Raw genomic sequence first — 137,754 nt, 5'->3', positions numbered from 1 at the left:
AAATCATCAGGCTAATTAGAAAACAAAAAATGACATTTTACGGGCTGTTAGTGCCGTGAGTGGACGAAGGCCTCACGGTATTTAAAGAATGACGGGGAAACAACAGCAACATTTACATCGGGGATTGAGTTACCGACCTACCGGGCTCAGGCAGTATTTTAGAACATTTTTGTTTAACCTACTCAGCCTTGGTGATGACAAATATTACTGCACATCATTACCCCAATTTTTCAGGGTGTTAATACCTCATCCATTGCAAATCCTACATGCTATAGACTTGGCAGCTTGGATGCGTTTTTATAGATTCCCATTTGTTCTGATTTTCTTTTATTTTTTCATTTTTGCCTTTGAAACTTTGAAAAAGTCAATTTTGTGTCAGCAAAAGGTATCAGCAGTGGGGACGGGGGCTTTGTGCTAGCCCACACCCAGGGGCAGTGTGGTTGTGCTCAAGAATTGCTCTGCTTAGAGCCTCCTACCTGCAGATGCAGAGACATCCAGGACTGGTTTGGTCTTTTTTTTTTTTCTTTTTTTTTTTTCCCCTCTCATACACACATTGTCCACGAGGAGAATGAGAAATTCCCCAGTGCACATGCGTGGCGTTATTCACAAACCTCTTTGGTGAATAACTCTTGGCTTGTGGTTACTTTCAAACCCACAAGGGGAATCTGCCGTCAGATCTCCAAGTTGTGATTTGAGTCACAGCCCAGAACAGCCACATGTTTCAAACCGTGCGTCCTAGGGCAAAGCACCAAGGGCACCCAGCCCACCTCGCCACCTCCAGGCACCAGTGGGTGCAGAGAAAACACTTCTCTCTGCCTTTCTGGCACTGCAGAGGCCCCAGAACAGACTGTATGACACCCATCTTCACAAGTGGATGCCAAGCTCGGGGCCTCATTTGAGATGTTCATAGGATGCTGCCGGTAGCCAAGGTTTAGCCTTTTGGGGAATGGTGGTGAAGGTAAGTCAGCTTGGATCTGAAGAGTTTCACAGCAAAATTTTTCCACTCCTGGTGTCCACCTGAGCACCTCTCCAGTGCCCCTTTGCTCAAGGAGCCTCCCCTCATCACGAGGGACCTCATCTGCCCCTCACGAGGCAGAGCTGGTTCAAGGCTCCTTGGTGGCTTTGGCCAGACCAAGCGATGCTGCTCCAGGGCTGTCACTGAGTTGGAGCTCCTCAGCTTTGCCAGAGCTGCCCCTGAAGCCAAACCCTGGCAAGAAAGGTTGGCAGGGAGCACACGCCTGCCTCGGAGACATGCAGATGCAGCATGACTTTCTTTTTATTTACAGAGCATCAGATTGCACACTCCCTAAGAGCTCTGATTCATCCTTCCCCAACCCTAGAACAAATAACTCCAAAATCAGTCTACGGCGTGGGGACAGGCTTTGTTCAGTGCTTTGAAAGAGAGCAGGTAAAGTCATTACCCTCACTTTGCATAGCAAAAATGATATGCATAAAGCTGCACAGAACAGCCCTGCAAAGCTCAAAGGAAACAAATGGGCGACTTGCACCATGAATTTCAATGGGACTTTGTGCCGCCAGGATAATAGCCAGTGAGACAGTGAAATATTGCACAGAGAGACACTGGGCAGTAAAAACAAATTCGACTTGCTAATGCGGTGGAATATCCCACGATATCGCATGGGGGGGTTGCAGAGGGGTTGTGTGGGGGCACGTGGAGCACACAGGGGGCAGCGGCCATCCTGTGGAGCTGTGCTGTGTGCAAGAATAATTGAGGGTGGTGGCAGGGGGGTCTTTTAAACACCAGGAATTACCCTTTGGCTTCTCACTGGAGCTGCCTCGGAGAGTTATTTATCCATCTTGCCTTGGAGTCAGCAGCTGGTTTGCAGTGAGGTCTCCAGCCGATTTTTCACGTGGTTTGGCCACGGCCCTTTGGTACCCGGCCTGCCAAGCCGGCAGCGGCTGTGCTGCGGGGATCTGTAACCAAGTTTCTTGTTGCTCCCCGGAGCTGCCTGAACACCTCTGCTGTCACACAGCCCTGCTCCAGTTTCCTGCCGTGCTGAGGTCCCAGGCAGCAGGGACATCGATGCTGCCTGTCCTTGAGGAGGGATGTGGCTGGAGGACCATGCTGGCTCCCCCCTCTCCATCCCAGTCCCAGCCCTGAGCGCCCCTTCATTTCTTCCAGCGCCCAACTTCCAGATTCTACAGCTGTCACCTCTCCCATTGCACTGTCCCCTTCTGCAGCCGGCATCACAACCCCAAACAGGCTCAGTGAGGTCTCTAAATACTGAGGTAGGTCACCCTTTGACACATGGGGAAGAGGAGGTTCCACGTATCTGGATAACTCACCCAAGGCTGGAGCAGCGCGAATTAGCATCCCTTAAATTAAAGAGCTTTAAACAGCATCTTCTCCCCAAACTGCCACTATCTCCATTTCAGTGGTTACAGCAAACACTTTGCAAGTAGACCCAGAGGAGGAGGAGAAGGAGGAAGAGGAGGGAGGAAGCCAAGCCGGGAGGACAGGCGATGCTCTGGCACGGCCGGAGGCACGGGCTGGCTCCAGGAGCAGCCTCTCTGCTGCCAGGCAAACACGTTCCTGTGCAATTCCCTAAGGCACCTTCAGCTTTTATAGATTGCTGATGGTGGAAGCAGTAAATGAAAGGACACCTTTGAGTGAGCACTCATGTATTAAATAGCCTCGGAGGTTGTCCCTGTGCAAAATAGCATGTGTTTTTCAAGGCTGTGCAACTCCACCGCGAGTACAACGCATAAGGGTTGCTAAATCCAGAACGGGAAACCTCGATGGGACCTCCAAGGTGTGCTTCCAAGATGATTACAAAGAGCACAGGCCAGAGGACATGGCAGTGGGATGACCTGAGTGCCGCCGTGGAGACTGACTGCAGGTTCCTATGCATGGCCACACCACTATTGTAGGGTTTTTTTGTGTTTCAGACCAAAGGGAGAAAGGGGGAAAAAGGGGAGAATAACTGAGATGTGAAGGTGAAGCAACAAGGCAGGATAGGCTAGGTCACAGCTGTTGGGACTTAAGCTTTTTGACTCCAAAAAGCAGAAAAAAACCCTGTAAGCTGGGTGAAGCTATGGACAAACTGGAAGTTCAGCTGGGAATCCAGCTACCCCCTGTACTAAATCAGGGATTGGTGACATCATCTCAGCTTCCTCCCTTATTGTAAGGCTGAGAAGGAGCCAAACACGAGCGTACTCCAGAGGAGACCGAGGAAGGCGCTGGCAGTGACTCACACGCTGCGCCTCCGTTCCCCAATTTCCCCCCCAGGATGCAGGCAGTGGAGACCTCCGCACCATCCCCGTTCTTCACGTGGCCCCAGGCAGGCTGAGCGCCGCCTCAGAAGGAGAGCACGGGGAGCTCCTCTCTGCATCTCCACGAACCCACGGCCACGGGGCTCTGATGGCAGCTCTGGGGCAATTTTCCCTTTTTATTGGCACGGCGTTTGGAATTGCTGGGCACGCGGGGCCGCTGACTCAGAGGCACCGAGGTAAGGCAGGAGAGAGGCTGCGAGGCTGCAAGCGCATCCCACGGCGAGCCCCGGCTGTGCCGTGATGCCCACCATCCCAAATATCTTTCTCCCTCCGCTGAGACCCCGAGCCTCCACTTGGGGAAGGGCAGGACCTGCCATTCGCACCGCTAGCGATGCTGTCAGACCTCAGGGGAATGTTTTTTTTTTTTTTTTTTTTTTTTTTTTTTTTTGCTCAGCAAATGGGAGCTCAGAGGATTTCTGCAGCCTCCCTCCCAAATCTTGATTTGCCTCGCCGAATTAAAAGCAGTGTGGGCTGGGAACGACGTTAAAAGGAAGAAAGGAGACAGAAAAATCCTGCTGAGTGTATTGTTCTGGATAAATAAGACATAGGCGTGTTGCTGAAGGTAGCTAAACCCATCCCACAAATGGTCTTCTCCTGCCAGGAAGATGTGACAAAAATAATTACTTGGGCTATACATAATTATTGTGCTGCTCTGAGCAGCAGCCTGCCCTTGGCACAGCTACGGGAGCTTTTTCCTGATATTGGTTAATAACATTAACCATTAGCCCCTTGATGTCCTGACCTGCTGAAAGGGCTGGGATGCAGCAGGTAGCAGCCCCTAGGGAGACACCATGTGCCCGTCACAAGGGAATTGCTCCCAGTTGCCATTCCCAGTCGCACCAGTGCCCAGGGATGGGTGGTCCCCAGTGCAATCCTGCACTGAGACTTCCACTGAGGCAATTTTGTTTGCCCCCAGCAGCACCAGCGTTGGTCCTGTGGTGCCAAAGGCAACCTGTGGCCCTCAACAAGAGCACAGAGTTGGTGTGGAGGTGAAAAGAGAAAGGGAAGAGGGAATGAGATCTTATATCCCCCCCAACTGGAGACAGCTCCAAATTCCTCCAGTTTCGGTCCAGCTGCCAGGAAGGGGCCTCTTTCGTGGTCACCTGGGGAAACCTCCACGGGATAAATGAAATGTTCGTCATGTAATTCTCTCAAAGGAGGCAACATGAGTTTTACAACCAGCTGTCAAGTGCTCTGCAGCTAAAATATCAACAAACTATGACAGATGCAAGATGGAAAAAGCCTCTGAGGTTTCCTTTTATTGACTGGAAAGTCTCTGTTTTTTATCTTATTATCTTTCAAGCTAAACCTATATGAACTGTACAATCAGGAAATTGAATAGCATCATTGGCAAAGACCATCCTCTCTCTAAATAGCTGACAGTGACGAATAACCGAGAAGACCGATGGCTCCAGCACGGGGGGATGGAACACAACGTGTTTGATCTCAGCCCACACAGCCAATTCGGCAGGGACTGCTGGGGACCCGAGCGTCCAGCACCTCCGAGGGGTTCCTCTGCTGATAATCTCACGTTTGGGCCACACGGAGCCGGGTCTCAGATTTATAACCACATACTTGAAGATCACAGGCTATGAAAATTATTGCTGTGCTGGCTGGAATAAATTATGCAAAGCAATGCGTTATCTGGGAGCCTGCACCGCGCGCACACGCGCGCACACACACTTCGGTGATCTATCGCTCTCCATGCAGATGTTCTGCTGCAAAGACATTTTAATTAATACATTGAAAATACGTTTCCTGCCTTGTCTGCACCGGAGATGAGCAGGGAAATGACGCCGAGTGGGGGAAAAGCCCCCACTGTGAAAGAAATGGTGAAGGGAAAGGTGGTGACTTAAAACCAGAACCAAGCAGGGTCTGAACAGGGCCCAGCTGATGCATTGAGCTGCTGGCTGTGGGAAAGCAAACAGTGAGGACAAATGATGGTCCTGCTGTCCTGAAGGCTCTCCAGGGCTGTAGCAGTAGCTACCCAGCCCTCTCCACCCCTGTTTCTCCCTTAGGATATGCCCATACCCACACTCCGTCCCCAGCATCCCCGTTGCCTCCCCGGCTGCGCGGTGGGGGACCCAGCCTGAGGTTTTGGGGGTTCAAAGCAGAAACCAAAACTCAAGTGGGAAATGTGGCTTTTCCAGGAGCACCACCAAAATGAAAAAGGCCAGCTACACCATCCCTGCCAGCAACACCTGGGTATGAATGCCACCTTTGCAGCGAAGAGAAATAACTTGGGAAAGCAATCGTCAGCAAAATGAAAGGGTGAGACATTTGGCTTAATTAGGAGAAAGATTTCTGCCTTTCATCCTTTTCTCCTTTTCCACTTTAATTTTCTGACTCTCCTGCCTTGCCCATGACACTATCTATCCCAGGCAAAGACCATGGCAGCAGTAACACACAACCACGGGCAGGGATCACCCAGCTGTCACAGTGCCTGCTCCAAGAGGCACAGCCCGTGAGCTGTTCCTCCCCATGCCACTCTGGGCATCACAGCTGGCCTCATCCACCCCATCACATAGAGGTGGCTTAAATCACCCCACCAGAGCGGGACTTGAGGGCAGGAGGCAAAATGCCACCATATTCCTGCTCTGTCCCCACCAAGGAGACACGGGCAGGTCGGGGTGTGGGACGCAGTCTGTCTGGTCACCCACATCCTGCTCCATCGGGACCCACGCACAGCGAGATCCCAACCCCCCAGATCAATGCAATCAGCCACAGAGGGCTCCGGCTTCATGCAGGGAGAAACCCAGATCTATCCCCTGGAGAAAAATAAAAAAAAGAGATGTGAAATTAGCCTTGCCAGGCTAGGGAGTGCTTTTAAATTGCAGCAGAAGTGTCTGAGAGATAGCTCTGCTCTCCACAGGAGCTTCTCCCTATCCTTGGGCTTTAAGCCTGTTAATAGTGGAGTATGATGATATTATCTGTTTGTATTGCAGCTTTATCACAAACGGCTCCCAGAGTGATTTGCTATCATGCCCTCTGAGAGCCACTGAAACTCAGGCCCTGATGGGAAGCGATGGTGAGGCAGCCCCCACCCCGCTTCTGGGTGGGAGAAGGGGGCGATTTGGACCAAAAAAAACATGTCCTTGACTCCTCGGGCCCTCACAAATGAGAAATGAGTCCCACTGACCAGGGCACCACGTGTGGAGGACGTGTGATGTCTCTCCCTGAGGATCCCTCCTGCAGGCAGATCCTAGCAGACCACAGCACGAGCAGGAGAAAACAAAATGAAATCCTTTTGCCAGGTGGGGAAATACCTGTGCTCCTCACCCTCCCATTCAATCCCAGGTGCTGGCCTCTGTTCCCCAGCTCCCAGCCCAGAACGAGGAGGATTGATGGGTACACACCTCTGATGGGAAACACAGACTCTTTCTTGGGTTCAGACATGAGACTGAGCAGCAAACCCTGTAGCCTCTAAACCCAAAATCCAAATAATCCGCCCTCTAGAGACCCTAGCTCTGCAGAACTAACCAGGGCCACCCTGACCTGCCTCCTGGCAGCATCCTCTTCACTTCATCCCTGGCTTTGCTGGGATGTGTGGGGCTGAATCCCAGGAATGTGGATGAGGACAGCTACAGCTGGAGAGCCAGCAAAAGCAGAACCAGCACCTGCATGAACCACCTGGACACTGAAGTACGAGGATACAGTGAGCATCACCTGGCAATGCACACAATTAGGAGAAGTATTTTTGTTTTCCCTGCAGCACAGGAAGACAGACACACTTTGCCATTTCCTTCCTGAAGAGCCAGCCGTGGGTGCTGTGCCCAGTTCTCTTCCTGTGGCCACTTCATAGCCAGAGGCACCGGGCACACTCACTCCAACCCCCTGGAGCATCGCGGGGAGGAGAGAGCTCGCTGCTCCGTGCTGGGAATACCAGTGGAGCCACAAAGCGATTTCACTTGCAGCTACATCATCCCCTGATTGACAGCCTGTAATAAAGAGATCCGCCACATAATTACCGTGTGTTTGGGATGCAGCACAATTCTTTTTTTTCCTTTTTTTTTTTTTTTTTTTCTTAACCCGGTGACAGCTTTAAACAGCAGTTAAAGTATGTGTTTATATTAATGTCATTAGTTATTTTTGTGTATTTATCTGAAAAGGCTTTTCCTCGGAACAGCAATATGGTAAACAACAGCTCGGGTGTCTTCTGGAGACATCTCCACCTCTACGTGCAGATGAGCTGTTTAAGCAAAGGGGAGGGGAAGGGCCTACACACCTTGTTTTATATTATCTTATATTATCTTCTTGTCTGCCCCAGCCTCGCAGCAGAGATGGTAAACCAGGCTTATAGCAAATGAGAGAGGGAGCCTGGCATTTGCTGGTAGGGAGGAAGAGTAATAGATGATGTTTTTTATTAAGAAATATTACCTAGAATGTTTTCCTATTTCAAGGGCCTCTGTCACCCTACAATGTAATAAAGAGGGAAAAGAAAACAGGGAGGAGAAAATTAGAATAATGAAGCTGATCGAATAAAAACACGCAGATATATATGCCTTAAGTCAATAACACCTAGATGCCGCGGCTGGGTTTGTGTTTCTCTGCGATGAGAGAATGGCCACATTTCATAAGCTGACACAAATTATCCTGGAATCAAAATGAAAATGGGGACAAGAGAGAGGTGGTGAAATATTATCAGTCAGGAAGGGGAGCGCGGTTCCTTCCATCACTGTCACCGGGAAGTGGCGGCTCCAGCGGACGCGTGGAGCCCGGCCCCAGCGTGTGCTGCCCCAGCACCAGGGCTGGCGCTGCCACCAGGAGCCCTGCGAGGTGCTGTGGGCTTCCCTCCAGCCTCCAAGTGTCTCCACGCCCTCTCCTCGTGGCATCTTTCTGACAGTCCCATCCGTTCCCCAAGGCAGACCCCTGTCCTTCACAAGCGTGTGTGTTAAAGGCCCACATTTCAGCAGGCTGCTTGGCCCTGCTCCTCGGCCTCCTACCATCCCCAGCAAGCCATTGTAGATCAGAAACACCATTTCTGTTCTCCCAGGAACAAGATCCTGCCTGAGAGCTTCTCCTTCCATGGATATGAGATGCCATCAGAGGTGCTTTGTACCCACTCTTCTCCTCCCACAGGGAAAGAGAAGAACCAGATCAGCATAAAGCCCCTGGAGGTAAAATCATCTCACCCATGGTGGGACTCTAACTACAGAATACCAACCGAGCATCTCGCTGATTGTCCCCAGCACAGCACCAGGATAGGGACTTCACCCCGCTGTGCCATGGGGGTAGCACACTCCTCTGCCTCCTGTGTGGAATCGCATCCTCTCCTGGCCACGGGGCTGTGATGGACACAACAGAGCTGACCCACGGGCCAGGCTGCAGCTCTGCAGTGGTAGTCACCCATCATTAACTGGGGCGTTTGGACATTTTCCTCAGCTGCTGCTCAGTTCCCAGCCGGCAGCAGAAGTCCATGTTATCTGTCCTTACGTGTATGACCTTGCTCCACTGGCTCTCAGAGGTTTAATCACTTCTACTCGTGTCGAGATCACCCAGGTCTTTGGCTATGATATTACGTGCTGCTGCGTTGAGGATACTTCCCAGCATTGCATCTCCAGAGTATGTCATTAGCATAAGACTAATTTTTGTACTGAGGTCATTAATTAAAACATTATATGATGAAAACCTTGCTGTTCCCGAAACCTGCCTTTGAGGATCTCTGTGCACCATCAGCCCTTTGCCCAGTGCTTCCCTGCTGCACACTGCACTGCCTTTTACCCCACTAATTCCCACCTGCAGACGGGGGGACGTCACTCTCAGTGCTCACTGGACGGGGTCCCTGAGGTTGATATCTGCATATATAACAAAAAGAGAGGGCACACAGTGCCTAGGACAAGACAGAAAAGCGTCCCAGCAGCAGGAGAGGTGCAAGGAGCGCACAGCTCCATGTGGCCCCGCGTCTCCTTAACTCTTCCCTCCGGCTGAGTGGCAGGCGAGGCAGGCAAGAAGTAACCTCGGTGATTGCGTTTCTTTGTATGACCCCCTCTAAAACTTTCGACATCAGATAAACAACTCCCAAGGGTCAATTAACATGTCTTGAGATGATTAGAGTCTGACACTGATGAAACCCAGCAGTAATTAGCAAATTAAAAAAAAAAAAAAAACACCTTTTGATTAGTACTCAGCATAATTCCCTCCAATTATTCAAAGTTCATGACTACAGGGGGTGGAATATCTCCAGGAATATTTATTTATATCCCTATTTTTTTCCAATCAACTTTGTGAATCTAGTTAATCATCAGCACTTGAACTTGTTAACTTGGAGAGTTTCAGAGCTGTCACTCTGTCTGATTGCTGGCGACAGCCTGGGGAAGAGTTTGGGGAGGACAGAGCATTCAAATACCTGTCTCAGGCAAAGAGAAAGCAGAAAGAAAAAAAAAAAAAATCAGAAAAAAAAAAATCCAACTCACTGCAGCAAGGGAAAATAAAAATACAGTGTTTTCCCTCTCTTTGTTTAGAGTCACAGCTTGGTGCTGGCATGTTTTACATCAGGCTGTCAGACAGTGCTTTGCAAAGGCAGGCAACACACCTCCTTCTGCACACGGACAAAATCCTCTCCGAGGAGATGCTCGTGCCTGCACAGTCCAAATATCTGGGCAGGAGCAGGCCAGGCAGCCAAGCTTGCCCTGGGAATGTGATCCACCGTAATGCAGGCAAAGGATGGCCTCGGGCTGCTGAGCTCCTGGGCTGCAGGTGCAGTAAATCAGCCCCGCAGCCAGCCCTGGCCATCCCTCCCTGCTGCCCGTCCTCTCCGCATGGGAGGCAGGAGCAGGGCACGGCAAGGCTGGGCTTCCTCTGGAAGTCATCATCGCCCGCAGGGAAGCTTTGCTAAAGGATTTCATGCCTGTCTTCAGATGGTATGAGAACCGCTTCCCTGCCCTAAATCCTCCCACATCCTCTCCAGGAGGAGGGAGGGGACCAAGGGCCATGAAGCTGCTCCTTCTGAGTCTCTCCACGAAGCTGCTGCAGCAACCGGTGCTCGTGGCTGCCCGGAGGCAGAGGCAGGATGTGGAGCAGCATCCCACAGAGGTGAGGTTGGGCGCAGCATCCCACAGGGATGGCACCAACATCCCTGCCCAAGCTCACGCTGCCATCAGTGACCCCATCCCACAGCCCCATTTGCCCCCGACCTGCCACTGGCTCCTTGCTCCCAGAGGTGCCTCCAGACCTGCGGGGGAGCTGGATGAACAGGGAGCCACTGCTCAGCACCACAAAGGATTAAAGTGGTCAAAGAGCAGCACGCCCATACCTCCTGGGCTCCACAGCCCCCTCTGTGCCAACCTGTGCCCCCCACAAGTGGATGGAGCTGCTCCCCATCCAGGTGGCCCCAGGGATTGCACTTCCCAGCCTACAGGGCCAAGCACAAGGGACACACAGACCCGACCACCTGGAGAATTGTTTGCTGGGCTCTGAGCTGCAGCTCCTCCGCCCTCAGCTTCATTAAAACCTTCTTTCCTGCCTGAGTGCACCCTGAGGGATGGAGACTAGTCCCACATAGGAAGACATATGCTTAAACCTTTCAAAGCCATTTTTCATTGGACTTCTCTAAATTCATCACTGCAGACTAACAGAGATTTTCTCTTTAGTTTAGATGATTTTTTTAGATTTTTTTTTTAATTTAATCCTATCCAGAGAGAGCCCTCTAGGGAGCTCCTAACCCTGCTTTAATAACATGCTCATTAGCAAGGTTATTCAGGGAGTGGTTTCTATTTGACACTCCAGCATCTTTCCAATTAATGTTGCTTTAAAACAAGCAAACCTTAAAAAAGAGAGAATATCAAACAGCTCAGAGTCAGCACTGCAGGAAACCAGCAATTTCCTCTGGATTTTCATCTCCCTTCTCTCCAAAACTTGGTTCTTAGCTTCCCAGCCATTTGCTGAGACAGGAGTAAATTAAAAGACTACGAGGCCCCGTGGCTCTGGAGCCTGAAGGCAGGAGGGGACACAGCAGGTGGGACACCGAGGGTGGCTCGGTGGAGCTGGCCTTGGCTCTGCAGTGTGTGTTCTGCTCAGGCACGGTGGTGGTGAGCAGAGGGATGGTGCCATACAAGCAGGAGCAGAGACACAAAACTCTTTGAGTCTTTCTCTGGGCTTACCCAGCTGCTTGCAGCTTTATTTTCCCCCTTTGCTTAGTTATTTCATAAAGGCTGGATGAGCCCAGAACTCTGACATGATGCAGTGATTTCCCAGGTGGTATTTCCAGGTGCGTGCCTCAGTTTCCCTTCCTCAGAGGGGAGCTCTGGGTGCAGGTACAGCAATGTGCTGAGGCCTCTCTGCTGCAGGAGCAAGAAGAGGGAGAGCCTCGCAGGGCAGCAGCCTCAGGAGGTGAAGCATCACAAGGCCAGGGCACGAGCTATCCAAACCAGTTCCCAAACACAGCCCATTTGCCCACGATAGGCAGGACCGAAGCACTTCCTTTGCTGTGCACCGCTTCCCCTGCTGCAGTAACAGGACCTCTTAATTTCATTTTAGATTCAGAAAATTGAAAATCCGGGCTGGAAACGGGGAAGGCAGAGGCATGCACAGGGCACAGCCAACTGCAAAGAAATATTACTGTTGGCAAGGCAGCAGCTGCACAGGGAGCGTGACGGGGCCAAATTCTGCCCCATCCAAGGGTTGTTCTGCCTCATGGACCAAGGAGAGCTGCGGCTGCTCACACCAGGGCTGAGCAGGGCCAGGGAGGGCCAGGAGCTGCTGGGGAAGAGCTGAAAAGCTGCAGAGAGCAGTGATAAGGGGGCTCAGAGCCTGTGAATTCCTAGAGCTGGTACCAGCACCAGGAGGAGATTTGCGCGGGGCTTCCCTTGGTGCTGTCCTCGAGTCATTCCCCACACCCTGGACTGAAATAAGGGGATAACTGTGCTGCCTACTGCAGCTCGGCAAGCAACACATCCCTGCCTGTGACGCAGGGAATAAATGTCAGCGTTACCCATTCGTAGGAAGAGCTGAACTCTGAGCAAGTCTGCTGGCATCCTCCGCTCATGATCATCGCGGGCCCCCCTTAGGCTCTTCCCTTCACCTTCCTCAGCCTTACACAGAGTTTTGGCTCCTTCATCGTTAATTAAATGAGAGCCGTCTGCAGCCAGAGCTTGAATTACACCTGCCTGGAGCGACGGGGATCGATTGGGATTGCTGCATCGTTGTGATTGCAAAGGTTCGCACACAAGGCAAAACAAGCAGGGAGCACAGGCACATGCCGAGTGTTTCCACTCTGCCCCCGCGCACCCAAGGCCTGTCCCCAGCTCTCCTTGCACAAGCTGAAAGGCGAGACTGAGCAAAATTAATTATTTTTTATATATATATATTTTGCCTTGGGCTGTGGCTGCTTGCAGCGCTGTGCAATGGACGTGTTGGCAGCTGCTGGTGCCAGCCGAAGCCATCCGTGGGAGCCAAGGTGGTGCTGGAGCTGCAGCTCTGCCTGTCCTGGAGGAGTCCTCTCCAGCAGGATCTCAGCAGCCGGTGCTCCCCCGCCTGCTTTTATGGCTGGGGTGGAACGCGAAAAGCCGATGAAAGGGATTTAAGCAGAATGGGCTAAGTTAGAAGAAGGAGCACAAAGATGAAAGGGGAGCAATGAGTGAGGCTGCATGGGAGCTCTGCCCAGCGCTTCCCAAAGGGCTGCCTGCTCTCCTCCCCGCTGCCTCTTCCACCTTGTTCTTCACTCCCCAAACTGTCCTGAGCAGCAAAAGAGGATGCCTGAGACTCACCAGTGTGTTGGGAAGAGCCCATCCCCGAGGGATAGGAAGAGCTCACGGGGGCTGTGGTGGCACAGCCACCTCGGGGAGCACTGGGACAGAGCCTGTGAGCTGCTCGGGTACAGGAGGGTCAGGCTGTGCCCGGGTTCCCTGCCTCTAACAGCTCTGCCATTGCACTGGGCACAGAAGGACCAGTAAATATCAAACCAGCCAGTAAAGCCACAATCCAAGAAGCAAAGTCATGGGGGAAATCAGGCTGAATTTGGCAAACCTGCAAGGAAAATCCCTACAGGAGGGAGGCAGCAGGGAAGCATTGCCCTCTTGCATTTAGGCTTTCTGCTGTGGTTTTGGTTTTCTTTGAAAACCAGACCTCACCTTAGAAGTGAGGCAGAGAGAAGGCAGGAAACATTTCTGACAGCTGTGGTCTCCAGCTGAACAATGAAGGTAGAGGAAAGGGGGTGACCCGACCCAAATTCTTCCCTCTTGGTTTATTGGGTCAGAAACCAGCCCAAACCTCTTATGAAGCACATTTCAAGCTTTCCCCACCGAATGCTGAGAAAGTCATGTTTTTGGAGGTCTGGAATAGATTCTTCAATGTATTTGTTTGGAGCAATAATGACATCCAGTGGCTGGTTAGCTTAGTCCTCGAGGGGAATCGTGCATGAGCATCCCCCAGGAGCGGTGCCCGTCCTGGCCCTCTTTGAGGGTGGTAAAGTGGGGCAGGCTGGAGCAGAAAGAATCGTGTGCAGGACACGTGGGACTGCTCTCACCCCTGGAAGGGACAGCACTGGGATTAGCCCTGCACCTCCTCCAGCAGCCAGAGAACCTGCTCTGAGGACATGTTCCCTATGAATCTTCCCTGGGATGCCCTGAGCTTGCTTCCTTTGAAGCTGAAAGCCTCGTGGCTTCAGGGAGGGAGCAGGATGAGAGCCAGGAGCTCTGCTTCTGGCTGCTCCAGGTGCACCCCGGGCTTGCTGGAGGAGCACAGATGGCAAAAGCACACCTAGAGAAGCAAGTTGGGCTGTGTGGGCACTGTCTGCCACACAGCTTGTGGCATTGAGTGACAAAAGCCACTCGAGGTCAGGTTGAGCTGGTTCTGTGCCCAGTGGGACCACTGGGACACCACAGGGGGCATCTTTTGGTTCTGGTGGCTCAGACAGCAAGCCACCACAGTGGCTTTCTCACATCCCCTGATGGCAGCCAATGCAGGAGGATGGTTTATTTGAAGCGTGAGGTTTGCCCCGTGTCTGCTTCTCTCCCGCTTCCCATCTCAGGGAAAGCCGCCCTTGCCCTGGATCCATCTGCAGGATCAGAGCAGCCACAGCCAGACCAGGCATTACCACAGCCAACATACCAGCTGGGTGGGATGTTTTTGGTTTCACAGGTCCTTGGCCAGACGTTGCCCAGGCCCAGGAGCTGGTGGTCTCATTTGGCTCCTCTGGGCCAGCTGCTGGAGCATGGGAAGCAGGGGGTGATCCCAGACCAGTCCTGCTGCAGAGGTTTCTCCAGTGAAATGAATTGTTGTACAGAGCAGGAAAACTTCTCTGATGTTTGCCAGGGGATTTTGCTGAGGGAGAGGCGAGGCAGAGCCAGCTGTAGTGAACGTGCAGCGTGGTGCAAGAGCAGGGAGAGAAAGGCCAGGTCTGACCCCAGCAGCAAGCGGGTGCATGGCCGTAGGCGATGCTGCCAGCTGTTTTGCAATCTCATTTCATACAGACATTGTTTTCCCTGCCTTCAGTTCATTGCTGTTGCTCATTTCTGGCCTGTGGGGAAGGGAATGGAAAGGGAGAAAGGGAAAAGAAAAAAAAAAAAAAAAGGAAAAAGAAAAAAAGGAAGGGAAAAAGGACAGAAAAAAAGAGAAAAGTTATTGCAGACCCATAGGAGCCTTCCAGCATAACATTTAATAGGCTTTCTCCTGTTATATTAGCACTAGACAATCGAACTGTTCAGCACAAGGTTATTTCCCTCTAGGATAGAGCAGTGGCTTGGTGAATGCTTAAGGAGATCTAACAAACATGTTATTGCATTCCTGATGGCGGAGGGACCACCAGCGACCCGCGCTGGTCTCTAATTGCCTCTGTGCTGCTGGGTTTGGGACGAGAGAAACCAGAGGTCTGGGCTGTAAGGAGTCACCCCGCACCCTGCCTCTGCCCTGGGAGGAGGGGACCACGTCCCTGGCTATGATATTCGGGATATTTGGGATATTCAGCATTCCTCTCCCAGCTCACCTTCCCAACGCGCTGCTGCTGGCTGCCACTGAGCAGCTGAGACTTCTCCCACTGGAGACCTCTGCTTTCCAGGCCTCCATCACTTCCAAAACGCTGTAGGAATGGGCGTAAACCGCATCCGCAGCCCCACTGACCCCGCAGCAGCCTCTCCTGCCCGCACCACGGAGCAGAGCACACTGAGCGATCCGCTGCCCATTCCCATTACAGACCCCAGACCCCAACCAGTCTTAACGGCAAAAAGTCAGTTTTGGTTATGGGAATTGATTTTCTCCTCTTGCAACTCATCCCCACCAGGTACGGCGTTGTCAGTCACTAATTAAAGAAAATCATTTCTTTTCTTCCTTCAGGCAGTGCTCCTTGCAGCCTTACATCTTAGCCTGCTTCTCCCCTAGTCTCCTCCACCTACTTAACTTCCTTAATCCTTCCTCCCGTATCTCCTCGCTGCAACGTCCCACTGCTGCCTCACTGCCATGCCCCAGGCTGGATGCGATTCCCCTGGGTGCTCCCCTGTGCTGTGCAAGGCGAAACTGCTGCAGGGCCTACAGGCAGTGCTACCAACGGGCACTTCTCTCTTTCTCACCCTTCCTTTATCTCTTACTCTTCCTTTTGTCCTTTCCCTTTCCCTTTCCTTTCCCTTTTCCTTTCTTTCCACCTCCCTTTTCCTTTCTCCCTTCTCTTCTCCCTTCCTTTCTTCTCTTTCCCTTTCCTTTTATTTCCCAAAGAAAATCCCCCCTAGGTCTACGTATGGATCTGGGGACGGCAGGGTCCCTTTGAGCACCCAGTCCCCACAGTGCAGAGATGCTCAGTCTCACATTTTCCAAGGTCGTGTGGCTCTTTGGGGAAAGTGAAGGAGCCTCGACACCTCCCCAGCCTGGCACTGCTCTGCTGCTGGCACGAATCCTAGCTCCCCTGTGCTGCAGCAAGCCATTTAGAGCTCTCTTCAACGCCATTACCTTTTCCTCGTACATTTTTGATCCAAAGCACAGGAGAAAGCTAACAGAGGGAAATCAGCAGTTTAGCTGGCTGATGTGGCAGTTCATAAGCAAGTCAGCTTATACATGGGTTTGGACGATAAAGAAATTGGCTAGTGGGAAGAATATTTACAGGAGTCTTTTCCCAGCTTTGGAATTAGAGAAAATAATCCTACTGAATTAAACAAAAGTGATAATAATATAAGAGAGCGCTTCTTAAACATAACAGCTTCCTTCCTTGCCAGCAACATAGAACTCAATGTTTTCAACACATGTATAATACATTTTTAATGTAAACAGCGGGAGGCATAATTCCAGCATAGGAAGTGAAATAGAGAAATTGTTCAGGAAGGGAGCTGGGGAAATTGCTAACGTTGCACGCAGAATGAAACTTTCTCTAAATCCCAGCTCTGTCTGTGGGGCATTACGGCATCAACGCTATTATCACCGCGCACCACGGACAGCTTATTGCTATTAATGATGTTAGCGAAATAAAGGATCCTTTCTGGCTGGACTGGGTGGACGATGTTAAGCCGTGCTGGAAAAGCTGGATAAACCTCATTAAGGAGAATTTGGCACTGGGAGAGAGAACACTGCAGCTCTCACCAAGTTCAGGATATTTCGGAGGAAATCACGGCCCCTGATAATGGGGATCTCAGGAGCCAGGACAGCTCTGGGCATCCTTCATCCTGCAGCCCACTGGGGTCTGCCCAGGAAGGGACCGTCCCCACACCTTGCCACCTCCTCAGCCACCAGCTGTAATCCTGGGGTTACGAACTCTGCCCCTTTGTTTTGGGGCTCCTTGGTTAAAGAGAACATGGGGAAAGGGCTGTGGCCCCTAGCAGGCACCCAAGGGGGTGGCATGTCCCTGGGTGGCAGGCTATGGGGACAGCCGGGTTGCGCATCCTCCTGGCTCCCGCTCCGTCCCGTGTTTGCTCTGAAGACACGTTGATGGATGAAGGAGCAGCTTTATTATGCATGCAGACAAGAGTGATCAGGGAGGGATGGCAAGGACGTTTTGGGGACAAGGCTAGAATTCAAAATAATTTAGACTAGTCGGAGGAAAGGGCCCCAAATCCAGAGGTGAAATGCAAAGTGGGGACGGCAGCAAGGTGCTGCCTTTCAGCAGGAGGCATGGGGAGCTCAGATCCAGGTGGGAATGAAGGGAGGAACAGCCTCTCATCCAGAAGGGAGCTGGGAGAGCAGCAGGTGCAGGGCAATGGTGCCATTAGGAAATGGGATGGAGTCAGGCAGCCCTGTGCCACGAGAGGAATGGTCCCTCACCGTACTTAGCCTAAGAAATAGCAGAGGGGGGCTGTTAGCCTTGTCTCCCCCTCAGCTTAACTGCTAAGTCCTTAAGGCCTTTAAAAGATAACCTTCGGGAGGAAGGGAACAGCCTGTTCTCCACGCCTGCAGCAGACAGGACAAGATGCCACGGGCTCAAACTGCAGCAAGGGCAAACGGGGTTACACCCGGAGAGCTGTCATAGGGCTGCTGGAGCAGGTGCCCTGCGGGTGCTGGGGGCTCTCCACTCAATGGGTTTAATAGCAGCAGAGCTGCAAACTTTTATCTCCTATCAGTGTGTGGTCTTCCCTCCTTCTGTGGTGTCAAAAATGCACAGGGAATGCAGGAATTGCAGCTGTGCTCAGGGAGAGGAGCGGGTCTGGGTTCCCCCCGAAGCCTCTTCCCCTGCACAGGAGAGGCAAGGCCAGCTCATTGCCCTATGAATTAATGCAGCGCTGAATAATTGGGAAAAGATTTAAGTGATGCTATTTTCGAAGGCAATATTGAACGTAAATAGACATGGCCAGGTGCCAGCTTCAAAACATAACAGTTTCCAATGCAGCCAGGAGAGGCATTCAAAGAGTCTTTTGAAAAATCCATTAAGGCTCCATCAAAACAAGGAGCTTTTCATGATGACAGACACATAGGTGCCTCCTTCAGCTTGGCCATTGAAATACAAAAATCAGGCAGGTTTTCTCCTCATTTTCCTTCACTCAGATTCAGCCCCTCCAGGAAAAAAAAAAAAAAAAACTTTTTTTTTTTTTTTTTTTTGTTACGGGGAAGAAGGCAGCACCGTTTCAAGTTTTAACAGATCTCCTATTGATCAGCCTTAAATTCACTGCACGCTGCCTTCATTCGAGCTCTCAGCCCCGCTGCACTGCTGCTGGCATGGAAGGGACTTAGCAGGCAAGCAGAGAGCTCAGCAGAACACGACCCTCCTCTGGCTCCAATATGCAGAAGCGTTTCAAGGCTGAAAAGCCCAAGCTTTTGCCTTTCCACCAGTAGGTCTCTGAACACCTCTGGGTCTTCATAATAGCAGCTTCTGCTTCATCATTTCAATTTCTGCATGAGTCACAGTTCCCCCCATGTACTACTTTTCTTTTCCTGCTCTGCCTCAGAGATAAGATTTCACGGTGTCCCAGAGCAGAGATTTGAGAAAATTCAGGCAATGGGTTCATGTCCTGGAAAAAATGGGAAAAAAAGAAAAAAAAGGAATAAAAAAAAAAAAAGAATCTTATCTATGACAAAAAGGGAAAAGGAAAGGGGAAAAATGGGTTTGTAATAAGGTTGTTAAGAGACTAAATCAGTGCTTCCTTAGGAAGTCTCTACGATGTAAAGTGCCAATTAATGTGCACATGATGTGAAATATGAATAGGCCGGGGTTTTGGCTCATCCCCCAGTACCAACTAAGTGAGGGGCTTGAGTCGACAACACAAGTAGCAATCTGAAGGGAGAAAAGGAAAGCCTTTCATCCCGATCGGGATGTGCCTCCAGCCATCGCAGAAGGACAGAGGAAGAAATACGAGTTAGGAAATGCCAAGATCCGGAGAAGTGACCTGAGGGTGCCGTGGTCTGCCTTGGACATGTGCTGGATGAAAGCCCCCAGTCCTCACAACGTTTTTTCCCAGTCACGAATCCAACAACTGTTGCAAACTCGTTCACACAAGCACAGGCATCAGACTGAAAAGGCACAGCGCAGACCTCCTACAGCTGCGGACCCCCAGGCACTGGGTCACGCTCATCAACCACCCCCCCTGGTGCCTCTGGCGCTAAGGTATTTTTAAAAGGCTATTTTAGGAGACAGGACAAGGGGCAAATTGTTGAGAAAGCCACCAGAATCGGTCATTCGATTCTTTAGGAGATCTGCATGCTGGTGAAGGAGCTGGATGCTGGGGCAGCTCTTGGCAGTGCCCTCGGACTGTCCCAGCCAAGACAGGATCAGTGCCCGCGTCCTGCCCATTTTTGATGCTCTGGACCAAGCCAGGCTGGTGCTGAGGCACCGAGGAGAAGCCAAAGCCATTCCTGGTGCGCTCTGTACTTACAGCTGCAGTGCAATCAAATCCATCAGGCAGGAAGAGGAGTTCAGTTGGCGCTGTGGCGTCCCGGAGGAAAGCCGGGTTGACTCAATTAGAAGACGCGTACGAGTATTGATTAATGTCAAGTACACATTCTCTCTCTCTCAACTATGTGGTGCACTGGTAGCTTATTTGCCCCCTCCAGGTTGTTCTTAATTTCAGACCAACACGATCCTTGTTGTTCCAAATGCACAATACAAATTGACAATGTAATGTGGTTTGTATTACCGCGGTCCCTACTGGCCTCTAATGAGTTACTAATTCAGCCATCTGATTTCCTCCTTTTATTTCCTTTGTGCTTGTGGGTTCCACGCTCCCTGCAAATGTATTTCTTGCTGATGTTCCAAGCCAAGTCACCTCACAGCAGTAGGCTGCCCTACAGATTTTTCTTGTCTTTGGACTTCACCGTAAAGGTGGCCGTATCTCCTCCTGCAGGACACTTTCCTCATCCCCAGGGCAATTTTTGTGCCCCCGGTGTGAGGTGAGGGCAGGTTCCTGGGAGTCAACCCCTCCCCATGTGCTGGGACAACTGGTTCGGGGAGGACAGCAGAGCCTGGAGCTCCCCACCTCGGTTTACCTACAAAACTCAGGCTGGCCCTACTCAGGGAATGGGTGCTGCACCCTCCAGGACAGCACCTGGACTCCAGCACTCCAGGACAAAGGAAGCGTTAGACCCTCACTGAATGCATCTGCCTACAGAGCTTATTTCTCCAAGAGGGAATTCTTCATCTCTGCCTGGGGAAATAAAGCCATTTGAGTACCTTACTATAAAATTAAGAGCTAACCAGGCTCTCCACCAGCTGAAAACAGAGACCTCGAGGTCCTGTAGCTCAGTCAGAGCAGCCAGGAAGGTCCAGCTTTCTGTGCCAGCACTGCCAGTCTCCTCTCCAGGCACTGCAATCCCGGAGCCCTGCAGCTTGTTGCATGGCACAGGCAAAATGCACTGGCTGCATTGAGTAAGGCTGGGGGCTCAGAGGTCCCATGATCTCACCAGAAGATATTAAAATTCTCCATCTTCCTCTTGCTTGATGAAGGAGGGGTGAACTGTGCTTGGGCCAGTTGGAAATTAAACCGTTTCAAGCGTATAACGTCTATTGCTCTCCTTGGGGATGACTCAGGATGTGAGCAACACAGTTCTGGTGGAATGGCACTGGAGAGGACAGCAGGGCCAGCACTTCGGCTCTCTATTTATGGGTATCATCAGAGAAGCTTTATTGGATACATATTTTGCAATCCTCTCCCTGGAGGGTCCAGCTGAATTTCGCAATATCTTTTTCTCTTGCTTTCAGTAGTTGATTTTATCTCTGTGTTGTATACCTATGTATTACATGGAAGGGATTTGGGGAAGGCTCCCTTCAAGTATGGGGAACTGGCAGGTGATCCCCATTTGGCATAGGAAGGGAAAACGGAGCTCCAATCTTGGGTGCAAGGTCCAGAGCGGGTCTGTCCCTTCTGCCTGTCACCTCACCGTGCTTCCCTCCTTCAAAGGAGACCAGCAAATTGCTTGCCTTGCACAAAGGAGGCCTGCCAAGGCTGCTCGCTCTTCTGGTTGCCTGCCAAGATGTGCTGCTTCCCCCATTTTGGCCACCTCTCAAGGGCACCTGATGTCCTCAATGAGAAGTGCCGGGTTCCCTGGAGAGTGGGTCCTCCCCTCTCCAACAGGTGGGAGGCCTGAGGATTTCCTTCCAAACGGGGAAAAGGAAGCAATATTTGGAAAGTTTTCACAAAGCCATCACGTCCCGCGGGGAGCCTGGGTCAATCAAATGTTTTCTTTTGCTCTCTGTTTTCCCATGTAAGATAAAATGTGGATGAAAAATTGACACAAAGTGAAAATGACTGCAGCTTTGTTTGAAAAATCATCAAAGCAGAGCACTGTAAGCTAGAAGTTACTTTTGAAAAGGCAATGATCAAAACAATATGGCCTGATGTGTCAAAATAGCATTTCCAGCAAAAATTGCTTTGACAATATTTTTTCCGAAAAGCTTTTCATTGCACCTTCCCCAAAAGAACTGCTCCTGGTGACACCACGAAAAGATCATCACAATATCATCCAGGCATTTTTCCCTCTTGTATCTCCCCTTTGGGCAGTGGTGATGTGTATGGCCTCTCCTTCTCCCTTGCTGTGCTATGGGACATTTAGTCTTTAGTACAAAGGTCTTGTGATTATTGTTGGCCATGCAGGTAGCATTTGTGTAAATGGACGACTTCCTAGACCCCTGCAGACTTCACAAGGGTTTCGTGTTTGCCTGCAGGGGCAAGGGATTGGTCTTAGCTGACACAGATGTCCCCAAGACAGTGGTGATTTATGAGAAGCACATGAGGGAGAGTGAGCCTGGCATGAAGGGTGCGTTACACGTTTTGGGCCATTCATATTCATAAGTGCAATGTGCATCTGCTGGCTGAGGCACACGTATAGAGCAGATATTGGGATAGGACGGTGTGTGCTTCTGCAGTTGTCAGCATGGCATTGAGATGGCCGGCACGTAGTAGAAATATATATAGGAAATGATAGTTGGAGCATGATTGTGTGATCTCTGCTCGAGATAGTACATGCTGAACTCCGTCCACACGAGCAGGATGGTACAGACCTGAACAGAGCATAATGAATGCCCTTCTTCATCATGCAGGTGTCACTTCTCCTGACTCAGATTCAATTACACTCGTGGAGCTGATTGCAGATTTCAGACTACTCTCGCATATCAAGAGCATATTCAGTGTTCCGGGGACTCGATGAAACAAAATGTCAGCACGTGGTCTTCTTTACAGCCCCTGGGTCTTGTTCATCCCTGGTGGAGCTACATAAAGAACAAGCTTGGCCTATTTTGTCAGATGCAGAGATATCTGTGGAATAGTATGTTCAATCTCTTATGTCAGGCCATCTATCTCTCCTCAGCAAAATGCATCTGTGATTACTTCTCCGTTTGCTGTTTTGTTTTTTAAATATAGAATTATACAGTAGCCCTCCAACAGAAGGAGGGGGGAATGAAAATGTTTCATTTAAAAGTTTATCTACTCGAAGTAAAGTTAGGAAGAGCACTGAGCATCTCAGGTGCTGGTTACCCTATAAATGAAAAATAATGAAGACAGGGAAGAGGAATATTAAATGAAGTGGATTCCTCAGGGATTCATATCTTGGCTCATATACAAGTCTGAGCTGCTGCAGGAGAGGAATGGGAAGGCTGGGCTGGTGGATAGGAGATAGAAGAAGAGAGAAAACTTCAGTGGAGCCTGGGTAAGGTGAAAAATAGCTCCACCAGCAAACCAGGCCAGGCTGGATTCACCCCACATAATAGCAGCGATGGGGTTTGCCCTCAGAACCAAATGGCAAAGCAAGTTCTGTGGTAGAGCTTCACCACCCATGCAGCCGAGATGTCAGGGTGGTTCACTTTGCACAGAGCTTGCTTTAAGGAAGATGGCATTCACACCGCTCCCCCTCCTCCAGCCAGGGACCCTGTCTCTGGGGACTACACACTGCCTTTTGGCAGACACAGCCCTCTTCATAATTCACGGCAGGCTCCCATGACACTGTCCCTGTCTGCTTTCTCTTGCCTGTGCAGGAGTGCGAGACCAGGATCAGTGCAAGAAACACCAAAACCCCCCAGCAGGTTGTTCATCTGGTGGCTAAGATGGGTCCTGGCACATTTTTCTCTTAGCCCTGCTCTCTTCAGCTTCTTGGTGGGAGCTGACGCTGTGGGAGCCGTGTTGCATTGCTGTGTGGATAAGTAGAAATCTCCACTCAAAAGCTCTGCCTTGGCTTCCAAGTCAACAATGAATAAACTTCGGCGAAGAACACCGTGTTGTAATGCAGGTCCCAGCTGGCTCCAGGAACGTTGTTCTGTTGGAGACTATATTTCACGGTGTGTAACTGTGACAGGGTTTCCTGTAGCAGGCCAAACGCGGGAACATTTCTCACTCCTTGAAAGTTGCTGTTTGTTCCTCGGCACAGATTTACAATTTAATTAAAAAAAAAAAAAAAAAAGGCAAGAGAAGAAATGTTGATTAATGCTGCTCTTAATCATCAAGGCTTCCACCGGGGACCACCTGGTTCTGCCCGCCCAAGCCATAACATGCATTACAGGACTGACAGTAGAAATATTTGGAGAGGAGAATATCATAAGAATGAGGCAAATTTGGGTCTCACTTCCTTGGGAGAAACTCTATGACTTAAGTAGCCTTTCCATCTTTCTGTGACCGCAGAAGTTCGGCTTGGCCCAGCGCCTTCTTGGTATTGAACATTTTCCTGGCTTCTAATCTGTAAGACCTTTCCCCAGCAAGTGTCCCTTCAGGCTCCCATTTGTAATGTTTGCATGATATATCAGGAAACATCTAATCACAGTCTGTCTAAAATGAGACATCAGTCCGCGGCATGGAGTCCTCTCTGGGAAATTATCTGCTGCGCTGCAGGCTGTGAAGGGGAGATCTGTTACCACTCAAGAGCTGCCCCATTCAAAAACTGCTGAAGCAAATAGCAAAAATTCTCTGAGTCAAGCCTGAACCAAAGCCCCAGCCAATATCAGGGAGCCCTATTCTGTCAGAAGAGCCTCTTTTCAGATAAGACTTTCATCCAAGGTTATCCGAACACTTGCAATCAAGTGGCATTTTGTGCTAACATTAATCCCGGTGTCCTGGCCACGATCCAGTTTGAGTAACAACATTCTGCCAACCTAGATTCCTCCAGAGGTTTCAGCAGGATGCAATTTTCATCTTCTTTGCTGTCTTCCATTTCGGGGCAGTTAATTCTGGACGGTGTAGAAGACTGACCATGTTCCACCCTGCAGCTGGCAGGGGTACACCGATGGAGAAAGAGGATATTGAAGTGAGTAGGAATTCTCTAGGAGCAAAACACTGCATGAAGCAGTTTATTAGTAACAAATGCCTTTTAAAACACACTTGTACTTTTCTTTTATACTCTGGTATCAATTTAAAATATAGAGCTGGAATACCGCTGAGATCCCTGAGAAAGGTTATTGGCAATCCCAGCAATCAGCAAAGAGAAGTGTATTTTAAGTTGTAATCAATAGGCTTATGACACAAATGAAAGGCAGGTGTTACATAAGGATTTTTTTTCCACCGTAGAAAGCCCTGACAGCCAGTGATTGCAGTGAGGAAGAGAAGTCATCCAGATGGACTCTCTGTCACACTAATGAAGCCGTCTCATAACTGTAACAGAGCCCTCATGTATCTGCTGTGACACTTAGCAAATCCGGGCATGAATAAATAACCAAAGTCCAATTGAATTAACCTCCAACTGATCAGCACTACTAAACAAATTATCCTAAACTCCGAACGAGATGAGAAGGACTGGCACGGGCCAGAATCATGTGGTAGGAGTGTTAATTCAGTTTAACAGGTTTAAACCTAATCTCTCAGCATTCTCTGATCCCAGGGTTTCAGGGCAAACGGGTTCCAAAATGCTCTTGGAAGCGAGAGGAAAGGAAACTCACATGAAGTTGCGAGCAACAACACGAGCAACAGGCTAGAGTCCCCTGGAGAAACAGAATTAAGTGAGGAGCAGAGAAAGACTGAAGCAGAGCATTTCTTGCAGACACAGAAGAGAAAGTAGGAAATGACACTGATTTCCTTTTGGAGTATTCAGACCTCATTTCCAGGATGAAATTTTAAAAGTTCACGGCATATCTCCTTTTCTTGATGAGTATGCTTCTTGGACAGAAATAGAAAAGCATTTGTGAAATAAGGGACAATATTTTAATGCCATTTTCTTCAGTGTATAATTGTATTTTTACTCCTCAGAGTATGTGTATACTGTATATCAAAGGCACAATTCCATTATTACAAACTTCAGTTTATTACTTAGGATAGTAATAACAAACAATTTCAATACTATTTTTTTTTTAATGTTGGTTCATTTAATTTTAATGTTGATTCTTTATGTGGTCAGTGAAAATTAACTATTTAAACTTCAGCTTTAACAGACTTAACATTTTCCAGGTTTCTGAAATGTCAAATCTGCTTATAAGAGAAAACATTTATCCTGTCACTCTCTAGGGACAGGAATGGATGCAGAAAATTCTACAAGTGTTATGAAATGGAGATAAGGATCTGAAGCACTTCTAAATACAAATTTGTGCAGCGTATGCACATGCCTCACAAAATCTTTCCAATCACAATATTCTTAGCTAGACCAAATTTTTTGTCATAGCTATGTCCTTCAGTATGGCTTCCAGTTTCTTAAAATCTCACATTTTTTTCAGAGACTGAATCAGGTCACCGTCAGTAGATGGAGACTGGGATCGGAGAGCCCATACATCCCACCGAAGGGTGCCTGCCTCCATTCTTTTGCCTTGTCATGGTATGTCTTTATGCAGGTCTGACATTTATGACCAAAAAATGTGTTATTCATTCTTTATAGTGATCTACAGCATTTTATTTTTTTTTTGTGCTAAGTATTTTAATTTTGACTTAATTTTGATGACCAAAAAAAAATGTAATGAACTACAAAAGAGTTCATTCAGACACCAGGCATTTCCACCATCCCTGTTTTCAAAATCTGTAGAGAACTTCAAAATTAGATGGTGCCATTTTCATCTAATATCCAAGAGTGTTTCTTAACACCCAGAATAATTTTGATTTTTTTTTGCATTACCAAGGCACAAAGCTACTCACTTCACTGGGAGAAGCCTCAATATTTCCACATATTTAAGTTCTGCAAAATGAATACCTTCTGTAATTCTGAAATTTTTGTTACATGACCCTCAAAATCCAATCACGACTACTGCATACTTTGCTGTTATTTATGCAGTATATGCACTAAAAGTAAATATTTATTCTAATTTTCCACTGCGTGCACTGACTGATATCTCCCAAAGTTAACAGTAGCATTATGAGCTGCAAATGATGATGCACTGTCAAAGTTGAAAACATTTGGTTATATGCCTCTTATATTTTCAAATATTCCCAATGCAATTTCAAAACTGTCTTGAACATAATAAGACAATGGATTTTTTCTCTTTCAACTGTGTAATAATGAACAACTATTAGAAACAATTTATTATTTCCAGAGTTTAAGGGATCAGTGGCCACAGAGAAAATATGCCCTTTTCAACCAAGTTTTTAATTGTTTTCTCACTTGAAAGAGGAGCTAATATATTACTGGCAGTGCACAAAGCATTTGTCTCATCAAGACACATCATTTTAACTATGGTTGAATTCTAGACAACGGCACTATTTAATTTGCTGTCACAATTAAGTGATTTATACAACCGACCATGCTGTTAGTATTATACCCATAGTCTGATATTCTCTTGTTGCTTCTGCAAGAGTCAAGTTGTTATTTTGTCTCCACACTTCTTAGCAACAAAGAGCGGTACGAATTTTGTTCTTAGAAGCTACGCTATTATTATTTTTATGATCCACTCCATTTGCATGCTGCCTTTCATTTGACAGACCACCGTGAGCAACTGAAAAACTCCTGCACAAACTAGAGTGAGCTTTATGACAATTACTGCTGTCTTTACTGATCCGTGGAAATAATTTCTTCAGCCGTTCCAGCAATTCAAAGTTTCTGCTGCTCACAGAGTGGATCTGTTGATGGATGATACCATCCACAGGCACTGTCATGGTCATGATCAATGTAGGGCTGTTATTTGACAAATGAAAATTATGTAAACAGTACTCAAACTCAATCTTGCAGCATGATGACTCGATCTGCTCTGTACCCCCTGGGTGCAGTGCCCAGTACAGGCAGCTGTTATCTTATGATAAATATTGTAGATAAAATTATTGTTAGCACCACCGAGACTGCATGATGTAATCCCGAGCCTTTTAGGTAGCTGGAGTTCTTTAGGTAGACTGGGGCTGTTCTGGATGCATTTCACACATTTCAAGAATGTCGTTTTCATTTCAGCAGCTGCTGAAGTTATTTCTGGATAATTTTTGCAAATAAACGTAGGATCCACTGATTTTCAAGGTACTGGCTATAAGAAAACTACTGCTGCTCAAGATCAAGCACCCAGGAAACCGTTTTCAGCAAAGTCCTTCTGTAGGTGTGACTTGCCTCACTTGTGCCAGGTTCTACAATCTCGGGAGCAGCCCCTTTCTTAAATTCTCCTGAGCATCAAAGAAGCCCATTTCTCATCCCAGTCTCATTGATCTCAAGTCCTCCTACCCCACTCTGCACAGCAGCCCAGAAAACACAAATGACACAGCATAACAAAGTCCTACAAGGCCTGGAGTACTTCTTTTTATAGCTTGCTAAATCTGGGGGAAAAAAAAAAATGTAAAGAGCTCTAGTCAAATTGCTACCTAGATGTTTCCAGGCCCAGCCAGAGCGTGTTGGCTTATTGCCATGTTTTTAAATCCTACCCTACACACTGAGCTTTTGCAGGAGAATACGCTAGTGTTCATATGTGGGAAGTTGCTATTTACACAGACATCAATGAACATTCCCATATTGTTTTCTTACTACGTTGAAAATGATGGGAAAAAAAAAAAAAAAAAAAAAGACAATAGGATGACCTGACAGTCTCAGGCATGCAACTACATACAGCAATTCAGATGTGCAGCTGACTGCAGTCTAAGGACTATACAGAAAGGAAATAATTAGTTGTTGAGCTTTTGTTTTGTTGTTGTTTTGTTAGAAGGTTGTGGTGGTGTGGCTGGTTCTTTTTTTTTCTTTTTTTTTTTTTTTTCAAGCTGAATTCATCACTAAGGAAAAAAAAAAAAAAGCTTAATCAATGAACAGGTAAATAGCTTAGAGGGCTTCTGCAATGCCTGATTGATTGGCTTAGCCTTCCTCTTAGTTATGCAACAAATGAATGAAATAGGAGATGTCACACACAATGAGAGCTGTGTAGAAAACTTAAGGACAAAGCACATCTCCTCGACTGGTCTCTTAGAACAGGAAATGATACTGAAACTCTGAAAGTTCTGTTAAGCTGTCACCTAAACCTGGACATGTCCGAACTCAGATTTTAACCTCAGGTTTCCCTGCAAACCTGATGTCCTGTTTCAGTCCACGTGCAGAAGCTGTTCTCTTTGGGTCATGTTTAGCAGGCACATACCTATGTCAGGTGTCAGCCTGACTGGGGTTTAGAAACCAGGAGATACAACAGCCAGCTTCAGCCCCGGCAGGCTTGACTCCTAGCTGTAGGTAGCCAGGTTCTAAGGTGTGCTTCTGCTTCATATCTAGGCGTGACATAGCCTCTCCCTACTGGCTGCAGAGATAGCCAGCCGAGATAAAAAGGCTTCTGGTACCAAAGCTGATCTTCAAGAACAGCACCAAATGTGCTCCTCCACTTTCCCTAGGCTCTCATTTCAGTGCTATTTTCTGGACATGGACACAGCCTCTGTCAGACTCCATTTAAATGCAGTGGGAACTGCTTGAAAAAGCCAGGAGGTGGATTTCTGTCATCCCTCTTACCCCTTTGACACAACCGCCCCAAAGAGGGAGCAGTGACAAGCAGGCACATAACCCTGCACCACCCACACCCTCCCGACCTTGCTGTGACGCTGATATGGTGAAGAGGAGCACTCTGATATTGCCTGGCCAGACAAGAGCCCTTAACAGCAGCTCTGCTTCACGCACCTGATTGATAACAAGGGTCAGAATAATTCCCAAGCAGCTCCTCCATCAGGGAGCAAACTAATTCCTTTCCTCTCTCCTTGGATGCGCAGACCAGAGCCCAGCTGCACCTGAGGTTCCAGCTCACAGTCTATATTCTGCATCATAAAAGATACAAGAGAGAAATCTAAACTAGAGAAGTAATAACCTGTAAACTAATAAACCAACCCAGCGTTTTGATAGCTAGGCACTCCCAAGAGCAGGGATTATTAATGGATGTCCTGAAACTCTATGTGTCTAGTTTTCAAGAGAAGTGGGAAACATTTCTAATGCTCTGTGGATCCTACGCATTTGCTCTATAAAATCACTTCAGATAAATGCAAAGATTATTATAAAAAGCAGACTGCTTCCAGTCTACACATAGGCACTTAAACATTTTAAAAGGAAGAGTAGTAAGAAGCTGCTCAAATAAATAATAATAAAGGTATAAAACTGCAGTATTATGAGTAGTTTTTCTTGTCAAAGTATTGGGCTGCACAGTCATTGAGTTTCACTGGTAATTGAGATAGTGACATGCATGACTTATGTTTCTTCAGCACTCAGTGCCTGGGAATGGAAGAGATCCTGGAATCCTGCACAATCTCTGGCCAAGGACGTGATGGCTTCTCAGCTGCTGTCTCCCTCAATTCTTTATTTCCCTCGGACCGTAAAATGGGGTATATTAATAACCTCGTATGTCAAAAGAGAGTTCATGAAGCTAAATGTAATAATGTTTGCAATGTGATTAGGGATCTTTGGATGAAAAGTGCTATAGATAACCAGACTGTAAGCACAGATACGTATCTTTCTCAGCCAGAACATGATGGGAAGCAGGTGGTGGTCAGGCGGGCAGACCCCATGGGAAGGGTCCCATTATCTACCAAGGTGTGCATTCTCAAATCCCCATGCCCTGCCTGCATCAGACAAAAAACAGTCAGACAAACACAATCTCCTTAAAAGTAATCCATATATTTTTAAAATGTATTTATTTTTTGTGATGAAAATTCAGGGCTCAGTTACCTCTTGCTGTCTGCTTCATGCATTTGCTACATCCTACCTCAGATCCATGCCAAAATGTGACTTCCAATTAAATGAAACTGTTAAAAATAACTCTTTGCTCCAAACCTAATGAAAAACAGTGAAGTATGAGGGACAGAGCTGTTTCCATCTAAGTTTGAACTACAGTGGACTGTCTTTGTCCTCCTGTCATGTAAAAAATAAAACAGAGTCTGGCAAGGATGGCAGGAAGAATCTGGTCCTTTGTGTTTCCTGAAGTAAAATTATTCTCCAGAGAAGGTAGAGCAGGAATAAACTTCTTCATGAGTCAGGAGGCTTTACTGACAAGAGCTGCTATTATCTCTGTCAAACAGGCAAAGCCTCAAGTGATTGTGGTAGGCAAGAAATAGGAATGCTGGTTTTTCGCAGTGCTGGAAAACAGACTATTTGCCAGACTGTGCAGAGTGCCAAAAAGGTATCAAGCCTCTCCTTTTCCGTTAACCACAATAACCTGCTCTAGCAGAAGTTTTTTTCCGTGGACCTCTACTGCTCTCTAATGGTGCTTTAAAGCATTCTCAGCACGAAGTTTATGCGCTCTTCCTAGAATTTAGTTAAAAGTTTTGCTGAAACTTTTAATACAAAACAAAAATATCATGAGCTCTTAAGAGTGATCTTCTGAAGAGGTAACCCAGCATTCAGGATGTTTTTCCTGCAACCATAGCTGGGATATTTTGTGTCTGGTATGAAGAATGGTAAAGAACAGCTAACAAGTAGAAATGAAGGCTTAGATTGAATTTTAGATGCACTGAGCGCAGCAAATGCAAAAGTCCAGAAAGTTGTGAATCTCAGAAAAAAACAGTTTCCAGAGCTTTGTATAAATTGGCCAAAGTTGTTACTCATAAGCACTAGCAATTCAAAGGAGGAAAGGAGAAAAATCCTAATTAGCACTAAAATAACTGTACGGACGTAACAGAAATTAAATGTTTGTATGAATGGCTCATGGTATATAAATATCTTTTTGCACGCTTCACATACATGCCGTTATCTCCCATTATAGCACAGGTGGGCAGCAGCTACTTGCTCGAGCCATATGCATACTGCTCAGGAACCAAGACCAAAGGGGGCAAGGCTTGAAGGGTATTTTATTGGTAAAAACAACCCCATTTCTCCCATCAGCATTGAACCCAGGTGTCCCACCAGTGCCAGGGGAGGACGGGACCCAAGTGAAGGCATCCTTGAGCTCATGGATGGCCCAAAACCAAAGGTGTCGTGACAGAATGTGTCCCCTTAGCTGACCCGCCCTGCAGTCCTCAGCCACTCAGCACCACACCACAACCCCCAGCTGCTGGGCACAGTCACATCCTGCGTGAAAACTTGAGAAAAACAAACAAACAAAAAATAAATAAATAAATATTAAAGGTTAAATTTAGCAGCCTCCATCCTGCCACCAGGTCAACCCCGTCCCGCCACACACCCAGGGCAGTCACGGACGGGCACATCCCACTCCCTCCTATATTTTCAGCCGCGATTTTCAGCGAAAAACGGGCAGAAAACACCCGAAAGGAGCTTTGGGGGGGGGGCTGCCCGTGAGGGGAGCGGGGGGGGGGGTGCGCTGCAGATGGCGCCTCCCTGGGCGGGCGGCCCGCTAATGGCGGCCCCGCGCTGAGGGGACGGCGGCGGCGGCGATGGCGGCGGCCCTGCGCCATCTCCCCGCGCCGCGGGCCGCTGGAGGGAGGGGAAAGGCGCCGCTTCTGTCGTGGCTGGGCGGGCCCGGGCGGAGAACGGCGGCGGCGGCGAGGCCTGAGGAGGGTAGGGGCGGGCGAGCGGGGGCTGTGATCAGCCTGAGCCCGGGGCAGGGTGAGGGGATGGCGGGCACGTCCCGCAGCGAGGGTGTTGTGGGGGCGCAGCGCTGCTCCCCTCATCTCTGAGGGATGCGATGTGGGGGGGGCCATCCTAAAAAAAAATACATAGTTTGGGGTTGTTATTGTTGGTGTTTTTGTTTCCTGCTTGCCTGCCCACACAGTGCTGAAGTCTGGGAGGTGTGGGGGGTTTGGGGGGCTCCCCTTGATGGCAGTAAGAGTGAGGAACTGCCATGAGGTTTTGCATCATGCTGCGCTTGGTGGGAACAGGTCCACTCATTGTTAAACTGCGAGCAGTGTGAAAACCTATAAACAGCAACTTTTCCATGTAGGGGCATTTGTATTTCACCTTCCTGTGAGGTGCGTGTGTGGACACTGGGTGTTGACAACTGTTCCTGTCCTGGCTCACCGCTTCGCCTACACCTCTGGGTGCTGTTACTCCCTGAAATCAACTTAACCTTGGTACACCAAGTGAATGAAAGGATTCGGGCTTTTTATAGCCTGTGGTCCGTGTTTTTAATCTAATGTCGTGTTATTGTTTTCTGCAGCAATGGCAGCAAATCCCATCGTGACGTCAAAGCAGCGAGAGGAAGTGGTACACGGGGTCCCCACGGAGGTGGTGTGCACGGCGTTCTCCAACTCCATTCTTGTGGTGGTAACACAGTACGGCAAGCTGGGGACGCTCATCTACGTGGACCCCAACACAATAGGCGACAACATTGGCAGGCCTTCGCTCACCACAAAAGTGCTACTGGGCAAGGATGAGGTAAGAACAGATGTACAGCACGCTGGCACCAAGGCAGAGGGGGAAATGTGGTAGGTGGGGCTGCACCAGTTGCCAGGGAGTTGATGAATCACCGTAGTTAAGCAGTGTTTGCATAGTGGTAAAATTAATGTAAAAATCTGTTCCGAAGGAAGAGGGGTTCATCAGAAAAATATGCGCATTTATCTGTTCTTCAGCGTAAGTTTAACTAACTGAGTGGTTTGGGGGCCTGGTATTTTGTATCTTACAGGATATGGGTTGCTTTGCAGTGTTTATGGCAGGTTTGATGCAGCTGGTGTTGATTTAAAGGTTGCAAGATCAAACATTTGGCCTTCGATAACCTTTTCTGGGTTTCAGTTCCAATAAATTTAACTTTTCAAGTCTCGTCTCCTCCCCCCAGCCCCCACCCATGCCAGCCCCATAATGGACTTTAGTTGCCCTCTCCCAAGTGTGCTTGCCAGCACCTGCCCTTGATAAAGTTTAATTTGTTTTGCTTCAACAAAATGAGTTTTTATCGACTATTTCACAAAGCTGGAGAGAAAGCAGAAGGAAACGCATTTTGCAAAGCGTCAACTAGTCAAGCATTAAAACAAAAAGTTACAGAGCTACCAGATTATGAGGCTTTCCATCAGGGCTGGAGCTGTCAAATATTACTTACTAGCCTAAAGTAGAAAAAACTAGCAGCACAGGTTCCCAATTCTGTCTGCAGCTTCTCATTATGGAGTTCTCATTCTTCAGTAATAGCTGCCTTTCCTAGATGGGAGAACCTTTGCTTTGGTAGGTGTGACATCTGCTAATTCTGAATGGCACCACCTTCAATCTGTTTTTATGTTTTATTTTGGAGATGGAAAGTGCCTTTTTATACTTGGTTACATAGTATTTTTAAATAATTTTACCAACTTAATCAATCTAAACTTTAAGGAAAGGCTTTTTAGTTTGCTGGTTTCCTGCTTGTTGCCATTAACATCCCCGTTTGGGATAGGACACGCTTCCAACACACAATGTTTGCTAAAATCAAACAAGCTCAGCCTTTTAATAAATACATAGCTATGGTGCCAATAAATCCTAGACAAGCTTGACATTCTTGTTAAAGAAACATCACTAAGAAAATTCTATCCCTTTTCTTCTCTGCTTTGGCCTCACCATTTATTTCTGTTTTTCATTATTCCATTAAAATCAGAAACACATCTTTTACACATGGCACGTAAAGAGTGTGTATATAACACCACTTTGAGATCTCTAAGAATTGCAAAAAACAAGACAGCTTTCTTCGCTGTCTTTCTACAACGGTGGAAGGAAAGACTCCCCACACCAGCTTTCCAAATTTTCCAAACGAGTGCAAAACTTAATTCAAGTGCAGCTCCTGTTAAGTTGTTTCAGGGTGGGTTGAACAGCTGTTGCTCTCAGGTCCAAACTCTTCCATTTTAAGATAGTTGAGAAAGTGCTTTCTAAAATGTCCTGTACCATGGCTTGGCTTTGCTGACCAGCCAAGCTGCGTGTCTGTTTCTAATCATGCTGGAACTGTTCAGCAAACTCATGTTCAATCTGAGTCCAGTATAGACAGGTTCTCTGTGTGCTCCACGAACGAGTCATTGCAAGACTCTTCCTCTCCTAACGCACGTAGAAGGGCTCTCCCAGCTGTAAGAGTACACATCTGTATACCTTTGCTTTTCAGCCCCTCGTCCATGTTTGTGCCAAAAACCTGGTGGCGTTCGTGTCTCAGGAAGCTGGGAACAAACCTGTTCTTCTCGCCATGGCTTTAAAAGACAAGACCATGGAAGGAATACAAGCTCTACGGGAAGTGATCCGAAGTTGCCAAGTGTGGTGAAGTTGTACCATCTGGATTCAAGGAAATGATCTTGAGTCCATGACTCATCACCACTTTTTTAAAAGGACAAAAAATGAAAATGATGGAATGTCTTTGTGCTGGTTTTGGACATACTGAGGAATTTGATGAATTTTTCTCTACTGTGTAGAATGTTTGTGGGTTTTATTACTGTGACAGGTTTGCAGTCCATATAGTCAGTGATGAGACAAGCACAATTGTCTCGACATACAAGAGAAATTTTATTTTTATCACTTTGGGTGGGTTGTATATTTGAGAAACATGGCTCTGCATTTGTGTCCTGAGGAGTAATAGATGCCAAGCTCTGTAGCTACAGTGTACCGCAAAGGGGAACACCCAGTGCAGAGTGAATAAAAGAAACATTGATGAATCTAATTTTATGTGTTTTCTTTCTTACTCTGTGAAAATCACTTCAATTGAAATACAAGCCTCGGTAACAAATCAGCAGCAGTTGCATAATAGGAAAGACTTTCTTGACTGTTTTTTTTAAGGAAATGAGTCCTATATGAGTGCTTTTGTCCGTACGTCAGTCCCTTCCTGATGTATTCTGAACCCATTCTTTACTTTCAGTCAAATTTTAAAGAGAGGTAGATAATTAAACTGCTCAAAGTTTGTGAAAGCTGACGTCAGGATGGCAGAAAGGAACCCAAATTAGTAGTGGAAAAAAGACAAAATATTGGCTGTTTACTTGTTATATGTCACCAGCATTTTAGAGAGGCAGCATGTGCGTAGCTCTGGACCACCCACAGCAAGCTGCCCCTGTTCTAAACCATCTGTCAGAGGAGATGTGAGGTCAGAAGGACTCGTGGGGGTTACACAGCCGTGTGTCTGCCAAGTCCATTGAAAGGAAGTGGTGTTACTTGAAGTCATGTGAGTAAACGCAACACTTAATAGCCCAGCTCTTGCTATTTGCCTGGAAAGCAGGTTTGTTTTTACCTTTTCTTTGAACAATTAACACCAAGTAGTAAATTTTTAAGTAAGCCATTACACACTTTTGTCACTTATGAACTTGACAGAGTAGACAGAGGCCAGGTCTTGTGTTTAAATTCTGGGCAGGAAAGACCTATGTTGTGTTAGGAACCATTGATACTAGCAGAATCAGCACAGCCATTCCCCGTGTAGATCCAGTTGCAGGATCATTTCTGTTGCTAAAAGATCCCCTAAAGGTAGAAAAGCAGAAAATGAACTTCAAAAGGACTCCCTCTGAAGAAAGGGTTATTTACAATATTTAAAGGATAATGAGAAATGAAAGGTTTTTTTAAAGTACATTCAAAAGCTGCAGGCTTGCAGCTGCCCTTGACAAGAAATTTCATCTAAAAATAGTTTTCCAAACTGTGTTTCCAAGAATCAAAGATTTGCATCTGTCAGAACTCCACATTTTCTCTCTTTTACACTTTTTTATGTTGTTGCTCTAGGAGGGCTGAGAGAGGCATGTGGAATTTGTTAATGCTGATCGTGGTTTGCTGGTAGAGATCCTTTTCCGTTACAAAATTCAGTGAATTTCCTGGTTCGTGGTACTCCCACGGTGTCTGTGGGTCCAGCAACTTGTGGAAAGTGTATGTTAATCAGCAAATTGAATGTAAATCATCACATCTCCTACTGTGGTGGTAACGTCACACCGCTGCTGTGCCCTGAAGACTTTGAGTGTTGCTACCTGAACGCCAACCACAGATTAACCACCAGAATTTCCTGGTTCTCTTTGCCACCAGGTCTGCACACAGTGGCAGGCAAAGAAAGGACGTGGCAATCTCTGCCATTTGATGCTCGGAGCCGCAACAGACTTATCTGGCTGCCTTCCTGCGGGTGATAAATCTGACCGTGAGCACTTGGTCCTTCGACTTTGCTCTCTGCTCTGCAGTAAAGCTGGGGGAAGGCCTGCCCCAAAAAACAGCCACGCGAGCCTGGCTGCTTGTACAACCAGATGTCTGCCTTTTAGTCATCGTTATCCTCCGGGAAAGATTTAACTCCCAACTGCAAGGAGAACCGTCTTCACTGCCCGTGCAGGCGGCACAGCGCTCACCCACAGCCACGGGGTGCTCACGGGGCAGCAGCGCCGGAGCCTTCCGTGTTTGCTTTCCGGGCGTGGGTGCCAAGTGGGGCGGACTGGAAAGGTACGTTTGGCAGCTTTTCCTCAGGAGGCAAAGCTCTACGTGCTGCTCCAGCCACCCTGGGGCCCAGGGAAGGGGCAGAGGGGCTGGGACTGAGCCCCCCGGGGCTGGCGAGGTGAGGGTGCCCGGCTGGGAAGGTGCCCGGAGGAGGAGTCTGGTGGTGGAGGAGGGCGCAGGGGATGCGGAGGCAGGTGCACGGCAGGAGGCAGCCGAGGCCGGCTCCCGGAGGAGCCCCGCAGGGTGAGTGGGGCCCTGGGATGGGGAAGGGGATCCCATTGGGCTGCTGGGGGGTCCCGGTGCTCCTCAAACAGAGCAGAGGCTGCCCCAGCCATCGGCTCCCAGCACCTGTGGGTGCAGGTGGCAGGGCACAGCCTGCAGCAGGAGCCCTGTGCGTGCATCACCCACTGCTCCGCCTTATTTTGGGTGCTGTTCTGCCTTATTTTGGGCACATGCTGGAGGTATTCCTCCTGGCGGGAGGTTGTGGGGGCTTCTGCTCCCTTCCTGGCTGTCCCTGCCCCACGGGGCAGCCGCCAGGGTGGGGTTTGTGCTCCGCAAGGTGTCCTGGCAGCAGGCAGCTGGGGAGGGTTCCAGCAGCCTGTCATGCAAGGAAAATCCCAGACAACACAATCCTACAGGTGGTCTGCCCCAAGAAAGGTGCCAGTGCCTGGTTTTTTTTTTGGCTCAGCGCTCCCTTAACATCCCCAAGTCACAGAGGGGCACAGGGCAGGTGTCTGAGCACAGCCTGGCTGGATGTGGCCCTAGCACCATCCCGTTGAGCTGAGTTTTGGAGCTAGAATTACCCTCGCACCTCCTGGCTGCCTTTGTTTTGGAAGCAAACGGGCCCTTGGCTGCATTGAATTGCCCGGCTACCTTGCACGGCCAGGATCTGATTACCTCTGGAGCTGGGAGCCCTGGCTCCGAGTGGCACGGAGGCTGTTGTTTTTAATGACTTGCTGCGACGTGTTAAGAGTTTTACAATGCGGGAGAGCCTGCCAGGGCCGGCTGCTGGTGCCGTGGTGCTCGCTGAGCAGCCGGGCTGTGAAAGCTAATAGGAGGCAGCACGGCTTGGGCCGAGCATCCGCGGCACGGCGCCGGGCTGAGAACAGAATAAATGGGTCTAGCAATTAGGAATTGAGCCGGATCGTGCCCTCCCCCAGCACAAAGCTTGGGCAGAGGGACAGCACCTGACACAGGGCATCCCCAAAAAGCACGGGGGGCTGCGGGGAAGGGGGCCCAGCTCGTCTCTCTCCCTCCTCCCCACGCCTCCAGCTCTCCCTGGCCTCCAGTTAATGTTTACAAGGCAGGTCCGCTCTGTCCAAAGAACAGATCCCTCCCTGGGATCCTGCTTCCTGCTGGCCGGGGCAGGGTCACGACGGCTGCATGGGGCAAAAAACCCCGGTTCCTGCCACCTCCGTGAGCCCTCGGCCAGCCGCAGGTACGCCGGGACGAGCCCTTGGGACCTCGCCAGCCCGCGGCCACCCAGCCCGCCCCGGGCATCTCCGCTTACAGGCAGCGGGAGGTATTTTTAGGGCCGTTGATCTGACACCAGCTGGGTTTCCTCTCCTACCAGCTTGGGGTTCGGAGAGAGGGCGAGCCAGGCGAGCTCCGGCTTTGGGTTGGTTCCTGTGTTTTAAGTGGATCGAGGTCGTTCCCCAGCAGGCTTATCGCCGGCAGATATTTTCCTGCCGCTCGCCAGTCCGTGCTTACAGGTTTTCCTCCGGGTGATAGTTACCGAGCAGCTGAAATCTTTGTTTATGACCAGCGTGCCGAGGAGCGTCTGCATTGGTAGAGCTCCTCTCGCTGCTGGTTTTCAAACCGCTATTGTTGTACTTGGGGAAAAAGCAGCTTTCCATAGATTAGCACAAAGAGAGGCCAAACACGGCAGTTTGTGCATCTGTTGGCCTTGAGATATGAAGCTGCCCTATAAATAAAAGCGTATTATTAGGCTGGTCCTTGCTGTATGGAGCTGCAGGGTGCACAGTGCCCTGTGTGTCCCAGCCACTCTCTGTGCTGGGAGTGCTTGGGGTGAGTGGTTTTGGGGAGGGCAGAGCTGCCCATGAGGACGCTGTGGAGGTGCAGGAGTGCTCCAGCATCCCCAAATCCCAGCAGGACCCCCTAAATCCCGAAAGGGCTGAGGCTTGCTCCCTGGCTGAACTTCAAGTGATGGCGATGCCAAATGCCCAGCTCCTTGGTAAACCCTGGGGTTTGCCCCTAGCGTGTCACCCATGGGGAAAGGAGCCACATTTTTTTTGGGGGGGGGGAGATGACACTGCAAGGGTCTTGGTGTTCTCTGGAGTCCCAAGGAGATGAAGATGTGCACGCACTGTCTGCAGGGATGTCAGGGGCCTGATGGTTTGTTGGTAAGGGGCTGGATGGGGGTGATTTTAAGCCTTAAGTCTCTGGTGCCTGGTGAAAAAGGGTCCTGAGCCACAAGTGTGCTCCCAGGGCCACAAACATGGACAGGTCTTTCCCTGGGAAAACCAGAAGGAGCAAGGCAGGCGGGGAAAAGCAAGCATTTCAGGGGACACAGGGAGCACAGACACCCCCTCGGAGACACGAGGGTCTGCTCTTGGAGGACATTTGCATTGTCCTGCAGCAGCCCTGGCCACGGTGAATCGGCTGGCTTGGGTGAGGGACCTGCTGGAAAAGGCCTGGGGAGGAGAAAAACTCACAGGTGGTTTGTCCATGTTGCGTGGGCCGGGAAACCTGCAGGGACCTTCCCCCTCCCCAGCTTACCTCCATCCTGCGCCACTCCCTGTGCCTCTCCCTCCTGCAGATGAGTAATGCCACCCGGGCCGTGCCCTCTCCCACGCCACCTGGCTCCCCGGGGCCCAGCACGGTGACCAGGCTGCCCTCAGCCACCCCTTCCCCAGCCTTTGCCATGCCGATGACCGCCCACAATGACTCCCAGGACGGCCAGCAGCTCTTCCTCACCACCACGGCAGCACAGGCCATCTCCGGCATCTTCGTCTGGTCGGCGCTCATCATCACCTTCCACCAGGTACGGGCGGGATGGAGCTGCAGCTCTGGGACAAAGCTATCGATCAGCACCAAGCTCGCTGCAAACCATCGCCCCGGGTGGGTATTTCCTCCTGGGGCTGCAGGGGATATCTCTGCCTCGCGAGCGTGGACTTTGCCCGCGTGCTGCCAGAGCTGGGAGAGGCGCAGGGCATCAGCAGTGCCTGCAGGCAGCTCCCAGCCAGGAGCTCCAGCACGTGTCTCCTCCAGCACCCCAGAACTGTGCCTTTGGGGCACGCGGCCTTGCAGCACCCTGCCAGCAGGCACGTTTTGGGATGCTGCTGGTGATTTTAGATCCGTGCTGCTGGGGCTGCCCTGGGGTGAGCCACTGCCTCCAGGAGCCAGCCCCAGCTCAGTCATCAGTCCTAGCCAGAGCTGTGTGCAACGGGCACGCTCTCCTCTGCAGATCTACACGCACCTGAGGAACTACACCGTCCCCAAGGAGCAGCGCTACATCATCCGCATCCTCTTCATCGTGCCCATCTATGCCTTCGACTCCTGGCTCAGCCTCCTCCTCCTCGGCAGCCACCAGTACTACGTCTACTTCGACTCCGTGCGCGACTGCTACGAAGGTGAGCGCGGGGTGCTGACAGCAAAGCAGGACTCTCCTCCCCCTGACATGTCTCTGGAGCAGCCTGGATTGCACACGGTGCCAGATCTCCACCATTTTCACTTCCAACTCTCCCTTCCTCCACGTGGAGGTTTCCCCTCCCTTCCCCAGCAGGTGAGAGAGGTGGCCCATGGGCAGATGCCTGCTGGCTCAGAGGGAGCCCAGCGTCTGGTCATGTTCCCAGGAAGGGTTTTCTGGCTGCCTTTGAGGTAGCAATGCAGTTTTTCTAAAGCAGGTACACTTACCTAAGAAACTGGGGAGTTGGGATGTTTGAGGTACAGGGGGAACTGTTGAGAGCTGAGGTTGCTCTTGCACCGGGTTGCTTCCCCCCGGGGCATGTGTAATACTTCAGGTCTGGAGCAAGAGAGCACGAAACAAAAATTGGTGGGGCTGGCCAAGAAAACTGCAAGGCTGCTGGGCTTGTCTGGGTGTGCACGAGGGCTGGCTCCTTGGGCACTGCTGGGACACACAAGTGCCACCACGTGCCCTGAGTGCAGGGGCTGTGTGTACACAGCAGAGCTGCTGTGTCTGCAGCAGAACACACTTGCCTTGTACACGTGGCACGGCGCGTCTGGCTCAGCTGGATCTGACCTGCTGGTGGCCTCCCACCCACCTGGACCCGAGTCCCAAACCCTGGTGCTGTGCCAGGGCGGGTGAGAAGACATCTGAGCAGGAAGGGATGGGAAATGTAAGACCCCCCCCGCACCTCCACCAGCCCTGCTGATCGTGCCTGCCCTTGCCTTGCCAGCTTTCGTGATTTACAGCTTCCTAAGCCTGTGCTTTGAGTACCTCGGTGGGGAGAGCACCATCATGACGGAGATCCGAGGGAAGCCCATTGCGTAAGTGGTGGCACGCCACCAGCTCCTCAGCCTTTCCTCACCCACCTTCCCCATCCGGCTGCCCCAAGGGCATCTCCTTGGCTTCTACTTCCAGGTCCAGCTGCTTCTATGGGACCTGCTGCCTTCAGGGCATGTCCTACTCCATCGGGTTCCTGCGCTTCTGCAAGCAGGTGGGTACCCGGCGGGGAGCATCGCCTCCGCTCCCCTCTGCACTGAGGGATGAGGGCTCTCCAGGCTGTCTCTCAGTGGGTTCCTTACCCAAGGAGAAATCTTACCCGAGATGCTCTTTTTTTTTTTTTCCTCTGAGGGAGCAGCTCTGCCGGCACCTGGCCAGCAGCAGAGCGCAGCGCTCGCTGTCCTTGCCTCTGACTCACTGCTGAGTCAGGGTCTCCTCCCACTGCAGAGCTGAGATTTTTATCTCTGTCCAGTCCCAGGTTAGCTGGACGGCTCCCTCACCGCCCAGGGCTGCGCTGCAGGGACAAATCCTGGCACTGGTCTGTCTGTGAGCCAGCCAGTCCTCTGCCTCAGCGTGGCTCTGCTGCTTTTTGTGAGCGCTCGGGGGCACAGCCCTGCTCCCTCCTGTCTGCTGGTCCAGATCTCAGCCCGCAGCACTGGTCACTCCAGAGATGGAGAATCGCTCACCCCTGTGTCCCGGGAGCAGGGAGCTTGGCTGTGGTGGGGCTGGGGGGACAGGATGGCCCTGAGTGCACGGTGTCTCTCCCCTGTGTAGGCCACGCTGCAGTTCTGCATCGTGAAACCCCTCATGGCCATCGTCACCATCATCCTGCAGGCGTTCGGGAAGTACCACGACGGGGACTTCAAGTGAGGATGCTGCGTGGGGCTGGGGAGGAGGCACTGGCCTCCTGGGGGGAAGGGGACAGGTTGGGTCCCTGCTCCATCGCAGGGGACAGGGTGACCTGCCAGCCTCCCCAGGCAGCAAGGCCACGAGGAGCCCAAAGCGCCCAGGAATGGAGACTCACTGTGCCCAGATGAGGTGGGGATGAAACGCTCAGGGGCCATCATACAAACGGTCACACGAGAGGAAAAGTGACAGCAGCCCCTGCTCCCCCACTTCCCATTCTCCTTCCCCAGCTGGGCTGCCCCCCAAGACAAAGCCATGCACGCCTCCCACCCCCTGCTCCCCTTCTTCCCCCCGTGCCTCTGGTTGTGCTCGCTCCAGCAGCCTGCTCTCTCCCCGCAGTGTCCGAAGCGGCTACCTCTACATCACCATCATCTACAACTTCTCCGTCAGCCTGGCGCTTTACGCCCTCTTCCTCTTCTACTTCGCCACCATGGACCTGCTGCGCCCGTTTGAGCCGGTCCTCAAGTTCATCACCATCAAGGCCGTCATCTTCCTCTCCTTCTGGCAAGGTGGGTCCCCCGTCCTCCTCCTCTCGCAGCACCACGCAGCCCAGGGATGCGGGACCAGAGCTGACCCCTCTCCCTTCCCCTGCACAGGGACGCTGCTGGCAATCCTGGAGAAGTGCGGGGTGATCCCCGAAGTTCAGATCATAGACGGGAAGGAGGTGGGAGCTGGGACGGTGGCTGCTGGCTACCAGAACTTCATCATCTGCATCGAGATGCTCTTTGCTTCCATTGCCCTGCGCTACGCGTTTACCTGCCAGGTGTACAGGGAGAAGAAAGAAAACACAACAGGTAGCTCTTCCTCTCCTCTTCCTCCTTTCATCTAAGGAAAAGTGTCACTGCAACCTCGGAGCACTCGGGCTGTTGCTCATCTGATGTCCCATCACCCTCCCGCTCTCCTTTTTTTCAGCAAACCTCGCCCCGATGCAGAGCATCTCGAGCGGGCTGAAGGAGACCATGAGCCCCCAGGACATCGTGCAGGACGCCATCCACAACTTCTCGCCCACGTACCAGCAGTACACCCAGCAGTCCATGCAGGAGGCAGAGCACAAAGCGCCGAGCGAGAACGGGCACGTGGCGTCCAAGGCGGAGGGAGTGAGCGGCAGAAAGAGCAAAAACATCGAGAAGAGAGTGCTGATCCTGTCAGACGAGGAGCTGTAGAAGTCAGAGGGGACAGTGACACTGGAGAGGCTTAAACCCATGGAAGGGGGGACTGTCTGGAGGCTGAGACAACCTGGTCTAATCGGAGTGCTGAGTGGGGGAGAGGGAAGCCGAGAACTCTACTCAAAGGGCAGTCCCTTGAAGGGAAGATGCAATAACCCAGGGAAAGGTTAAATCAAACAGTGCCAGCTCCTGCTGTCCTGTCTCTGCTGGTGTTAGGGACCGGGCTCTTTGCTCTGTGGCCAGTCACGTGCTGAGCTCAGCTCTTTGCTGCCAGGGTTTGGGTGCCAGCCCCATGCCCGTACCCTGGCTGGGGTCCCCAGCAAGCCAGGCCACCCACCTGTGCCAGCGGATGGACTGGCTGCCCTCACCCTCCTCCTGCCTGCAAGCAGCGCCCAGGCCTGAGAGAAATGCTTTTCTCAGCACGGTTCTGCTCTAGTTTTGCCTGATTTGGGTAAAAAATGATCTCAAGGGCCCTGTGGAGAAAAGCAGAGCAGGAAGGTGACTTCACTTCACCTCAAAACCCGGTAATGTTTGAAAGACATCATGCCTTATTTTTACACATTTTCCTCTCTTCCCCCCAAAAAGCCTATGGAGTCATGCAGGAGACCTTTACAGAGGAGGAAAAGTAACTCATCCTCCTCTCCCTCCAGATGGGGATGCAGCTGCCTGAGCAAGTCCCCCGGGAGCAGCAGCGGGACCTCACTCGGACTTCACCACGAGGTCTCACAGCTGCATTTCTGAGAGCTGCTGGTGACAGAGGCACTTGTTTATGTCTAAACCGACTTATCTCTGAGCGGATCAGAAGTTAAAAGGGATTCCAGCTTCCTTATCAGAGGCATTATTAGGGAACCAGACTGTGACTGGTGGTGGTAGGAATGCACTGACCGGGAACTGTCTGTTCCTCCTAACCCCTCTATTCCACATCCCTACCCCTGCTTGCAGGAAACAAGTGCTGCGGCCAGGCTGGGCCAGATATGGGATGCTGGGGGACCCGGGGAGCTCAGCGGTGCAAGGGCTGCGTGAGCCATTTCCCAGATCTGACAAACTCATTTCACCCCTGCCAAGCTGCAGAAAGGCATGTGGGGCTGAGCCCAGCCAGGGTGGTATTGGCAGAGATGCACTCAGGGCAGGAGTGCTCCCAGGGAGGATTTTCTCTGTATCCGTGATGGAGAGCGTGCCTCCTTCTGTTAAACTTCCTCTCTGATTTTATTTTTTCCAATTTCTATTCCCTTGCTGTTCATCAGATGGTCCCTGGGAACTTATTTGGGCTGTTGGTTGGGGTGGGAGCTGGGTAGTGGAAGGACAGGGGCAAGTCCGGAGCCTTCGATTTGCATGGCAAACCAACCTCTGGGTAAGGCTTATAGCCATTTTAGAGCTCCTAGTGTTTTGTTGTGGTTTTTTGTTTTTTGTTTTTTTTTTTCCACCTGCTCCTGAGCTGCAAAATGTAAATTGCAAGATGAAATTATTTTATTTATGATTTTTTTTTTTTCTAATAAACAGCAATTTCTACCATGGATTGAACAAGTGTTTTTCACTTAGGTCAGCGAGCAGAGCCCACACTCTGCCCGTTCCTGCTCTAATGCTGATGCTCTTCAGCTCCGCGTCCTCCCTGCCCCTCAGTGCTGGCCCAGCAGAAATACCTGCACACGCAGCATCCTCCACACTCTGGCATTCCCGCAGGGTTTGTGCTCATCTTTTTCACTCCACAAGCGGTGCGTGCCCCCCTGCTTGTGCTGCACCTCTTCCAAGCCTCTCCTAAGCTGCAGATGCAGCAGTTCAGAGCCGCCGGGTCCTCATCCGCTGAGCCAAGCCCAGACTTCGGCAGCAACAGCACAAAATCTATTTCTTATTATCAGAGAATATCTTATCGTGCTGGAAGCCTGGAGTCAACACGAGCAGGCTATGGCTGAGCCAGTCTTGCAAGTCCTCTGCTCCAGAGCTCCGCTGCTTGTACCTGCCCAGCCGGTGAGACCGCTGCCGCGTTTGGTGTCACCAGGTCTGTAAACAAGGGCCACGTGCTTGGCACGTCCAGGCACTGGGGCAGGACCCCGCTGCCCACAAAGAGCAGCATCGACAAGGCTGCCTGGCTTTGTCGCGTAGCCGTCAGCGAAGCAGGACCGTCTCTCAGCGAGCATCTTGGTCCGCGCTGCCCCTCTGGGATGGAGCCTGCCGCAGCTGCAGGAACAGAGGCTGCTTCGCCTCCCGGGGCGAGGACAGACTGCAGAGGTGACGATGGGGCATCTGCCAGCGGGCTCACAGCCGCTGAGATACAGACTCGCACAAGAACACAGCGAGGAGCGTAGTTGTACTTCATTGCACAAATGATCGACTCCAGCGCATAATGGGCTGCATTCATTGCTTTTGCCAGCAGGTGCAATTCCCACTGCAGACGGTAACAATCGCCTATTTATGTCAAGCCCTGATTACTGTATTATATGTAAAACAGGTCTTTCTTGCAAGCAAAACACGGAGAGAGAGAAAAAAAATAATAATAAAAAACCAGCTGTGACTCATCCGAGTCAGCAGCGCGATGCCAGCCCGAAGGAGCCGTGCTGGGCTGGACCCCAGCTGGCGGCCGCGCTGTGCAGCAGCAGGCAACACAGCCTCCTCCAGCAGGCTCAGCCTCCTGCTCCTCCTGAGCCTCTGAGAGGGGAGAGAGGCTCACGGCTCCTCCTGGGCTCTGCCCCTGCCCTCAAACCCCTGCAACGTCAGAACACATCCACGGAGAGCTGATATACTTGAGGTGCCTTAGGTGGCATGAGTCGTCTAGCAGCCGTGGTGCTGTGTTCGTAAGACAGGATGCCTCCTCGTCTCCTCTTCCTCTACAACAGGAGCACCCACAAGAGCAGGGGCTGACCATGCTGGCCTCAGAACATACACTGCAAGGCAGAAGCATTTCTTTTTTGGGGTGGTGGCACCCACCTGTGAGGCCCCAGCCCTCCACAGGCAGCAGGTTGCCAGAACTGCCAGCGGGACTCGTGTGGTGCCAGCCCCGCGTACCGAGACTTTCCCCAGCTCTAGGCCTTCCTTCCCCCTACCCTAAGCACAGTGAGGGCCGAGTCTCCTTTCACCCCAAACTTCCACCTGGCTGAGTCCCAACACTCTTTTCCACCTCAGCTCCTGCTCCTCCATCCCTGGCAGACACAACGTCCCACTTCCCTCGCTGCCATCCCTGCCAACAGGAGCTGAAGCAGACGATGGAGGCCTACTCCAACCCCTCACCAGTGACCGCGACCACCAAAGCTAACGCGGCTCCCAGGAGCTCTCTGTCAGAGGCACCACTGCTTTAAATCCCAGAGGAACAAACAGGGAAAAACAAAGTACTGATTTAAGGGGTTAAAGCTGTTTCTCCACAAGCAGTTGCATAGGAAGCACCGCAGGGCTCTTTCACAACCCCGAAGGGAGGGGAGCAGCTCAGGACCTGTCTCACCTCCTGAGCTCCCCACGCCAAGCCCTGCAGGGTACCCCCAGCACCATGACCAGGCCGCCAGTCCCCATATGCTCTGCGAGCCACCACCACAAAATATCCCCTGATGCTCAAGGAACAGGAACGTCTCACACGTCACGGCTGGGACCTGGGCGAGCTGGTGGCTCTGCAAGCACCCAGCTGGCTCAGACACTCACAAAAAGGCTTCCTCCCAAAAATACAGCGCTCACCCGCAGCACTGCATCCAGCTGCACGCCGCTCGGGTGACAGGCGAGGGAAACATGCCCCTGAAAAAAAATCAATGCAAGCTCCAAAACGCTGACCATACACCAGGGCAAGTCTGAAACCAGAAAATGCTTTATTGGAAAGGTACAAAAAAACCAGTCACTGCAGCTAAATTTACAGCAATAAATTACGTTGTGGCTGTCAAGAGAAAGTAATGGACACATACACAGGGCTACTCGCCTTACAAACAGGAATCCACATTGCTTGGTATATCAATAATTTATTTTATAATAAAAAAGCAGCACAAAAATAAATATTGAAATGAAATTACTGAGTAACCACAGAGGATAGAATGAGCTGGTGATAAAAAACAACTTAAAACAGAAGACTTCTATCATTAAAAAAATGAAAGCAAGTATCCACCATCTACGGAAACACCCCAGCAGACTGAAATACAGACGAAGGAAAACAAATCCACGTTACAAAAGTTTTTCTTTTTCGTTTTGTTTTTCATTTTCTTTTTTTCTTTTTTTTTTTCTTTTTTAAATAAAAACAATCATGACAATGAAGTTTAAATGATTCGAGAGAGAAAAAAAAAAAAAAAAAGAAAAACCAAAATGCCACCTTCTCCTCCTCCCCGGGGTCTGAGCCATGCAGAAGCCCGACCGCGCCACGTGCCCATGGCATCATGCCCTCGCCCACCAGCACCCATCCCTCCCCACAGCTGTGGTGGCACCCAGGGCTCCAGCAGGTGGTAGGGGTGGGCAAGAGCTGAGATGCTGACTTGCTTTGAGGGTCTGGAGGTGCCCTGGAGGGAAAAGATTTCCCCACTGCCAATGGAGAGACCAGCAAAGGCGCCTACGAGACCAGGGACTCCCTCCCAGTACCCGTGTGGATGCTGCAGGCTGTTCCAGCATCCCACGGTGCCCATGTTTTGGAGAGGCTAAAAAGGCCAGGCCCAGGGGAGAGGATCCCAGCACTCAAACTCAGAGCCCACCGCTCCTTGGCAAGCGAAGAGGGGCAGAGAAGGGAGCCCCGGCACCCCCAACTACTGCAGCAAGAGACGAGCGAGAGGTACTGCGGCGGGGGAGCGCCCTGGGGGCTCTGCAGCTATGTCCCCACGCCACGCTTGCCCTGGGTGTCAGGCTTGCAAGTGCAGGACGGAGAGGAAAAAAAAAACAAAAAACGAAAAAAAAAATAATTAAACAGAAACAAACCAAACCCCAGAGGAATGCAATGTGACAACCCCAAGCTGGAGGGCCCTCCGGGATGGAGGGTAGAGGAGTTGGGTCTCCAACGTGGTCAACAGCTTTCGGGTCATTCCTCCCTCCACGTTACCTTGCAATTCTGATCCCTCTGTGGAAGTTTAGCCAGGACATTTCATTCCCCTCCAGGTCACCACCCAGGGAGCCCTGGACTGGCAATTTCTTTTAATAAAGATTTACAGTATCAAACTTGGAAAAAAAATTATTTTTTTTTTTTACGAAAAATCTGTACGATAAAATGTATATAATTATATATTTATATATATATTTCTCTCTCTTTAAATATTTCCACGTGGTCCTTATGGATATCCAATATGGATTACCTACCATGGCTATGGTATCAACAGCTTTAACAACACCCAGGCCTCTTGTTCTTTAATCGAGTGACCAGAGATTTAAGTGCCTACCAGCACTAAACTAGCAATCGCTTGGACAAGCCTTTGGCACCCTTCCAAGAACTGGAAAAAAAGAAATACTTGGCCGCAAGGGAAGTGCCACATAAAAGATATGTTTCTCAACTCATTCCAACAGCAAGAAGACCCTCCCCAAGGAACAAAGTTCAACCTCCGTCCCCCTCCGTGCGACTGGTCTGCTTTCACCGACAGGGGGTCAAGGGCAGCCAGAGGGTGTTCCTATCTAGCCAGGAATGTTATGGAGCTCTGGAGCTGTTTTAAAGACTGGAAGCATTTGGGCATTTTCAAGTCAACTGGCCTTTTTCGTTAAAGTTTTCATTTAAAGCCCCAACAGTGCCAGGAGTCTCCATTTTGCCTGTTTTCGGAGGCACCTGTAAAGGTCTGGGAAAGTTTCCAACATTTGCGAGCTGGAGAACATGAGAGGACCAGGAAATGACAGTAACATCTTTCTCTTCCTCAGCTTCTGCTGTGGGAGTCAATAACTGGTACTGATACACAGGACATCGATCTGCCTGTTAGGAGATAGGGAGGGAGTGGAGGAGAAATGAGGTAACGCCAAGTGTCATCCAAACTCCACGGGTTGGAAAACCACTTGTAGGAAACTCCCTGCTCCCCTCCGCGACACGTGGATCCGGCGGGGGCGACAAGCCTGCAGGAAGCGTTTCGCTCGCACCCTTCCTGGCTCAGTAAGGTCACGAAGGTAGGTGTTGAGGACTGAACGAGAACCGAGGCTGAGGCTTCTCTTTTCATTAACCTATTTCACAGAGGACCCTCTTGGGAAATGCAGAGACTCCAATGACAAGGTTAAAAAAAAAAAAAAAAAAAAAGAGGAAAAGCAAGCTAACGACTTCTTCCAAAGACAAAGAGGGCTGAAACTCTGCAAACTTACTGCCACTCAAGACAAGACAGAGCCCCAAACAAGTCGTACTGGGTGGTGGATACCAGCCTCCTGGCCTCTTTTATATGGCACTCCAATAATTCTCCTTCAGTCCAAAACACCGGTCAGCTCTCCGTGATCTCTGGCTTCTACTCCGGAGCCCAAATCCCCATAGCTCTTCCCCTCAGCTTCACCTTCGGAAACCTCACTTCTCACCTGCGTGACAACAGGCATCGTCCATTCCACAAGTCTCTGCCCTGCCAAACTCACAGTCCCTTTTCTTTCCTACTTCAAAAAGAAAATAAAAAATACAACGAAACGCACAAACACCAACATAGGTATTTTTTTTTTTTTTTACAGTGACCTGGAAACACTCGTCCTTTCAGCGCTGCTGCGCGACAGCAGAATCCCTCCTCTCGGCTTCCTGCCCACCGCCGAGCCAGAAATCCCTCTCCCCAACCACTGCTCAGAGCCACTCACACGACTTCTCGGTCCCAACTCTTCCTTCCCCTACACGCGACCATCTTCGTCCTGCCCTCCGTGCGCCTCCCGGGGCAATTCACAGATTCCCGAGAGGAAGCGTCAAGTTTCAGGGTCACATTCACACAGGTTGTCTGAACACTGAGGGTTGTAGGCTGTACTCTTTGGATCCTGACTGACACGAGACAGAGAGGAAAAACCTCGCACGCCTCCCATCCAACCTCCCCGCAGCCCTTCTCTGGCCATCAAAGAGTCCGGCTCTGTAGCCGGGACCATCACCAATACCAAACTTCCACCAAAGAGGAGGCTCTAAAGTCTCTCCTTCTGCCCGTGTCCCTCTGGTTACACTTCAGTGCTTTAAAAACATCCCAAATACTCCACGCAAACCCCTTCTCAGAGCGCTGAGCCCAGCCGAACCGCCCCGCCGCCTCCGCCTGGTAATACTTCCAGCATCGTTCCTCCTCGTCTCCCCCTCTCCTCCCCATCACACAGCTCTTCACAGCATTTACTGTGCCTCCTTCCCCTAAGCTTCAGGGAATCCACGAAAATAAAATTAAAAAAAGCCGCTATTTCAAAACCGCGGATCATTTGGAAGAAATACACTGCATAAATATACCCAATTCACAGGCACACCTTAGGGAAGGAGCTATTAGGAAACTTGGGCTTGGAATAAAAGGAGGCTGCAATGTAATTTTGTTTTTTTATAGGCCACACAGGTAGTGGGGCGTATTAAAATATGTAAAATATATATTTTTCCATATTTTAACAGCATGGATTGAAAACAAAAGGTTGTTCCTAATGTGTGAGGTCACACCCAAGCATTAGTCTCCATCATCCTCCCACTCCCATCCACTCTTGGCAGGATGAAGCCCAAACCAAATGCCTATTTCCCTGCCCTCGCGACAGCAGATGGAAGCGGGGAGGGTAGGGGAGACCCTTCTGCCAGGGAGCAGGATGCCACTAAAGGAAACTCTTTTCCATACATTCATCTCACGTGACGATTTCTACGGTCCATCTGTTTCCTGGCTCTTGAGCATTGTTCATGAAGACTCCGGAGGCTCCTCGGGTATCTTCTCCCAGCTGGAAAGCTGCCCACGGCGGGGAGGGGGCCGGGGGAGGCAGGGGGAAGGAGGAAGCAACTTGTACTGCATACAGAGCTCAAATCCTGGACACGAGGGGTTGGTGGAGCCACCGAGTCCAGCGAGAAGCAGCCAGTTAAGTTCCCTTTGTAGGTTTGGGGTTTGGTTTTTTTTTTGTTTTGTTTTCCTTTTTTCTTCTCTTTTCTTTTTTTTTTTTTTTTGGCGCTTTTGGAAGAGAATCGTTAAGATGCCAATTCTTGACGTGACCAAGGACTCCGGAACAATGCATAAGAGCCTTCTCCCCTCCCTCCGAAAGGCTGCTCGTTCCCTCCCCCCCGAGGGCACTAGGACGCTGCTGAGAACGGCACAGAACTGGATGAGATTTCGGCGGATTTCACAATGGTGATGACACTGGTGGTGGCAACTTTGGCCGGGGTAATAGGCCCTCGCGCCACAGTACGAGCAAAGGTCTGGAGTGCTTCGTACTTGGAGCGCAAGGCGTCCAGCTCGAGCTTCATGCTGCTGTTTTCTCTGGCCAGCTTCTCCACCTCTTGCTGCAACTCAACCCGCTGCCTCTCGAGCTCCTCTTTCTGAGTCACGCGCTTGATGCGGCAGCTGGCAGCGTAGCCCCGGTTCTTCAGCGTGCGCCTCCGCTGCTTCAGCCGGATGACCTCCTCCTTGGTGAGACCCCTCAGGTGCTGGTTCAGCTCCCGTACGGACATTGACACGAGCTCATCGTCGCTCAGCACCGGGGCATTCTCTCCCGACTCCTCCTTTACCTGCAAACACCAACAGCACAGGGGTAGCAGCGGCCCCACCGGGCGGCGGAGGGGCTGCCCCCTGCCAGCAGCGCGCCCCGAGGCACCGCGGGGAGCTCAAGGAAATAGAAGGAGGCTGAATTCTTCCCCTGCCGATGACACCCTTCACCACAGCACGCTGGGACACCCGTGCAGCAGGCTCCAAGCAGAACAGCCACTTGTGCGCAGGGTTTAATTCGGCACGCTGTGGCTTTTCATCAAAGGCTGCTCGTCGGAGCACTGGCCGAAACCAGCCCTGCGTGGCTGCAAGGAGCACGGCCTGATCGGGTTTTCCTGCACCAGGAGACACCGAGGGCGTGTGCCTCTCTCTCTCGAGCAGGTTTGCTGCCACTGCTACTCCCAGAACATCATTCTTTTGTCCCTTCTGACACTACAGACGCCTGCAACAAAGCGTCAGGACACCAGAAAAGCTGCACCAGAGCATGAACCTGGTCCACTGCACAGCAGTTAAACCCGAGGCATTTACTGCCTCGTGGATCTGCAGGAGAACAGGTGGAAGCTGCCTTTCCCTGCTGCACCTCAGCCCTGAGAGCAGAAGTGCTGCATTGCCAGGCTTGGGAGCGCTGCTTTCAGGGTGCTGCCAGCACCTGCCCTACCCCAAGGTCTCCTGGATGGCAACTGGGATGCTCAAGCCCACAATCCCATAGATTTCAGCCATATTTCTAGGTATGACCAGCATTCTTCTACTGTCTCTCTTAGAGATCTTTCCCATATGTAATGGGAAATTATATCAGCACCCATCTGTAAGACTCTGTCAGAAGAAAAGATGAGCCACATGTGATGGGTGCTGCACGGAGCACGGCTCTGCCACGGCCCCCCCGCCACCCTGCAGCACCCGCTCAGCCTCCCCTACCTTTAACGCCTTGTTCGGTTTGGGATTAGTCGTCATAACCTGAGCACAGTCTTCTGGACAAAACTGCTCAGAAATTGCAACTGGAAAAAAAAAACAAAACAAAACAAAACACAAAACAAGGTTTTCAGGTTATGTCAATCTCTGACATGAAGGCCAGGTAAAGAGAAAACACACCCGATACACGGCCCGAAACCCCAATCCAAACCACCCCCGAAAAACACCGCACCATGGCTAAAAACCCTGGGAAGGGTTCAGAGATCCGCCTGCCCTGTACAGACGTGAGGAAGAGACATTTGTATGGACAAGCTCATTGCTGCCTGATGCTGAAGACCTCATCTTTTGCTTTTAAGCACACCATGACAAGGCAGGGAGCGAGGGAAGGACACCCACCCGCCTGTAAACAACAGCAATGCGATGCGAGCGGCCGTGCACTGCCACCTCTTTGCTGGGGGAGCGCGACCACCCGGGCCCCATCCCTCGCTCACCTCCCTCTGGAGGAAACCTAAATGCTTCGGACACCCTCTTAGGGACCGACCGGAGAGTCACCTCCGCTCATAAAAGGCTCTGCAAAGCCACAAGACAACAACTCCCTTCACCCTCGTTTTGACGATTATTAACACGGCTTGACATTGAATCAGCAGCCCAGAAATAGGCTGCCTGGTTCGTCACCTGCTTCCAGCGCCGTCCCCACCCAAAGGCGACGCTACTGGAAAACCCAAACGCCAGGAACAAAAGCCCACCTCCCCCCCCCCCCCAATAATGACAAAGCAAGGCATTAGACTTTGCCTCTCCCAGCACACCGAGACCTGATGATGCTCGATGCTCGCTGCACGCTGACCCCCCGGCGATGTCTGGCGAGGTGCAGGCAGCTCCCCCGGCGGCACCCTTCGCTCCCACCTCCCCGGGGGGGCTTAAATACACCCCCCAGCCTTTCGGCGACGAGCCACCCGAATCCTCGGGTTTCGGCAGCAGCCTCGGGGACCTTACCCTTGGTGAGGCGAGCGCAGCCGTGCCACCATCACAGCCTCTGCCTGTCGCTCCCCCGGCGGGGAGGGCTCCCGTGGCGCGCCGGTCCCCCCCCGCCACGCCACCCGGCTCCGAGGGGCTGCGCAGCCGGCGGCACCGCGCCCGTCTGGCAGCAGCCCGCTCCCCTTCTCCCCCCCTCCCCAGACCCGGCCCAGCCCAAACCCTCCCCGTTTCCACGTCTGCGTCGTGTCACACATCCTAATCATTCATGAAAAATCCAGCCGAAGCATCCCAAGCATGATTCCCTTCCGATAGTTGCCATGGTGACCTTGGGAAAGTAGCCAACCCCGAGACAGTCGCCATGGAAACCGAGAAGCCCAAAAGCGATAATGACTTCAGGTCATGTCTGTGCAAAGACATCACGAGGTCGTCGGCGAGTAAACAAACTCATTCATATCTGCAAACAGCGGGTGAAGGGACCCGGGGGTGCAAAGGTGGGCTGCGGGGACACGAGGGAGCCGCGTGGGTGCTGCCCGTGCTGCTGTCACCTGCGCTTTGTCAGGCAGACACCTCACTGTCACACGGCTGACGTACAAAGCGAGACGAAGAGCTGGGGGAGGAGGGTTGAAAAAAAAAATAATAAAAAAATAAAATAATAATAATAATACTCCCGTAAGCGCCGAGATACTATCCCAGACATCAGGGTGCGCGCGTTCAGGCGCCTCCTCTATTTTCCAGCCCGAGGCAGCGCGGCTCCGCACGCCCGCCGGAGGAGGGACGAGGCCGAGCTGCTGGGTGATGAATGGAGCGCTGCGAGCAACTGGTGTGCTGCTTCTGCCACAGCATCGCACGGCCCTGCCCTGCTCTCCCCCAGCGCCCACCCCACCCCGAGCACGGCTCCCGCTGCCCCCCTTACTCGCCGCGAGCCCGGGGTCCCCCCCAAGCCAACTTCCCCGAGCTGCGTTGGGCGCGAGGGCCGGCTCTTGCCTTCGCCGTCCTCCTCCTCCTCCTCATCGCTTCCCCTCGGCCGCCCACCCCTACCTCCAGGCCGGAGGCGCGCGCGCTAGCACGAAGGAGGAAGGAAAAGCTCCTCGCCTCGGCCCAACGGTCCCGGCGAGCTGAGGGGAGCGGAGCGCTGCCAGTGCGTAAAGGAAGCGGCCGGCAGCCCCCTCCCTGCGCACGCGGGGAGCCGCGGCCGCGCAGGCAGTTGGTGCCATAGCTATGCAGTGAGTCACCAGCTGTTTACAGACTTGGAGAGCTCGCATTCCCACAGCATCAGAAACTCTTCCTCCCCTCGGCATCCCCCCCCCCCCCTCACTTCTTCCCTCGCCACCCCCCCGGCCCTACAAGGAAAGGGGCGCGATGCCGGCCCCGTTGGCGGCACCCAACGCGACGCCACGCACGGCGCGGGGCGGCCGGAAAAGGAAAGGCGAGAAGGAGAAGGGGGGGGGGGAGCGCGACACGGCAGGGCGGTGACACCCACCGGTTGCACAAAAAGCCTTTTGATCCTCACCCAACGTGTCTTCAAAGCGCCTTCTGCGCCAGCCGATGGAAAAACTGAACAGGCCGCTTGGCCGCGCGGGGACGGAAAGAAACGTAAAGGAGCGTGGAAAACAGGCAGCGAGGGTTGAGATCGCCTCCGCCGGGGGTCAGCGCAAGGGTGCGAGGTGGCTCGGCGTGGTGACGGCCCCCCCCAGTCACCTGTCACCCTGCGCTGCATCTCCCAACCCCACGCCTTCCTCCGGCTGTGCCGCACACCCAAGCGCTCCGGTCGGGCTGCGGTCAGTTCTGTTACATGGTGGGGCTGTGCCACGGCTGCTGGTGGCACAAGAGATGGGGACAAGGATGGGGATGTGCCCAAACAGCTCCAGGAGGAGCACACGGGCTCCCCATCGCCCCATTCACGCTCTCAGTGCCCAGACAGCACCGCTCACGATCCCCACCAGCGGCACAGGCACGTCACCTGAACCACAGACCCCCACCGGCCAAATCCTGCCCCTCAGCACCACTTTGGGCTACGTGGCTCCCAGCATCAGGGCATTCCCACAGTAAGGAGGCAAAAACCCCAGGACGAAGCAGTAAATTGTCCCGCAAACATGCTGAACCCATGGCATCCACCAAATGCACTGCTCTGGGGTCTGCAGGGACCCCACCCGCGATCTGATTACCCCAGCCCTTCCAGTCTGCACCCTACTGCTGCCCTTCTTTCCTTAATTGCATTTGCTGCATCACGTCTAAAATTAGGAGCTCGGCTTTTTGGAACGAGGAGCGCATTACATCTCTATTCTGTAAGCAGCGTGACACACTTAGGACGCTACATAAATAAAACAGCGAGTAGTAAGACACCCGCCGTACGGGCACAGGCTTTTACAGCTCGGCTCCACGCTCGTATCCAAAGCGAGTGTTTTGACTGTGGGTTGCATAAAGAGCCCTGGTAATTCCGCAATGAAGTTACCCACCGGCAGCCTCGCCAACGCCCTCTCTCTCCCCCGCGGAGGGCTCCCGTGCCGCTTGCAGCACTCTCCCCAAAACCCTCCCCAAAACCCACCCCTGGCACCTCGAGGCTGAGGGTCGCAGCCTGGAGCTCCCGGTGACCCCCGGCTCTGGGTGACGGAGGCAGCCCGGCTGCGCCGAGGTGAGGCAGAGCCTTCCACGAGAGGTTGGTAATTAACAGAAAGAAGAGACGCCAGAACGCGATTTCAGACTTTCCACGCTACGGGGCTTTCAGAGCGCGTTCCGCGTTAAGGAATTACTACAAAGGCTCCGCCGACACCCGACGACTGCGGATGAACTCGAGTTTTCAAACTCTTTCTGCGCCGAAAGACAGCCCCGGCCAGAACACGAGCGCCTGGCAGACAGCCCCGCTGGTGCTCGGCTTCCATCCTAACACAAGTCCAGCAAACTGAAAACACGCAACCCTCACCTCCAGCCAGGCCAGCACCAACTTCCAGAGGGCAGAAAAACAGCGAAACGTTCAAGCAGCGGCGGGGATCTCCACCAGCGAGCCTCAGTTGAGCACCGAGGGGAATTCTCTGCTTGTTCCCAAACACAGGGCTTTAACTGCGGGCAGCTGCTGTAGCAAGTTACCCAAATCTCCTGTTTATCCCCAAATCACTCCCAGCTCCGGGGGGCTAGCCAGAGGGATGTGCTTCCCAAGGACCCCTCTGGATCTGACAGGCGAAGGGAACCACAGATGCTTCGATCTTCATCTCCGCGCCCCCACCACTCGCAGACACAACACGGGTCTCCAAGAGGCTGCAGCACGGCACGCCGAGCACCATCCCTCACCCATCATTCAGAAAGCCCTTCCCCTGCTCTGCCAACCTTCACACAGCCCACGAGGCAGACTGACGCCTGTCATTCATTCGGAACAGGAGAGGGGAGGGCCGGGCTGCCGGCGTGAATCCGGGAGCGCATGCGAGGCAATATATTTGACACGAGCAGGGAGAAGACACCAGGAGGGGTGAGTCACTGTTTACTGTTCTCTGCACAGCCCTCGCCCAGCTGGCCAGCTTTCCATTTCCCTTATGGATCGGAACCAGCATCCAGCAGCAAAAGGGAGATTCGGGAACCTTTGGAGCAAACGCCAGAGCTGCCAGGACACGGCTCTCTGGGGCACTCTCTGGGGCAGGCTGGACAGAGATCAGATGGGCTGTGCTGCTTTGGTAAACAACCCCGTCAGAGAGCCTGTGGTGATGGAGCAGAGCACCACGAGGGTACCAGGAGGGTACCAGGGGGGTACGCCTGTCACAGCCAGAACCCAGGACCTTGGGGGACAGGTATGCAGAAGACACTGCCGGTGTTCACGAGCCACAGCGCAGGGCGCTCTTCCCACCATGCGCTCACAAAGGTGGTGACAGAGCTGCACCCGAATCACATCCCAGCATCATGAGCCCAAGGACACCTCTCTCCCAAGCAGAGGAACCAAACCATCGAGCAGCAAACGGCTCGGCTCGCTCACACAGGATCCGATCAGATCCCAGGCATGCGACCAGACATCAATTTGGAGATCTTCACCAGCTGTGATACAGGAATGTGATGGCGTGGCTGTCTGGGGTCCTGCCACCCTGCAAAGCAGGGGGATTTGGGAGCTTCGCGGTGCTGCCTCTCTCCCCCTGGTCCTTGTGTTTATGGTTGCGGCGCCGCGTGGCTTTGCGCTTGCTTCATGCTTGGAAGGCTCTGCCCGAGTTTGCAGATAGCCTGAAACAATAGCCCAGACAGAAGTGGAAACTGCCTGCTCATCTCGACAGGGTGCTGAGCCTGAAACTTCCTGATAATTGAAAGTGCTAGCGCTGCTCAAGTGTTTCACAGCTGGATGTTTACAGAAACCGTCAGCGAGCGAGCTTATCCCACAAACCCCAAGTGCCGCAGGGCCAGCACTCCCAGCTGTCCTCTCCTGGCTCCCCAGCTCAAGGTTTTCAGCGCCCAGCCCCACGGCGCACTCCGGCGATCCGTCACCGCTCGAGGCCGACGGGATCAGGAGCGCGTCGCGCCGATACGTGCCGGCCGGGTGCATGGCACTGCAACAGATTGCCCAGGCGGGTGCGGGAATGAGATAAAACGTGACAACGCACGCTGTCCTCGAGGGAAAAGCAATAAAAAAAAGGCAGCAAGCCGCTGGCTGGTTTAGGAACGCTTTTGAAGCAGGGCACAAGCGTGTCCTAATATAGCCAGGGACACGCAGCGCACCGCAGCTCCGGCACAGAGCCCCGGTGAGCCGAGAGGCCGGCAGCGTGTCCTGCTAAGGAGAGCCACCGTGCCCCAACCTCACGGCCAGCGTTAATTACGATTAATTAACGGCGTGCAGCACCTCTATCAGGTACCAGCAGAGTTAACTCTCCTGCCGCCCGGCCCTGCGCGGCGCCATTGGACAGCGGCGGCATCCATCACGCCTCGGAAGTGACTGCGCGGGGAAGGCAGCTCTGCGCCAGTGTGTACACGGAAGGAGAGGGCAAGAGGCGCCGAGCACGCAGCAGCGAGCAAAGCCCAAGGTAAATTAACTCGCCGCTGGAGCACGGCAGCACCGGGCTGGGGCGCAGGGTCGAGCGTCTCAACAGCCAGGGCTCGGACGGCAGCGGTGGCACATGTGGCTCCTGTCCCGCAGCCGTCCCGACGCCTCTCGGCTCCTGTCCCGACGCCTCCGGGCTTGCCTCCTCTTCGCAGCCCCCCGAGGCCGGGGGCAGGCAGGTGAAAGCGAAAATGGAGGCCTCGCCGCTTCCCACGGCGGCGCGCTGCCCAACGGGGGCTCGTTCCTAATTGCAGACCTCGTGGCCTGCTTTCGGCACGGCCGGGGAAACAGCCCACGAGGGAGGCGAGCAGCCCCGCCAGGAGCAGCAGCAGCAGCAGGAGGAGGAGGAGGAGGAGGAGGAGGAAGGAGGCCCTCGTCGTCGGGCACTCGGCGAGTCCAGAGGTCTCAGTTCCCCTCCCGGCCGTTTCTCCAGCTCACGCCACTTTTCTTCCCCGGCCCCGCCACGGCTGGGCTTTCCCCACCCCCGTTTCGGAGCAAACCCCAAAATACCAGCACCAAAACTCCCCAGCGCCCCGCGCCCACGTGGCGGCCGTGCCCGCAGCCGGGGGGTCCCCGCAGCCCCCACCCACGGCTGCGCCCACCCGGTTCAGGAGCCACGTGTGGGGCGCTCCGAGCCCCCCCGACCCCACTGCTGGGACAATCCCCGGCCCCACAAAGCCTCCCGGTTTTGGGCCCCCAGCACCACGCCGCTTCTCCTCGGGGGTATTTTAAAACCCGTTAAAAATCCGGGGGCAGGTTACTGGGGGGGTCACAGGATGGACCGAGACATGGTTGGGGGGGGGGGTTGAAAGCCCCAAGGCGGAGCCGTGCGAGCATCACCGCCGCTCCCCACAACTTCAGGCAACTTTTCCACCGGGCCAAGCAGCGGGGACAGACCGGGGGGGGGATCCCAAAAAACGGGGAGGGGGTAAGAAAGGGGTGAGAAAGGGAGACGGGGGGGGGGGGGCGGGGCGGGTGGGAACGGCGACAGCGGCGAACGGCAGCGGGGTGGCGGCACCCTCGGCTCCTCGGAGCCCCCCCCCCGGTTGCTTTCGGTTCCCGGAGCCCCCCCCTCCCGGTAACTCCCCCCCTCTCCTCCCCTCCACGTGCTGGAGGGCTCGGGGCGGCGGCCCCACGTGCCCGGCGCGGTGGTGACTCAGCACTTCGAGCCCAGCCACCGCGGCGGGCGCGACCCCACCCGGACACCGAGCTCCGGGCAGCGGGGGCAGCACCCAGCCCAACCGATCCCAACCCAACCGGGCCGCCCCATAACCCCTCCGCCCTATAACCCCCCCTATACCCCCCCTAGCGGCGCCCCCCCGCCCTTATCACCCACTCCCGGCTTTATTCCCCCCCCCACCCCACCCCCCCAGGCTCGGTGCCGACCCCTCCGCGGGTGCTCACCTGCAGTGCCGGCGGGAGCGCGCGCGCGCTCCCGGGGCGGCCGGAGCGCGTGGTGGGGGGGGGGGCGGCGGCGGGGGCGCTGCTGGGGCTCGCTCCGAGCCAGTCCCGCGGACAACAACAAGCGCGGGGCCGCCCCCTCCCCCCCCCCCCCGCCCCGCGCCCCGCCGCGCCCCGTCCGGACCAATCAGAAAGCGCCGCCGCTTCCGGCCCCGGCGCGCGTCAGCGGCGCGCGTCAATCGGTTCCCGCCCCGTGACGTCAGCGCCCCGCCGGCCACGCCCACCGCGGGTTCATTCATGGCGAAGGGCGGCGGGAGGGGGAGGAGGGAGGGGGCGGGGCTACGGGGAGGGGGAGGGGTTAGAGAAAGGGGGCGTGGCTACGCGGAGGGGGCGTGGTCACGGGGCGCCGCGCCCCAAGGGGAGGCCGGACACGGGGGAGGCCGGACCCCAATGGAGGCTGGGTCCCGGTGGAGGCCGCCCCCCGTGGAATTTCCCCCGCCGTGGAGGTGTCCCCGCCGGGGGAGGCTCGCCCCAAGTGGGGGTCTCTCCCCCCTAAGTGGAGGCTCCTCACAGTGGAGGTTCTGCCCCCGAGTGGAGGCTCCCCTCAAACGGAGGCTCCCCTCAAATGGAGGCTCCTCCTCAGTGGAGGTTCTCCCCCCCACCCCCCGTGGAGTCCCCACCCAGTGGAGGCTCCCCCCAAGTGGAGGACTTTCCCTCCACTTGGTGAAGGCTGACCCCCAAGCAGAGGTTCTCCCTCCCCAAGTGGAGGCTCCCCCCAAGTGGATGTCTACCCCGAAGCGGAGGCTCCCCTCAAATGGAGGCTCCTCCCCAGTGAATGTTCTACCCCCCCCATTGAAATCTTCAACCACTGGAAGCTCCCCCCAAGTGGAGGCGTCACTCCCCCAGGTGGAGGCTGCCCCCTAAGTGGAGGTCTTCCCCTAAGTGGAGGCTCCCCACAGTGGAGGTCCCACCCCATGGAGGTCCCACCCCGTGGAGGCTCCCACCCCGTGGAGGTTCTCCCCCCGTGGTGGAGGCCGTGGTGTTTGCAGCGCGTGGGCCCGGTCACGGGGCGGTCACGGTGCTGCTTTGCCGAGCCCCCGGGACGCCTGCTGGGAGTCATGAGGCTGGCGAGGGTGATCGGAGGCTATTTTGGTGCCTGCCTTGGCAGCTCCTGGCACAGCCTCCCATCCTCCGTGGGGCACCGAGGTGGTTCCCCGGAGGCCAGCAGGGCGTTGCCAGGCCCCAACTGCACCAAACCCACAATTTTTGGGAGTCCAGCTCGTCCCGGCGGCACAAGCATCGCCTCGTCCCCCAATCCAGGGGAGGCGAAAATGCCCAGGGGGTGAATCAAGGCCGGTGGCTGACCAAAACCACGGCCTCCCTCAAAGCTGACCTCCCTTTTTTTTTTTGTATGAGGCTGCTCACGAGTGCATTGCGAAGGCAGCGCCGTCACGGGGCGCTTCGTGCTCCCAGCCCCACACATCCTCGCTCGGGCACGTCACGGGATCACGGCGCGGGTTGGGTAGGACGGGACCTCAAAGCCCACCCCGTTCCCACCCCGCTGCCTCCCAGCAGCCCGGGGTTGTTCCCCCTCTCTTGGCGGGGTCGGGGTTTGAGGGTCCCCTACGACACGGGGGATTTTGCTTGAGATTCTGCTTCTGGGGCAAGCGACCTGCCCCCCGCCTGCTCCTGCTTTTGATTTTCGTTCCCTGGAGAAAGCAGCTCTGCTCCAAAGGTCTGTTGGCCTTCGCCGCTGACCTTTAGACCGCGGTGGCCTTCGGTAGTAAACAGCGAGCAGCTCCCCGGTCCCAGGAGAGCGGGGAGCCCTGGGCGGGAGCACGCACTTCCACGTGCTCGGCAGCCAGACGAGCGTGGGAGATGGGGCACTTGGTGAAACCCAGGGCAGAATTCGGGGCTTGCTTTGGGGTTGTGGGTTGCTGTGGGTCTCACCCACCTGCTGTGTGCTCAGGCACCGCGATTCCCCGTCCCTCCCACCCTCTGCTTTGGCTGAACCCTGAGGACGAGGCGGGGGGCTGGAGGCGCGTGTAGGGGCTGGAGACCCTGCGGCCGTACGGTTAAACCCCTAACACCGCTCACCCCCCATATCCCCCTCCACGGGGCTTCCGAACAGCGCTGGGTGCGGCTGTCTGGATATGAACACGTCTGAAAAGAGCACAAAGCAGCCGAGGAGGCGGCCACGAGGCGCGTGCTGGCGCTGCTACTAGAGGAGAGCGGTAGGCGCCGGGCGCCTTGTCGGGGTTTTACGGCGCAGCGGGCAGAGCCGCAGCGCTGGGAGCCCTGCCCGCACGCTCTGCCCGCACGCAGCCCCAATGTCAAGAGGAGACACGTGAAAGTAAGCTCCTGGCACGGCCGGAGCGCTGCCTCCCCGGGCTGGGCTGGGGCCCCCCAACCCTCCATGCGTTTCGGCAGGGCCGGCCGTGTCCCCCTCCTTGTCCCCAAAACGCCACCGCCGCACGCAGGCGTCATGGGTGGCCTGGGTGGTGCGGGGGCTGGTGGCGTGCTATGGGGCCTGGGGGTGCATGCGGGGTGCGAGGGTGTTCGTGGGGTCCTGATCCCGCTGTCACCCCCCGGGGTGGGGGCACAGCACCCTTCGGGGTGCTGCGGGGTGGGCGCTGCCGCTGTGGGGGCTCACAGCCAGGCCCCGGCGGGCTGGGATGTTTTGGTGTTGGAGCCGGGGGAGGGTTCATGGGGAAGGAGATCTGCTTGCCAGTGAAATCCCTGCTGCTGAGATTGCACGGCGCCTTTTGAGATCGCACGGTGGAGGTGAGGGGGGTCCGAGCGCTTCGGCAGAAGGCGGAGGGGAAAAAAAAAGTTGTGGCCGTATTTATAGGGCTGGGACTGCTCCCTGCAGGCAGCACGAGGGGGGGTTCTCCACTTCCAGGCTGGAAAATGTTTGCCTGAGAGGTTTCTGAAATTGTATTTTATCAGTGGGAGGCAAAGACTGACAGCACGTTCCCTGCCAGCCCTTGTCCAGCTCTCTCCGGGCTAAAACGTCTGACTCAGGGCTTTGGGTGTGAGCAGGGGATGCTCGGAGCAGAGGAGGCTCAGGACAGAGGAGGCTCTGCCCTTTCCTGCTCCCAGCACCACGGCTGTGCTCCGATGGGTGGAGGGGGCTTGGTTTTGCTTGCAGCTTCTGGAAACGCTGCATCCCGTAAATTCAGGCCTGAGCAAAACTCCGTGAGGGGATGCTCTGACAGCAGCCAAGGTGGGGAGCTCCAGGAGAGCCTTGTGGCAGGGTCTCAATTTTCCCTGGTGGGGTCAGAACCAGCCTGGCATGGGCAGCTCCAGGCAAAGCCATCCTCTGTGCTGTGGGTTTGCAGTGCCCATTTAAGCCTCTGCAGGATGCTCTGCCTAAAATGGGGGCATCGGGCACAGAGACCCCATCCCGGTGAGCTTCCCCTGGCTGGTTCCTTCACCCACACCTCCGTCCTTCTCCCCCGCAGCCCCAGGACGATGAAGTTGTACCAGAAGCTGAGGACAGCAGTGCCACGGCTGGTGCTGAGCCAGGAGGATGAAGAGGAGGAAGAGGAGGAGGAGGAGGATGCAGACACCCCGACACCCACCGAGCACAGCAGGCTGGCCCCGTGGTGGGTGGGCAGCGGGCTGCTGCTGAGCGCCGTGCTGCTGAGCGCCGTCACCGTCTGGGTGCTGCGACAAGTGTCTGGGGGCTGGCACGGCCCCGCGCCACCCTCCCAGTGCCACCAGGTCCCCGAGAGCCACCGCTTCGACTGCTACCCCGAGCGGAGCGTGGTGGTGACCCGGGAGCTCTGCGAGGGCCGGGGGTGCTGCTTCGTCGAGACCCCCCCGGCAGCGGGGGGCACGAGGGGGGTGCCCTGGTGCTTTTACCCCCCCAACTTCCCCAGCTACGCCCTGCAGAGCCTCAACCAGACGGCGCTGGGCATGGCGGGGCTGCTGGTGCGCAGAGAGAAGGCTTACTACCCCCGGGACATCGGGGTGCTGCGGCTGGATGTGGAGCTGGAGACGGACACGCGGCTGCACGTCAAGGTGAGCGTGCCTCTGGTTCCCTGCCAGGGCTTGTGACCGTGCTGCTGTCCCCTGGCACCCTCCGTGCCGCATCTGTAGGTGGCTGTCCCCTGCTCAGAGTGGGACCAGCAGCTGCTTTGCTCCTGGCATGGCCGTGCGTGGCCTCAGTCAGCATCTCCAACCCTTTGCCCTCTTGCCAAGCTGATCTTGAAAGCATCTTCTCTCCCCCCCCACAGATAACCGATGCGGCCAACCCCCGGTATGAGGTTCCTCTGGATGTTCCCCGGGCAAAGAAGAGAGCAGAAAACCCCATCTACAGCCTGGACTTCTCCAAGGACCCCTTTGGGCTGCTGCTGCGGCGCCGAGACACGGGGACGGTGCTGTAAGAGCTCCTGCATTCTGGGCACGGGGAAAGCCCTGCCTGCTCCCAGCAGGTTCCTGCGTGCCCCCCTGGGGGTTTTCCTTAGGGAAAAACTCCTGGTGGCATCTCCAGCTGATGGTTACTCATTGCCTTCAGCCTTGCCACAGACAGTGGTGCTCACACAGGGGCACAGCCTGGCCACTTGGCGTGGAAACGTGGCCATGCAGGGCTGGGTGACATCAGCGCCTCTCCCCAAAGCTGTACGGTGCCCCAAATCCTCACCGGGGTCACCCAGCAGCCCAAAATCGTGTCTCAAGTAAGGCACAGCCATGGGGTGCAGGTCCCCGAAGCACCACCAGTAAGGCACTTGGTGGCTCAGGGAAGGAACCACCAAAGGGCTGCAGCTTTGCCTGCTTGGCCTTGGTTTTGGGTGTCCTTAGAGAGTTATCCGAGCTGTGGCAACCCCCAGCAAGCCCTGGGCTCAGGCATTTAGGGGAAAAGGACTGCTGGTGGCTTTGCTGTGCTGCTCCAGTCCCCTCCGTGGCTTTGCCCATGCTGAGCCCCATTGCTGAGCTCCAGCAGCCCCTGGGGACCATGTCCTTTCCTCCTCGCTCCTGTCCGCCAGGCCCTGTGGTCTCTCCTTTCCTTGGGAGCTGCTTATCAGAGGCAGCAGGCGGAGAACCCCCTGGCCACATTGCCTCGATGGTTAATAATAACCTCGGTGGAAGCTGCTGGTGTCAAATGAACGGCTGTGCCGTGCTGGGGGAAGCTTCGGGGGGGGCAGGCTGTGCCTCACCTTCCCCAAAACCCCAATTTGCCACCTGCCAAAGACATTTGGGGTGTGGATGTAGGATGGCACATGCTGTTTCGTTGCCCTGGAGATGCTTCTAGAGGGAAGGGAGCATCCCCGATAGGCACGAGGATTAATGTCCCCTCTGTGTCGCCCTGGCAGGCTCAACACCACCGTGGCCCCCTTGATCTTTGCCGACCAGTTCCTGCAGATCTCCACGGCGCTGCCCTCCAGGTTCCTGTACGGGCTGGGGGAGCACCGCAGCACCCTGCTGCACAGCCTGGACTGGAGCACCCTCACCCTCTGGGCCCGCGACGTCTCCCCCACGGTACCCCCGGGGCAGGGAGCTGCTGAGGGGAGCCTTGGAGCCAGCAGGGACAGGGGGTGGTCACGGGGAGATGCTGGGGAGGAGTTGGGTGCGATTGCAAAACACCCCTCAAGCACTCTCCTGGGGCTGCCACCTCCAAAACCGTCCTCGGCCATGGGGTGACAGATGCCAGGCTGGGTGGTGGCTGGCACCGGGCAGCAGAAGTGGCTTGGGGACGTTGGTTAGCCCGAGTGTCACGGCTCCGGGCTCCCCTTCTCACCGGGCAACCTCTGCTTGCAGGAATCGTTCAACCTGTACGGCGCTCACCCCTTCTACCTGCTGCTGGAGGAGGGCGGGGATGCTCACGGGGTTTTCCTCCTCAACAGCAACGCCATGGGTAGGTGCCCGGGGCGGCTGCAGGAACTCGGGGCAGGAGGAAGCCATAAAAGGGACACGATGTGGTTTGCTGGCTCCGTTATTGAGCTTAGCCATCTGTTTCCTGGCTAAAGCCAGGCTCTTTAGCAACTGCCGAGCAGTTTAACCACACGCCCAGCTGCTGAATTGCCGTCGGAAAAGCAAGTCCCTTGTGTGCGGCTCTGTGCCTGCTCCCCGGCTGCCCCAAACAGCCTCACCCCGAGGCTGGCAGCAGGGGTGACCCCAGCACGGACGGGGATGCCGCCTGCTGTCCCCAGCTGTGCCCGCCGTGCCAGCTGTGCCCTGCAGCATCCTCCTGCTGATAACTCCCCGGGGGTCCTGCCGTGCTGGGGATGGCACCGGCAGCCACCCGTCCCCTCCAGCAGCCAGCTGGGACAGCACTGGGGCTCCAGCTGCGCTTTGTTGCAGCAATGCTCCCTCCCCAGGATGAGCACGGGGGAATGCAGCGGCTGAGGTTTGAGGGCTCAGCCCTGTGAAAAGCCCTGGGTGCTGTGTGCTCTCCCGTACAAGTAGCTCTCGATTCATTATTCGCCTACGAGGAGGTTTGGGGGAGGATGTGAGGGATGCGTGCGCTCACTCATCAGGTGGGAGCTGGGAGAGCGGCACAGCCTTCAGCTTACAGGGCACGTTTTGAAAAGGGAGCTCCCTCCCTGTATAAACCAGTATCTCCCCAGTCCGTGATGGTTTAAGCCTCCTGATATCCACTCGGTGTTCGATCAGGGCAAGGCAGGGTTTCTCCTCTCCTCTGCCAGAGGCTGAGTGTTGTAGCAGTGCCGCCTCGCCCCACTGTGGGATCGGGGTCCCGGGGCTGCTCCCCACGTCCCACTGTGGTTCTGTCCCCGCTCTGCACAGAGGTGGCCCTGCAGCCCGCTCCGGCCCTGACCTGGAGGACCATCGGGGGGGTGCTGGATTTTTACATCTTCCTGGGGCCTGACCCCAACGCGGTCATCCAGCAGTACCAGGAGGTGATAGGTGAGTGTCCACACCATGATGTTCCCCCTCTCCCCTTCCTCCCCATCCCTCTGCGATGCTGCCGTTACTTTCGGATGCCCCACGTCTCCTCCCGCAGGTTTCCCGGCCATGCCGCCCCTCTGGGCGCTCGGCTTCCACCTCTGCCGCTGGGGCTACGGCTCCAGCAACGAGACCTGGCAGACCGTGAGGGCCATGAGGAACTTCCAGATCCCACAGGTGCCCCCCCCAGTCCCGTGGAGGGAGGAGGGTTGGGGTCTGGGGGCTGCCGCCCGCCTCTGAGCCGTTTCCCCGCAGGACGCGCAGTGGAACGACATCGATTACATGGACGGGTACCGCGACTTCACCTTCGATGCCCAGAAATTCGCCTCCCTCCCCTCGCTGGTGGAGGATCTCCACAAGCACGGGCAGCACTACGTTATGATCTTGGTACTCGGCTTGTCTCGCTCGTGGGCTTGTGGCCAGGCTGCAGGGCAGGGACACGGGGACAGTTGGTGGCCCCGGGTGGTCTCTGCAGGGTGTTAGCCAGCACCAGGGCTGGGGATTTTTACCAGTGTCTGCAAACTGCCAATGGAAATCCCCTGTAAGGGCAGGGACTGCTGAGACATGGGCCAGGTTGTCACGCTGTGCTCCTGCCTGCTGCGGGAGCCCAAGGGTGTTGGGGTCCTTGTCCCCTGTGGGTAAAGGGACTGGTGACCAGAGCCGGGGTCAGGCTGCTCAGCTGGTGGCTGCCTGCTGTGGGAAGCCCCGCTATCCCACGGGTGCTGCTGGGCTCTCGTGACCCAGCTGTGATGTCCCCTCACCCCGCTGCTGGGACACGGGATGTGGGTTCTGGGGGTCCTGGGCTGGAAACGGACCCTGGGAGCATAAGGTTGTGTTCCCCTGGCCGGCTGAAGTCCTCTTCGCAGCCTCTCCGTGACCTGATGTTTCTTGCATAAGCACATGATGACTTATATTTATCCCCCCGCTCCCCCAAACCCTGTAACGGGTCCTTGGGACTTGCAGAAGTGACTTGTTAGAAAACATGCCTGGAAGCGTTGAAGCAAGTTTCTGTTCCTCTTGGTCAAAACAGCCGCCGTGTGCGGGCTCTGGTTGACCCCGTGGTGGTTGTCTTCTCTGAATCACGCTGGCATCGCAGGGGGAAGGGGCCGTGCTGGGAAAGACACTAACCCTCTGCTGCATCCCCAGGACCCCGGCATCAGCAGCACCAGCCCGCGGGGCTCCTACTGGCCTTTTGATGAAGGTTTGAGACGGGGTTTGTTCATAAACACCACCCAAGGGCAGCCGCTGATCGGGCAGGTAAGGAACCGGGGGAAATCCCAGCCCTGGAGGGGTTTGGCAGGAGCAGGGCCAGGATTTCTTCCCTCCTGCTTCAGGAAAAGCCATGTGGCTGATGGCCAGAGCCTGGCTGTGCTCTCAGCTCTCCCAGCTCTCTGTGTTTCACTTCATGGCATCCCCACTACCCTCTGGAGCCAGCTCCTGCCCTGGCAGAGGCACCCGGGGAAGTCATATGAGTGCAACGGAGTCGGTGGTTCTGCCTGAGGCCGGTCATCTGATTTCTCTCCCTTCCTGTTTTTGGGGTGAGGCAAGGTTGTGCCTCCAGATCTGCTCAGGACCCGCAGCGGTTCCTTCCCAGTTTATCCCCTCCTTCCCAGCCACTCACTCCTCCTCACCACCTGTAACTTTTGGTAGTCTAAAAACAGGGAGAAAAAGCACCCTGAGGTGCCCAGGGGGATGCTGCACACGCAGCCTCCAGCACTCAAAGCAATCAGCTTGGATTTTCTCATTGGTTTTATTGTCTCTGCTCCTTCAGCGTGCTCACACCCCCTGGCACCTCCTTCCCCACAGTGTTCCCCCTCTGCTCTCAACCCTCCACTCTGCTCCTTCACTGTAGGTCTGGCCTGGCTACACGGCCTTTGCCGACTTCTCCAACGTGGACACACGCCAGTGGTGGCTGGAGAACCTGCAGCGCTTCCATGCCCATGTGCCCTTTGACGGCGTCTGGATCGTAAGTGCCCCCTCGCCCCAGGTGGCTCCCTGTTGGACAGTGCCCAGTCCTAGAGCTTCGTCTGTCCCTCTTTTAATGTTTTTTTTCAGCTTTATTGTGTTTAGCAAGCATCAGGTGCTGGCAAGACACCAGCCCCACAGATGTGCTCACCCATGTGCATGCTGGGCAAAGGAGCTCGGTGCTGCCACCGGTGCTTCTGGTGTTAGTGCTGGATGCTGATGATCCTTAAAAACTCCCCGTACAAAGTGCTCCATGATTTCCTTTGCTTAGGACATGAACGAGCCGTCCAACTTCATGGATGGGTCTGAGGAGGGCTGCCCGCCGGGAGAGCTCGACAGCCCCCCGTACACGCCGGGTAAGGAGGGCGCTGAAATGCAGGCTGCGCTGGTAGGTACCGCGCGCTCTCAAGTCGCTGAAAACCAAGTGAAAACCATTTTTAAGAGACATCACATCTCCGTTTCAACCCCTGAACGTTTCCATCCGTGCTTCCATGTGCTGGTACCTGAGCACTGCATGCTTGTGGCCGTACCGGGGATGGGACTGGCCGCGGGAGCTTTCAGCGCTCAGTTTGCACCAGCAGCAGGGCACCTTGTTCAGCATGGGGGGCTGCATGTCCCCACGCCCCCCACCACGTGCCAACGGTGACTGTCCCTCCCGGCAGCCGTGCTGGGCGATTCCCTGTCTGCCAAGACGGTGTGTGCCTCGGCGAAGCAGAGCGCCTCGGTGCACTACAACCTGCACAACCTCTACGGGCTGATGGAGGCCGAAGCGACGGCGAGGTACCCGAGCACCCTAGGGACGGGATGGGGTGAAATTCTGCTGCTCGGGGCTGGCACGGTGTAGGAAAAAGACTAGGGTTTGAGGGCCTGGCCCAAAAGGAGGTGCTCTGGCTGCTCACAGCCTCGGCTACAGGAGTAACCCAGCAGGGCAGGGGAGTGTGCGTGGCTGTGGGGAGGGCTGGGTGGGTGAGGCTGGTCCTGGTGCTGATCCTAGGGAGAGGGGGACTGTGCTGCTTGTACCCCCAGAGCTGTCCCTTGACCTCTGAGGGATAAGGGGGCTGCTCTCACCTCCTGCCCCGTGTCTCTCATTGCCTTCCAGCGCCTTGATCCAGATCCGGGGGAAGCACCCCTTCGTCATCTCCCGCTCCACCTTCCCCAGCCAGGGCCGGTACTCGGGGCACTGGCTGGGTGACAACCGCAGCCAGTGGAAGGACATGTACTACTCCATCCCGGGTGGGTGGCACGGCCTCACAGCCCTGTCCTTCCCCGCAGCATGTGCAGACCCCCAGCACCACCCCATCCCGCATTTGGGAGGTGGTGCAGACCCCAAAACTCCCAGCATATTGCTGAGCATCCATCCCCATGTGTCCGCAGGGATGCTGAGCTTCAGCCTCTTCGGGATCCCGCTGGTGGGGGCCGACATCTGCGGCTTCTCCGGCAGCACCTCGGAGGAGCTGTGCACCCGCTGGATGCAGCTCGGGGCCTTCTACCCCTTCTCCCGCAACCACAACTCCCAGAATGAGAAGGTCTCGGGCGGGATGCGGGATCTGGGATGTGGAGTACGGGAAGGGGGATGCCTGGCAGGGCTGGGGCTGGGGCAGTCGCTGATTCCCCGCATCTCCCCCAGGCCCAGGACCCGACAGCGTTCAGCCCCGCGGCGAGGACGGCTATGAAGGACGTGCTGCTGACCCGCTACTCCCTCCTGCCCTTCCTCTACACGCTATTCCACCGTGCCCATGTGCACGGGGACACTGTCGCCCGGCCCTTGTTCTTTGAGTGAGAACATCCCCAACAGAGCTGGCGAGGTGCTGGATTCACCTGGACGGCAGATAGCAGCCGATGCGAGCGTTGTCTCTGTCCCACCGCAGGTTCCCCCAGGACACGGTCACGTACGGGTTGGACAGGCAGTTCCTGTGGGGCCGCAGCCTGCTGGTGACGCCGGTGCTGGAGCCCGGGGTGGATTCCGTGATGGGCTATTTCCCCCGAGGCGTGTGGTACGACTTCTACACGGTGAGGAGTGCCACCATGGTGCTCGGTTGGGTTTTGGGTGGTCCCTGCTCAGCAGGGAAGGCCTGCAGAAGGGCTGGAGCATTGCGGTGTCAGTGCTGGCCATGGGGCTTGGTGCCAAAGTGGCTGCTCCCTGGTACTTTTCCTGAGCCCCCACGGTGTCCCTGACCCCCCTTGGCTCTCACCACCTGCCCAGGGCTCCTCTGTGAACAGCAGCGGGGAGATGCTGAAGCTGTCGGCCCCCCTGGAGCACCTCAACCTGCATCTCCGCGAGGGCTCCATCCTGCCCACCCAGGTGAGCTCCCACCCACCACCTCCCCGGGCTGGGGACTGTCCCCGAGGAGACACGTGCCCCCCAGTACCTCAAGTCGCAGCCCCCGTGCAGGTCGCAGCCCTCCCCACCCTATTTTGGGCTGTCAAAACCCTACAGTGCCCATGTGTTTGAACCCCAGAAACCCGGGCCCACCAGCGAGGCCAGCCGAGGGAACCCCCTGCGCCTCATCGTGGCCCTGTCCCCAGGTGCCACCGCCTGGGGGGACCTCTTCTGGGATGACGGCGAGAGCCTGGACACCTTCGAGCGGGGCAGCTACTCCTACCTGGTGTTCAATGCCACGGAGGTGGGACATGGCAGGGATGGGGCGTGGGGACCCCATAATGTCCCCATCTGGCCACCCTCATGCTCACATTGTCCCCTTTCACAGAACATCTTCACCTCCAGCGTCCTCCACACCAGCACTGAGGCTGCCTCCACCACCATCGGCACCCTGAGCATCTATGGGGTGCGGGAGCCACCCCACAAAGTCCTCCTGAACGGCCAGGAGAAGCCCTTCTCCTACCTGGACAACCAGGTGCGGCCCCGCTTGGGGTGCCCTGTCCTGGAGGGGTGTCCCCAGCCCTGGCAGGGGGCTGAGGGTGCTGCTCAGGGAGGGGTTTTGGGGCGGTGAGGGCAGGATCTCTGCCCGCTGCCATCTCGGGATGTCCCCTTTTGTCCCGCAGGTCCTCACGGTGAGCGGGCTGGGCATGGGGCTGGGCCAGGCCTTCTCCCTGCAGTGGCTGTGATGGGGGGCCTGGAGCTGCCCCCAGCCCGCCGAGACCACCCGTCCGTGGCCATGGTCCCGAGGCGGGGATGGGATGTGGATGTCGCCGTGTGGAGGCGCTGGGAACTGTCACCTGCTGTGGATGGGGATGGGGACACTGGGATGGGGACATGGTGGGGGGTGGCTGCCGGGTGCCCCCACGCTGTGCTGGTGGTGTGGGGTGAGGGCTGGCGGCCCCGTCTGCAATAAAGGAGTGAGGAGAGCTTGGTGTGGGGCTGTGATGTGGGGCTGGGGGTGTGTGTGGGGGGTGACCACGGACAGAGCTCAGCCACCCAGACCCCGCTGCCGACGCTGATAATGTCCCACCATGGTGTCCCCGCATCATGTCCCCTAAAAATGTCCTCCCTATAAAGTCTCCCTATGATGTCCTTCCACAATGTGCCCGCATAATGTCTCCCCGTGGTGTCTCCATAATGCCCCCCGTAATGTGTCCCCCCATGTCCCCCCATAATGTCCCCCATGATGGGTCCCGCAATGTGTCCCCCCATAATGTCCTCCCATGATGTTTCTCCATAATGTCCCCCGTAATGTCCCCACAATGTCCCCCCAATCCCAGCCCCTCATCCCCCAATCCCCCTCATCCCCAACCCCTCTCTCCCCCCCACTCCCATTTCCCCCATTTTCCCCCATTTCACCCATATTCCCCCATTTTTCCCCACACCCCAATTTCCCCCTATTTTCCCCCATATTCCCATTTTCCCCCATATCTCCCATTTCCCCCATATTCCCCCTTATTTCCCCACACCCCCATATCCCCCATTTCCCCCCGTTTCCCCCATATCTCCCCATATTCCCTCATATTCCCCCACACCTCCATTATCCCCCATTTCCCCCATATCCCCCCATTTCCCCCATATCTCCCCATTTTCCCCCATTTTCCCCCATATTCCCCCATATTCCCCCATTCCCCCCCACACCCCCCATATCCCCCATTCCCGATTCCCCCCCGCTCCCCCCGGGGGCGCTGTGTGCCCTCCTCCTCCTCCTCCTCCTCCTCCTCCTCTCTGTGGTTCCGCCGCGCTCCTCCCGCTTCCCCCGGGGCCTCCTCAGCGCCGCGGCGGCCGGAGCGGGGCTGAGGCAGCGGCAGCGGCTCCGCCATGAACCGCCCGAAGGCGGCGGCCGTGCGGCGGCCGGGGGCAGTGCCCAAACCCTCGGGTGAGCACCGGGGGGCGGCGGGGGGGTGTCGGTGGGGCCGCCCTCGCCTCGCCTCAGCTCAGCTCAGCTCAGCTCACTTTTGCCTCTTTTGCAGCGCACCCCCCGCCCGGGGACTTCATCGCGCTGGGCTCCAAGGGGCAGGGCGGCGAGGGCAAAGCCTCCGGCTCGCTGCTGAAGCCGGCCCCCGCCGGGCTGCCCTCCGAGCGCAAGAGGGACGCGGCCGCGGCTCTGGCCGGGCCCCCCGGGCTGGGCGGCTTGGCCAAGAGGCCCAAATTGGCCTCCACGCCGCCCCTCAGCGCCCTGGGCCGCCTGGCGGAGGCGGCGGTGGCGGAGAAGCGGGCCATCTCGCCCTCCATCAAGGAGCCCTCCGTCATCCCCATCGAAGGTAAGGCCGGTGTGCTGCTCTCCTGGTGGCCGGGGTAGGGCTGTGGGAGCCTGGCTCAACGCCCGGCAGCCTTTCTGTAAACCCCCCCATCTCCATTTGTATGCTATCCTCAAGGGTTTCACCCCCTGGTTGTGGCTAAAGTCACGGTTTTGTCTCCTCTTCCCTCTCTGTGTGGGGTTGTGCTCACCCTATCTGATGGCACTACATGGAAACCTTACTGAGAAAGTCTCTCTGTGGTGTTTCACTCACGTCTGTCTCCTGCAGACTGGATCTCGCTGTTTCTTGAAGTGTCACCCCGTTTTCTGGCATTAGGTATATTTACAGAGGATCGTTTTAGCACGGACCAACCCAAAAGTAATCAACGGGGTGTTGTCAGGCACAAAACGGGATTTTTAATAGGGTGTGGATAGGGAAAATGCGTTTGCAAGGAGTCAAGGTAAGCAGATCCATCCTTTGCTTTCCACACGGCTGGTGCTGGCGGCATCCCGGGGCAGGTTATTTTGCCTGGGGGTATCAAACTCACGCCTGTGTTGGTTGCTGCAGTTGGCCCCACGGTGCTGCTGGAGGAGATCGAGGCAGCAGAGGCAGAAGGTAACGATGACCGCATCGAGGGGGTGCTGTGCGGAGCAGTGAAGCAGCTGAAAATGAACAGAGCCAAGCCCGACACCACGCTCTACCTCAGCCTGATGTACCTGGCTAAAATCAAACCGAACATCTTTGCCACCGAAGGGGTTATTGAGGTGAGGGCTGTGCCGTGCGGGGACTCTTGGGCTTTATGAGGTACCTTTCTGTGTGTTTCTGAAGTACGTTTCTGAAATTCCTGCCAGTAGTGAGCGTAGTTGCAGCTGCCCTCCAGCTGATATCAGAATATAATCAGCGTGTATTTGTAAATACCACAGCTCTGTGGTAATTACTGAGATTTGTATTTCTTTCTTGGTAGATAGCTTAATTTTATTGTATCTGTTTTATAATCTTTCAGGCACTATGCAGCCTGCTCCGAAGAGATGCCTCCATCAATTTCAAAGCCAAAGGGAACAGCCTCGTGTCTGTCCTGGCCTGCAACCTTCTCATGGCAGCTTACGAAGAGGATGAGAACTGGCCAGAGATCTTTGTCAAGGTTGTTGAACACGGGATGCTCCTGCAGGGCTGAGGCACTGGTGGACACGTGTAAAACCAGCCAGGGTCGGGAAGTGGCTTGTGTTGGGGGCAGGATAAAAGCAGAGGATTTATTATTGCTGCACGGCAAGGGGGTGTCCCGTGATCTATCCCTCAGCATGGTGGAGGCAGTAAATGGGGACTGGGCTGATGCTCTATGGAGAAGGGAAGAAAAACCCAGTCCTTCTTTTCACCAAGGAAAACCTCCACAGGCTGTTGAAGTGCTGTGGTCTTGTTTGCATTTCTCTGCTCTTCTCTGGGATGCCGTTGATGGTGTTTGTTAACATAAGTGTCTCAGAGACTTTATGCTCTATAATTTATCTGCAAGGTGTAATGTTTTCTTGTTGATCTAAAAATGAGAAGGTTTTGAAAGGCAAGCTTCTATATCTTGGAGGTAGGAGTTATGGTTAAGTCTTTGTTAGAGCTTAATCTGATTCCCTGCTGGAGAGGGAGAGTGCCCATAGAGGTTACGATGTGGTGGTTTGTTGTTCTGCTCTCATGTGACTTGCCTGCAGTCATCTGGTCTCAGTTTTTTCATCTATGCGTGGCTATGCTAGTTTCCTACTTCACAGTTGCATGTTGAAAATAAATAATAACTTGGGAAGCTCAAATAGTCCTGCAACAAACGTGTACAAAAAAGCTTGAGCATGGTTTTTATTCTCTGTGGCTTTTTTTTCCTTTAGGTTTACATTGAGGACTCCCTTGGGGAGCGCATCTGGGTGGACAGCCCTCACTGCAAGACCTTCGTGGATAACATCCAAACAGCTTTTAACACCAAGATGCCTCCTAAGAGCATGCTCTTGCATGGAGAAGTTGGCCGTAGCAGTGGGGACCTTAGTGCTGGTAAGAATAAGCTTAGGAAACAGGAGCCAAGTCCTGTAGACTCGACTTTGAGTTTCTAGTATTGCTTTTCTTTTCTTTAGTGTCACTTCATTTCTAGTGGATGTTTGAGGGCAAGCAGTTATAAAGACTTGAATGAAGGACCTGAGTGTGTTGTGATGTGAGAAGGTGACGAGTTGTGGCCTCCTCCAGTGTTGCTGATGTGAATCCCTGAAAGAAGCTGAATGCATGAGAGTGTGAGCAATCGATCTCTGGAAGGAGAAATGGTCTCACAAAGCACACCGGTCTTTTGTAGGGAGTAGCCCCCACCCTTCCATGACAGAGGAGGAAGACAGTCAGAGCGAGCTGCTGATTGCAGAAGAGAAAATGAGCCCGGAGCAGGAGGGCCAGCTCATGCCCAGGTAAAGTGCATTCCTCTCCTGGTGCAGCCGTGTGGCAGATCTGTCTGTGCTCACCCCGCTTGCACTGCTGCAGCAGAACTCCCTCTTTGCAATAGCTGTCCTGTGGCACCTGCTAGAGAATGTTGAACATCAGGAGAAATTAATAAATGGGTGTTGGTTTTGTTTTTTTGTAACCTTTATCACAAACAAGAAAGAATGCTGATCTCTGGACGCAGCATCACCAGGCTAGCTTGTGCAGAAGTGAATAAAACGCAGTTTGTATGGCCCAGGTATGACGACCTTGCAGAGAGCGTGGAGGAGTACGTCCTGGACATGCTGCGGGACCAGCTCAACCGGCGCCAGCCCATGGATAACGTCTCCAGGAACCTCCTCCGGCTGCTGACAGCAACCTGTGGCTACAAAGAGGTGCGACAGATGGCTGTGCAGCGCCTGGAAATGTGGTTGCAAAATCCCAAGGTAAGGACAGAGACTGAACCGTGCCTTTACTGGGCCTGGTCTGGAATCCAGCCCGGAGGTCCAGTTCCATTTCTGATCTGTGCTGGCAGGTGGCTGCAGTATTTCTGTTCTTCCTCTGCAGTTGACCAAGCCAGCTCAGGACTTGCTGATGTCAGTCTGCATGAACTGTAACACCCACAGCTCAGAGGACATGGAAGTGATCTCTAACCTGATCAAAATTCGTCTCAAGCCAAAAGTCCTTCTGAACCACTACATGCTGTGTGTCAGGTGAGTGAGCGACTGGGTCTGTAATGGGAAGCGAGCACTCCGGATGATGTACATGGGGCTCTGTCTCTACAAAGTGTTTTTAAATAACAGGTGTGGCTGTGGGGTGTTCTGTGTCACATTCAAATGAATTTCATTAGTCTGGAAATCTCTCAGTAATCTTTTGTTGTTGCTGACTGTAGCTGCTGCCCCACCATCTTCACTTTTTGTGTTAGATACTTCAGAGAAAAATCAGAACAAAGCTGAAATGAAATCTCAGCTCTGATACCTCTGCTCTTCCCTTGCAGAGAGCTGCTGAATGCACACAGGGATAACCTGGGCACGACAATTAAGTTTGTGATTTTCAATGAGCTTTCAAATGCAAGAAATCCCAACAACATGCAGATCCTGTACACTGTTCTTCAGCACAGCTCAGAGCAAGCTCCAAAGGTAGGTGTAGTGTCTTGTGTGACTGCTGGTGGGGCCAGACCCCTGCTTGAGAGTTTTGGCTGAACCGAGGCTCAAATAAAATCTTCCCTTAGACAACTTAGATCCATGTCATATTGGTTTGAAATTAGGTTGTTATACTTGTTAGGAATAAACATGTGTGGGCGTTTTCTAACTCCCACATTCAGTGTGACCAGTCCTGTGGTAACAAAACTTAATGAGAAACGTGTTACAGCTCCCTGGGGTCTGAAGGACAAGCATATTACCTGCGTTGTTTCCATGTCTTTTCATTCTGTGGTTGTGGATATTTTACAGTGCACTGAAAGCTTTCTTTTTCTGTATGGTCTCAGTACCTAGCGATGGTGTTCCAGGACCTGTTGACTACTAAGGATGATTACCTGCGGGCTTCACGGGCGCTGCTGCGAGAGATCATTAAACAGACAAAGCATGAAATCAACTTCCAGGCCTTCTGCCTGGGCCTTATGCAGGAACGAAAGGAGGCCCAGTACGCAGAAATGGAATTCAAGGTACCACTTTGTTTGACACACGTGCCTGCTGGATGATGCCAGCGGTGTACCAGCCTCTTCTATATATGTTTTTCTGGCAGATTTTATCCGTCCCCACACCTCTTATTATCTGAGTAACTGGGTATTTGCGTCTTGCAGTTCACAGCAGCTCTTCCACATCCCGTTTTGATGACAAAACACTGTTCCAGAAGGCAGCTTTGATTTGACTCACTCATGTTTTTTTAGGAGCGGTTTGTCATCCACATAACTGATCTGCTGGCTGTTTCCATGATGCTTGGTATCACAGCCCAGGTGAAGGAGGCTGGAATTGCCTGGGACAAAGGAGAGAAAAAAAGTAAGCAGACAGCCCAGATTCCATTTGAAGATGGGTGGCTTGTTAAATATTTCCTGGCTGTGTTGGGACTGGGGGAACATTGCAGCCACAGTTAGAAAGGGGCCTGTAAGCCTCCGTTCTAAGTAAAAGCATGGGGTTGCTTGCTGTTCTGAGACTAGCAGAGTTGGGAGGTGTGGCATTTGAGTGGCTGGGTGGAGATACAGGCAGTTTTCATATCTGTGGAAAACACAGATGACTTATTGCAGAAAGGGCAGAGCTTTGGGGACATTGAAGTGACTGTCTGGATGTCTTCTCACAACCCTAATTCCTTTGTGGTGCATCTTGGCGTTTTGTTGTGCTTCTCTTTGACACATCTGCATGTTCTGTCAGTGCTGGTGTGCTAAAGGCTGTCTGATTTCTCTCCCCAGTTTACTGACTGTTTATGCTCAGAGCCCTGGTTACTGTTGGTCTTGAAATGATGCTTTCTCCTGCTTTGCTGTGTATGAGGCTCTGATACGTGAATGGTTTGTAACCTGACTGTCTTTCAGACCTGGAAGTTCTGCGCTCTTTCCAGAACCAAATTGCTGCTATTCAACGCGATGCAGTCTGGTGGCTTCATACGGTTGTTCCATCTATCAGCAAGCTGGCTCCCAAGGACTACGTGCACTGGTAAGAGCGTCAGCTTGGGCCTCTGCTGTGCCTATCCAGTCTGTTTCCCAGCAGTTTATGACATGTTAGGAAGACCCATGCATGTGCCAGGGTTTGATTAGATCTCTCTTCCCCTTAATAGACAGGGAGCAGAAATAATGTTTTAGAAGGGTGCGGGATAGGTCTGTCTCCCCCTCAAGAATGCCTGCAAACGCTTCCTCTCACTGGAAATACACGATAATGGAAAACTTCTGATTTGTATTTTTGGGGTTCATCCTTTTGGCTCAATAGGGAGTTTCCAGTTACCTGGTCAGGAATGATTCCCGCGGACCCCTTGTTGTCCTGCCTGACATCCTTTTTCAGGCTGTATAGTTGAGGGCCCCATATATAATACTGTCTTCTCTGCTTGCCTCTGGAGATGAGATCATATCCTAGGGTGTGGTTCAAGGCATTACTGAGGCAGGTCAAGCCAGAACTAATAGCGTATGAGGTGTGTTCACTGGAAGGTATAAAAGTCCAATGTCTATACCGCATAGTCCTCTTGGCTCTGATTAGCACTGTCAGTTTTAGTAGGCTAGTTTATCTAAGGAGGCTCTTGCATGTATAGAATGGGTAGTGTTAGAAGGAGTAGGGGGAGAGTGGACCACTGAACGTGTTCCTGAGCTTCACACAGGTAACATTTGCTGTTCTCTTCATCCTGACAGCCTCCACAAGGTGCTCTTCACAGAACAGCCAGAGACGTACTACAAATGGGACAACTGGCCCCCCGAGAGTGACCGCAAGTGAGTGCGTGCTCCACCCATGGCTGGGAACATGGACCAGAGCTGTAGCTGGAGGCAAAGGAATTAGTGTTTTCTGGTGCTCTTTATGTAGCTCTTTGTTGGAAAAGCTTGGAACTGTGCCTCATTTTTTCATCCTTGGTTACAGTGCCTTAAAATTGGTGAATGTTCTTTCAGTCTCTCTCAGTTTCTATTCTTGATTCTTGTTCCCTGTGGCAAGCTGCTCTATATCTTAATGCTGTAACTGTAAGAAGGGCAGGCCAGTGCTGTATGGTTTGTACTGGTGTAATGTTAGGGAACTCAGACTCCAGCAGGCTGAAGTGCAGAGGTACAAAGCAATGCAAACAAATTGTTTCTGGCAGCTGCACTTGGAGCTGCAGACCAGGGAAAAGGTTGTAAACCAAGCTGTGGGTTATTTTGTGCTCAGATGAGCTGTAGGGTCTGTGGAGGGTTTCAGCAATGTTCATGCTGCTGTCAAGGGAAGCATGATTGATGTCTGTTGTCTCATGCAGCTTCTTCCTTCGCCTCTGCTCTGAGGTGCCCATCCTTGAAGACACACTGATGCGGATCCTCGTGATCGGTTTGTCACGGGACCTCCCTCTTGGCCCTGCAGATGCCATGGAGCTTGCTGACCACTTGGTGAAGCGGGCTGCGGCTGTGCAAGCTGATGGTAAGACTGCACAAAGCTCCAATGGTAACTTCTATGTGTCCACTTATCACCAGCAAGGGCTGAGACAGCTCCTACTGTGCTCCAGAGAGACTTTGCAGACTCAGAGTTAAGATACAGTGAGTTAGAAAGCTTGCAACAAAGTTGAAATGGATTTTTAGCTTCTGAGCCCCAGAATTTCTGAGCAGACTCACTGCTTACCTGAAGGAACGCACTTGAGTTTTGAAAAAGATGTGGATAGCAGGTTGGATTCTTTTGTGGGGAAAAAAATGCCCTTCTGAAGAATTTTAACCAAATTGCAGCTGACAACACAAGTCGTGAGGGTACTGAGTGTTTTTTAAATGTTGCTGCTTTTTAAGAGTTGTGTAGTGGTGTTTTTTGTTGTTGTTCTAATTCTGGAATATGAGAGCAAGACCACAACAGCAGAGTTGCTTCAAGTTGAATTTCTGTTAGTGTTGCTTTTCTTGAAGGACTTTCTGCCAGGTGGGCCAGTCGATAAATTGTTAGGTCTTTTCTCCTCTTCCAGATGTTGAAGTCCTGAGGGTAGAGAGAATCCAGCTGATCGATGCTGTCTTAAATTTGTGCACTTATCACCATCCAGAGAATATCCAGCTACCCCCGGGGTAAGGCTTGTCAAGTAGATAATCACTGTTTGACCTAGCTCATTTTCACCTTGTTGTGGCCTAGCTCACTTTCACCTCGTGACTAACAACACTAGCTCACAGACTTCAGGATGCTATTTCCCATTAGAATTTTTAATAACAGAATCACCAGGAACCCTTTTCAAAGTCATGTTCTGGTGGAAATTTCTCCAGGGCAAGAAAGTTCTGAGTCATGGAATGGAATTTCCTCTGCAAGAACTCTGACCTTTCTGCTTTAGAAATTTTCAACTGAACTCTGTTGTTGCACCCGTGAGAGACATTTTCATTTTTTCCTTCCTGAAAACCACTGAGCTGGTGTGACTGAATTCAGTGTGTGATTAAGGAGAAGAGTTGGCTTGGGATGCCCTCCAGTAACCAAATCCAATCACTTGTATCTGTTGATGTCTCTTGTAGGTACCAGCCTCCAAATCTAGCTATTTCTACCCTGTACTGGAAAGCCTGGCCTCTCCTGCTTGTAGTGGCTGCGTTCAATCCTGAAAACATCGGTGAGTGTGGATGTTTCTCAGGATTCTGGTTCTGCCGCAAAAACTGGGGAAAGTGCTGGGTGAAGTCTAGTTGCTTGTGTTGAAGTCATATGCTGGGATGGCAAAATAACTGCTGTTAGCTAACTGTGCTGTACTGCATGTTCCTTGTGTGTGCAGGAACGCACAGTGGGGTGGTTTGGACCAGCAGGTGGCTGGGATTACAGTTTCCATGCCCTGAGTGTGGCGAGACGTTCCAAAGTGTGTGTGTGTCTTCCTATCATGGATTGCAGTAGGATCCCAATAAACCCCTGACTGGCTTCCCGTATCCCTGACTACCCTTCTCTTCTGTGCTGCAGGTCTGGCTGCGTGGGAGGAGTACCCCTCTCTAAAGATGCTCATGGAAATGGTCATGACCAAGTTAGTATTGTCTAAATCCCCCCCCAGATCAAATAAGGGCACCGAGCGTGTATTCCTGAATGAAGTTTGTGCCAGTTGGCTCCTTCCTTTCTAGTGGGACGTGTAAAATAGCAGGCTGGCAGCAACACTATAGTTTGAGTGGGAAAGAAGCTTTCCCCCAACAGAAATATTATCAACATGGGAATAAAACTCAGAGCATGATTGTTGTGCGATTTACTGAAAAGGTCTCAGTCTCCCTGGCTTTGTTGGGAAGCTGCCTTGCATTTTCTGTGTTCCCTAATGGAACTGAGGCCATAGAGACATTATGACTGTTTCATGAATTCTGAATTGGACAAGGTAACTGTTTTTGACTTGTTTTCTCAGCAATTATTCCTATCCTCAATGTACCTTGACGGATGAGGAGACGCGCACAGAGATGATTAACCGCGAGCTTCAAATCTCTCAGAGAGAAAAACAGGAGATCCTTGCATTTGAGGGTCATCTGGCTGCTGCGTCCACAAAACAAACGATTACAGAGAGTAGCAGCCTCTTGCTATCCCAGCTGACAAGTCTGGATCCTCAGTAAGTAGCCTTCTGCAGTCTGGTGCTATCAGGAAAACCCAGTTAATGCTAGTCAAGAGATTCTACTGCTGATAAGGTGGTTGGGGTAGGCAAGAAGAGCCCTGAAACTTGGTCACCTGTGGGATATATGTTGCATTCAGTCCTTGTCCTTCTATTGTAACCTGCATGTGGCCATCACACGCTGCTGACCTGATTAGTCCTCATCAATATTGGAGTGAAAGGGTGCCTTGTCTGTGAATAACTTCTTGTTTCACAAGAAGTTTTACTTCTTGTTGACAGGGGGCCCCCACGCAGACCTCCGCCACATGTCCTGGAGCAGGTGAAAAGCCTGAACCAGTCGCTTCGCTTGGGCCACCTCCTTTGTCGCAGCCGTCATCCTGACTTTCTTCTCAACATCATTCAGAGACAGGTAGGCTCTCCTGACGGGTTGGCTAAGTTAGGATCTGATCCCTCATCTCTAAAACTTGAGCAGAGCGAGCAGGGCTTCTTCTGTTTCTTAGGCCTCGTCACAGTCAATGCCATGGCTGGCAGATCTGGTTCAGTCCAGCGAGGGCTCCTTGGATGTCCTGCCCGTGCAGTGCCTTTGTGAATTCCTGCTTCATGATGCTGCTGACGAGTCAACCTCAGGTGAAGAAGAGGAGGAGGGTGAGAGTAAAGAGCAGCGTGCCAAGAAACGCCAGGTTAGTGGTCTCTTGGAGATCAGTTCTGTTACCTACTTTCTGTGCGTCCTGGATTAGATTTCACTGGAAAGGCCAACTCCTTGTTCCACAGAGACAACAGAAACAAAGGCAGTTGCTTGGACGATTGCAAGACTTGCTGTTGGGTCCCAAAGCGGATGAACAGACAACCTGCGAGGTGCTTGACTATTTCCTGCGACGCCTGAGTTCCTCCCAGGTGGCCTCACGGGTCCTGGCCATGAAGGTGAGTAAAATCAATATCTTGACTAAGGTTTATCAGAAACTAAGGGCAGATTCTTAGATTCTCGTGACTGCTGTGCAGTGCAATTTCCATGTCAATTTTCTTTAGTAACTCATCTCAGTCTCCAAGGCCCGTCAAATGTGTTTCTGCTTCCTGCTGCTCAGAAGCCTTCTCTGTTCAACAGCCAAGTAGTACTTTTCTTAAGATAGATCTGGATTCTGCTATGTTTCCTGTGAAGTTCAGGTGTGGACTCAGCACATCATGTAGTATGAGGAGTAATTGGCAGCAGCTGTTGCCAGTGGGGAATGTAAATCAGTAAATGCCTGGTGCTCTAGAGCACAGTCAAGGCAGGCAGAATTGCAGAGTTCAAAAGATTGTGCTTAAAGAGGATTGAAACTTTCAAGTATGGTAGCTGTCAAGCAAACATGTTTTGAGACCTGTTGTAGGCTGTGTGTGCTGCATTTGCATCACTCCATGACATTTGAAACTTGTTTCTGTTCTGTTTACTAGTATGAAACGAGTGGTCCAACCATGGCTTCATATGCATGGGCTTTGATTTCTGCAGGGCCTGTCCTTGGTGCTGTCAGAAGGCGGGCTGCGTGATGGAGAGGAGAAAGATCACCCCATGGAAGAAGACTCAGGGGATTCTGAACTGCTGCAGGGATATCAGTGGCTGCTGAGAGACCTCCCGAGGCTGCCACTGTTTGATAGTGTTAGAGCAACAACAGCTCTTGCCTTGCAACAGGTAAACCTTTGCTGGAAGGGATAAGGGGCCAGCTGTGGGGCAAATTATTCTTTGTTTTATTCATGCTAAAACAAATCTGAGCAGACTGCATGTGGCTGTGGTATCAACATGTTTATGTGCATGCAGAAGAATGTGTTTTGCTGGTGCTTGGTTTCATTACCTCCTGATCCCTGATGAAAGGAATTGTCCTTCTAGGCCATCCACATGGAGACAGATCCGCAGACCATCAGTGCCTACCTGGTGTACCTCTCCCAGCACGCCCCAGTGGAGGAGCAGGGACAGCACAACGACCTCGCTCTGGTGAGAAGGCAGAGTGCAGGGGCAGAGAAGTTATCAGAGAGACCTGACACATTGAACTCCTTGCAAATGGCAGTGGTAGACATGTGACTTGCTGTACCAGCAGGATGAGGTTTTTAGGAGCATGTGAATTTGATAACTGCATGGCTGTGTTTCTGGGTATGTGTTGGAAGGCAACCCGTGTCTTTGGTTTCATATCATTCAGATAGAAAATCAGAGAGTAACAACTTCCAGTCCATCAGCCCATCTCAGCTGGCATGGGGAATGCAAGAGTGGCGAGTGGTTTGAAGGCAATGCCACCGTCTGGTAGTGGTTCTCAAGTATGCAGGTGCTAAACCTGCAGTCACATACATTGGGTGACAGTGGGAGGCCAGGAACCTTAGTGGTGGGATATGCATTCTTCTGTAACTGAAACTGGATTTCTGATTCTTTTTTTTTAAGGCTTTGGTGATTTTGGATGTTTGGCTTGTATGCATCGTCACTCTTGAGTGCGCTTTTCATTGCTTTTAAGTTCACTGACCAACATCCGTTGTAGCAGTCTTTGAGATTCAGTTGCGTGGATCTAGAGGCTCACAGGCTCTTTCTGCCTGCAGAGGTCTGCTTAAGTATATGGAGATTGTTAAATAATAATACCGTTTCTTCAGGGGAATGTGTTTTTAACTTCATAAATACTGCTAAATGCTCCCTTTTGCAATGGGATGCATCAGAATGCAGCTGTACTACAACTGGGGACACTGTGAGGTATCACAAGATGCATGCAAAGCACTTGAGTTCTTCCTGATTTGACAGTTTCACTCTTGACTCTACGTGGTGATCTTCAGTGTTATCTGGGCTGGTGATGGAAACTGGAAGATGTGGCAGAATAAGGCAGGAGGACTCGTGTACATTGCTTAGTAAAGATCCCACGGAAATTTTTCCTTTCCAGGATGTGGCCCGGCTCATAGTGGAGCGCTCTACCATCATGTCTCACCTCTTCTCCAAGCTCTCGTACTGCGCTGAGTCGGATGCGGTGCTTGTAGCTCTCCTCTCCATCTTCTCTCGCTACATCAAACGCATGCGCCAGAGTAAGGAAGGCGAGGAGGTGTACAGCTGGGTGAGTGCCTCTCTGCCTTTCTTAAGCGGGTAGAAGAAGAAAGGATGAGTTTAACACAAGAGATGCCCATTGTGGGTTACTCAGTATGTAGAAACCATGTCTAGTTCAAGGATCCTTGATCTGAAAATAACTGGGACTTGGCGTAGTATCAGAGCCAAATGTGCGTGTACACATAGAAAGCATTTTCTTTTCCTTTTGTATCTTCTTTTGCCACTATTGGAGATACTGGGACTCAGTCAAACCTGTCCATTCTCATGTTGTCCTTTCACCTGCTTCTCGCAGATCTCACTTTCTGTTCTTTCCCCACCGTTGTTCATCTGTTTTTCTTCTGCTTTGTTTTTTTCCAGTCAGAGTCCCAGGATCAAGTGTTCCTTCGTTGGACTAGTGGTGAAACAGCCACTATGCACATCCTTGTGGTTCATGCCATGGTTATCCTGCTGACACTAGGGCCACCTCAAGGTTAGTGAAGTATGCTCAGATGTGTTCAAGGGGTTGTGGACTAGACAGAGAGCCTTTCTCTATCTGCATAATGAATTAGGCTGGTGTTAATTCTGCTTACAGGCTTCTCCCTTTCAACATTTGCTTGTAGCTGTAGGAATGTCAGAATAGTGCTGCACGGAGTGAAGCATTTGCAGGCTGCCTTGTGCAGACAGCAGGAAATATTACAATGATGGTGTGTCCCTCCCTGCTGAACAAAAAGGATGCAGAGGGTTATTGTAGGGTGAGAACTGGGCACTCAGATACACAGATGATGCTTCCATTTGGTAGTATTTATTCCCAAGTTGTTTCTAGCCTTTGAGCAAGAAGGTATTTTAGTGCATTGATTTGTACAGAAGTGTAGTATGTTTGAAGTGCTTCTGAACATAAGAGACTTTTCTGTCTGCTCTTAAGCAGGGGATGGTGATTTTTACACGTTATTGGATATATGGTTCCCGGAGAAAAAGCCTCTTCCTACTGCTTTTCTGGTTGACACCTCAGAGGAGGCTTTGCTGCTTCCTGACTGGCTAAAGCTGCGTATGATCCGCTCCGAGGTCCCACGTCTTGTGGATGCAGGTGAGCCTGTGGGATGTTTGGCCTTTCAGACCCTCCCATAGGAAAGGGAGTCTTCCCTGCTCAAGCCTTCTGTGTGCCCAACCGTCCTACTTGAATGCCTTTGGCAGGGCCATCAGTCACTGCAGACCCTGCAGCTGAACAGAGAGCTGGGATTTAAAAGACATTGTCTCTGGATTTTGTGACAGTTCCAATGTGAGCGTTCAATAGATTCTTCACTGTGTCCTTTAGGGAGTCAAACAGATACGCAGAATATGAGTTGGTTCTGGGTTCTGTTGGGGGTTGTCCCAATGTTTATTCCCTCCTCAGCCGTGATTTGTAGCCCATGTACCATGGGTTTGAGAATGACTACAACCTTGCTGAACTATCACACAGGTTAATCCCCACTGCGTTAAGAGCAGAACTTAGTGAAAGCTGAGGCTGAAGGAGGAGTTTAGTGCCTATGACAGCTCCTTACTGCCGTGTTGAAGGCAGGTCCTCTCACTCTGATCCAAGTGCTGAATCTCAGTGGCATTTTTAAGCAGTGTCAGTTACTTTTAAAGCATGGGAGAGTCTGTATGACTGCTGTGCTTTCTGTGTATTTAAAGGAAATACAGGACTGTGAATTGGATGCCATCTTTATTACAACAGTTCAGATTAAATTAAGCTACACAATCAAAGACAAAGCACTGCTTCCATAGGACATAGCATGCTTGCAATGTGGAGAGCAGTGGCTGAAGGATGTGAGCTATATCTGTAGTTACTTGTATCCTTGCACAGCTTGTCAGTGTTGTCTGTCTTCTTGGTGTTCAGAGCTTCGTCCCTTTCTTACTAATTAAATGACAGCTCTCTATAGCCAGTGATTGAATTATTCAATAATTCCTGCCTGGAGCCATTAACAGATAGGGTGGAAGTTATTTTTTAATATGGATGATTGGGTTCCTGAGGTTTTGATCAAATTAAACGGAAGATCAAATTAGTCAGCAAGTGAATTAACTGAAAGATGCAATAAGAAGGTAATGATTTGCAGAGCAGTGAAAACATAGTAGGCAGCTGTCAGACTTCTGGCTTTAGGCTCTCTGCGTCCCTGTCATTAATGTGCCACTTGGTCCAGCCAAAAGTACAAATACAGGTGATAAAAATGACCCTGTATAAGCAATTTGGTGGTCTCAGGACTCGGTGTTTTTCAGCTCTTTGTATCTTTGTGTATTTCAGCTCTGCAGGACCTGGAGCCACAGCAGCTACTTCTCTTTGTTCAGTCCTTTGGAATCCCAGTTTCCAGCATGAGCAAACTTCTGCAGTACCTGGATCAGGCGGTATCTCACGACCCACAGACACTGGAGCAGAACATCATGGACAAGAGTAAGAGCTCCATATAAGATTACTCATTTTAATTTTTCTTACAGTCACATCCTGTGACTTCCTGGAAAAAATCCAAACTAGTTCTGCAAACTCTGCTTTTGCAGCCTGTTGTCTTTCCCTCGTGCTTGTCTAGATGGCTCTTGGCTGTATTTCTTGAAGTAGAGAAGGATTTTTCTGGATGGGATTGTAAAGAGTCTAGAGATAGTCTGGAGGCTAACTTGTAAAAGAAATAGGGCTGACTCGCTACATGTTTACAAAGTTCATAGTAACAGCAAATTCTCTTCACTGTGGTAGCTACACTGACAGCAGCCAGTTCTGTACTGCTTTACTAAAGAGGGTGAGACAACTTGTTTGTATTTTGTCCTTTTTCAGACTACATGGCTCACCTTGTGGAGGTTCAGCATGAAAGAGGAGCAACAGGAGGCCAGACCTTCCACTCCCTGCTCACAGCCTCCTTACCAGCCCGCCGAGGTAACCTTCCCAGCCCAACATTGCCTAAATTTCTGAACATCAGTCTTCTTCCTCTCAACGGCAACAGGGGAAAGACATTCGGACTAGGAAAAACTGTTTTCAGAAGCAGTTGTGTTGCAATACATTAGCAAGCTACAACTAGACACTAGTTCTTCCTAGAGTTTTTCACTTCTGTTAAGGGGAGAAATTCTGGTATTCTTGGAGTTTACTGTAATGATTTGTTCTAAGTGGTACGGAAAAGGTGGTCTTGCTTGGCCTTGAGAGAAAAGGATTCTGAATGAATTCCTCAGAGACATTAAAGCTGAAGGTGATCCAGTGCTAGGCTTCCAAATGTTTGTCAGCATAACAGCATTTTTCTTTACTTTGTTATTATTACAGACAGTGCTGAGACTGCAAGATCAAAATCTAGCCCTGAGAACAGTCAAGGCCAGAGCCGGATCCGGACTTTAAGCCAGGTTCGGGTTCTGGGCCCAGAAGATGACCTAGCAGGCATCTTTCTGCAGGTACTGGTGTAACCTCAAGCTGATTGTCTCTCAACTGCTTCTCTGCAGCACCTTTTTAAAAACCATATCCCTTATACTTACATCTTTTTGCCCTGTTCTTTCTTCAACATTTGCAGACAGCAAGTAAGAAAACCTTGCATAAAATAAGGCTGCACCATTACAGCCTGGTGGAGTTGATACTGGACGGATTTTTTTCTTGTAATTTGAACATGATGTGCCTTTTGATCATGTCTAATGCTGTCAGTACTTACTAGCTTGTTGTCATCTCTGCACATTGTTTGTTCTGTGTATAGTGCCTTTTTTCTCTGCAGTGCATGGAGGATTTGTGAAATGCTCACAGGGCCTTGGCAGCAAAGCTATATGTAAACAGCTTTTGTACCCTGGCATGTCTGCTAGCAGAGCCTCCCTCTCTCTACTGACTTCAGGACAAACCTACAGGGAGTTAATTGGCCAAGTTGGTTGCCTGTGTTTGGGCAGTGTGGTGATCCCCTGCAGTGTTAGTGTTGACAGTCATATTGGTGTTGCATAGATGCTGTGCCTTTTCCTGTACCAGGCACTAAACAATTGAAAAAGTTCTTTGAAGGTTCTAGTTAGTTCACAGTCAGTATGATTGTACGAGGTAAATCAATCCTCCGCCTCAGGGATGTGTATGGTATAGCAAGTCCTTTCATTTGTTTTCTCATAAATGCGCTCTGCTTTGTATCCTTCCAGCTCTTCCCACTAAATCCAGACCCGCGGTGGCAGAACTCAAACCTGCGCCCGCTTGCCCTGGCGTTGCAGCAGGCCCTGGGGCAGGAACTGGCTCGTATCCGCCAGGGGAACACGCCAGTGACCGGGATCACCGCGCGACTCCTCCAGGCAGTAGCTGCGCTGATAAACTCACCGCACAGCGGGGCGCTGGTGATGGCCATGCATCGCAACCACTTCATCTCCTGCCCGCTGATGCGCCAGCTGTACCAGTATCAGGTGAGCAGCATATTGAACAAAGAGGGGTGAGGAGGAAAGGAAAATCTGCAGTGCATCCGCTCTGCTGTGCGCAGACCCTCTACCTGTGTAGTGCTGGACGTACAGCCTGGGGAGCGTGGTACAGAGGGACTCAAGCTGTCCCATGGATACAGGCTGGCCTCGTTAGTCTAGCAGTGCTGAGAGCTTGTGTGCAGGGTTAGGTGTACGTTAACCAATCTGATAACTCTGTGGCACTGTGGATTGGCAGCTCTGGGTCTCTTTTGGTTTTGGAAGCTCCAATTTGTGCTGTTTTGCAGCATGAACATGTCTCGCAAACCAAGGCATTTGCAGACAATTTGAGAGTAGAGGTCTGTAATTCCTTAGGGAGCTTTGGAGCAGGCTGAGAGTTAACCAATGAAATATCTCATTCTTTTCATCATGATGGAGGAAGGCACAAAGTTGCCCTTAGTTATGCTTGGAGAGATATTGTGGGTGTGATGGAGTTTTCTGCTTTGGGCATTAGAGGCTGCTGCCTTGATACCTGTGAGCTGTGGTCCAACAGAGTAGGTACGCACTGCGTATTCTTGGCAGTATGTGTAACTGTCTGCCTCTCCTGCTGTCTTTGCTCTGTGATTGAAGTGTGTATAAGCAGGTCTCTTTTGCTGCTCTCCCCAGCGCTGCATGCCACAAGACACTGCCTTCTCCTCACTCTTCTTCAAAGTCCTCATGCAGATGCTGCAGTGGTTGGAGAACCCCGCGGTGGAAGATGGGCCTCTCCGTGCTCAGCTGAAGGCCTTTGCTGTGCAGTACTCCTCAAGGCACAGGATCAGTGACGGTACTGGCATTGGGCAGGTTGTGGGAGTCAGAGTAGACCAAGTGGGACAAGAAAGGGAAAGAAATGAAACTGCACCCAGAGCAGAAAGTCGGGCAGGCTGCTTTTTGTAGAGGTATGCTTAGTAGTGAAGAGAGGGAAAAATCAGTTTTGTACTGTGCTATAAAACTCCATGAGGATGCAAACAAGTAATTTGTCTCTAAGGGGTTTTAGTAGACACCTACTAGCATCTCATCAAGCAGAGTGGATTCAGGGAGAAATTCCAATTGCTCAGGCCAGGAATTTGTGCTTGCCATTGTACTGGAAGATAAGCACACAAGAATGCTTCTGAAACAAGGTCACATTGTGACTCGTAGGGTTACTGTCACCTGCCATCTGTTGAGAGGAGACTGAGAGCTTACGCATGGAAATAGGTTTGTGGTTATAGAGTATTCTCTTAAGCCATATGTCCCTGTAACATGCACAAGAGCTGTCAAGAGCTACACTAGGAGTAAAATGATAGTAGAGCATAGTAGGTGCGTGTGTTTCATTAGTTGTGCCCTGCAACCACCTGGTGCATCTGTAGAAGAGAAGCCTGATGTGGCTTGTCCCTGTGATGCCAACATTGTAATTTCTTTGCAGTTCGAGGTGGCTTCTTGCACCTCACAGAAGCTCTGACTTTCCGTCGTGACCCTGACTTGATCAGCTCCACAGTACGTGCCATCATTGCAACGCTGAAATCAGGAGAGAAGTGTAACGTGGAGCCAGAGCTCATCAGCAAAGGTGTGTCTGTCCTCTCTATCCCTGGTGCTGCAGCAGGCTGGACTTGCAGCCCCTCAGGGGAGTGCTTTATTTGTAGGCAGTGGGAAGCTGCCTTCTTTCTGGATCAGAAAATGCAAACTGATCTGAACTTGGTCCTATCTTGTATCCCCTCCTTCCCCTGCACTGGTGTGTGGGTTTATAAACCGTGGCCTGTGTCTGGGATTAAGTTCTTCAGCAGACTGCTGGTTTCCAGTAATCCCGTGAGAAATAGAAGCCTACTGTTCCAAGATACAAATGGCTTCCATCCTCCTTACTGAGCCATGCTCTGGGAAATTCATTGCCTTTGTGATACCCTTATGATATTCCGTAGTTTTCACCATATCTTGTAGCTACTGACACATTTCTGCCTCTTACAGCCCTTCAAGGTCTGATTGAAACTCACTCTCCATACTTGGAGGAGCTCCTGACGGTCCTCTTCTCAGCTACTGTTGAGACCACTGCCAGATTTCCTGCCATGAAACCAGTTGCTGTGGTGAGCTCCTTGTTGCTCCAGGACAAAGAAGAGACACCAGTGAAGAAGGAGCTGGACAGTTGCAGGTGAGTCTGGGTGATGTTGGGAACTCACTGGTAGGCCTGGTTTCAATGGCATCACCACTGATACAGGCGTTTTCTCCTCAGCACTGAAGCCGCTTGGCTGGGGCCCTCCTCTGGCCTTCTGAATGACTGGCTGGAGATGTTGGACCCAGAGGTGATAAGCAGCTGCCCTGATCTCCAGCAGAAGCTACTGTTCTCCTGGAACAAGGTAAAAGTTGGTGGGCAGAGGGACTTCTGTGCTGAAATGGCATTTCTGGGGTGTTGACCTGCACCTGGAAACAGGGCAAGGGAATTCTTTGTTTTTCCACATTGCTATGTTCCAAAGCCATACAGGTTGACTAAGAGGGGGATTCTGGTACATCAGATCAAGTCATGTTTCATCTGATCTTTATATTTCTTCAGGCCTGTTCTTTTCAGGACTTCAGAGCATTACAGACACAGCCTAGTCCCATAACAGATCAGCCAGCTGTGTTTTCAGTGGTATTTTTGCAGTCAGATAAACAGCCTGTCCAGAAGTGCTATGCCAAAGCTAAGACTAAAACTGAATTTCATGGATTCTGCCGTGTGCTTTTAGACAGTTTTGCAGTTCATATCCTAAATCCATCTGTTGTCTTCTCTGCTATCTGCTTGCTTTTATTGTCATCCTTCTGTAAAATACAAGCTATCTCCTGCATCCACCTCACAGTAATGATTTCTTTATACCAATCTTCCTTGTTTTGTACTTTCAGGCAGGGTCGCAGGTGCCCTCCTTCCGTCCATATCTCCTGGCTCTCCTCACTCACCAGTCCAGCTGGACCACTCTGCACCAATGCATCAGACTTCTGCTGTGCAGAAACCGGGAGCAGAGGTGAGTCTTGTTTTTTGGGCCAAGCAAATCGCCCAACTTAAAACGTTATGTCTGAGAGAGCAAACAGAAGCTGAGAACAAGAGCTGCTGCGTTCCACGGTGCGTCTGCCAAGAGATGTCATCTAGCCAAAAAAAGGCTTTGTGAGAGGGATGCTGATTTCAGTCATGCTGATTTGTGTACCTTGATATAAATATTACCTGCTGTTTGATGGAAGGAGCACATAAAGATTTGGCTGTGTTTTAAACAGGAAGTGCTAATCGCTGGGTAATCTATCTAGCGTTGCCCTTGTTGATAATCTTTATGAACATGGGGTTTGAAAGATTGCTTGGATAGCAAACTGATGGGAGTCTCTGTACCTGGGCAGGCTCTGCTGGATCTTTTGCTTGTACTAAACTCTGTTACCACTCTTTATCCCCCTTCCTGGCATCAGGCCCCCAGTTCTGATCTCTGGAGCAGCCCCAGCTCTCAGCTCCTATATGTTGCTCTCAAATAATGAAGCTCTACTGCAGTAGTGTAGTATCGTGTTTAAATTTGTTAAACTTACAGACCAGGAAACACTAACACTGGTGGCAAGTCAGGCCATGATTTAACTAGCAGTGTGTCTAAAGCTGGCAGTATTTGTTTCTCGCTATTTTATTATTGATCTCTTGCTCACAAAGACTTTCATTAATTTCTGCAATCCAGGATAACAGGTAGGATGTTTTGGATTCTGGGGCAGTATGGTCACTGGTCTGCTTGTACCAGTTGGTTATGTTTATGACAGACTTCTGGCTTTGTGGTGCAAGATTCTGTAGCCACCGTACTCTTAGCGAATGCCATTTGTTCAGCTGCGTACCCTGTGCTGTGCTTACTTCAAGAAATATTTAGTCACAATCTGGGAACAGAACCAAACCCCTTCTTGGGACTTAATGGATCCTATTTTTACATTTGCAGATGTTTTTCTTCACAGTATTTGTGATGTTTAGAGAAGATGCCATGTGTTTGTGTGCTGCCTGAGGGCTGCTTTGACTCTAATTGCAAATCTGTCTTCTTTTGTCTTCTGGCAGGTTTGACCCAACTGCATCCTTGGATTTCTTGTGGGCCTGTATTCATATCCCTCGGATCTGGCAGGGAAGGGACCAAAGAACTCCTCAGGTAGTGGCTCAGTTCTTCCAAGATTCATCTTCAGATGGGGTGCGAGGTGATGCTTTCACATTGCCTGGCTTTCCATGGCCAAGAGGTGGCTGAAGTGATAGGGGTGCAGCATGCCAAGTTTGCTGCCTGTACCTCAGCTGGTTGCTTTGCTGCTCTGCTCTGCTAAATATTGCAGTGGCAATTTGGGGTCCAAAAAGCTCATATGAACACACATAAGTTTGCCCACTTGACATCTCCTCTGCAGCTCCCGCAGAGTTGCCACAATATCCATTAAAGATCTAGTCAAAAGGCTACAGCTGTGAGCAAGATAAAACCCGGTGTGGAGTAATTCCCACCGCACTGAGAGTAGGGGACTGCATCTCTCTTCCACAGAGGAATTTTTTTGGTTTGATGATTCAGTTATGGCTTCTGTCCCATCACGCATGCTGGGTTGGAAGTAAATGAGTTCAGAAATAGTAGAGGGGTAAAGAGGTTTTTCTTTGGGGGGCTGGGATATGTGCTTTCAGACTTCTGGATACCGGGCAGTTCTTAAGTCTGCTTGTAAGAGATGCTCCTTTTTATGTGGGGAAGGCATAACTAGAAGGGACTAAGGGTCTAGGGATTCATTTTGAGTGTTGTCTCACGTAACAGAAGCGCCGCGAGGAGTTTGTGCTCCACCTAAAAGCACCAGAGTTGATCAGCATGGTGGAGTTGATCCTGGCTGAAGCAGAAACCAGATACCAGAACACAGAAGAGGCCTCCTGCACACTCATCCAGTCTCGACTGCCTCTGTTGCTCAGTTGTTCTCATGGGGACCTTGAGAGCATCAAAAAAGTAACAGAGTATTTGACCAGCTGCATCCAGCAGTGGGGAAGCAGGTGGGGTTGCAAATGGAGAGCACTGTCTGCTCTAATTGTAGTTGTTTGGGCACAGGCAGCCAGGTAATGAGGAAACTTGCCAGTATATCTTCGTTAATAATAGTGTTCCAGAGGCCATATGACAAGTGCTTACACACAATACTCTCTCAGAGATTTGGGGGGGAATAAGATGCCATTTTAAGTGGTACTGGAACCAGGAAGGTGACCTTAAAAGTGAAATTGCAGGGCACTTTTGCTTTCAGGAATACAGGATAAAATGCTTGATGTAACTTTTTTCCAGCATTGGAAGTATCGTAGTGGTATAGATCTGTGTAGATTGTATGTGGATCCCCGTGGACTGTGCATGACTTGAAAGTAGTTAAAAGAACAGACTGAAAAACACTCATTCAGACTGAAAAAACCACTGATTCAGATTAGTGGTGGCTGCACTCTTACACAAGATTTTTGCCAAATGCAAGAAGGTTGTTATGAATCTGATGGGTCTGGGATGTTTTCTTGTGGAACTAAAGCAGTAACCAGAGGGTGACATCTCCCTTTTTTCTTTAGTTCTGTGGGAAAATGCTGCCAGGACCTTCTGCTTCAGATGTACCTGCAACTACCTGAGCAACTTGTGTCTATGCCTGAGGTGCTTCTGAGCAGTGAAGGAGCCAGGGACAGCAGCACTTGCAAGGTAAATTTAGAGACACGGGAAAGCCCCCCTCCAGCTGTGCACCCAGATTGAATCCTACCATGACTAAAAGGAGAGGACTGTCAAAGGCTGGCTGGGTCATTTTGGTTTCTTTACCTTGCTCTTCAGTTGCCCCTTCCCTGCCTGCACTCTCATGAGCAGGGAGTTCAGGTGTAGTTTATTTTGCAGTGTCTGACTATAAAATAACTTGGAGCTCTACTTATATAAATTTCTGTGTGCCAAAGGCTTCTGTAAAGCACAAGTGTGCAGGCGTCTGATCCTGCTTTGATGTCTGTAGGAACTGTGGACTTCAGATCCTGTGCCAGCTGGAACGCTGCATCTGCTCACAGGTTCTAGCTGAAAATAATTTCTGTTAACCTCATCTGTAGTTGGAATGTATTTGGGAAACACTGCTGAAGAGCCAGGGGCTTGCTTTTGCTTTCAACTTAACTGTTTACTCACTACTTTTCTTTCTAGCTCGATGCCCTGGTTCACAGATTCATTAACCTCCTTGCAGACACCAGTGACTCCAAGTCGTCAGAAAGCCGTGTGTGGGATGCCAACATGGCCTGCAGGAAGCTAGCTGTGGCTCATCCTATCCTACTTCTTAGGTACCACTCTCCCCTTTCACCCTCTATGTGGCTGGGTTCACTGAAAAGCATCCACTGTTGCCCTAGAAGGGGAGTGAGTTTGGACTAATTGTGATGGTTGTGACGGGATCTACATTCATATGTGAAAGTTAAGAGGAAAGCAGCAGAAGTTGGAAATGGTGCTTGCTGATTCCATGGATAACAGGGATTAAATCCAGAACCCTGGGAGGGGATGAGGGATGCTAACAAGAACTGAGGTGTAACAACCTGTAACTGTGTCTAGGAAGAGGCTAGAGCTGGGTGTTGTTCTGTTTGGTGTTTCAGGCACTTGCCAATGATTGCAGCTCTGCTGCATGGCCGTGTTCACCTCAATTTCCAGGAGTTCAGGCAACAGAACCACTTGACCTTCTTCATCCACATCCTGGGGATCCTGGAGCTGCTTCAGCCACAGGTCTTCCAGAACGAGCACCAGGCGGCACTATGGGACTGTCTGCTGTCCTTCATCCGGCTGCTGTTGGTAGGAAAAGTTCCTGCTCTGCATCCGTGTGTGGGCTGCCAGCCGCTAGAGGGAGAGCCTTTGCATAACTTAGAGCTCAAATGTGTATCGAGTACTAGGGGAAGCTTAAAGGGGAGGCCAGAGATCAGGAATCTAATCCTTGGAGCCCAGAGGTGCAGCATGGGGCAGTGCATCACTGCTGTTTTGTCGTTAACTCTCATCTTCCCTACCCTTTCTCAGAACTACAGGAAATCCTCACGGCACCTGGCTGCTTTCATCAGCAAGTTTGTCCAGTTTATCCAGAAGTACATCACATGCAATGCTCAAGCATCTGTTTCCTTCTTGCAGAAGCACTCCGATCCACTCCAGTAAGCTTCCTTACTCCGGTTAGCCCAATGGAGGGCTTGGTCAGGCAGGTTGCCATGAGATAATTGGACAGGAGACTGCAAGAGGATGTAACAATAGCTGTTAATGTGGCACTGCTTCATCCTCAGGTCACTTAAATGTCTATTAAGATGAGCAGTTTCCCTTTTTGTAGATGAAAGCTAAGCCCAAAGAAGTCAAGTGACAATTCCAACTCACATAATGCCTTAATGGCCCTGTAAGGCACTGTGCTGCCTTGCAGACATTTCCAGAGAGCCAGTAGGAGGGGCTGTTCCCTGAGCAGTGGCTGCAGGATCCCACCTGCAGATGTAGGTACAAATGAGTTTGAGTTTATTATGCTGAAAGGAGTAATCTTGTTTCTGCTTCTAAGAAATGTTTCTACCCTATTTCAATGTATGTACATGTGCTGTTAGTTGTCTTCACACCCTTATTGCTCTTTAAAGTTAAACGTGCCATCTGTTCCTCTAGTGACCTGTCATCGGACAACAGTGACCTCGCAATGTTGAAGTCCCTCCTGGCTGGGCTGAGTCTGCCCACTAAGAGTGGCATCTTGGACAGGGGCTCTGAGGAAGAGAAGGATGGTGAGTCTGGGTGTTGGAAAGCTATTCCAGCTAGTGAAAATGCAGTGCGTTTTGAAGTGCAGATGCTTTTCATAGAATCACAGAATATTCTAAATTGGAAGGGACCCACAAAGATCAAGTCCCTGCTTCCAGTGAAAAGGTATTTAGAATGGAGAACAGCACTTGTATGCTCAACAGCTTGAAGCCAGTATCTGGGACAGGTGATAGATTGTTTTCCCTGTCACTGGTATTACTACTGCTGTGGAATAGCTCTTGGTGAATTTCTTTCCTGTGGATTTTACCTTGCTCAGCCTCACTTTAGGGTCAACCTGTCAGGAAACCCTAAAGTTACCTTGACTTCTCCACTCTTCTCTTTAAAACTTGAATGGGAAAACTCTCCGGTATTAAGACAGGTCAGGAAGGTTTGCTCTCTTCGCATCAGCAGAGGGGTACCAGAAGGTGCAGTGGGGCTGGAGGCCGAGAGTCAGGAAGTCTGTTAAAGTATTGCTGGTCCTGGGAACACTGGACCTGTCTCCCTGTTAAAACTAATAGAAGTCGCTGTTCTCTCTCTGCCCCAGAAGAAGCAGCAGCTGGCTCTCTCCCCCTTGTCAACGTGTCTCTCTTCACCCCTCTCACACCGACTGAAATGGCCCCATATATGAAGAGGCTGTCTCGAGGCCAAACAGTTGAGGGTAAGTGAGGACCTGCAGAGCTGCACAAGAACATAAGGCACGTGCAGACAGGTGCCAGCCATGTTATTAAATGACAGCTGCAGGCCAGTTTCCTCTTTGTCTCGTTTGGAAGTCTCCAGCAGTTAAGCTGGGGTTTTGTTTTGGATGGACTTGTCCATAACCTTCTGTGATTGTGTGACAGAGGCTTCCCATGATGCTGTTGTCACTTAGCGTGGCAATGCTGCAACTGCCTCTGCTTTGGAGCTTTTCAGGGATCTTGAAGGTACTCTGGGAGGTGATATGAGTAATTCAGGGCATGCTACAGTTCATGTTCAGCCAGCACTGATGGTGTCCCAGCTCAGGAGTGCTGATAGGAGCACCTTATTTTATGCTATAAAAATACCAGACTGATTAGAAATGGAGTTTCTAACAAACTTCTTGGATGATCTTCCTGAAAGAAAATCACGTTAACCTGGTATGTGGGAAGAACACGCTTTTTCTCCAAAGGTCTTCTGAAATCACAGGTGTCCAGTGGTCATATCAGACTTAAGTTGTGTTATTGGGGTGACAGTTTTCCTAGAAACAGGGGGAAGAAATCCTGTCTGGGCACTGTTCTTAAAAGAGGCTTTCTGTAAAGACCTGTCAGTTACAGAAGGTACTCTGGAATTGAAACCTCACACCCCACACCACTCCTTCCCCTGCCCATGTCATGACAGTGCTTGGTGGCCCCACCTTGGGCAGTTTGCTCTCATCCTTTTTGAAGAACTGCCTTTATTACTCTAGCTGTGTGTGCAGGTAGCAAAAATTGACTGATTGAAGACGTGGATTTATAGCTCCTTTGCTGGATCGGTAAATTTTAGTCACCCCTCTCAATCTGTGTCTTCCACCAGACATTTTGGAGGTGCTGACAGACATTGATGAGATGTCCAGGCGGAGGCCAGAAATTCTCTCCTTTTTTTCTGTGAGTATGGTGTCTCAAACTGCCACTAGAAATAGAAGATTCTTTTCACCACAGTCTATGTTGCATGGCCAGCCTAAGTGCTATCCTTTCCCTGCCTTTTGGGAGGTTGTTAAATTTCTCTGAAGATGCTGCAACTTCAGTTGGGCTTTCTGACAGCAGGCAATATTTATTTCCCTACTGTCTTCCCTCTGTTGCATGCTGGATACATCATCATCCACTTTTCTGTATATCAGAGGAAGAAGTAATCCTCTGTCTCCTTTCCAGTAATGGGGCAAGAAGAGAGCAGAACAGCTCTGTTTAAAAATAAATAAATAAATACTGAAATACAGGTGAATTTCAGCTGTCCCATGTGCCATAAATTTACAGGAGGGTGTTCTAAAGCATTTCAAACAGCACGATCCTTATTACACAGAGGGATTTCCTGTCTCAGCTAGTACCTGCTGGATGTGTGTAGGGCTGGGTGGGTGCTGAAGGGGCAGTAACTCAAGTCTGCACAGTTTTGATCCCTGGATGGCCTTGTAATCCTTATTTTTGCGTCTTCTCTCAGACAAACCTACAGAAGCTGATGAGCTCATCGGAGGAGACCTGCCGAAATCTGGCCTTCAGCCTAGCTTTGCGCTCCATTCAGAACAACCCCAGGTGAGGACTGCGGGGACTTGGCTACCGTGAGTCCCTGATGGGCACCGGCTGCCCGCTCCGTGCCTGCTGATGGCGATCTGGTCTGTGCTGACATTGTGATGTTTTAATCCCAGCATCGCTGCAGACTTCCTTCCTACCTTCATGTACTGCCTTGGCAGCCGAGACTTTGAGGTGGTGCAGACAGCGTTGAGGAACCTGCCTGAATATACCCTCCTTTGCCAAGGTACAGTGGCATCTGCATTCTCTCGTGCTGGGAGCGTCACAGGGGAGGTTTGCCAAAGGGATGAGGAAGGCTTCCATGAAACAGATTTGCTCCCTTGGGGTTTTCCTCTCTGAGCTGTGATCCCTCACATAATCAGGTACCCACGGGGCTGTTAGGTGGTGGATTATGCCCCGTTCTTACAGAAAGAGAGAACTTTTTGCACGGCTACAAACGTTCATCCAGGTGTTCACTGCTGGATTGCTCTTGCCATATGCTGGAGCTCTCAGTCCTCACGCTGTCTCTCCCTTTCACAGAGCACGCTGCAGTGTTACTGCACAGGGCTTTCCTGGTGGGGATGTATGGCCAGATCGACACCAGCTCTCAAATTTCAGAGGCCTTGAAGGTTCTGCACATGGAGGCGACGATATGAACATGTGGTTCTGGGAGCTCTGCTTCCAGAGGAATGAATTTAACTGGACTCATCAGCTGCATTGAGGCCCTGTAAGAAGGCACTTTATTTCATCCCACGTGCTGGAGGATCACAGATGATGCAGCAGGCCAGACTCTGCTGAAAGGGGGAATGTGCTGACCGAAGATCAGAACGGGCAAGGACAGATCTGTCTGGCTAAGATGCCATTACTGTGGGAGAAGAATCTCCTGAATATTGTGCCAAACAGGGACCAGTTCTGTCATGGGTTCTTAGAGCAGTGGCTGTCACTCCTTTTATTTTTTTCTCTAAGAGGGCAGAGCTGCTTAGGAGAGCAGAAGGGTGCATTGGCCCTTGCACTTGAAGTCTGTGTTAGAGGAAACGTGGACATGTGCAGGGGAAGAGACCATTTTGTGTTTCAGGGGGAGAGTGGGTATTTTTTTTTCCCAATTAAAATGATCTTTGTTTCCACTGTGCCTTTCTCTGCTCCATGCTGCCTTGAGCGTAGCTTGACATCCCTCTCTCCCTGTTCTTCATCCTCTTGCTATTCTAAACAAAGCTTCTGTGGACAACCTGTCTGTGGCCAAATGTGTGCAGAGCCATTTTGGCCTTTATCCTTGAGGGGCTTTAGAAGGGTCAGTGGCATACAGGAGATGAATTTAGTGACAGGGTCTTGGTAGCACCAACTGCTGACTAGACAACTGTTAAGAGGTTTCTTAGAAATCTTTTCTTTAAAAACAAAACAGGCTTCTTGGTACATCTGCAAACATCCCAGCATCTGGCCCTTGTCACAGTGGGGTCTTTGAACAAGCAGCTGGATTTCCTCCTTGGTATCTGCCAGTTTCTCCTGTGATTCTTCTCCTAGACCCTGCTTTTTCTGGTCCTTATCTGCTGAGAGGTGTGATGGTTTGCTTGTCAGCTGTCATTTGAGGACAGAAGGAGGTGTCTCCTTCCCTCTGCTCCAGAGGAATTACTGCTGTAGATGCTCATTCTACAGTCTTATTCTACTCACTGTTTTGTTTTCACATCGTTTGTCTCTTTTTGTCTCACACTCCACTTGCTAGTAGAGAATCTAATACCCTAAAGATAAAGATCCTGGAGGAATTTTATGGACAGTTGTAAATAAGTCTGCTTACTCGTGGCAGGGACAGTTGTGAGCTCATGGAGGGCTGGCTGGAGAAATATTGTGTGTTCTTGCAAACAAGAAATGCTACAACTGAACACTTTGGTTAATGTGTCAAACTATGAATGACTGTAGCTGGCTTCACGGAGCTCGGGAAGAAAAGGGGGAGATAACCTCCCAACAACTGCAAGTAGCCTTGCCTCTAACTAAAGAGATTAGAGCTAGTGCTTAAGGATGCAACATGCTTTTTTCCTCAGCAGCATCTGCTTCACATCCGAAGCCACTACTGTGGCAATTAGCTAGATATAAATTATGTGGAGGAACAGCTGAAGAAGATCAAGTCAGTGAAATGGTTTTCCTGAGGGGCTCGGTGACAGCAGGATTAACGCCTGTCTAAAGGGTTCCCAGTGAGATTACTGACTCCTCTTGTCTTAGTCCCTTATCAGACATCATTAAAACACTGTTCAGTTTGTCAGAGCAGGTTGGTGTTTCTCTCAGTGCTGCTCTGGGCCCAGAGCCACTGGAAATGTGGGATTGGCTGGGAAAGGGCTTTTCACAGGACTTTGAACCAAGGAGAAAGGAAAATGTCCAAAGACTGTTGTTATCACAGCAAAGTGAGAGTCAAACAAGGTAGTGGTCCTTTGGTGAAAAGCCTCCCTGGGGACAGGGCTTTCCAAAATCCCACTCCAGGGCTGCAACAAGAAACATTTATGGGTAAAGGGGAACGGTAATTTATGGATAAATGGGAAATTCTGTGATAGCTGGCTGATCTCATCCGAACAGACCAGCTCCAGGAAGCCTGGTTTGGGCGAGCAGTGGCTGCTTGTGTGGTGGCAGAACTATTTAACCACCGCTCACTGCAGCATGGCCAGGCTTTGCAGAGCAGGGGGAAAACAGGTGGGTTGGAGGAGGTGGAAACAGCATCTCCGTCATCAACAGGAACCGTCTTTTGGGAGACGGGAAACTCATTCGAGGCTACAGAGTGGGTGGAAGTTGCTCAGAGGCAGGGCATTTCCATAGATCTCTAAATACAAGATTTGTCATTTCTCCGTTTTCTGCTACATAGAAGGCTTCCCCTATGCATTTGTCATGCCACCATCCTCCGCTTGAATGCAGTGGAGCTGAGCGCGCTGCCCTGGCTTGGAGCACACCACTGAAACCAGCTCACGGCTGAGAAGAGGGCTGCCGAGGGGTGTCTGGATGTGCAGAGACAGCTCGGGGCAGGAGTGCCGCGGGAGCCCGTCCCTCCTGTCTGCAGAGGCAGCTGTGACAGCTCGGCAACGGTTAGCGACGGCATTACTGATGCCCTGACACTCGCCCGCCTTTTAATCAGCACGCTGTAACTTTCATCTCCGCCTGGCTGAGCACCTTCTCTCCTCCCATCCCCTCTGAGCTGACAGCGTTATCCTTCACAGGGCTGCCGGGCTCCTCCTGGGGGCCGGGGCCGTGTCCTCTGTCTTGGAGGAGAGCTGCTGACTCGCTCAGGAGAGGAGCGGGGAGGAGGCTTGCAGGGTTGTTCCTGGCTGAGCCCGTGGGGGCCCCGTGAGTGTCTGTGTGTGTGCCAGAGGCTTCCTTCCAGAGTGGTGCAAAATTGGTGCTTGGATGCTCCCCTGCCACTGGCAGAGCTTCCTAGGAGAGGTGTGGGCTGCCACAGCTGGTCTCTGGCGGTGTCTAAGTGGGGCTGGGGGATGTGCTCAACGCTTTTTGTCTGGTGGAAGAGGGCTGAGGAGCAAAGCAGGGCCCCTCCAGGAAGGGGAAGGGACATGGGAACAGCAGTGCCCTTCCAGCTCCAGTGCCTCTCATCTCCAGTCCATGTTGCTCGCTCCAGGTGAGGCCTCACCACACGCACACCATGTCGCACAGCACGTGCCATGCTTCCAGAAACGAGAGTGCTAGGTCCAAACTCCCAGCCGTCAGGGCACTCGGTAGCAGTCAGGAATTTCTCCAGTGGCTGGGCTGGACGGAGGCTGCTGTGGCAGCAGCACTGGTGCGTGCGTTGGTGCTGGCGTGGCTGTGAGCAAGGCATGACTAAGGGAGGAGGTTCCTGCCCGCTCCTGACTCAGTGGCAGCTGCCTGGGGGACGTGCATTTCATTGGGGAACTGGAAGAGGCCCAGCGCTGACCTCAGGGGCAGATCTGCCCGAGCTGCTCTTGGCAGCAGAAAGGCAGAGCGAGGTTGAGGCTCTCCAGGTTACTGCTAACGAACTGCTTTTCATGGGCAGAGGCACCGACACTTTGCTGGTAGAAATGAGGAAGGAAAGAGAAAGAAAAGCCTCGCTTTGCAGGCAGCACCATGCGAGAAGCCTCCCACAAAAAGGGGAGAGGAGAGCTCCATCTCCATTACTTGTCGTGTATGTGTAAATTGGGGGCCGTGGAGTCTACGCAGAGACTGCTCCCCAGGGCCCTGCCATCCTCTTCAGCCAATTCCATCTGTGACCTCGGTCAGTGACAAATACAATTCTGGCCCTGCCTGACCTCAATTAACTTCCCTCTGGCCATACGGCGGTTCAGGACAGTATGATTCACGCTGAAGTCAGGGAGTTATTCACTAAAAGCTAAAAATGTTAAGACTTTTGTTAGCTTTGGGTATGTCGAAGCCAGCCCCACACCAGCTACTTAGCCTGGCTTCTGTAGAGGTAGCATTTGCCTGAGGTGGGCTGATTTTTAAACCTCTGCCTTGCCTCTCCCTGTATTTAGATAATGTGGCCCTCAAGCAGCAGAAAATAGAGCTTGCATTTTCTCTCCCTTTTAAATTCAAGAGATCTTAATAATAATAATCTGCCTGTCCTGTGTAGCTGGTGTTGTCTTGCCTTTGGCCTTGCCCTGTTTGCGTGAACAGCATCTCTAACTGAAGAAGATATTGGGCGAAAGAACGTCAAGACCCCCAGCAACAATTAAAAAATTCATTAAGCTACAATAGGCCAGTCAGTGCTGGGTAATTATTAAGCTGTAAGAATTGCTAATTGTCTTATTAGCATTAAACAATTATGCAAATAATGGAAAACATACCATAAAAGTAATAAAATTACCTCTCTTTTTCTTTTTAAACCAATAATGAGATTTAAAATCTAAAGTGACGCTTATGGTTTTGCTCTCCGGGGTTTGTTGGGAATGTCTTTGGAGACGTTTTTTGCCTCCCAATGTCTTTGGAGCCAGACCTCCAATGGCACCCGGTGCAGGGGGAGCAGGACATCCTGAGCCACATCTCCTGTGAGTCTTTTCGGGAGGCTCGTGGTGCCACCACCCCAGGCTGTGCCCTGTTCTGCACTCGCCACGGGCAGCAACGTGGGGACATGCAGGTGCTGAGGGCTTTGAAGGGCCACGTGGTGGTCGTGGTGCTAGACATGGACAGGTGAGAGCTTGGATTTTGCATTATCATGGGCTTCCTGCAGCATGTCAGGCTTTGTGTCCCCTGTTCTCCCCCAGGTACAATACATGGGGCTTCAGGTTTGGTCTGGGTGGGAGCAAGCTGGTGGGTTTTACATCAATTCAGAGGGATAGTGGAAAGTCCTGGCCTTTAAAGTTATTTTATTTCAAGGATTTTATCTTCACTTATCTTGTTATTAACCTGAGGTAAGAGCTGGCCTCTCCTCCTGGTAAGGAACCAGATGGACTTCAGAGTTCAGCTCTGAGGGAATGCCAAAAAAAAACAGCCTTGCCTTCCAGTGAAAGGAGAATAAAGCCTCGCCACCACGGAAAGGAGACTTTGTTTATTTGCGTCCCCAAGAAGCTTGGAAGAGGAAATGGGCTTCTTTGCTCAGAGCGCTAACAATGTTAATCACTAACAAAAGTTATTGTGTTTCCAGGCTTTAAATTGTGCTCCGCTGATAAGAGAGCATTTCAAAGCAGCCCAGCCAGCTCCTGCTCCAGGGCGGGTCCTGCTCCCATGGTGAGGCCGTGATAGATATGGGTCACCTCACCCAATCTCGTGATCCAGAGGGATTTTGATCAGCAAAACACACCTTTCACTTTCTCTTTCCAATAAGAGCAGTGAAGCTCTGGCCATTTTGCCAGTGCTGTGCAAAGATCAGAGATCACCACTAGTCCATATCGGTTTTCTTGGAAGAGGAGGGGAGGTCACCTTCTGCCAAGCACCATCCCCCTTTCCCTCAGAGCGCTCCTTTGAGCTCCCTGAGGTTCTCTGGTGCCCCACCAAGCAGCCGTTCATGGCCTCTTCGTTTTTCCTTCTCGCCTGGTGCGTAGGATGCAGCAAATGGGCAGTCTCCCATCCTTGCTGCTTGGAAATGACTTCCTGACAGTGTTCCCCCACCTCAGTGTTTTGGGGACAGGAGAACCATCAGGCCACCTTGCCAGCAGGGCAATAAGTGACAGAGACTGTTTTTTTTTCCATCAGATATTCTGTTATACCTGGGTGACAGGTCATGCTTTGCCCGATGCTCACTGTTCTTGGTCCTTCGAGGTTTTAGGGTAATGGATTTACCATTTATGAGCTTCTCGGAGGCATGTGTTGTGGAGAGATTTACCAAAGTGCCTCTCTCTGTAACTTCGCATTTTGCATTCGTCTTCTTTCAGTGGAAATTCGTGTTCAGGCTTGAATTTTGTAATAACTTTTTTTTCTGCTGCTTTACAGGTCAAACTAGCCAGACTCCGAGGAGAGGCGGGTATCACGCAGAAGCATTTCTGTGTGAGTAGCTGTGAAATAGTTGGGGCATTCTATTCTCTGGTTTGGGCCTTGCTGTCTCGGTGGAGTCAGCCTGGCTGCCTTCTGGGAAGAGAGAGCTGATGAGGCATGTTACTGATGAGACGCGTACTTTCTCCTCCTTGTTTTGAATCCCTCAATTTAATACAAGCCATTGGCAGGGGAATATATGAGAGCTCTTGGCTACAACACACGCTTCCTATTGTTGGGAGTGAACAGCCCTGCATACAGCCTGCAGCAAAATTATGAAGTAGCTCAATTTGATCTACTGATTTCCCACAATAGTTAAAAGATGTGATTTTCCAGTCTACATTGTTGCGCACTCTTATGAAAAAAACGTTAGTTGATTCTCAGCTTCATGAGGCCCCATGCTGGCTGATATGAGGAATCAACCCTTTCCCTCTTCCTCGGGTCTTCAAAATAACAGGCGTTGGCTTGTTTTTCTTTGGGCTTTAGGGTAGTCCTGGACATATATTTAAGTTTTTCTCTACTAATGGTAAAACTGAGGATACTGCATATGAGAACCAGGAGAGGTGATGGCAGAGAATGGTCCCCGCTAGTCATAGCAACCATTGCAAAGCACTCAGCATTTCCCCATTACAGTCTGCTGTCTAGGAAGAGAACTGAAAAGGATTGGGAAGGAAGAAAAGGGAAACTGTCTAAGTGCAGAAGAATAAATCACTCCATGTCTGTGGCCTACTGTTCTCCAACAAGCTTCTGAAAACGCTGCGGGAGGTTGGAGGGAAAAGAGCACAAAATGGGAATAAAGACATATAAAGCTCCTCCAAGGAAAAGATGTAAAAGGGAAAACCACAATCCAGAGTGAGAATTTGTAAGCTTTATCCCATGAGGAACGTCCTGTGAGAACAGCAGTTGTTGGTAATGGGTAAGCAGCTGCACAGACAGCTCTGCTCTTTTCCTCCCCAGCTCTTCTCTCTAGTGCTTGTTAGTTTACCTGTTGGTGTATTAAACACTCATCATGGCTGTAAACTCCCGCAGAGCTCTCCTTAATCACCAACTAAGAACGCCGCACAAGTCGCTGATGTCTGTGTTTTGAAAAGCCATTATTGGGCCCATAGTAATGCTGCTACTGCATTAGCTAACTTGTCCAGCAATGTCATTTTAATCACCTTAGCGTATAACGTGGACCTGTTTCTAATGGTATACCAATGGCTGTGTCTCCAACCTTACCCTCTCTTGGGATGCACAGCTTGGTGCCGACGACTAACAGATTCTTCTTCTGGTGTCTGCAAGCCTGGATGCCTTTCTGATAGGATCACCTCGGTCAAACACAGCTGACTGGGCTCAGTGCGGGGAGGAAGGAGGTGAAATGTAGCGATCTGTGATGTACAGAAAGCAGCAGCTGCTCTCATAGTCCAGCTTGGCTTTCTGCTCCGTGGCTCCGTGTCCCCTGCTGCCCAGCCCCAGCTGCCCCTTCCCAAAGTGCAAGGTAATGAGAACGGACTAACCACACCGACTCATTAAGCTGGGTTTGTTAGAAGACAGATTGTCATGTTAAACAAATATATTTTTTAAAAAACTAAAAATCGTTCCCTGTGCTGTGCCCCATCTGGGCCATTAAATCTGAAAGGGGCAACTACAGCTGTGTCAAAGTGAGGCTCGCTGGCTTTCCACTAGTGATTGGCAACAACTCCATTTTCAAACATCATTTTTGTCTCCTCATTTCCCAGTGCTGCACTATTTAGATTGCAAGCACGGCAGGGGGACACATACTGCTAAACAAAACAGTCTTTGGGACTTTAAGAGAAGAAACCCCATGAATGTGTTTCTAAAACCCGTTACATCCTTTTTATTTCTCACAAGGCCCTTTCCCTGAGTGACCTGATGGCAGAGGACGGAAGGACTGCCCATCGTTAGCCAGTTTGCTTTTCACAAATTCTGCAAGTTTCCTCAATTTAATGAAAAGGTGGCGTGGAAACAAACCAGGACAGCTCAGCTTTCAGGGTTCCAACACTGCTGTGATGGATATTTCCAAACTGCAAGAAAACAAGCATCTTTTTTTTTGAACTGAGGACACATACACACACAACTTTGAGTTAATCCAGCATTTCTTTTGATTGATCCCTTGGTAATCTGATTAATTCTGAGTGCAGATGTTTATCCCTTCCTTCACAGAATACAGCCAGTACTTGAGAGCAAGCTCTCTGTGCCATATTTCCTACTTGCCACACTGTTCTGTTATTGTTACGGTCGTGCAGCAACATATGCTAAGGCCTTATTACAAGGGATTCCTATAAATGGCATAAAGGATTAATAATGTATTTATAACACAACTTTGTTTTAGTATAAAGTGATCTATAAATTTGTAATAAATGTTTTATAATGTTTTTGTAGCCTGTTATAAATGATAAATGGGAGACTATAGATGCCACATCAAATATTCATGCTGCATTGTGTGCATTATTATGCCGTTACTGTTCAGGAAACCATTAATAATAAAGTGAATGGAGATGTAAAAGTTGCTGACATGCCCAGCAAGCCATTTATAATGAAATGTATAATCCTTACCATAAAGTAAATACATTGGCCAGTGACTGTTGATGAAATGGAAACACACTGAATTATTCGTAAGGTATTTATATATTAATGTATATTATCCATATCATGTCATAGAAATGCCATTAATATCTTATATTATATGTATTATTAATTATTTTTACCTAATTTATAGGCAGCTCCTAAAGTGTTACCTTGTCTCTTCTGCAGTTTTGTCAGCCATATGAGAGCCTATCTGCTGAGTTATTTCTCGTGCTGTGCGTGCCGCGGGGCAATTGTATAAATTAGCCATCGCCGTGCTTTCCCCAGCTGTGGCAAGGCCACCTGGGGCAGGTCCACGGCTGACGGGCTGATTTTTGGCTCCTCACCAAGCTACCCTGCTCCTACCTCTCTGCAGGGAAAGCAGCCTAAGTTCATCCACCCCCAGCTCTCCGTGTGCTCTCCTTGCGCTTGTTGGATTTTGCTCTTTCGAGGGCTCAGTTCACCAAGGGCTTGGCACAGCGGAGGTGGCTTTGAGTGACCGTCTCTGGAGTTTTTTTGGCTGCCTGACCCCTAACACCCTGCTCTCCTCAGCCTCGGGTTGTTTCACATGGCTGTCGGCAGCTGTACTTTGTCCTTGCTTGTATTTTGTCCTCACGCTGGGGATGCACAAGGTTGCCTCGCGCCCCCTCAGCACCTCTCCGAGGTGAGCTCCAAAAACGGGGAAGCCGGAGCCTCGAGCGTGGGTCTTCCCCTGTGGCCTTCAGCCTGAGGAAAGGCTGCAGAAACCCAGCCTGTCTGCCCCTCAGTAAGGAGAGGCAAACCTGCTTGCTGAATTTGCAGGCAGATAAATTTCCCTTGTGTTTGTGTGGAACCCCCGTCTTTGTGCGAGGGGGGCGCGGGGCTCCCCTCAGCCGCTGTGGAGCAGGCGGCCGCCCCGCTACCACACACCCACGACGCCAACTTGAGGCGTGAGAGGCATTTTTCGTCGAAAACCCAACTTTTCCTGCCCCTTTCACCACTCCGCACGCCACCAAGCGCGCCCCGCGGGCCCGCCTCAGGGCGGCCGTGAGGGGCCGCCGCCGCCCGCCCCTTTCCCCGCCTCCGAGCCGGCCCCGCTGCCGCCCACAGGGCCGGCAGCCTCCTTCCCTGCCTCCTTCCCTCTCTCCCTGCTTCCCTCCTTCCCTCCCGGCTCGGCTTGACGGAGCTGAGGGCTCCTGGTGGCCCTCACTGATCCCCCCCGGGGCGTTCATCGCCACCTCCGCCTCTCCCTCCCTGTGCCCGCGCCATGGCGGCCATCCAGAACCTGCAGCTGTGGTGCAAGCAGCAGTGCGAGGGCTACCGCGATGTCAGCATCACCAACATGACCACCTCGTTCCGCGACGGCCTGGCCTTCTGCGCCATCCTGCACCGCCACCGCCCCGACCTCATGTGAGTACCCTGGGCGTCGAGGCCGGCACATGGGCAGCCCGCTTGGCGAAGCAGGGACCCGCCGTTTGGGCACTCCGCGGGTGCTTGCCCAAGGGGAAAGGGACAAAAAGTTGACAGAAAGGGACCTGTCCTATTGCCTTGTCCCATTGCCTTGTCCCGTTGTCTTGTCCCCTTGTCTTGTCTCCTTGTCTTGTCCCATTGTCTTCTCCTCAGGAGATGCTCGGTCCTCGTGTGAGCTCTGCTAGCACCAGCGCAGGTCTCTGAGCAGAGCTCTGCCCTCGCTGCTTTTTCCTTTTTTCCCCTTTTTCTCCTTCTTCGGGGAGCTGTGGCTGAAAGATAAACCCTTAAAATATGTCCTTTTCTGTTGCAAAACAAGTTCAGGCACCGTTTTGGGAAATGTTTCCTTCTTCGCTGTTTGTGTTTGTTTAGGCTTGGCTTTCCCCGCGCGGCCAAACTGCAATTCTGTGGGTTATTAGTTAAGAAGCGAGCGCTGTTTGAATCAAATACAAAAGAAAAGTGGGCAGTTTTCTGGAGGAGCTGTGCAGAAGAGGAATTGCGTCTTCCCCCAGCCCACTCGCAGGGCCCTGGGAGCAGGGCAAGCGCCCTCGTCGCAGGGATCCCCTTGTTGGTGCCTGGTGGTTGCTGCATTCCTGCGACTGACTTGTTTGCACATCCAGAGCTCCGTCTGTGGGAGGCACAGTGTTTTCCAGTCCTTGCTGGTTTCTTTGCTGTTGTCCCGTGGGTTTTGACCCGTCTCTGACCAAATGTAACCTCTGGGTATGTAAATTGCCAAAGGAAACTAAAAAAGGAAAAAAAAAAAACCACAAACTATATATATTAAAAAAACCTAGGGAGTTTCTCAAGGTAAGGGAGCAGCACAAAGATCGCCCAGGAGTATTGATTTAAGCATGAGGTCACTCCCAGCCAGACGTGGAGGACTGGGGTGCGTTTTCTGTGCTGTGGTTTCCCTGCTGTTTCCTGAATTCTGCCTTTGCCTCAGACTCCAGGACAGCCTACCGCGTGCGTCTCTGTGTGCAGAGATCTCTTTTGCAGGTGTCTTGCTTCTGGTGGAAGCCCGAGAAGATAACCTTTTGCTCTCTCTCCTCTCAGTTGGTTTTGAAACTTTGAAGCAGTCAGAGCAGCCTTGTGCAGCAGGAGGTCATGCAGGAACTTCAGGCGCGCCCTCTCTGATGTCCCCTCCTTGCCGGTGCTTTGGCAGTCACCATGGTGTTGCAGTGTATGGCTTCCTGACCTGCTGTCGCTTCCATGTGACTCCAGATATTCCCTTTCCTTCCTTTCATTCACAGTCCCAGAAGTACTGAAATACCAGGACAGAAAGGTTGGTGTGTCTGGGAGGTGCTCGTGGATGGCTGGGACTGCTTCCTGGCCGATTCCATTGCCAGCCCATCCAGAGCATGAGAGTGAGCAGGGGCTCATAAACTCCTTTAAGTGAGTTTAGTGACTCGTTTATAACCCTTGAACTGTGCACCACGAGTTGTGGATAGACATATCTTAAGTAAATACTCCTGTGCTGCAGAGGAAGCAATCTTTGTGGCGTCTCTCTACTCCCGTTGAATTCCTCTTCTGATGGAAATCCTGCCTGACTTTATGCAGAACCTTACAGAAACTCTTTCTGACTTGGACCAGCTCAGCAAGACTGCCTGAAGGTTAAGGAAAAGCATTTATCTGTGACCTCCCTCCTTGCTGTCAGTGGTATAATACAGGAAAACACCAGCTGTACTGGGCAAAGTCCTGCTGGAAGCAAATTATACTTTCAAGTGGTTGGTGTCCAGGGCTGCCTGATGTCACGTGTACCTCAGCTCCTGGGGCTGAATACTTGTGCAAATTCCCTGTGAATGTACAAAAATCCTTTTGGCGTTTCAGGAGCCACTGACAGGAAAGGGTGACTGGGTGCACATGTGGCTGTGACTCCTGCTTCTCAGGGGCTTGAAGTGATTTATCCTGAGCTCCTCCCCCGGCTTCTAGCAAAGATCCTAGCTGAAGATTAAAAGTATCGTACAGAAAGTAAAACCAGAATACGATAATTGGTGTTTGGAGAAGCCGGTGTGTTTGCTGAAGCTCTTGTGTATAAATCACTTGCAGAACACGATTCAGTCACTGCAGAAGAGTTTTGCAACAGCATGTTTTCCTTCGTGGTTTACATTCTTGGGCTGAGGAGTACATGGTATGGAGAGGGGATTTTTCCTTGGAGGAGCCTGAGAAATTCTCAGGAAAACTTCAAGCAATTACAAGAGCTGGTAATAATCATGTGCTTCTCTCGAGAGTTACATGGGTCAGAGGACAGGCTGGTGCAGTTTCTTGCTCCTTGTTTTCTTGCCAAAAACCATATGGGGTATGTGATAACTCCTCTCAAACTTGCCTGATGTCAGCTTGTATGTTATCAGTGAACAGGGCAGGCTGTGTAAAATTAGAAACGCATTTCCAGCTCACTTCCCACTCACCCGCGGATGCGCAGACAGGCTGGGTTCTGGGGGCGTGGAGGCACACAGCAAATTACCATGGAAATTCATTTCTTTCATCACAGCTGAAGCATGTTTGGTACCCAGCCCCAGCCAGGCACGGGCACATCATCAGGCAGATCCGAGCCCATTTTCTGGGATGAGAGCAGAGCCCTGAAGTTCCTCGTGTCAGAGAACGTGAAGCTTTGCAGCGGTGTGATGTGGGCTCTGCCCTGCAGCTGCTGGCTGTGACAGTGCTGCCGGTGCGAGCTCCAGCCGGGGGTTTCGTGGTCTCAGCCCGATACGTGGGTTAGAAGCAGCAGGGAGCCGTGCACGCTCACTCCGATATTAATGCCAGATGTCGAGGAAAGTTTTTGATTCATTTATAACAGCTCCTTCTCTTCGTCCTGGATCCTGCTTTCCTAGCCTGCTGGCGGGTGTTTAGCAGCGTTCTGGGAAGGGACTGGTTGTGAAATCCCCCTTGGCAGCCGTGTGCCGCTGGGACACGCACGTTTGGTGGCCGGCGCTGAGCAGCTGCGTGCACCCGTTCCTCCAGCCCTGTTCTTGGGGTTGCCGTCAGCTCAGCCAGACGGGATGAGGCTGGGAGCCTCTAACGTGGACAGGGAGGGTTGCTCGTGGTTTCCTTTTCCTCAGCAGAGAGCTGGGGCGAAGCAGAGCTGCCGCCTGCTCGGCCTCTGCGGGGCTGCGGTTTGCGTGCCAGGCGGGTGGCCCTGGGGTCAGGGAGCCTCATCTGTTATTACTCGTCCTCAGCCTCATCTTTTATTAGTTGCAGCCCGCCAGTGGGTTGAGAGGAATGCGGAGCAGGCATTGCAGAGAGGAGGAGGGGTGCGTGGGGGGCATCTTCCACCTGGGGTTCCCAGCCCTGTCCCAGGTGCTTTGCACCTCCAGATTGAGCACTGCTGGGAGATCCCATTCCCGGCACAGCACTCGGAGCTCAAACCCTCTGTTTGAGGTCTGTATGCAGGCAAAGGGTGCTTTGCTCTCTTCCAGTGATCCTTGTGACCGCACAGACCTCCTTGTCTCCAGGGGAAATACCACAGAAGTGCCTACAGACAGGAGGGTCTCTGGAACCCTCACAGCCCGTGGTCTCTGCGACTTTTTTACCTCCATCTGCTCCGAGGTGAGGTTTCCAGCTGAGTTAGCGCCTGCAGCAGCAGCAGCAGAGGGGGAAGCACGTGTGCCTGCAAAGGAGCCTGGTGTGCTGGGAGCTCTGGGTCTGTGCAGCTGGAGCAGTGGGTGGTCACGGAGATTTCTGGGCACGGCAAATGCTCAGCCGCTTTTGGCTAAGAGAAGGACTTTCTGCAGAGCTAAAAACTTCACTTCTATTCCTTTGCTAGAAAACTCCATTCTGATTTGTTTCCAGCTCTGGAAGCGCTCTCTTGGGTGAGATTTATGTTTCTCACCTCTTCCAATTAATTCAGTTGCCTGTGTTTTCTCAGCGGAGAACTCCTACTTCTCCATTTAGTATTAGCTTTGCTTTCTTAGGATTACATTGGTCCAGAGAGCTTTGATATTCCAAGATAGGAGATGCACCAGCTTTCAAAAGAAATACTGTATGTAAACTGCTCACCTGGCTAGCCGGGAAGCAGCGATGCTGAGAGGGCAGGGAGCTCCTGAAATGACCGAGTGAGCTGGCTCTTTGCACTCTGCCCGGGGACCAGAAGGGGATTTCAGATATTCACCTCCAGAGACGCAGCTTTTGTGTCTCTGTTCTGTGCCACACAAGTGGGAAGCTGTACAGATGATACCACAGCAAACAGCACACGGCAAGGTGGGAGTAAAAGGCGCAGGCTGACAATAAATAGCTCACTCCAGGGTTACTGAGGCCGGCACGGCTCTGCTGCAGCCACCTCCTGCATCTGCGTTTTGACGTGCTGGTGCAGAGCAAAGCCTGGACTCGTGGCCTTGTGTTTCCAGCACTCAGACTGGTTTCACCGGGCTCCCTGTGTGAGTGGGCACTGCTCCTGCTGTTCCCTGCTCCCCTCGGCGCTGTGTTACTGCTCTGCACGGCCGAGGAAGCTGGAGCTCCCCTGGTCTCCTGCAGGTGTTTTCCTGCGCTCAGGATGTCCGCGGAGGCGGAACCGGCAGTGAGACAGAGGGCTGCAACCACCTCCTTCAGCTGCCTCTTAAAAGAGATGGTTTTCTTGCCTGACACAAAACAGGATGATTACATCTGTTGTTCCACTGAAACTTTTTGTCCTGTAGTTATTTTCACCGCTCTTTCTAACCCATTGTCTCAGGGAAGGGAAGTGCCTGGGCAGGAGCACCGCTCGGAGAACAACCTCTGCGAGTCCCTTCAGACTGCGCAGGAAAGGGGCTAAGATTTAAAGGTGGGATGTGCCTTGGCTTGACGTGCTTCGCGTGGGGAGTTTGACCTTTGGGTCTTTGCAGTCGCTTCCTCTTCATTCTCTCGTTATCCAGCACAGCAGCCTCAGATGTGGGAGACAGGAGGCAGCCCTGGCTTTGGGTGCCTTTCTTATTTGCAATGCAACGCTCTACTTTCTCTGTGAAGCAGACAAAGGACCTGGCTTGCTCCTTGCTCTTACCAGTCATGGAAAAAGTTCCCCCGCTGCGGTGCGGATCATGTTTGTCTCATGAATAGATCGCTGTGAGCCCGCTTTGCCCTGGCTCTCAAACCGCTACCCTCGCTCCTTTTAAAAGGTGAGGCCAACAGGGGTAAAGCTGCATCGGTTGTAAAGGTGCTACCTACAAAAACACAGTGTTGGTGGTGTAGCCTTTTTTGTTTGCCAGTGAGAGTTTCCTTGCTGATAAAAGCCTTTCACTGAGCTTCGTGCCAAGAAGCACAAGGATTGTAAAGTGAAACTGGATTATCAGCGAGGAGCTGACCCTGCGCGCTTGCCTGGGCAGGAAGAAGCGGTGCTGGAGAGCGAGGCTGGCAGCCAGCAGCCAGTTTCGTGTTCCCATGTTAGCAAGTGTTTCAAACAGGCTGGTGGTGAAGGTTTCCTCAGCAAGGCACACGCTCTGTGTGTGGGAAAAGCACGCTGAACTGGGGCTCTGCTTCCAAGGGCACAGACTCACTCTCCCCTGTGCTTTCCTGCCTGTCTTCCACTCCCAGTTTGTGAGTTTCTGGCCTAGCCTTGTGCAGAGGTGGCAATTGGGTTGGATCAGAGAGGGGAGAGCAAATCTGGGGAGCGGAGAGCAAATCTGGAGAGGGGAGGAGGGAAGTGATGTCCAGGGACAACAGAAAATGAAGAAGGGTTGTTGACTTTGGCTTGTAACTGCAAGCAGTAATTGTCTCTTCCTTTTCAGTTATTGGTTTAGATTACAAATCAAAAGTGACAGCCCCAGGGAAAGGAGAACGAGATTTTTAAAGGCAACTTCAGTGTTATCAGTCACGGAATTGTGTTGTGGGCAAAGGTGTTTCTCATGCAGGCTCTTGGTCCTGGTTTCATACAGCTGTGCTAGAGAAGGAAAGAGGTTTTGAAACCAGAACTGGTGGAAGCAGAAGCATCTGAGATCAGAGGTATGGGTTTATCGAGCAGCATGAGATACAGGCAGTGTTGGAGGTGTCCGTCCCTTCTCCGAGTTCCGTGGTCTCTCTTCGTGGAGATGACTTGGAGGAAGGGCAGAGATGGATGTGTCTGCTAGGAAAATGTTTCCAGGGAAAGTGTGTTGCAAGTCTGGCTGGCAGCCAGGGGTTTCTCCTCTTGGGGTGGGAAAGAAGAGAGGCTTTTTGGAGGAAAAAACAACAAAAACAACAATAACAAAAACCCCACGAGTCAGAATTTGCTCCTGGCTGTCTCAGCAAAGCCCCTGAACCTGCACAGGTTGTTTTGGCATCGGCATGTCCTGTCTGCGGGAGGCTGCGGAAGGCAGCCCTGCGGGGCTGGACGTGCCAGAAATGCGTTGTGCTGCCCGTGGGCAGATGGCTGTGCCTGCTGGGCCTCCTGGCCGCTCCTGTCCCAGGAGGAGCAGCAGCTCCGCGGCCGTCTGGAGGCTCAGACGGGATCTGCCAGGCTGCTCCCTCTGGAAAGGCAGGGAGGGAGGAGATGCTCTGTCCCCCAGACCAGCAGGGCTCGGAGAGGTTTGAGAAGCTGGAAGCGAAGCAGGTTGCTCAACGACACCAGCCTGAGGTTTTTCTCTTCTTTCTGTGTTTCAGAAACTTCAACTCCCTCAGTAAAGAAAACGTGTATGAGAACAACAAGTTGGTAAGTGGCTTTTGATGTTTTCTTTTGGTCTAGTCCATGGCCTGGCACCTTGCTTGTGTGTTTTACCAGCAGAAACTCTGTAGGTGCAGTGACCTGGCAGTGCCTTATTCAGATCCTTTGGCTTATTCTGCATGCATCCAACCTTCTCATTTAAACAGTAACATCCAGGCTCGCTGGCGGCTTGAAAGCACCCTCAGCCTGCTCACATTTCTCCACGGGCTGCATAGTGATGCCTGTCCTTAGTGTGTCCAGTTCCCTTTGGAACTGACCGTGTCACCGTCTCTGCTGTGTACAGCTCTGCTCACTCTGCCAGCTCTTATCTAACAGAGCCACGACTCCCACGGGCTTCTTCCATCTCTGCTCACCCTACGTAGCCCATCACCATCTCTGAATGAAAGGTACTTTGGAAGTGCTTGCTCATCTCAAAGTGGACTTAGAATCCTCCAGGAGAGCTAAAAGCTGGGATCCTGTGTGTTCCTCACCTCCGTGTGCTCCCTAATTTCTGCTGCCCTGGGGCAGCGCCATCTCCCTGAGCCTGGGCTGTGCTACATGAGCAGTCACTCATGCTGCGGGGTTCTGCCCTGTGTGTTTCCCTCTTGCAGGTGAGATTCAGGCTGAGTGTTTTTGCCTGGGAGCTTTGGTATTTGGCAGGCACAAGGGCCTCTGCTGTGGATGGTCGTCCTGGCCAGAGTGCTGTGAAGCCCCAAGTGCTGCTTCTTCCCTGCGCCTGGCTGATGGTGTCTGTTCTGCTGGCAGCTTTGTTTTTCTCTGGGAAATGAGCTGTACAACTGACCTCCAGTGCTTTTCCTAATGAAAAGCTTCTTTGTGCCTCTCATAAAAACAGTTGCTCCACTCTCCTATGTCAGCCTGTGTTTCCCTCCCTCCCTTTCCTCTGTTTTTTAGTTCATCCTTTATTTTGCTTTCCCTTCCTTACTGCATCTGTTCTCGGTGCCCTTTTACTGCTGCTGTCCCGCTGGCCTGGCTCTGCCGTGGGTGGCATTGTCCCCTCCACCTCCCCGTGGCACTGGGTTCCTGGGCTGGCCTCCTTCCTCGGACTGCTCTCCACAGGCTTTCTTCCTCTGGCTGCTCTCGGGATACGAGTGGTCTGATTTCTCCCAGCGCTGCTCCTCTGCTATTGTTCAGGCCCTCCTTCGTGCCTCACTATTCAGTAACTTCTTTTCAGAGGCTGTGTTACTCAACAAAAAAAGTCTTGTCCAGGCTGCGACTTGCCACATGAGGTCTTTTTGCCAAGAAAGAATGTGTCACTCCTCAAGTGCCAAAAAGAAAAAGAAGGGAAAAAAAAAAAAAGGAGAAATTGCTCTTGGTGTCTTTTTTTTGTTAAAGATTTCAAAATATGTATAAATAAGAGAAAGGTTTCTAGAGACCTTGCATCCAGTTTCTTCAGTGCTAATGTGTGGTGGCCTGGTGTAGTGGGTACAGCAGTGAAAAGCTGTGCATGGCCTGCTCAGATGTCCTCAAACCTCTTTGCCTCTTCTGTGCAGCGTTCACAAAATGGGAGCAGCAGTGCTTACCTCCTTTGTAAATCCTTGGAGCTGCACCAAATATCACGTCACTTCTTTAAAGGCCAGCCTGGGCAGGCAGGGAGGGCAAAGCAACTGGGCCAGGTGAGGCGGTGGGCATGTTCACCTCCAGGAAGAGCAGTTCCCAGGAGCACGAGGACGCAGAAGGCACAGGGGACAGACACCACATCCTCATGCTGCCCTTCGCATTGCTCACCTCGTCCTGGCCAAACTGGCTGTGTGCACGGAGCACCCTCCACGTGGTGGTCCAGGCAGCTCCTCACGCTTGTTGTGTGCCTGTTGCACGGGTCTGACCAACAGCACCGTGTAGCAGGAGGTGGCACGGCTCTGGCAATGCCCAGCAAGAAAACCCCACTGGTCAGACAAGTCGTGCAGCCAGCGGGATGGGGACCACGCCAAAAAACCATATTAAGTATGAGGTTACACGACGGGCAGGTGCCAGGCTGGGCTGGCAGCCGGGTGGTGCCGCCAGAGGTAACTGGCTGAGCGCGTGCGTAATGTCAGCTCGGTTACATTTTTACTGGGATACCCAATGGAAAAAAATGGTAATTATCTTGCTAAAACACAGTGGCTGTTTGTTTCTTCTAAGCAGGAATAGGGAGCTTGTACACCAGCCCTGTTGTGTGTCTGCGCCAGAGGTCAGATGCGGAGGGTTTTAATGTGTGCAAGTCTTTCTTTAACCATTTAACTGTGGGATTCAGCAGGAGCCTTCCTGGTGTCTCTGCTCCTTGAGGTGCTGTTGTCCTTTGCTCTGCTGACATTTCAAAAGGGATGCTCCGAAGGGGGAAAGAAAGGATTTTCCCATAAGTGAGGAAGGGAGAGGGATGGAGAAAGTCCCTAGCAGAAGTCCTGTGGTGAGTCGAGCAAAGGAAAAGTTGTTTTAGGGATGTTGCTTTTTTCTTTTGTCCTCTCGTGCAGTGGCAAAACAGAACAGCTTTTCTGTCCTTTACCTGGCTTTGATCCTGCAGTGTCAGAGCAAAGGGCACCACAAAGAGGTATATTTGCCCCAAACACATGTTACGTTAGCACGGAAATGGTTAAGCTGGGAGTTAGGTATAAGAAATTCTTCAGCGTTATTCCTCTATTCCTGCTTTCTAGCCTGGGAGGAATGCTTTCCTTCTCAGCCCAAGATTTCCCCTTTTTCAGACGGGGAAGAGCAGGCAGTAGGCAGGCAGCGTTAACATTTGCACAGCTCTCGGAGCTAGAAGGCTGCCTGCAAACACCTCCCGGCACACCGTTAGCTGGGGAGAGCTCCCGGTTGGGCTGGCAGCCTGCACGCCAGCACGGGCTGCCACAGACCCTTCTGCCAGGCCTTCTCTCCGCAGCTGTGTGCATCCAGATAGAGGCAGGCTCGAGGAAGAGCAGGGGAAGCCCAGGTGAGTTCCCGTGCACCGAGCTCCGGCCAGCTTGCCAGGCCAGATTTTTGGCTCCCTGCCTGAGTTTTTCAAGGCGGTGGCTGGAAGCCACGACTCTGTTGGTTCCTGCAAGGGCTGGACGATGTCGGAGTTAAACTGGTGCAGCTGTTCCCCAGTAGAATTAGTATCCGAGTGGGGCTGTTTGCAGTGCAGTTTCTCCTGATGCGGAGTGGCTCTGCTGCCTGGGCTGGACAAGACCCCTCATTTTTTTGTTTTCTTCCTTCCCCAGGCGTTCCGAGTGGCATCAGAGGAGCTGGGAATCCCAGCCTTGCTGGATGCAGAGGATATGGTTGCTCTGAGGGTACCAGACAGGCTGAGCATCATCACCTACGTTTCCCAGTATTATAACTACTTCCATGGACGGTCTCCAAGTAAGTGCCACGTTCCCTGGAGGGGCGGCCAAGATTGGGCCTCAATTTTGTGCTTTTTCTTTCCTAGCTTGGAAAGGCAAAATAGACTTCATGGAGGCCTTTTGGTACCAAAACTATTTCAGTGGGGATCTGACCTCTTCACTTACTGCAGCAGCACCAGTGCTTTTGGAAGGGCACAAGGGCTGTGCTTCATCTTTAAAGTGCCTTAGAATTTAAAATATAATCTAAAATTTATCATGGCCCAGTCAGATAGGAGCACAGAAAGTTCACTTCTGTGGTCTACACTTCAGCTTTCCTTTCTTGGGTGCCTCCATCCCTGCCCCAGTCCTTGCTACACCAGAGGGCTGCCTTTAATATCTGAATTCTTCCCCCTCCTCCACCTCTTCACTCATTTAGCTATGCTTTCTCTTTCCCTCCACAACCTCTTCCCTCCCCCACCTTTTTTTTTTTTTTTTTTCTCGTTTTAAAACCCTGCTGAAACAAATTCCATCGTGTTTGTGCCAAGTGGTGGGAATCTGGGTCAGTTTGGGGTCTTTCCTCCCCCCTCCCCAGCTTCTCGCCTACCACATCATCAAGCACGGCACATTTTTATACTCTCTAGTGTCCCACAAAATGCTTTGGTCGCATTCCTGTTGCTGGGGTGAATGTGTGTGTCTGAAAATGAGTCCAGCCAGGAATGTGCCCTCTGACTCCAAGCGGACTCCTAATACTATCGCCGTGACCTTTGAATGGGCTCCAGCAGGACCATGAAATAAGCAGGACGCAGAAGGCCAGAGAGGGCGAGCAGCCAATATTTTACTGAGGTCAGGATTTTACAGAAGAGTAGAGCTGAAGCTGTGCTGGGCTTTGGGAGCTCGATATCCGAACTAGCAGGCAGCCTGAGTCTGAAGTGTTTGCTGAGTCTGGTGTCACCATTCCATTGGTCTCTTGTGGTAAAAGAGCCCTGGGTGTTGACTTGGACAGCTGAGAGAAGGCCTTGAGAGAAGACCACTAGGAGCTGGGCTTCCTCTCTGCTCCTAACCTGCTCAGATATCCCCTGTATTTACTCAGAAGGATATAATCTCTTTTCAGATGGGTGGTCATTTAGTTGGTTGCTCTTGAAACAAAGCTACGGCTCAGATAACTGCTGAGTTCCCAGAAGGAGTGCAGAGACGTTCAGAATAGGAAGTGACACAAAAATAACATCTCTGCAAGACCCATGAGGAGTCCTGTCTGTCGCAGTTGTACATAAAGCCTTATTTCCCTGGGAAGTCTACCTCCATTTCCCAGGACACAGGGCACTCATGCTGGGCTCTTGACTGAAGGTGGTGGTTCTCTTTTCTCAACTTGCTGTGAATTTAGAGAGGTTATCTTTCATCTGCAATGGAGCATTGGGCATTTTCAGGCTTTTTGTGGTGATTCTCATTTTCTTCACACCATCTATGTTCTGTATTTTTCCACTCTTTCATTCCCTTCTGGGGAATTTCCCTGAGAAGAAAAAAAAAATAAAACAGCAGTTTCAGCTGCCAGCTGATTCCTGCATATGCTGGTGAAACTCGCTTGTTGCCTCTTTCCCCTTGCTCCACTACAGAACTGCTTGTGAAGGAAGCCTGAGTCTCCTTGTATGCTTTGCAGGTTATCCATCAGGCACCTCTGGATCTTCTTGTGTTGTAAATAGCTCCTAAGCCTGTGAATTTTCCTTATGCTCCTTTAGAATCTGCCCTTTTTCCTTTCTTCCAGTTGGAGGCATGGCTGGAATCAAGCGTCCTTCCTCTGAACCTCAGGAGCAGCCTGTTGGGAAGAAGGTGGTTTCAGAGCCTCCCAAGCCAGCGTCTCCAAAACTGCCTCCTGCACACCCACCAGCCAAAGCTAAGCCCAAGGAAACCTCCCCGGTCACCACAGTAAGAAATGGGGTTGGGGCTATTCTTTATACCTTTAATCTCTTCGGAGAGCTAGGGAGCATTGAGTTAGTTCAAGGCTGCTAGTGCTGGGGCCTCAGTCTCTCAACTTTCTGTTTATTGCTTCGGATTTAATCCAGAGGTCTGGTTGCTGCACAGATAAAGATGGGAGTCACTGGAAAGCCATCAGCCAGCTGGGATTCATCTAGAGGTGAACAGGCCATGGGTGTCTCAGGATATGGCTGTGTTGTTCCTAGCCAGTAGATCTCATGGATGGAGATTTCTAACAGAAGAGATTTTGTTTTTGATAGAAAACATGGATTAATTTCTCGGAAACATTTTCGTAGCAGAACAGGGATGAAAACAGGGTGGAAGAAGGGAAGCTCCTCTTTCACTGGAGTAATTAGCTCACAAGCTAATTCAATTCAGAGACCTTTGAACTTCAATTTCCCACATGCAGGCAAACACCCTGGCCTTCTGGCCTTGTGGAATTAGGTTCCCCTTACACTATCCTGTTCCACTTTGTGTAAACTAGGGGTCAGCCACAGCAAGTATTTCCTGCGTATCCCTTCCCTGTCCTAGCAACTGGCTGTGCATGTCAAATGCTTATCTGGGAGATTCTGAAGCTGTACACAGGCCGCAGTGCTGCCTGCTCACCACTGCTTCTTCCCACAGAAAGGGGTCCTGGCAGAGAGTGGGAATATCCGCAGCAGCAGCTGTGGTATCTGCGGGAACCACGTTCACCTGGTGCAGCGCCACTTGGTTGATGGGAAGCTCTACCACAGGAACTGCTTCAGGTACAGCTCTCTGAAAGGGGGGGCACAAACCTTTGGGTCCCAGGGGCAGTTGGGTTCCTTTGGGAATGGAGAGAGAGGTGGGAAGCATTCAAGGTGTTGGAGGACATTTCTGACGGAGTGGAGGCAGCCAGTCTCTTGACCTGTGCATAAGGGAAACTCTTTGCACAGGTCTGTTTTCATCCATGCCTTCCCTACCCCAGGCCATGCAGTTAGCAGTTCCTGTTCTGGTGCCTAACGAAATGCACACGGGGTCTGCTCACTGCCAGTGTGGTACCTTCACCCTCCCTGCGTTGGCAGTGGAATTGTGCCTGCGCTCTCAGCTGTGTGTCAATGGCCCCAGAGCTCTAGAGGACGTGTTCTGAGACTTCTTTATCCACAGGTGCAGGCAGTGTTGGAACGTGCTTCTTCCTGGAAGCTACAAAGCTGGGCCTGAGCCCGGTACGTTCATCTGTAACAGCCACCAACAGCCAGACAGTGTCCAGATCTCTGGACTCCGCAGCACCGGGAACAAACCTGAGAGCAGCCCAGCCCCTGCCACTGTCAGGCCATTCCAGAAAGCAGCAGAACCCAAGAAACTGGAGCAGGTGTTGAAGAAACCGAGCCAGGAAGGCTTCGCTAATTCAAACACGCCATCTGTTTCATCTTCTGGAAGCTCTGGCTTCAGAAGTCTAAATACTCCATGGTCTTCTTCAGCTGTAAATAAATCAGATGACTGCAAAGGTACCCCGCTGGGAAATAAAACAGAGCATCATGAAGGTACCCCATCAGATCCACTTCGGACAACCTCAAAAACAAAAACACAGCAAGCCCGAGAAAATTTTTTTCAGTCTTCAGACTCCTTCAGCAATAAAACCTCTGACACTACAAAACATGTCCCTTCTCACAGCCCTGGTAAAATTACCTCTGGCAGAACTGAAGCTGCAGCCAGTCCAGAGAATGCCGAGAAGGATCAGGCACGTAACCATATTATGCAGGCTCTGGCTGGGTCAAAAATCTCTCCAAGCAGGCCAGGAAGATTCAGTTTCACTGGCTCCTCAGCATCCAGCAGGTAGGTGCTATTTCCCTTTCCCTCTTTATTCCCAGGATGACTTTGGCATAACTTGGAGAAGTCTCTGCATCTTTTTTCTTTTTCCCTGACTGATGTTTCTGATGGGATTTAAAGACTGAGTGACTCATTCAAATCTTTAGGACACCATTCAGTATAAAGCTCCATCCTTTGCAAAAGAACAGACTTTCAAAACTCATTAGATTGTTCTTTTTTGCAGTGGCAACCTTTCTCCCGCCAGTTCTCAATGGCAGAGTCCAGCTCCAAAAGCACAGTCCAGCAAACCAGGGTACACAGCACTGAAACAGGAGAAGATCACAGAGCCTCTGCCCAAGAATCAGACTGCCAGCAAACCTATTGACTCTGTGCACAAGCCAGAGTCAAAAAGCCTCAAAGGTGAGGATGACTGGTGTGTATACAGCTCTGCCTGGACACAGCGTGACAACTTTAGACCCTTCTCTTGGGCCAGCACAGCCAATATGTCAGTGGGTCACATACTTCCTATCTGTACCGCTACGTATGTGTTTTCTGGGTTCTGGGGATCAACACACTTCCATTTGTCCTTGTGCAACTGCTGCCTGTAGCAGGGCGAGTTTTTCGTCTCTGAGGATCTCCAGGTATTTGAAGTTGTAGTAGCTGTCATCAAGTGTTGCGATCATGACGGATTTCAGAGGTTTAAGTACACTTTTCCAGGCTGGAGACCTTGTCATAACTTCAGGATGATTTTGTGGCCACAACTGGGGCTTACCCAGACTTCTCGTCTGTTTTGAACTGAGCTTCCTCCCCAGTGACTGTCCAGTGGGCTAGGGTCTGATGTTCTGAGAGTTCTTAGTCTCAACCACTTTATCTGGGGGGCTGAGAACAGTATCTGTGTGGAGTTTGTTGTGAGCTTGCGTTTTTTTACTGTCTCCCCTCTCCTCCCCCATCCTTTGCTCTCTAAGATCTAAGCTGTTTTTGTTGTATTGCTGTTAAATATGTCTTTGTTTCCATTGTGACTGTGTTTCTGTAGTTGCACAAGTTTTAAAACATTTGAGTTGAAAGGGGCAAAATGCCACCAAGGTTATTTAGTACCTACTGTATGGGAATCTGCCTGTGCTAAACTTGTTGAGTTGGTGCTGGCTTGCTGCAGTAACATGATGGCATCTACCTCTGTGCATGGCTTCTCTCTTCCTCCTGAGACACAAATCTGGTTTGTGTCTTCCTATTGGACCTGATGTTATCTTTCTACGTTCCTTCTTTTAGCAACCATTAATGCTGGTGAAGACAAGTCTGAGAACCCAACAGAGTGGAGATCTCGGTTGAAGCCTGTGGCCAACAAGTAAGTTTTTTTTTCAAGCAAGTGGGTCTTCATGATAAGTGAGTGGGGATGTCCATGTCTGCAGCTGTATTTGTTGCTGCAGGTCTGTGTGCATGTTGGAGGGAAGAGCTCTTATGTTTCAATGCTTCTGTTTTCAACTATTTGAAGGAAAAGTCAAAGGCTTTCATTTCTGGGAAGGGAGAGAACATTTCAAATCGTTGAACTCTGATTAGAAGTGTGACCATCATGGCTGGAGATCGCGGCCCAGGATGTCCAGAGCTCTTTCTGTGGACCAGTCTGCTAGAGGAATGGTTTCCTACCTTTGTCTTTCTTCTTTGCAGAGACCAAGGTGGCTCTAAGAAGCCTACTGATAACTCTCAGGTGGGAACAGGGAGCCCAGCACAGAAGGAGACAAAGCCAAGTCCGTTAGTTGTGCCATCAGCAAAGCAGGACTCCGGTATGAAGGATATAAGCTTTGCCTTCATTTTGCTGGTCAGGCGGGGGCAGGCATTAGTGCTGCAAGGCACAGAGTGAGGAACATGCTGGTGGAGATGGTGCCTTCTTTGCAGGGATTCTTGCTCTCCCTAACCCTGCTTTGGTCCTGCAGTGCCTTTATTTGGAGCGCTGTCATTCCCCAAGGAGAGGGACTTAGTCCTCGCAGTGTGCCCCTCTTCTGTAAGACAGCTAGCAAGATTTCACTTGCTCTCTCTTGCATAAATAAGTATTGCTGAGAAATCTTGATGACGGTTCCTGACCTTTCCTTCTTCTCCTCCACCCTTCTCTCATACTGTGGCCTTGTGACTGGTGGTTTCTCTCCATTTTCTTCAGACTCATGTCCCTCAGTGTCATCAAGAGAGGAGTGCTAGGACTAGAAATGAAGGCAGCTAGTGATGAATGCCAGAGTCTCTGGGCAATACGGGGATTTTTGTGGGACGAGGCTTGAAATTTCTTACCCAAGACCTGTCTGTGCTTCTTAATTCAGCTTCATCTGGTGGAGTCGTTAAGAAGAAGTTGATCCCCAGCTCAGATCTTATCAGGAGCTGTCAGAATTCAAAGCAAGGCTGGGAAGAACATGGGGGTTCTGTCAAGAAGAAGGAAGAGGGCAACCACCAGTTGCATCAAGGCACTACCACATGTAAGATCTCTTCTGCCTGCTTAGAGCCACTCTCTCCTCTGCACTGTTAGGGATGACCTGAGTGGTCAGTGTGGGAGGCATGTCCCAGCGTTTTCTGTGGCTGTTGTCATGGGGGAAAAATTTGTGTCATTAATTTTTATTAACCATCTTGGGCTAACCAGGAGCCAGCCAGGCCAAGGAATTCAGTGGGAAGAGAAGAAATGAAAATATGGATTTTTCAGGGTTGCTGCTCTGTCATTCTTCAGACTCAAAGCTACGAAGAGGACATCTCCTGATCTGAGGAATGGGAATCTAGCTGTTGCCTCTGTTCCTCTCCAGTTGAGTGGCTTTGGGAAATGAAAGGAATGCAGAGAATTGTCAGCAAGAGACTCCAGCTGGCGGAACACACTGTAGCTCCAGCCAAGGCTGCTGCTTCTTGGACATTCAAAGATGTCCCAGCCAGTTCTGACCAGTTTGTCCCTGCTCCTAATCCAGTTTCTTACTCTTGTCTGTTCAACCTCGATGTCACTATGTACCTCTTCTGTTTTGCCCAGTTGTCCTTGCTGCTTTCCCTCTTACATATCCTACCACAATGAAATTTCATGGACCTGACCTGATGTTTGCTGCTGTTCTGTGTGCTCAGCTTGTTTGTTTTCCCCTTTCCTTACCCTGTCTGGCTCTGTCTTATCTGTTTGAACTAGAAGATCCTCAGAGCAGGGCTCAGCTCTGACTCTGATGTTTGTCTTGGAGCAAGTAGGATGGGCCCCCATGGCTTGGTGGTCTCATGCTTCATTTCTTAGCTGGCTCCAGCACTGTCCTTAGCCTTCAGGTCTGACAGCTGAGTAGCATTCAAATAGCAATTATATTGTCTGTTTTAACAAACCTTTATTGCCGTCTATTTCCCCAAACTTTCCATCTCATTTTTTCTCACACTCAGTCACGAGGCTCGCCATTACCTCATTCCCCAGGAAGTGAGTTGTTAAGATAATGGAGGCTGGTTTTATATCTCTTTTTAAAGCTTAGTGATTGCTGGTGGGAGTGCCTCCTGTGGGCAACTTTCCCAGCAGTTTGCCCCCAGTTTTCACATATGCAAGCCTGGTATCTGAAAGGCTGCTTCCTTGCTGCTGTCTCTGGGCAGCCTGTGGATTAAGGACTGACTTGTTGCTCCTCTGTATAGGTTTCTACCTCAGCAGAGAGCCTCCATGAACAGTTATGCCCTTAATACTGTGTGTGCTTCAAAGGACTGTAGATGATGAGCATTTCTGTAGATAATTAGTTTTATTTGGCGTAGGTATTGTTTCCTGTTGAAAAAGGAGACTGTGTTTTTCTTGCCCCCTGTTCCATTTCTCATTTGCCCATCTTGTGTCTATGGAGACAGAACTTGAGGATATCAGGGGACACCAGACTTTCAGCTGGTCAGCAGAGCGTGGTTTTGCTAGCTGTTGTCCTCCAGTGACCTGGTCTCATGGTCAGTGATGCAGCTTTCTGCCCTGCTTGGAGATGCTGCAGAGGTCACCCAGAAGGAGCTTGGAAAGGCAGCGCTGAGCTGGGACAGGGAGGTGATGCTCAGGCTGCCTGTGCCAGGCCAGGTCTGTGTTGGAGGAACCTTTAAGAGAAGAGTGAGTTGCAGGTAGCATATGGGGCAGCAAACCAGCTACATCCAGGGGGAAGAGTGACCTGATGGAGGCCAGCATTGCAGAGACAACACAGCTGACTACCAAATCCAGTACCCAGCATCTTTTGATCCTTTTACAGTCTTCTAGAAAGCCTGTTAGAACAAGGACTGGGCAATCTGAGAGATGTCCTTGAGCTCTTCCTTGAGTTTCTCATCAGCGAGTCAGCACAGTAGCAAGAGATTCTCGGGGGGCTCCCTGGTCTGTCTGTCCTGTCTTTCTCCTTGTGTGTGCCAAGCCTGCATCACTGCTGCCTTTCTTACAGCTCTGCTCTTTTAATACTAGAGTCTTCCTTCCTATCACATCATCCACGTGTGCTTCTCTTCTCTCTCTGTGGTAATTATCCAGCCCAGCCCCTCGGGTATCCGAATACCTCACACTCTCCTGTAGTTATCCTTGCAGCGCAGGTGGGCAGAGGAAGCTGAGGCACAGTGGAACAAACACACATTGCTGAAGGATTGATTTTAATAGGTGTCCAGGGCTTAAATAATGCTGTGTAGCTGGGCCAAAGGGACTTCTCACCTAGGAAGTGTTTTGTGGAAGGAATTGAACCTTAGTTTCCTGAGGCCTATGCTAAGTTCCCCTGGACCATCTTTGTTTCATCGGTATTCACTGATTCTTCTTTGCACAAGAGCGCTAGAGGGGCATTTTTAACTGAGACCTGATGTTTCTTGTGACAGTAACCCAATACTTCTGTTTTGCCCTTTGGAAGCTTAATAAGCAGTGCTTTTTGCCATGATAAATATCTTTGAGTTTTAACAAGATAATGAATGAACATAGAAACCGTTGTTCTCAGGTGCAAGCCCCCAAGCCACACCACAGTAAGGAGACCGCCTGTGCCCTGAGGAGGCAAGCAGCACCCTGTGGTCTGGGAGTATCTGAGTGTCCAGCAGCAAGGAGTAAACCAGGCTGTGATGTTTCCCAAGGACACAAATCTCACCTTAGTCTGGGCCTGCCAACGCATGTGTATTGTCAGTGTCCTGTGCTGGGTGACACGGACTTGTGCTCTCAGTGGTGTAGGCACTGTCTCACAGCACAGAATTATTTAAAGTTTGATATGGGGTTTATTTTTTTCCCTTCTAGATAAATCTTCAGCTCTGATTAACATACAGAACTGTGAAGCAGTGTCCCCAACCAAGGTATGGCTGGAAAACGGGTGTAATGGGCACAGACTGGGGTTGCTGGTTATTCTGCTGAAGTATTTGCCTGGATACATCTCAGGTTATCTTATTTGGAAAGTTTACCTGAATTCTCAGGGAAGGGGTAAAAGGCTTTGGAGCAGAGGCGAAAAGGAGAGACTGCCATTTATTTCCTGGGCAAGGGGACAGTAGAAGCTGGAATGAGACAGATAGATATAGATAACAAAATCCTGTTGGACACAGTCTGCTCCAACAAAGGAGGGGGAATGTCTGTGGACTGACAAGTGTGGGTAGATATTATCACCCTACTGAGTGTATCACAGCACTGTAACATTGTCATGGCCACCACTCTGGTGTGAACAGCCAGCTCTGCATCTCTGCTGACTTGGTCCTTCCAGGGCATGGCTCTAGAGTTGAGCTCCTTATGTCATTTCCCATTTCTGTTGGGGCTGTGCCTTCAGGAAGCAGTCTTAGGGCACTGAGATGTATTCATTCCTACATTTGTTTTCCTAGCTGCACCCAGACTACATCCCTGAGGAAGAAATCCAGGAGAAAGTACGTGATATTGAGAAGCAGCTGGATGAGCTGGAATCGAAAGGAGTGGATCTGGAGAAGCAGCTGCGTGGCTGCGAGGGAGGTAAAGAAAACCAGGGGGCTCTGTTACTGTAGGAAGGTGTGAGGCTTGTGTCCTACCCCTGGGCATTCTTGGCTCTGTTTTTAGGAGCTCATAGTATGTGTGAGACACCGAGTTACCAAAGGTAGCTACTACAGCAAAATAAAGCCCTGGGAATTTGGAACCCACTCCGTGCTGTATCCTAACCTGTCGTTTGAGCAAGGTCTTGTGTTTATCTGGCAGAGGATCAGGGAGTTTTGGGAGTCAAAGGCTGCTATTTATCTGGTGGTTGAATCCCAAGGCAGACTGTCTGTCATGGCCAGCTCCAATTCCATGGGGATTAGTGGGTTCATTCAGAGTGGCAGAGCTGAGCCAGCCACATGGAAAATGAGCAGGGTGCCCTGTGATAGGGTATCTGTGAGCAGCTTTCTTCTGCAGGAAGGGGTCTGCTTCCTTTCCTTTGCATCTCAGAGTAGCGAAGACAAGCTGTTTACACTTGAGATTGCTTATGGCTCATATAAGTTATCCTGGGCTCTCCTTCAAGTGATAGTGTGTTTGAGCCAGGAAGAACCGAACTGATGCAGCTTTTGGAGGTGTTTTGCTCTTCTGTGGTCTTTGCAGATGAGTCTGAGGATGCCCTCATGGTGGATTGGTTCAAACTCATCCATGAGAAACAGCTGCTGCTGAGACAGGAATCGGAGCTGATGTACAAGTAAGTAGAACCAGAAATTCACCTGTCTGCCCACACACTTCATTTGTGAGTAGTAAGCAGTGAAGGAGGAAGTGTGGCAGCAACCAAAATAATTTGCCAGCTGGTGGGATGAGGGAGGGCTTGAGAAAGTCTGTGGGAGACCTGCCAGCATCCTGAGGTATTAGCTGGTGGGCCTTTGAGCTCTGAATGGACAGATGAGCCCCTAAGGTCTGTGACGAGCTTGTGGTGAGGGAAACCTTGTAAATGTGAGGGGGGCAAATTTCTCAGAAAAATTCAGCCCTGGATCATGGTGGGGCATAACTCATCACTTCTGTGGTCTCTTCCAGGATGAAACAGCAGAAGCTGGAGGAGCAGCAGTGGAACATTGAGATGGAGCTGCGACACCTCATGAACAAGCCAGGTAAGGACAAGCTACACCGAGATTTCTGCTGGTCCCTGGCTGTGCAGAGACCTACGCTCTGCACACCAGCCCCAAGATGTCCTTGAGATCTGAATGATGCTGTCTGCCTGCCAGGGATTATGGTTTCACTGGGGAACTCTCTTGACTCAGCTGCCAGGTGTTTTCTGAGAGATGTGAGATGTACCCCTGAGTGGGAGGATAATCAAATTCAGTCCTGTGAGAGGAACTTGCTGGAGCAGGGTGAAGGCAGTACCCCAGTGGGGAGGTACTGACCTGTAGCTGTGAGAGGGGCCTCTCTTGTCTTGTGCAGAGGAACAGAAGACACGCAGAGAGAGGGAGCGTGAGAAGGAACTGCTGGAGTCCTACCTGAACACAGTCAACGATCGGAATAATATCGTGGAGTGCCTGGATGAGGACAGAATCAGGTGAGGGCCTGTGGGTGGTAGAGGATGAGCCAACACAAGGAGCGGTTTGCACTGTACTTCTTCAACTGCCCAGGATCTAGGGGTGGACAAATGGCTCTAATCCAGACTTCTGTTCCATGAGAGGTGGGTGGTGACCTGTCACCAACCATCTTGTCTTAAATGCTGCTGCTTTTGCTTCCTTGGCACCTGTTAAAAACTGAGATCAGGTCTGCAGCCATGTTCTGAGGATAAGGACTATGAAAATGTATAAAGTAGGAGCAAGAAAGGGAGAAGCTGGAGATGGGGAGTTGGAGGCAGCATGTGAACCCTGGGAGGACTCTGGGAGCATGAAGCCACATGTCTGTTTGTCTGCTGCAGCAAAAGAACAGCCACAGCCATTGTGCTGAGAGCTGGATCTTCCCCAAGTTCAAAGGAAGACTGCTGCGTCAAGTAGTTGGATGTGTGCCTCTGGTTGCTGAGAGCAGCCTCCATTTCTTGCCCTCAGGGCAGCAACCCCACCTCGAAGGTTCCAGTAATGCCCAGGCTTTTGGCTCTGGCCTTGCCCAAGCCCTAGGGTGACTGATGTGAGCACCTCTGCAGCACCCGAGGCTACTGGTGTCTCAATCTTTATTCGTCTCCTGGGGTGTGGCGTTGCCTCACAGCAGGGTAAACTCAGATGATTCATAGGCTAGCTGGGGAAAGGCTCTGCTGATGTAGCACTGGACTGCCGTGATCTGGAAATCCCCACGTAGGCCATTGCTTTAAAGGGGGGTGTAAAAGCTGATGTAATTTGCTAATGTCTAGGACTTTAACTGCTTTTTTCCCATCCCCTTTTTGGGGTGTGCTGAGGGGATTGGTCACTTCTGACTGGGGGAAGGACTGTAGCCATGGTTTTTTGCATGTTTTGCAGCATCTACCACCTTGTTGTGAAACAGAGCAGTTTTCTAATGCCATGCTCTTCCATTACAGAGAGCAAGAGGAGGACCAGATGTTGGCAAACATGATCCAGAAGTTGGGTAAGGACCTTTTCTGCTGTTAGGGAGCAGCACTGAGTAGCAGTGGGGCTGTGGGTCTCAATCTTCTCTGCTCCCTCTCCTGCAGATGGATCTCTTGAGAATCAGGAGCCAGAGAAGAAGAAGAACAAGTTCCGTTTGTCCAAAATATGGAAGCAGAAAAATAAGAGTTAAACACAGGAGGGACATTCCCCGGCCCAGTGGCACAGCGAGGGCTGTCAAAGGGATGTTCTTTCCTCACTGCTGCTTTCCTGGAGTTGTGTAGGACTGTGATGAGGCTTCTCTTCTCTCTGACATGAAGACTGCGGGTTTGCGGACCAAAGGGACGGTGCAAGTCCTCTCTCACTGGTGTGGGGTGAACCTTTCCCAGAAGACACCTTAAGACCATTTTCCTTCTTTGAATCTAGCTCAGAGCTGGCTTCAACTTTGTTGGCAGCTCGGGAGAGTAGAACTCAATTTGCACATCCACTGCTCAGGTGACTGCAGACCTGAATACAGCAGCATGGCACTGCATGGCACCCTGCAGTGCCCCCCTCATCTCCGCCAGGGCTGTGCCAAGGATGCTGAGCTGGTTTCTGACGGGGCAGTTCTTTCTCCCTCTGTGTGTGCTTTGGCACAGAGAGAGATGCTATGGGGCATTAGACAGATTGAGAGCCTCCTACTTTTTACACCAGTGCAAGCTGTAGCTGCAGGCCCCACAGCCAGGGGAAGCAGAGAGCAGAACCAACTCCAGAAACCTCCTGAACTATGGGGTGGGATGCCCTAGACCCAGAGACATTTCAGCAATAGTGCTGTTTCCAGACCTCTCTTTGAGAGCTGATGTAGGCTGTTTTCTCAAAGCCATGAGGGGTTACTCACTGCTTCATTCCCTCTGTGGGGGACATTTTTAGCTTCCTTATTTCCCTAACTGCACAATGAAGCAGGGTCTGTGTTGCCTGTGGCCCACCATACTGACGACAAACAAAAGTCTTCTTTTAACAGCCTGGTGCTAACTGGGAGCAGAAGGGGATAACTGAGTTTGTCTCACCACCAGTTTTCTTTGTGGGACGAACATTCATCTCCTGCGTCTCTGCCCCTGGACAGCCAGCGCCCTCAGGGTTTGCCATGGTTCAGCCTGGGACCAGGACAGTAGGAGCAGGACAGGATAGGTGCTGGCATGCAGGCAGTGAGTTTTTCCCCTCCATCAGTCCAGAGTGACTGCAGCCAGGCAGCTGCCCTGGGTGGCAATATCCTCTCATCCCAGTCAACCTTGGCAGCAGGGATAGACACGGGCAGGGAAAGGTCGGAATAATCCCTGTTGCCTCTAGCACTGGTAAATGTGGACTCCCTGCACTTCCTTCCTCCCTGCACACCAGAGTACTCGGAGATTTCTCCAGGTCCTGTTCTCCAGCAGGGCCTGGGGTGTTGCTGGGAGGAGGTTTGCTGCCCGCTGTGCCCTGTGGCAGAGTGGAGGCGATGCGTGCCTTACCCACGAGGTGGCAGTGGGGCTCTCTGGCCGAGGCAGCCCACCCTGGGCACCGCAGGGGTGAGCTCAGTGAGGTACCAAGTGCCCGAGGGGTTTCCTGGTGCTCACGGTATGCCATGTGTATGGGACACCGTGTACCTGTGTATGTTTTTGTACAATAAAGAGTTGCTGGTGCAAGTCTCAGGCTCCCAGATTGAGTTTAGGCGTGGGTTACGGGGTGTGGGCTGTCCTGCTTGCTGTGAGCACTGACAGTCCCCTGCAGACAAGGGTGACCCTAGGTGGTAGCAGGGGATGCAGGGGAGGGCTGCCCCTGCTTTGCACACCCATAATGCAGGAACTTCCCCATCCAGAGCTCGCAGACCAGCCACAGGTCCTGGGACAGCAGCAGAGCCAAGGGGTTTCTCCATGATTCTCCTGTGTTAAACTCCCCCTGGCTCTCAGACGGGTAAGTGCATTTATTTTCTCCCTCGCTGCTTTAGTATCACACGCATCCCCAAGACTTGCAGGACCCCAGAATAGCTGGCAGTCTGAGGGAGAAGACAAGCTCCGGCTCGTTCTGCCATGGTCGGGCTGTCCTCCCGGTGACCTGACTGGCTGAACAGCAGTTTCATCAAGCAAAATACTGATGGAAACCCTGTCACTGTGCTCTGTGCTCAGTGGTGGCCTGTGCTCACCCAGAGAGGAAGATGAGCTGGGCTTGGGGGACATGCTGACCACCAGGCTCTCGTGTGCTGTGCCTTGATGTCCCGGTCTCCTTTTTGGGAAACTTCCTTTCCTGTTGGTGTGTCCATCAGAACTGTTGTTATTGCTAGGCTTTTATCTTTTCAGGCTCAGATTCACCAGCCCCAAGAAATTTAGTCTGTATGGGTTTGGAGGTGGCAGAATCATCCAAACTTATCCAAGCCTTCCCTCTCTGGGAAACACAGGGCAGTTGAATCATCACCTATCTTGAAGGCAATCAGGAGCTGGGTCAACACAGGAACATGAACCCAAAGTGTTTAAATTACAACCCTACAGCCTCCTGTAGGGTTTGGTTTTGTGAGAAGGTCTGCTGCTGCCAGAAAGCAGGCCCTCACTAATTCAGACTGAGTGGGGAATCTAGTTCGTGCTGCCTCTCCCCCAAAAGTGGTCACCCCTGAGTAATGAGGCAATTCGGGCACCTTCCTGCAATCGAACAGGAATCAAATTCCTCTCCTTTCTCCACGGGAGGGGACTGCTTTTGCTCCACTCAAACCCCACCAGACACCGAGCCCCGAGGTCAGGCTGGCAGGGGGCTGGCTGCTCCGTCGCTGTGCGCATGTGGGTGTCTGCGTTTTGGTGATGACGGAGAGCTTAATTGCTCTTCCAGGTCAGCCTCTCCACTTCCAACATGGTTTCAGGAGGGCTGAGCTCCCCGCTCATTTCCTGTCCGGGTTCGTGGCCTCCCCAGCTCCTGGATACCCGGAGCGCTGCGGCTGCTTTGTTCCTAGCTGATATGTGGGAGGCTGCATAGGGCCAGGGGGCCGCAGTCCTCAACCTCTGCCATTTAGGAGGGTCTCGGGGTCCTCCTGTAGGTTTTGGGGTGAAGGGGAGGCAGCTGCCAGCTCCAGCGCTTCATGACTTGCAGATGAAGCTGTGACTAGGCTCTGTGTGAGTGTGTGTGTGTCTCTCTCTCTTCTGCCGTTTTCTTTAATTACAATCTCAGAGGTAATTTCTGACGCATCATTAACAGTTCTGAGTAAACAAGGGGAATTCTCCAAATTATTCGCCATGAGCACAAAGGGAAATTGGCTTTCATCAGCTCCCTCTTCACCAAGGAAGGAGATGATCTGGAATAGGCACGGAGAGGAGGGGAGCCCTGTGGCTGCACTCGGATGCCTCGAGTTGACGAGACAGAGCAGCAAACAGCCCCATTTATCCCGCTGACTGCGAGGGCAGTGCTGCCGGCAGCTCCTTGTCCCTGCTGCAGAGCTAAGTGGCCAGGGCTTGTCACAGCCGCTGCTGCAAATGCAAAGCGCCTCTTGCTTGTGAGAGCTTTAGGTGCTACTTTTCAGCGTTCACCTCCTGTCTCCACCTGGATAAATCCATACCCCAGCTGCTTGGGAAGACACCAAACCCATCTGCAAGGCTGGGGCTCAGCTCGGAAGGCGACAGCCCGGTCCTTGGCTATCAGGATGAAGCCTGAGACCCGCGATGTTGGGAAGGGCTGGATGGAGAGCTGGTATGGTGGGACGTGGGTCCTCGGGAGCTAGGTCTGGACATTTCAGCCTAGTGCAGGGCTCGAGGGGAAAGGGGCTTCATTAAAAGGGTGGCACATGGAGCTCACGTGCCATTAAAGTGGCAACACGAGGCCAGTGAACCTCACAAGCACCCACACACCAACCTTCCCCCGGCACAGGGCCCCTCCGGCAGCAGCCAAGCGAGCGGAGGTTATTTATATTCACGTTGCGGCGCTGCCAGCCACGACTCTGTTATCTGCCGTGCGTGAATATCATTTGAATACGGAGTTTGTCGTGACTATTCTTCCGCGTGAAACGAGGGATTTGCGGTGGGATGGCAGCCCTCCCTCCGGCTGTCACTCACGAGGGGTTTCCTTTTCCTGTCTCGCTGGAAGCCGCGTCCCCAGCAAGGTGAGACAGTGGACACTTTTTCTCTTGTTAATATCCATGTCTAATCTTCTCTCAGAGGGGCCCTTTGTCCTATGCTGTAGCCAAGATGAGTAATTCAGGGATAGATGAGACGCTATAATTGGTTTGTGACAAATTAAAACATTTTTCCTTCGGAGCCGAGAGCAGGACTGTGGTCTGGAGCTGTCACGCGTCACAGGGGAGGGCGATTTTCGGAGTAAGCGCCTTGCACATTGGCTCCAGATACGCCTTGGAGCCTGAAATTAAACTCCAGCTGGTGACTCCTCTCGGTTGGGGTTTTATTTTGGGAGGGGACAAAGGGAACATGTGTGGGGAAGGAGGGGATCGATAGAGAGGCTGTAACTTTTTTTTTTGCAGTGAGCAATGAGCTGGGGAGCACCGCCAGGCACGGTGGGGATGCCGGGGAGCACGCCAGGGCACGAGGGAAGTGAGCAGGACAAAGCTGGAGCCCACCGTGGCCTGCTGCCCTCCACCCTGCTCCCAGCAGTTCCCCAGTGCCATCCCAGCGAGGACAGGCCATAAGAAGAAGCTGCAGCTCGCTCCAACTCTTCCCCTTTGCTCCAAGTTGGTACCAGGTACAGAACATCCCCAGGAGCCACTGGCTGGTCCTTGCCCTGTCGTGTGTGTTTTGCAGTTTGTTTTCCAGTTTGTTTTTCCATGCTTGTTTTTTGGTTCTGCGGCAACGGCGCCTCCATCGCATGACAGGGATCGATGGAGAATGGAGACCATGAGCTCGGGAAGGACTCGTGTCTGTAGGGGGGATTTAAGAGAGGCAGCAGTCACCGTGTGGGCTGGTTTGTGTGAAAGGTAGCGGGGAAGGGAAGCTCTGAGCTGGGAAGGGTCCAGGAGACTGGGGTGTGAGGAGCTGAGCCTTGCCAGCCTGGTGGGGTGGAGGCCACAGGCAGGTTCAATATGGGAATGGATCAGATGAGCAAGAACAAGGCCTTGAATTGTTTGCCTTGGTGTTTTCTGTCTGATACTGAAGAAAAGTAGGCCCAAGGAAGGAGCGTTGTGAGTTTTCCAGTGGGCTGTACGTTGGAGAAGAAGGCCTGGAAGAGAAACCTGGAGGTATCAAAACAGCGAATGCACAAAAGCTTTTGGGGTGTCTAAAGAGACCCTGGAGTGAGGCTGGGTGAGAAAATGAGGAGATTTGGGCATCTCCTAGCTGTGAAGGGTACAACTGGCAGGCCAGGGTGGCAGGCTGATGGTGATGGAGTTGGAGGCCTTGGGCGGGAAGATCACAGGATCTAGTTTAGCAGTGGAAAGTGCATAGATACAGCAAATCCTGAAAGGCAGGATCAGATGGCGAGCTGTGACTGGTGTCACTGGCATTAAGATGTTAGCTAATCCGGTTTAAGGGGATAAGCCCAAGAAAAACTGTGGAGACCTAAATTGGAGCTTGTCACTCTTCCGTGGAAAGCAGGAATGTGGAGGAGGAGGAGGAGGATTTGCTGAAAGAGCCCCTGGATGGTTGGTCAGGGGCAGAGGGAGGCTGGAGGAGTGCTGTGAAGAACAAGGGTCAGGACATACTGGGTGGGAAGGAATGAGAGGAATCACCAAAACCCATCACAGGGGAGTGGTTCCCATTGAGGAACCTCTCCCTGGGGCAAGGAGAGGCCGTGGGACATCCTCAGCGAGGGGTGGCCAGGGCAGGAGACGCTGGCTGCAGAGCATGTAAATCTGTCGTCAACTCAGATGCCAGCAATCTCCTCGTAACTGACTGAGACTTCGGGTCGTTAAAGAATATTGCACCTAAAATATTTACAGGGTGAGGGGAAAAGGAATGGTTGAGAGAGAGCAGAGGAAAGCCTGCTTAAACAGAGACTGCCTGTGACTTAGTGCTGTGCT

The 137,754-nt window shown here is 51.8% G+C and overlaps 6 protein-coding genes across 13 annotated transcripts; 5 read left to right on the top strand and 1 right to left on the bottom strand.

Moving 5' to 3' along the window:
* The first annotated feature begins 31,869 nt into the window (after positions 1-31,869).
* Positions 31,870-34,910, top strand: PSMG3 (proteasome assembly chaperone 3). Of its 2 annotated transcripts, XM_084296294.1 has the most exons (4): positions 31,876-31,908; positions 32,291-32,420; positions 32,507-32,724; positions 34,397-34,910. In XM_084296294.1, exons 3-4 carry the CDS (start codon positions 32,509-32,511, stop codon positions 34,547-34,549), a joined length of 369 nt encoding a protein of 122 aa, XP_084152420.1. In that variant the 5' UTR covers positions 31,876-31,908; positions 32,291-32,420; positions 32,507-32,508; the 3' UTR covers positions 34,550-34,910. The 2 variants fall into 2 exon arrangements, with proteins under 2 accessions (XP_084152419.1, XP_084152420.1); XM_084296293.1 differs by lacking the exon at positions 32,291-32,420 and having other exon boundaries at positions 31,870-31,908.
* Positions 34,911-36,884: 1,974 nt separating this feature from the next.
* TMEM184A (transmembrane protein 184A) lies at positions 36,885-43,167 on the top strand (the record flags this gene model as incomplete). The annotated part of the gene is made up of 9 exons (XM_084295763.1): positions 36,885-36,915; positions 39,452-39,676; positions 40,100-40,265; positions 41,052-41,142; positions 41,237-41,312; positions 41,873-41,964; positions 42,344-42,513; positions 42,601-42,798; positions 42,917-43,167. Exons 2-9 carry the CDS (start codon positions 39,452-39,454, stop codon positions 43,165-43,167), a joined length of 1,269 nt encoding a protein of 422 aa, XP_084151889.1. The 5' UTR covers positions 36,885-36,915.
* A 7,921-nt stretch (positions 43,168-51,088) lies between these two features.
* Positions 51,089-60,059, bottom strand: MAFK (MAF bZIP transcription factor K). Of its 4 annotated transcripts, none has more exons than XM_084296035.1 (3): positions 59,986-60,059; positions 52,608-52,687; positions 51,089-51,715 (listed from the first exon to the last, which is right to left on the bottom strand). In XM_084296035.1, exons 2-3 carry the CDS (start codon positions 52,641-52,643, stop codon positions 51,281-51,283), a joined length of 471 nt encoding a protein of 156 aa, XP_084152161.1. In that variant the 5' UTR covers positions 52,644-52,687; positions 59,986-60,059; the 3' UTR covers positions 51,089-51,280. The 4 variants fall into 4 exon arrangements, with proteins under 4 accessions (XP_084152161.1, XP_084152164.1, XP_084152163.1 ...); XM_084296038.1 differs by lacking the exon at positions 59,986-60,059 and adding an exon at positions 54,615-54,726; XM_084296037.1 differs by lacking the exon at positions 59,986-60,059 and adding an exon at positions 54,561-54,687.
* Positions 60,060-62,206: 2,147 nt separating this feature from the next.
* On the top strand, positions 62,207-72,153 carry LOC311215029 (lysosomal alpha-glucosidase-like). The gene is made up of 20 exons (XM_084295983.1): positions 62,207-62,335; positions 63,447-64,008; positions 64,224-64,369; positions 65,301-65,466; positions 65,746-65,842; positions 66,733-66,852; positions 66,950-67,068; positions 67,147-67,278; positions 68,038-68,148; positions 68,744-68,857; positions 69,128-69,212; positions 69,519-69,636; positions 69,956-70,089; positions 70,231-70,382; positions 70,484-70,632; positions 70,725-70,866; positions 71,060-71,158; positions 71,316-71,480; positions 71,565-71,711; positions 71,860-72,153. The coding sequence occupies exons 2-20, from the start codon at positions 63,457-63,459 to the stop codon at positions 71,920-71,922; spliced, it is 2,811 nt and encodes a 936-aa protein (XP_084152109.1). The 5' UTR covers positions 62,207-62,335; positions 63,447-63,456; the 3' UTR covers positions 71,923-72,153.
* An 834-nt stretch (positions 72,154-72,987) lies between these two features.
* On the top strand, positions 72,988-100,521 carry INTS1 (integrator complex subunit 1). Of its 4 annotated transcripts, none has more exons than XM_084295642.1 (47): positions 72,988-73,115; positions 73,210-73,500; positions 74,044-74,240; positions 74,480-74,617; positions 75,339-75,498; positions 75,791-75,896; positions 76,166-76,352; positions 76,474-76,619; positions 76,904-77,045; positions 77,393-77,569; positions 77,795-77,903; positions 78,431-78,551; positions 79,235-79,312; positions 79,822-79,979; positions 80,503-80,599; positions 81,032-81,123; positions 81,459-81,519; positions 81,883-82,080; positions 82,360-82,489; positions 82,581-82,760; positions 82,852-83,001; positions 83,564-83,743; positions 83,939-84,043; positions 84,966-85,133; positions 85,481-85,592; positions 86,028-86,186; positions 87,378-87,524; positions 87,897-87,995; positions 88,374-88,498; positions 89,210-89,464; positions 90,119-90,278; positions 90,897-91,037; positions 91,433-91,613; positions 91,695-91,818; positions 92,339-92,457; positions 93,504-93,591; positions 94,222-94,448; positions 94,995-95,118; positions 95,593-95,726; positions 96,030-96,222; positions 96,442-96,569; positions 97,054-97,166; positions 97,724-97,837; positions 98,707-98,777; positions 99,325-99,416; positions 99,530-99,639; positions 99,933-100,521. In XM_084295642.1, exons 1-47 carry the CDS (start codon positions 73,058-73,060, stop codon positions 100,046-100,048), a joined length of 6,561 nt encoding a protein of 2,186 aa, XP_084151768.1. In that variant the 5' UTR covers positions 72,988-73,057; the 3' UTR covers positions 100,049-100,521. The 4 variants fall into 4 exon arrangements, with proteins under 4 accessions (XP_084151768.1, XP_084151767.1, XP_084151766.1 ...); XM_084295641.1 differs by having other exon boundaries at positions 86,025-86,186; positions 97,727-97,837; XM_084295640.1 differs by having other exon boundaries at positions 86,025-86,186.
* Positions 100,522-109,611: 9,090 nt separating this feature from the next.
* Positions 109,612-132,007, top strand: MICALL2 (MICAL like 2; the record flags this gene model as incomplete). The annotated part of the gene is made up of 17 exons (XM_084296367.1): positions 109,612-109,754; positions 116,355-116,403; positions 119,589-119,730; positions 121,450-121,610; positions 122,283-122,404; positions 122,784-123,452; positions 123,670-123,845; positions 124,692-124,767; positions 125,088-125,203; positions 125,729-125,881; positions 128,617-128,672; positions 129,186-129,309; positions 129,907-129,997; positions 130,324-130,397; positions 130,708-130,822; positions 131,771-131,817; positions 131,903-132,007. The coding sequence occupies 17 exons, from the start codon at positions 109,612-109,614 to the stop codon at positions 131,986-131,988; spliced, it is 2,400 nt and encodes a 799-aa protein (XP_084152493.1). The 3' UTR covers positions 131,989-132,007.
* Positions 132,008-137,754: the final 5,747 nt, after the last annotated feature.

The sequence above is a fragment of the Netta rufina genome (genome assembly GCF_964035555.1).
Source record: "Netta rufina genome assembly, chromosome: 15".
In the NCBI taxonomy this organism is placed as follows: domain Eukaryota; kingdom Metazoa; phylum Chordata; class Aves; order Anseriformes; family Anatidae; genus Netta; species Netta rufina.
The sequence above is the reverse complement of the archived record's forward strand: the minus strand, read 5'-3'. Positions and strand labels throughout refer to the sequence as shown.

Coding starts and splice junctions, on each gene's coding strand:
- PSMG3 (XM_084296293.1), top strand. CDS start 32,509: ATGGCAGCAAATCCCATCGTGACGTCAAAGCAGCGAGAGGAAGTGGTA. Junction 32,725..34,396: donor TGCTACTGGGCAAGGATGAG/GTAAGAACAGAT, acceptor TTTGCTTTTCAG/CCCCTCGTCCATGTTTGTGC.
- MAFK (XM_084296035.1), bottom strand. CDS start 52,643: ATGACGACTAATCCCAAACCGAACAAGGCGTTAAAG. Junction 51,716..52,607: donor AACCGAACAAGGCGTTAAAG/GTAGGGGAGGCT, acceptor TGGTGTTTGCAG/GTAAAGGAGGAGTCGGGAGA.
- LOC311215029 (XM_084295983.1), top strand. CDS start 63,457: ATGAAGTTGTACCAGAAGCTGAGGACAGCAGTGCCACGGCTGGTGCTG. Junction 70,090..70,230: donor CATGTACTACTCCATCCCGG/GTGGGTGGCACG, acceptor ATGTGTCCGCAG/GGATGCTGAGCTTCAGCCTC. Junction 71,481..71,564: donor TGGTGTTCAATGCCACGGAG/GTGGGACATGGC, acceptor CCCCTTTCACAG/AACATCTTCACCTCCAGCGT.
- INTS1 (XM_084295640.1), top strand. CDS start 73,058: ATGAACCGCCCGAAGGCGGCGGCCGTGCGGCGGCCGGGGGCAGTGCCC. Junction 79,313..79,821: donor CCCCCCGAGAGTGACCGCAA/GTGAGTGCGTGC, acceptor TGTCTCATGCAG/CTTCTTCCTTCGCCTCTGCT. Junction 90,279..90,896: donor AAGGCACAGGATCAGTGACG/GTACTGGCATTG, acceptor ATTTCTTTGCAG/TTCGAGGTGGCTTCTTGCAC.